This window comes from Pelecanus crispus, chromosome W (assembly GCF_030463565.1).
Source record: "Pelecanus crispus isolate bPelCri1 chromosome W, bPelCri1.pri, whole genome shotgun sequence".
In the NCBI taxonomy this organism is placed as follows: Eukaryota; Metazoa; Chordata; class Aves; order Pelecaniformes; family Pelecanidae; genus Pelecanus; species Pelecanus crispus.
In genome coordinates, this window is record NC_134675.1 from 1,816,889 (window position 1) to 1,961,067 (window position 144,179).

General features: G+C 43.7%; 1 protein-coding gene across 1 annotated transcript; it reads right to left on the reverse strand.

Moving 5' to 3' along the window:
* Window positions 1–20,042: 20,042 nt before the first annotated feature.
* On the reverse strand, window positions 20,043–111,922 carry LOC142596485 (synaptic vesicle glycoprotein 2C-like). The gene is made up of 12 exons (XM_075725607.1): window positions 111,343–111,922; window positions 90,647–90,827; window positions 82,473–82,624; window positions 46,900–47,033; window positions 46,653–46,742; window positions 41,572–41,682; window positions 39,252–39,340; window positions 37,941–38,105; window positions 33,998–34,131; window positions 32,517–32,720; window positions 30,882–31,041; window positions 20,043–20,226 (listed from the first exon to the last, which is right to left on the reverse strand). Exons 1-12 carry the CDS (start codon window positions 111,920–111,922, stop codon window positions 20,043–20,045), a joined length of 2,184 nt encoding a protein of 727 aa, XP_075581722.1.
* Window positions 111,923–144,179: the final 32,257 nt, after the last annotated feature.

A 144,179-nucleotide genomic window follows, 5' to 3' on the forward strand; every position in this document is an offset into this window, starting at 1 on the left:
ATTTAAAACATTAAAAATTGAGTCTAGAGAGCTGAGTTCTGACGAAAGATCATGTGTTAAAACAGAAATAAGCAATGTTAGAAAGTTATAGAAAGGATTCTGCAGAAGCTATGTAATCTATGAATTCCTATAAACTCCTTGGTGATGTTTCTCCTCTGCCCCTAATTTTAGGGATGTTCTTGCGTCTACTCCTTCCCTTGATCTACCAAAAGACAAGAATTTATGCAAACTTGGCTTTTGACAATTTCTGACACTGCCATAAATCCAGTTCCTCCAATTCCTGCTGAATACATTGTTATCACGACTGGTCAGTCTTTAGCTAACCATGCCATAAAATCCTTATCAGGGATGATAAAATCATCAATCAGGGATGGGAGAAGCAAATTGAGTTACAGACAAGAACACACTTCCATTTGGTTTCAAGACTTACTTACAGTAGGAATGAAGGCCACTTTGTGAGCTAAATTCAGAACTACTCTTATTGCTCCATTTTCCAGATTAGCTCATGACCTAGGAAAATGAGATGTGTTAAACATAAGAATAAATCTAAACTTGCTCTGCATTTAAAAATTATGTTTGTTTTGCTGATCTAGCATGTGGCGCTGGAATAGACAGGAGAGCAGCCTCAAGAAAGCTGTGTTGCAGCTGCCATTTTTTCTACCAATTGCTTCCTTATAATTCTGACATTCACTACTATCATTAATTCAGCAGATATGTTAAATCATGAGATAAATTGCAGAAGCTAATACAATGCATAGAGAAAAAGATGGAATAAGAGCAATAAAACCCATCATGAACATTTCACTTGACAAGCCCCTCAGATATTTTGAGGAGTAAAAAAGATGTTTTGCAGGTTGTCAGGATGACAGCAGGATGAATGGTGCACTCATTGCTTTTAATTGTGTAGTATGGTTCACTTACATTAATAAATGACACCTTAAAATAAATTATTACCAGTGTTTTCAGGACTGGCTACAGAGCACAAGATGTTGCTGTTGTTTTAGAACAGATATAAAGCCAGGTTGGTTTAATTTACTACAGAAGTGCCCTTTCTACAGCTCAGTCTTACAAAACACAAGCCAGAGTGATAAAAGGCAGATTGTCTAAATATACTAGTGGTTCTGTGTATTTCTGGGACAGTTTCTAATGACAACAAGAGCCAGTACCTTGATCGTGCTGTTCTGAGAGATGAAAACCCCAGTCCTGTGCCTCCTTTCCCATGACACTAGCAGTTGCGCCACTGCCCAGCGAGTCAGATGAGCCCACTGCTCTGACCAAAAATTAATCTAACTAAAAGGAAATAATTTTGCAAGTTCTATATCAGGTGATTTTGTACTATAGTTTAAAATATATAATGAAGAATATAATTCTAATGATTATAATAGAATGTGTACACAATACCCAAAACATAGGTATGGTTTCTAATTGCCTCAGTAACTCACTGTAAACCTTTCCTTCTTTATTTCCTTCCCTTCCCAATTTAGATGAAAAGTATGCCCATATTATTTAAGGTTTGAAATTCCATAAGATTAAAAGTTGACATTTTCCAAAAGTCAGTAAAAGCAAATTTTTAATACACTTTTACATCCTTTTCTGTTTGGTTTTTTTTTTTTTTAAATCTTAAATTTTCATTCCAAGTTCTATTTTGGAATAAAATTTAACATGACATTTTAGACAGCTTCTTTGGACAGTTCCCTTCTGTTGGAGGGAACTTTGGAGGGGGGAGGTATGTTTATCTGGAGCCTTACTTATAAAAAAAAGTAACGTGACATTCCAAGATCATTGCCAATAATGATTTTACCTCTGTCTTCCTGGGGTAAATATGTCAGGGCTAAATGAGGCTGTAGAGCAAGTTGATATCATTTACAGAAACAGAAAGTTTGTAGGAGACCAGGAAAAACAGGTTCCCAAGTCTGCAGTTCAAAATGTTTCACTGAGCTGTTGATAAAGGGCAAATGACTGTATTTTTTATATTGTAGCATGTAAGTACTTTAATAAGAGAAAGGATTTTTTTTTTCTAAGAACGTATTTATGATCCACAGCATGAGATCTTTAAATTCCAAAATACACTATACATTTAACAGATGAATACCTCCTTTGAAGAACTATTTAATAGGCCCTTTGGTACCATGTTGTACCAGTTGTTTACCAAAATCCAGACAGATTTAATTTACCATGTCTTTTGTCTAGAAAAATCAGTTAGCAAAGAAATATATCAGATGAATCCAGCATCAGCTCTTTCATTAGCCAGGATTCCATTTTCTTCCAGTAACCGCTTCTGTCATTTATTGTTATTCTTATCTTCCACTCTGCTTTTAATAAGTTTTCCTTGAAAATTATACTTGAAAGATTCTTCTGTATTGAAGCCAGACTAAAAGGTCAGGTAGTTACCCAAATCATATTTTTCTCTTTCTTAAGAGAAATTCTTAAATTTCTTAAAATTCTAGCATTTCAATAGTCCAGTCATAATATACCACCCAATCAGATATTTTATTAAAAAGTTGAACCACCAGCCCTGCAGTTTCACATACAGGTTTTCCAGTATTTCCTTTTATGTTCTTCTCAGTATATTTTAACAATGGCTTCTACTGCGTGTTATTAGTCAGCACTCAGATATATCTCAAGAACAATTTTTCAGATGAGGAGAGGTTTTTTCCTATAGTACTTTTTTCTTAACCTCTTTATATAATTATAATTCTCTCTACTTCAATGTTAAGGTTGTCCATCTCAGATATAAGTTTAAATACTGAATATTTTTTCCTGCACATCTAGTTATGGGGCAGGGGGACGGCTGTCAGTCTACTTTTAACAGAACTGAAGGAGTGGTATAGTGCTCTAGAAGAAGATGGAAACCAAAGTTGGGCACTGTAAATGGTTTATGTGTTGCACTGCATTACATTAGGAGACTATTATTAAGCATACTGAAATTAACTCTTTGTTAATAATAATGACAGAATTGCAAACCTTAAAATTCCAGTTGTCATATTTTGTAATCAAATATATAGATAATTATTATTCCCGCAACATTCATTTTTATAAAATAGCACAGTGAATATCACAATAAAAACTACTCTCAAAATTCAAAAATACTAATCACCCATACCTAAAGGAACCATTGGCCTCAACCATCCATGCTACTAATGGAAGGAAAACACTAGTTCAGAAACATCTCAAAACAAAAAAAAATTGAAAGTAAATTAGATCAGATGTAAACCATATCCCTGTGCTTTAGTGCTGAGTTACAAGATGCCTGCTTATTTGGAGAAGGTCCAAGAGCATAGAGATTTTGAGTAATTTACTCTGGTTTTAGCATTTCCATTTCTAGCAGTCTGTAGACTTGACTGTACTGTTGTTTGAATGTTTTTCTGATATTTTTACTGTTTCTTCCTTTCTTATTGATTGCTAATGATTTGCGTCCCCCAATTTGTATGTATAACCAGGATTACCCTGTCCCAGGTGGAGAATCCGGCACTTGCTCTTGTTAAATTTCATATGGTTGGTGATTGCCCAGCTCTCTAGTCTATCCAGATCTCTCTGTAAGGCCTCTCTACCCTCGAGGGAGTCCACAGCTCCTCCTCGTTTAGCATCATCGGCAAACTTACTTAAGGTACATTTGATTCCTGCATGCAGATCATTTATAAAAACATAAAAAGAGCACTGGCCCTAAAACTGAGCCCTGGGGCACCCCACTGGTGACTGGCCGCCAGCCTCATGTAACCCCATTTACTGTAACTCTTTGAGCCCAACCCGTCAGCCAATTGTTTACCCAATGTATTATGGACTTGTCTAGCTGAGTGCTGGACGTTTTGTCCAGAAAGATGCTGTGAGAGACGGTATCAAAAGCTTTGCTAAAATCCAAAACCACCACATCTACTGGCTTCCCTTGGTCAGCTAGATGGGTGACCTTGTCATAAAAGGAAATTAAGTTGGTTAAGCAGGACTTTCCCCTCGTGAACCCGTGCTGACTATGACCAATGACTACATTGTCTCTCAGGTGTTTTTCGATAACTCCCAGAATAACCTTCCCCATAATTTTACCAGGCACTGAAGTGAGACTGACAGGCCTGTAATTACCAGGGTCTTCCTTCTTACCCTTCTTGAAAGTTGGGACAACATTTGCCAGCTTCTAGTCTACTGGGACCTCTCCAGACTCCCAAGACTGTTGAAAAATAATGGAGAGAGGTCCCACAATAACATTGGCCAGCGATTTCAGTACCCTGGGATGAATCCCATCAGGCCCCATAGGCTTATGGGCATCCAGCTGGAGCAGCAAGTCTCGAACAAGTTCAGGGTCGGCTGGGAGTTTATCATCCCCCGCTAGTTACAGTCTTCCAACACAGGGCTCTGGGGGTCCCAGGGCCCATCATCGGTGTTGAAGACAAAGGTGCGGGTGGCATTAAACAGTTCTGCTTTGGCTATGTCTCTATTTGAGAGGTGACCGACCTCATCAAGTAATGGGCCAATTTTATCTCTGATCCTCCTTTTGCTGTTAACATATTTAAAAAAGACTTTTTTGTTGTCCTTCACAGTGCTGGCCAGCTTGAACTCTAATCGAGCTTTGGCCGCATGAATTTTTCTTCCTACAGTGGTGAACAGCATCTCTCTAGTCCTCCTGTGTCACCTGCCCTTGCTTCCAATGTCAGTACACTTTCCTTTTCTGCCTAAGTTCTAGAAGATCCCTGCTCATCCAAGCCAACTTTCTGCTACGCTTGCTTGGCTTCCAACACTTTGGAATTGCCTGCTCTTGTGCTCTTAAGAGATGGCTCTTAAAAAGTGACCAGCATTCATGGACCCCAATACCTTCAAAAGCACATTCCCAGGGGACCTTACTAACTAGCTCCTTCAGCAGCCCAAAGTCTGCTCTCCCCATATCCAGGGTTGAAGTTTTGCTGGCAGTTTTTCTCCTATTGCCAATGATTTGAAACTCAACGACTTCATGGTCACCGTGACCAAGACAGCCACCATTCACCACTTTGCCCACAAGTCCCTCTCTGTTTACAAGCAACAAATCTAGGAGGGCACCTTTCCTAGTTGGCTCCCTTAGCACCTGCACCAAGAAGTTATCTTTAACGTCCTTCAGGAATTTCCTGGACCTGTTTGTGTCTGCTGTACGATATTCCCAGGTGATGTCTGGGAAGTTAAAATCACCCATAAGGACAAGGGCAGCTGATCTAGAGATATCCCTTAATTCCTTATAGAACAATTCATCGGTGTTGTCCTGGCTGAGTGGTCGATAGTAGACTCCCACAACAACATCCACTTTATTTGCCTTCCCCTTCATCCTTACCCAGAGGCTCTCAACCGTGTTGTCGCCAACTGCAAGTGCCATACAATCCAACTCCTCCCTTACATACAGCGCTGCCACCCCCCCACTTCACCTGCCCTGCCTATCCCTCCTGAAGAGCCTATAACCGTCCATCACAGTACCTCAGTCACAAGACTCATCTCACTAGGTTTCGCTTATGCCAATGATGTCATAGCTCTGGCACTGGCCCAAGAGTTTCAAATGTGCTCCAGTGTACTCAGCACATTGTGGAGCAGATTGAAGTCACCGAGGCGAAGGGCTCTGGAGCGGCCACTCGTGCCGGGGCACCCTCGCTAAGGCAGCAAAAGCACAGGGCGAGAGCAGGCAGCCCAGCCCCCAGCCTCGAGCGGGGAAGAGCGGGAAAGGGCGAGCTGCTGACATGGGGCAGCTCTGACGCAGCGTGGGCGGGGCCCGGAGTGACGGCGGCCAAACCCCCACCTATAAAAGCAGCCCCCAGGGAGCGCGAGCGACCAGGACGGGCAAACAGGGCGTGGCGCGGCAGTTCGCACGGGGAAGGCCGAGTGCCCCCGCTCCCAGTTCCAAAGGGAAACTCAGGCAGTGGTCATCGTCCGCCCAGGAGAACACCTGGCAGCTGTGGTTACCACCCGCCCGAAAGCCTCTGCCAGAAGGAATGCGGCGACCCAGCCGGAGCTCCCGCACAAACATGCAGCCGTCCAGGTCTGGCTGCGGGGAGTGCCTGAGCCTGTCACTCGTACCGGAGGGCAGCGGAGACAGCAAATGTCTTGGCTGTGACCAGGGAGATGATCTCCTCGGCCTGGTGGCAGAGCTGAAGGAGGAGGTGGAAAGGCTGAGGAGTATCAGGGAGTGTGAGAGGGAGATAGACTGGTGGAGCCGCACTCGACCGTCCCTGGGGCCAGGGCAGCAGGCGGAGGCCCCACAAGGAGCGCAGGATCCCCTGCCCTCTTGCCGGCAAGCAGAAGGAGGGGATCCAAGAGATGGGGGTAATGGAAACAGGTCCCTGCCCGGGGTGGCAGGCGAATCCCCTCCCGGCCTCCCTCACCTTCCCAGCTGCCCCTACACAACAGATATGGGGCTCTGGAAGTTGAGGGCCAGGCAAGCGGGGAGGGAGGTGCAGGCGAAGGTCCAGCCAGGGGGTTGCTGAGGGCCAGTCAGTCAATCCCACGGATTACGACTGCCCCTGTTAAGAAAAAAAGGAGGGTAATTGTGGTGGGTGATTCCCTCCTGTGGGGAGCTGAGGGCCCAATCTGCCATCCGGACCCATCCCACAGGGAAGCCTGCTGCCTCGCTGGGGCCCGGTTAGGGATGTTACTAGGAAACTCCCCGATCTGGTAAGGCCCTCCCATTATTACCCGCTGCTGGTTGTACAGGTTGGCAGTGATGAGGTTGCAGAGAGAAGTCCTAAAGCAATCAAAAGGGACTTCAGGGCACTGGGATGACTGGTTGCAGGATCAGGAGCACAGGCAGTGTTTTTCTCAATCCCGTCAGTGGCAGCGAAGAGTGCTAAATGCAATGGGGAAAACTCACCTGATTAACAGGTGGCTCAGAGGCTGGTGCCATTGGTGGAATTTGGGTTTTTTGGATCATGGGGAGGTTTACATGGCACCGGGCCTGCTGGCGGCTGATGGAGATTGGCTGTCTCCAAGGGGGAAAAGGATTCTCGCCCATGAGTTGGCGGGACTCATTGAGAGGGCTTTAAACTAGGTTTGAAGGGGGAAGGGGATATAAACGTGCTCGCTAGTGAGGAGCCCAAGGGCGGCATGGCAACATTGGGGGGGAAATGGATAGCCCAGCTCAAGTGCATGTACACCAATGAACATAGCATGGGCAACAAACAGGAGGAGCTGGAAGCACTTGTGCAGCAGGATGGCTATGACATAGTCGCCATCACAGAAACGTGGTGGGACAACTCTCATGACTGGAGTGCTGCACTGGAGGGCTATCAGCTCTTCAGAAGGGATAGGCAGGGAAGGAGAGGTGGTGGGGTGGCTCTGTATGTTAGGGAGTGTTTTGACTGTACAGAGCTCGACGGTGGTGATGATAAGGTCAAGTGCTTCTGGATAAGGATGAGGGGGAAGGCCGGAAAGGCGGATGTCCTGTTGGGAGTCTGCTATACACCACCCAACCAGGATGTAGAGATAGATGAAGCATTCTATAATCAGCTGGCAGAAGTCTCGCAATCGCCAGCCCTTGTTCTTGTGGGGGACTTGAACTTGCCGGACATCAGCTGGAAATACAACACAGCAGAGAGGAAACAGTCTCGGAGGTTCCTGGAGTGTGTGGAGGATAACTTCCTGATGCAGCTGGTAAGTGAGCCTACCAGGGGAGGTGCCTCGCTTGACCTCCTGTTTACAAACAGAGAAGGACTCGTGGGAGATGTCATGGTCCGAGGCCTTTTGGGTTTAGCGACCACGATATGATAGAGTTCTCGATTCTTGGCAACGTAAGGAGGAGGGGCAGCAAAACTATTACCATGGACTTCCGGAGGGCAGACTTTGGCCTGTTCAGGACACTGGTTGGGAAAGTCCCTTGGGAGGCAGTCCTGAAGGGCAAAGGGGTCCAGGAAGGCTGGGCCTTCATCAAGAAGGAAGTCTTAAGGGCGCAGGAGCGGGCTGTCCCCGTGTGCCATAAGACCAACCGGCAGGGAAGGCGACCGGCCTAGCTGAACAGGGAGCTTTTGCTGGAAGTGAGGGAAAAAAGAAGAGTCTACCACCTTTGGAAGAAGGGATGGGCAACTCAGGAAGAGTACAGGGATCTTGTTAGGTCATGCAGGGAGGAAATTAGAAAGGCAAAAGCCCAGCTAGAACTCAATCTGGCCACTGTTGTAAGAGATAATAAAAAATGGTTTCACAAGTACATCAACAACAAAAAGAGAGCCAAGGAAAATCTCCATCCTTTGCTGGATGCAGGGGTGTCGTGGTTTAGCCCCAGCCAGCAGCTCAGCACCACGCAGCCGCTCGCTCACTCCCCCTATCCCGATGGTATGGGGGAGAGAATCGGAGGAGTAAGAGTGAGAAACACTCCTGGGCTGAGATAAGAACAGTGTAATAATTGAAAGAAAGTAAAATAGTAATGACAATAATAACAATATAATAATGATAATAACAACAATAATATCCAAAGCAAGTGATGCACAATGCAATTGCTCACCACCCGCCGACTGATACCCAGCCAGTCCCCAAGCAGCGATCGCTGCCCCCCGGCCAACCCCCCCCAGTTTCTATACTGCCCATGACACCGTATGGTATGGAACAGCCCTTGGGGCAGTTTGGATCAACTGTCCTGGCTGTGCCCCCTCCCAGCTTCTTGTGCCCCTGGCAGAGCATGGGAAGCTGAAAAGTCCTTGACTGGCATAAGCAGTACTGAGCAACAACTAAACCATCAGTGTGTTATCAGCATTCTTCTCATCCTAAATCCAAACCACAGCACTGTGCCTGCTACTAGGAAGAAAATTAACTCTATCCCAGCCGAAACCAGGACAATATGTTATGATGCAACGTAAAATCCACAATTCAGAGGTATTGTAACCAGTGACAAAACCACTGTTGTTCTGCAATAATCCAATTCTGTGCAGTGTCATGAAAGTTTTTTAATAAAAGTGCCATTTGCCTGTGGGAGAATTGAGGTTAGCTTAACCTGTATCTAATCAGAATTCAGCCAAACTATGTAGATATCCAACCAATATTTTATGTGGTTACAGCAGGCATTCCACACTTCATTCTTGTAGCTAATGATTCTTAAGTACCTATTTTTTCAGCATTGGATGGTGCATTTGAGGAATTCTTTGACAGTTTCCCATTCTGTTTCCCAGTGGTTTGGCTACTGCTGAGCAGTGCTGGCACAGCATCAAGGCTGTCTCTCCAACATTTCCCCCCCTCACTAATAGGCTGGGGGTGGGCAAGATCTTGGGAGGGGACACAGCCAGGACAGCTGACCCAAACTGACCAAAGGGATATTCCATACCATATGATGTCAGCTCAGCAATAAAAGCTAAGAGAAAGGAGGAGGAAGGGGGGGCATTCATTATTTATGTTTGTGTTCCGGAGCAACCACTACGCGTACTGAAGCCCTGCTTCCCAGGAAGTGGCTGGACATCACCTGCTGATGGAAAGTAGAGAATAAAAACTTTGTTTCCTTTTTTTTGCTTCTGTGCACGGCCTTTGCTTTTGCCTTTTTTTTTTTTTATTATTAAACTGCCTTTATCTTGACCCACGAGGTTTTCTGGTTTTTCTTCCATATAATTTTCTCCCCACCTGTCCTGCTGAGGAGGGGAGTGATAGAGCAGCTTGGTGGCACCTGGCATCCAGCCATGGTCAAACCCACCACACCCTACTTCTCTGATCGACCAGGAGGTCGTCTGTAATAGGGCTCTTGGTGTCTTCCCAAGCTATTTTGCACATATAACATTAATCTGCTATAGTAATACAAAATCATTGCTGCAGTCCTAATCAGACCAGTTAGCTCCACTCCAAGAGAAAGAAGTAACATGATGTGGGAGAAGTCTCACGATTGCTAGCCCCTTTTCTCGTGGGGGACTTCAATTTACCAGATATCTGCTGGAAATACAACACAGCAGAGAGGAAACAGTCTAGGAGCTTCCTGGAGTGTGTGGAAGATAACTTGCTGACACAGCTGGTGAGTGAGCCAATTAGGGAAGGCGCCCTGCTGGACCTGTTGTTTGTGAACAAAGAAGGACTTGTGGGTGATGTGACGGTTGGAGGCTGTGTTGAGCATAGCGATCACAAAATGATAGAGTTTTTGATTCTCAGAAAAGTAAGGAGGGGGGTCAGCAGAACTGCTACCTTGGACTTCTGGAGGGCAGACTTTGGCCTGTTCAGGAGACTGGTTAACAAAGTCCCTTGGGAGGCAGTCCTGAAGGGCAAAGGGGTCCAGGAAGGCTGGGCCTTCTTCAAGAAGGAAGTCTTAAGGGCGCAGGAGCAGGCGGTCCCTATGTGTTGAAAGACAAGCCGACAGGGAAGACGACCAGCATGGCTGAACAGAGAGCTTTGTCTGGAACTCAGGAAAAAAAAGAGAGTTTATGACCTTTGGAAGAAGGGGCAAGCAACTCATGAGGACTACAAAGATGTCGTGAGGTTATGCATGGAGAAAATTAGAAGGGGCGAAGCCCAACTAGAACTTAATCTGGCTACTGCCATAAAAGACAATAAAAAATATTTCTATAAATATATTAGCAACAAAAGGAAGGCTAAGGAGAATCTCCATCCTTTATTGGATGCAGGGGGAAACATAGTGACAAAGGACGAGGAAAAGGCTGAGGTACTTAATGCTTTCTTTGCCTCAGTCTTTAATAGTAAGATCAATTGTTCTCAGGGTACCCAGCCCCCTGAGCTGGAAGACAGGGACAGGGAGCAGAATGAATTCCCATAATCCAAGGGGAAATGGTTAGCAACCTGCTACACCTCTTAGACACGCACAAGTCTATGGAGCCAGACAGGATCCACCCAAGGGTACTAAGGGAGCTGGCAGAAGTGCTCACCAAGCCACTTTCAATCCTTTATCAGCAGTCATGGCTAAGCAGGGAGGTCCTTGTTGACTGCAGGCTAGCAAATGTGATGCCCATCTACAAGAAGGGCCAGAAGGAGGATCCGGGGAACTACAGGCTTGTCAGTCTAACCTTGGTGCCAGGGAAGGTCATGGAGCAGATCATCTTGAGTGCCATCATGTGGCATGTGCAGGTCAACCAGGTGATCGGGCCCAGTCAGCATGGGTTTATGAAAGGCAGGGACCTGCTTGACCAACCTGATCTCCTCCTATGACAAGGTGACCCACTTAGTGGATGAGGGAAAGGATGTGGATGTTGTTTACCTGGACTTTAGTAAAGCCTTTGACACTGTTTCCCATAGCATCCTCCTGGAGAATCTGGCTGCTCATGGCTTGGACAGGAGTATTCTTCTCTGGGTAAAAAAACTGGCTGGGTGGCAGAGAGCAGTGGTGAATGGAGTTAAATCCAGTTGGCGGCCAGTCACAAGTGGTGTTCCCCAGGGCTCTGTTTTGGGGCCAGCCTTGTTTAATGTCTTTATCAATGATCTGGATGAGGGCATTGAGTGCACCCTCAGTAAGTTTGCAGATGACACCAAGCTGGGTGGGAGTGTCGATCTGCTGGAGGGTAGGATGGCCCTGCAGAGGGACCTGGACAGGCTGGACTGATGGGCCGAGGCCAACTGTATGAGGTTCAACAAGGCCAAGTGCCGGGTCCTGCACTTGGGTCACAACAACCCCATGCAACGCTACAGGCTTGGGGAAGAGTGGCTGGAAAGCTGCCAGGTGGAAAAGGACCTGGGGGTGCTGGTCGACAGCCGGCTGAATATGAGCCAGCAGTGTGCCCAGGTGGCCAAGGTGACCAATATCATCCTGGCTTGTGTCAGGAATAGTGTGGCCAGCAGGAGCAGGGCAGTGATTGTCCCCCTGTACTCGGCACTGGTGAAGCTGCACCTGGAATACTGTGTCCAGTTTTGGGCCCCTCAATCCAAGAAAGACATGGAGGTGCTGGAACGTGTCCAAAGAAGAGCAAAGAAGCTGGTGAAGGGTCCAGAGAACAAGTCTTATGAGGAGCGGCTGAGGGAACTGGGGTTGTTTAGTCTGGAGAAGAGGAGGGTGAGGGGAGACCTTATCTCTCTCTACAGCTACCTGAAAGGAGGTTGTAGTGAGGTGGGTGTTGGTCTCTTCTCCCAAGTAGTTAGTGATAGGACGAGAGGAAACCACCTCAAGTTGTGCCAGAGGAGGTTTAGATTGGATATTAGGAAAAATTTCTTCACCGAAAGGGTTGTCAGTTATTGGAACAGGCTGCCCAGGGAAGTGGTTGATTCACCAGCCCTGGAGGTATTTACAAGACGTGTAGACATGGGGCTTAGGGACGTGGTTTAGTGGTGGATTTGGTAGTGTTAGGTTAAATGTTGGACTCGATGATCTTAAGAGTCTTTTCCAATCTAAATGATTCTATGAATCTGTGAAATGCATCTGCATGGTTTCTGCAGAATGAGTGGATTCACCTGAATACCATGAAATTTTACATATGGTGCCACCAGAAAACACATAGAATGGTATGATTTTCAGTTCATTTTAAGATTCTTAGGAAAGACTATGGAGAACTTTGAGCCAGTGTTTCTTTTCCTTAAAGCACTGTAAAAACCTTCCAGATATGACTAAATGGATGGGGAGCAGGTTGGATTAGATACTGATCTCACATCAGCCTAATATGCTATGTGCGTAACTTTACAATTGCAGTGGATTAAATAATAATCCTAGTCTAGTTTGCATCCTAGTGGAAAGCAAGACATATGGAGGATGCACATGATCTGTCTTAACATTTGATCTCATGTATACACAATGCCGCATACCACAAAATGCTGCCTCCTCTTACATTTGCATCCACAGTCTCTATGTACTTGTGTTGTCTCACTAGACACACACACAGAGCTCAAAGTTAAGCATCCAATGCTCTGTCTGAATTAAGTATCACCTTTTTCCTAGCATAACTGTGTCAGCCAGGAATATATACATGTATGGCTGCAAAATTATTCAGAGAAATGCAGTCCTACAAGCAGGAGTGTCCTTTTTGCAGGATGATGTGCTCTGACACAAGATTCCCCTGCTACTGAAGGTTTTCTGGAGATTAGGTGAAGTTTCTGAAAGGTAGCTATGAAGAATATGTGCAAATCTTCTCTCACACTCCCTTTTGGATTGTTATCTTCTACACAAAAGAAGTTGATTTCTTCCCAGAATGAGACTAGGAGACACAAGCATAAAAGCTTTATCTCCACTAGATGAAGAGAGCAGTATAGTTATACCAAAAAACCCCTTCAAACACAGGTAGATGAGGGTGTAGATCTAAGCAGACTTAAAATATGGATTAGTACTTCTGTTGGTTATACTTAATAAATGAAGAATATTTTTTCTATACTGTACCACAAATAGAAAAAAACTCTGATACTAAAGCACAGTCACAAAATCACACATGTCCTTGGTTGTTGGGTTTTGCAGTCAATGCTCTTGCATGAGCTGAAAAACACTTCAATTTGCATGTAGCTTAACTTTTCCCTATTGGTGACACAGCTGAAGAGGCTCATGTGCTTTGTTTAGTCCATCATCTGTTTGGAATAACTTATATTTGGAACTGTGTTTCTGATCCAGCCAGGGAGATGGCAGGATATAACTAACTCAGCAGTTTTTGGTTATTTTAAAGCTACCACATTTGATCAGTTGAAGCTTTTCTGAGGCCCTTAGCGCACAAATGCAATGAAGAACTAATGTTGCAGTGCTGCTTCAGGTGTTTGGTTTGTTTTTCTTTTTTTTGTGGATACCAAGTTCTCATGGAACCATAGTTTACTGTATAAATTCCTATTGGCCTTTTGGATGCATGGATCATTATACGTTGCAGCAGTATACTTTTCACACAAAGTTAGATTAGACCCTTTGAGTGATAACACCCCTGCCCTGCAGTTATGTAGTGAAAGACTAGATTTCTGTTTTGTGCAATTATATACCATAAAAATATGAATCCCAGATGGTTAACTGAAGGAGAACTTTGTCTCTTGCAACCATAGCAACTTTTACTCTGTCTTTTTTTTTTTTTTTTATGGTCATTTTCATTTCTTTAACTTTATTGACTTGTTCCATGTTTTCTTTTAATACATGTTCAATCTCTATTACAAAGGCTGTCTATGTATCTCATCTTTAGTACCTGTAAAAGAACTAATTAAGGTAAAACAACTGCTTTCAGTATTTTGTGGGTAGTGAAGAATGAAGAATGTGGCTATCGTCACACACACACCTGATGTATTCATTACAGAGAACAAATCTTTATTTTAATATAGTGGAGAAAAAAATGCCCCTTTATTAATCTGATGTACACTAAATAACTTTGCATTTGTTACATGGATGATAAATATTTGGCAGATAAATTTATAAACACTTCCACAATTTATAGATTTATACTGTACACAGTCATCCTACACAGAGCATGCCCTTTCACAAGTATACAGACAGCTTTCCTCAGGGGACTTAATCAAAACACTTGATCAAACATTTTGGAAGTTGGCAATCTGACACAGAGGAGCATACTGAAAAGAGGAGTTCACAATTGTACCATCTGGACTTGAATTGAAAAATTCACAACTCCAGAAAAGAGAATTTATCAATGCACACACATGCAAACACATATATGCAATAGTGATGACTGTAACCTGCATTACAGGAGATCACACACAGCAGTAAAGAAAAGAAACAAAGAAAGAAACAGAGAGGTCAGGACCATTGCCAAGATCTTGTTGCAGATTAGTAGATCTGGAAGTAAGCATGTATAAATGGTGATTTGACTTCAAAGTATCTCATTACCTTATATACAATACGTACATGTTTCCTTGCATTAAGAAATGGAGACTGTCAGAAATGGTTATGATTTTCTTAACAACATATGCACACTAACACACCTGTGCTTTTGTACACTAAAGACAGTTTGAAAAATTATACTCCTAGTTGGCTCAGACCAGTTGGCAATTTTGAGTGGAAGTTTAGTAGGAGAAACTGGAAGCAGAAAATAGCTCACAAAAAATGAAGAAAGAATACACTTTTTCCTTCTGTTGCTCAGCATTAGAAGATGCTAACAAGTTTTTAAGAAAATCAGTAACCTGACAATGCCAATAAATTACAGTGAAGGCAAAGAGCTCTACTTTCAGTACCTCATCCTTGCTGCCTGACTTCTGTACGTACACCATTACACTGCAAAGGAAACTGCCCACTTAAAAAAAAAAAAAAAAAATCTACTTATGTACAGTAAATTCTCACAAGGATAAGATACAATTTATCTGTCACAATGTTATGCAGCTAATGGTAATACAGCAATTTTGGGGAAATTTTAATTGGGATTTCTAATACAACATTCTATAGAAAACGGCTAAAATAAGCTGTCAGTTGATTTATTAGGCTTGCAGCATGGAATGCTATTTAAAACCCTTTTACTGTTTGGGAAACATTGCATTCATAGGAAAAAGCCAGGCTAAAATTATTCCTGTTAAAAAAAGGGGCTAAATGAACACATTTCTCTCACATCAGCAATTCCAACATGACAGTATACACAATCATGTATTTAATATTGTTGAGAATATGGTTTGTGAGTCTTACATCCACCTGTTATAGGTGGGTGTGTGTATATATGCATGTATACTCACCCACACGTGTGTCTGTATATGTATTCACCTCTAACTGTGTAATACTTATTCTTTACAATCTACAGTATTATATAGCTGCAGGCTAGGATTTAAAGAAAACAGCTGCCAAAATTAAAAATAATTGAACCCTAGGCCTTGAAATCTTACTCTTCATGGTTTGCATTTAATTTGATTCCATTTCATTATTTTTTCCCCACCCTCTTCTTTTGAAGGATCACCTTTTAACTGGTTAAGACAGGCCTACATGAGATTCACAAATGATTTCTATCACATAGCCAGTGGAGGACAGGCATATATTTACAAGGCAGACATTAAGAGGACAGAAGACATGTATTATCAGAAATACATGGTTAGAAAACATGCGGCATTATCAGAGAGAAATGCTAGGTGACACTGGAACAATATATAAGACATCAGACTCTTACAGAATACTATGCTTGCAATGAGTTATGAGTGCTGTCCATTAGCAGCAAGTAGTTTCAACTTGCTTGGTCAGGACTGGTGAAAACTGAGTGGCAGGTGATAGATGTCCAAAATTAGAAAGTAAGAGACTGAGCAAAAAAGCAGATCTTTAGGATCCAAGAGACATTAGGAAGCATTTCTTTACGGAGAGGGTGGTCAAACACTGGAACAGGCTTCCTAGAGAGGTGGTGGATGCCCCAAGCCTGTCGGTGTTTGAGGCCTTTGGACAATGCCCTTAACAACATGCTTTAGCTTTTGGTCAGCCCTGAAGTGCTCAGGCAGTTGGACTAGATGATGGCTGCAGGTCCCTGCCAACTGAACTATTCTATTCTATTCAAATTCCTACTGTCCTATATTTATTACCTGAAATTGCTTTGGAAGCTGGAAGAAGAAGAAAGAGAAAAAAAAAAAAAAAGACAGTAGAAAAAGACACTAAAGACCAGCTAAATCACTTTTGCTTGTAACCTAAGTAACATTTGTGTACAGATCTCCATAGATTAAATATTTCTGTTCCAGCCTGTGGAGTGTACCTATCTAACCAAGTATTTAATTTATAGCTTGAAATTGCATTCACTCTTTTTGTCTTCATGGGATAAATCTTTACTACACTTAAGCCCAAGCATCTTGATTGTTCAAACAGCTTTGATGCTGGCTTGCACTAGGAAGACTCTAGCTTTAGGTTTGTTTGTTTTTTTTTTTTTTTTTAATATGTTGGAAATGTTCATGGATTTTTTTCTCTTTGTCCTTCTCTTCCATTTACTTTTTCTCCCCTTTCCTACCCACTATCTTCCTTTTTTTTTCTCCTTTTCCTACCTTAGAACATTCACTCTAATCCTGAACCATGCAAGGTCCAAGTTGTTGGGGATTTTGTTCATCTTTACTAATCCCTGCTGTTGCTATATTCAAAGCACAACGTAGGCTCTCATGCTGCTTACTTCACTATATCCAGACTTAATCATATACTTACGATGTGGTCAGGATATAGGATAAGAACCAGCCTAATTTTACATGTAATGAGATTTTAGCATGTTAACTTTGAACCAGAGGCCTCAAAAGTTGAACCTTATTTTCCTGTGGCCCATTTTCTCAACACCAGTCAGGTGGCATGAAGTATCGGATCTGGATGTTCTTCGGAACTGCATACAGAGATGGACAGTATATACTACTTTAAGTAGACAGTGCATAGCAAGACAATGTAATATTTTACTATTGCTATTGATGTTTACTCCAAACATGTAGAGAGGCTTTAGATTTCAAAATAAGGTGTACAGTAAGTACAAGGAGGTGAACACATGCTACTAATGAATGGCACAGAGAAACAGGGCTTGAATATAATTATCATTGGAGAAAACAGCCTTGAAACAATATTAAGACTATGACTAGTGGACAAAAGCCACAGATGCAAAACTAAGGCCAGCATTGTTCTTAACCTGGAACTTGGTGAAAAAGAATTCTTCTTCCTTTTTTTTTTAAACATAGTTGAGAAATTTAAGACATGTTTAAATCAAATTCAAATATCAAATATTTTATCTCAAATATTTTGACTGTTTATATTGTAAAATAAACACACTTCCTAAACTTTGTTTCTTACTATATCATATTTAAATTATCAACATCAAAAAAACCCCACTAGTTTTCCATACTCATGCTTTTTTAATTTAGCCACTTTTCTCATTTGTTAATAGCAGAAAACCACATCTTGGGCTAACATTTTGGTGCTACAATGTGTAGCACAGGCATTTGTTAATAACTGAAAAATGTAACTTCTAGACTCAGTAAATTAAACAGTGAACTTTAAATGTAATGAATGGCCATCTTATGTGGACTGTCTTTTACTGACTCTTTCAATACAACTAAGACAATGACTGATGCAGAATGCAGTGATAGATATTACTACCCAAAGGTAAGTAGTTCACATATATGAGCAAGAGAGAAATTCATGGGGGGAAATCTATCTTACTACACAATGACCTTGTCTGAAAGCCTAATTTCTTTGGCAATGATTCAACCATCTAATAAATGTTGTCAGACATAATTAGAAAAAAATACTGATAAGTTTTCCCTTATGTTTTATACCAAGTTTTTTCTTTGAAACTTGAAATTGCAGATAGTTTGTCAGCTGATGCAAGTTGTCTTAGTTCCACTGAAAGCAATGCCAGTTTCTGTTTTCACAGGATCTGCCCCTTTTGTCCACTAGTTTTATAGATGTATCTATATTTAATTTTTAATGCTAACATTTTAAAGAGATCCCAAAACCTTTTACAGAGCATAGAAGGAATATCTTCACTATCATTTACTCTCCATCCTTCCACCTGGTCTAATAAATACATTACCACTCCCTACAGCCTTGGCATGGCTTCTTTTTTAATGGCCTTTCAGAGAGATGTTTGAAAGTGTTAAATGGTGAGATATCTCTAGAACTATTAAAAAAATCAGCTGAATAAATGGTTATATCGAGTGTATAAACTGTGAAAATAATTAAGGTGGTTTTTATTATTGCTTTTCTTTGTTTTTATATTGTTTTAAAAAATTCTTTTGAGATGTTTTAATTACATTATACTCTAAATTGAAATTATGACCTGACTAAATTTAGTAGGTGGCATTTTATAGCCACGTATTTTTATAACCATTCTATGACAAAGAAATATGCATTAGAAGTGTAAACACCAAACAAACTTTTCTGAAAACATCTTACTTTATATATAGTTCACTGGCCTGATTCTTCCTTTATTCATACTTACAACAACATAAATATTGGTTTGCATTGATTCACTCCTGGAGTAAGACAAATTTACTGGTTTAGAATGGCAAAGATATTCCAGATGCCACAAGTGAGAAGAAAACAAAAAAAATTCTGGAGGACCAGCAGCAAAGAGTGAAAGTGCTTATTTTATTATTCTCTTTGCTCCTCACCCATTATGGGCTTTTCATCTCCCTGCAGTAGCTGTTGTCTTCTCCTCAGCAAATACAGGGTGTAGTTGGTAATCTTTACTCTAGATTGAATCTACCTAAAAAGGTTTCCCAAGAAAGAGGCGTTGCCACAAGTTTTTACCATCTAAGCACAGCCACAGAAGGTCAGTATTCTCAGTACTGATGAAGTCTATACAGTTTCCTGATTAATGCTGCATGCATTGATACATGTAAGATTAACATTCTCTGCACCAATACTGTTTAATTGACTTGCATGTCTGTACTGTTACAAAAGCTCACACTGCCATAGCCAAATTTAGCATGTATTTTTAAATAATATGACTGCTTGCATTTTAAATATCTAATTATCAGTATGGTTTTTACCTTCCTGGACATTTCACTGAAAGTGTTTTAAGAGGTAGCTTTGCAGTTTGAAGTTAAGTGATTTTAAATAGCAAAATATGCAAATGCAAACAAAAGTGAAAACTTTCATACAGAGGTTTCTAAATCTCTGCCACTCCAAAGTATCTTTTGAGTTTGATTTCTGACATCTGAGCACTCTACTAAGCACTGAGAATCTGAAGCCTTTGCACCATCAGTCAGGAGATTTGACATTTGTATGAAGGAAGAACTAAATGGCTTTTTCCAGTTTGTCCTGGTTTCGGCTGGGATAGAGTTAATTTTCTTCCTAGTAGCAGGCACAGTGCTGTGGTTTGGATTTAGGATGAGAAGAATGTTGATCACACACTGATGGTTTAGTTGTTGCTCAGTACTGCTTATGCCAGTCAAGGACTTTTCAGCTTCGCATGCTCTGCCAGGGGCACAAGAAGCTGGGAGGGGGCCCAGCCAGAATAGTTGATCCCAACTGCCCCAAGGGCTATTCCATACCATATGACGTCATGCTCAGTATAGAAACTGGGGGGGGGGTTGGCCGGGGAGCAGCGATCGCTGCTTGGGAACTGGCTGGGTATCGGTCGGCGGGTGGTGAGCAATTGCACTGTGCATCACTTGCTTTGGATATTCTTTTATCATTATTATTACTTTATCTTCCTCTGCTGTCCTATTAAACTGCCTTTATCTCAACCCGTGGGTTTTACTCCCCCCCCCAATTCTCTCCCCCATCCCACCAGGGTGGGGGGGAGGATGAACAAGCGGCTGTGTGGTGCTTAGTTGCCGACTGAGGTTAAACTACAACACAGTTACATCAACACCTGGGTTCTTGTGTCAGGAAGCCGAAGTCCTACTAGACCTCCACATACTAGAACAGTAGAAGCAAGGAGAATAGGGATTGCTTTGGTGATACCAACAAGGGAACCGAATATTAAGTTTCCAAGTACAGCTGCTGCTTTGCATAGTGCATTCAAAAAGCCAAAGCCTGTTGCCCTAGAAGAGAAAACAGAATAAAGTTAAAAATGGGTGAAAGAGTAAAGCCTTGGAGACAAACCCTCTATGGGAATAAATCAGTATAGCCCCAATATCTTAATTTATGCCAACAAGGATTCTGCACCTTTTCTTTATAATGTGAAATCAAAGCTCAGCTGCTACAGCATTTTATTAAGGCAAATTCATTCTATTGCCTCAGGGACCAAAATGTGAAATGAATGACTGAATAGGTAACTTTGTACCTCTGCACTAGAACAAAGGACTTGCAAATGGAAATTCAGTAACATTTAAAGTGTTGGATTGGGAGACAGGAGGTGGGGAATCTTTTGAGAGCTACTTTGTGATTTGGGAAGGAAGTAATCAGAATAAAAAGATGTACTGGGGTACCGAATAGAAATGGATTTCTTACAGGTGGCATACATGTTCAACCAGTGCTTTCTCAAAAGGCTAATTAGACCTCCAACAATAATGAATGGCTGTCTCTTAGGGGTAAAGAGAATGGGGCATAATAAACTGCTTGGTGCAGAAGAGATATCTGAGAAACTTCAGAGAAAAGGGAAAGGAAATAGATTGCCAACAGAAAGTATGACACTGGCAACTCAGGGGCTTTTGCATTGCAGAGGCGTGATTTTAGTAATCTGGATTTAGTATTTTAGATATTTGGTAACTTCTGTGTAGATGTATTATGAAAATGGTAGTTTGCATAAATTGTGTTTTGACATGACTGTATGATTCATAGTTGTAGGAATAACCTTGTCCTAACAAAAGTGTCTTAAAAATAGCTGTACAATAGTAGAATCTCTAACATTTCTCAAATCTCTTAGAAGTGAGAGAAGGACTATGCGAGCTCACACTGTGCTCACTGGGATAAAATAATAAGAATCAGGAGGATAGAAACTTCTTTTCAGAACAAAATGTTTCTTTCTTGTTAATATTAAGTACTGCCATTAGAAGGAAAAAGCCCCCAGTCTAAACAGCAGGGATTAACAGAAATACTAATGGACTGAGTGACTAAAGAGAGCCTTAGTTATTGTACTGAGGTACATGTGAGGGAAAGGAAGAAGTCCTGTGCTCAGATGCGGCCTGAATTCCTAAGTAAGTTTGAGGAACTTCTACTGGAGATCCTAAAGAGCAGCCCAGAGAATCAACTTGAAGTAAGCAGACTTGATCCCAACTGAGATCAAGGATATAAACTCTCAAGGTTCTTCACAGAACTATTTTTTGATTCTGAAAACAGCAAACTATGGTATCAAGGGAGAAGAGATCCTCTCCCTCAAGCAACCAATGGACATGTCCACAGCCCAGAGTGTCACTTGTTCACCTACACTGCTTTTCTGCAAATCTGGTCACTGGATCTCAATAGTGTTGATCAGTCAGGCCCTTCAGTGTCCTACATCCAAGTTTTATAGCGGGGGAGAGGTAAAAGCTTCTGTCTAGTACGGTTGATGGGGATATAGGTGTTTTCAGCACTGTCCATGCCCTGACTGTATCTAACATGCTGTGCTTCAGAATTATACCAGTCCTGGTATATTTGAGGACCTTGCACCAAAAGAATGATGAAGGTAGATCTAGATCCTGGCATATTTCTAAAGGGCTCTAGTTTGCTCTAAGAAGCTGAACTGTAGTTAACCCACAGAGTCAACTTCAGAATCTGAACAAGATTCAGAAATGTGCTAATATGAAGTAATGGTACTTCGACTGTCAAATTCTTGAATCAGTTAACAATGTTTGCAGGACAGAATTAAGTCATGGAACAGACTAGTTAATATACCTTCAAAAAAGTCTTTTTTCCCTGTTAATGTTAAATATTCAGTTGTCCATGGTTGTAGACCAAAGTCAACCCTCTGTCTAAAACATTTCTTATGGAAGTAAAACCATAAGAGTTGATACTTACTGTTCCAGTGTCAGCTCTATGTATTACATGCTTTTTCTGACCCCAGGACAAGACACAAGTTAGTCTCTTTTGCTGGGTGATTATAACCATAATATATTTATTAGAACTTTGGCTATGTCTCTTGCAATGGACAGCAGTGTTTCAGTCTCTTTAAAATACCTGAGATTTAGCAAAGTAATTATGATTTTTCCTGAAGGAATTGTAGTTCCTCTTTTTTTAAAACATGGTACCCATCCAGATATTGCACGACAAGAAATATCAGTGATATCTAAGGAAGGAGAGAAAGATCATTTGGATGGCCCAGCAGGAACTACCCAGAAACACTGGTTGAAAAAAAACAAGCAGAAGAGACTCATATACGCTTCCTGAATGGTCAAAGCCCTTAATTGCTTGTTTTTTTCTAAATTTGATTAAACTTGCAGTACTTACATAATAATTAGTGCCTAAAAAGCTAAATATGCACATCCTGGAGGTGACCATCTTCAAAGTGACATGCTCTGCTACCCGACAGTGCAGACCAGCAAGGGCTGCCTGAGAGCACACTGCTGAGAGCAGCAGATTAGGAAACTTTGCAAGTGTTGCTTGTGAAGCTTTTCTGACAAAGAAACATTTGCAGCAGTTCCTTGAAAATTCCTTCCTCAGAGAAGGAATGAGCAAGTTTTAGGAAGACTTTTGGAGAAATCAGTCCAAAGGAGGAATGGAAGATGCACTGAAGGAAGCAGCAAAGAGCCACCCTACTGGAGTAATCTTTCAAAGCCTATGAGAAGAAGATCAAGTCTCTACCACAGAAACATCTGTACTACAAGGGCAGATAAAGCAGAGCATCAGAAGAATACCTGGAGGAAGCTGACCAGAATGGGAAGAAGCTCCTGACATGGAAGGAGCTCCAGACTGATGCATCTTCTAGGGTGAACAAGAGCGCAGGTAGGAAGGAGGAGCAGGAAGAAGAAAGTCTGTTTGACAGCCAGCTGAATGTGAGCCAGCAGTGTGCCTGGGTGGCCAAGAAGGCCAACAGCATCCTGGCTTGTATCAGGAATAGTGTGGCCAGCAGGAGCAGGGAAGTGACTTTCCCCCTGTACTCGGCACTGGTGAGGCCACACCTTGAATACTGTGTCCAGTTTTGGGCCCCTCAATACAAGAAGGACATTGAGGTGCTGGAGCATGTTCAGAGAAGGGCAACGAAGCTGGTGAAGGGTCTAGAGAACAAGTCTTATGAGGAGCAGCTGAGGGAACTGGGGTTGTTTAGTCTGGAGAAAAGGAAGCTGAGGAGAGACCTTATCGCTCTCTACAACTACCTGAAAGGAGGTTGTAGCAAGGTGGGTGTCAGTCTCTTTTCCCAAGTAAAAAGCAAAAGGATAAGAGGAAACCACCTCAAGTTGTGCCAGGGGAGGTTTAGACTGGATATTAGGAAACATTTCTTGATGGAAAGGGTAGTCAAGCATTGGAACAGGCTGCCCAGGGAAGTGGTTGATTCACCATCCCTGGAAGTATTTAAAAGACATGTTAGACATGGTGCTTAGGGACATGGTTTAGTGGTGGACTTGGCAGTGTTAGGTTAAAGGTTGGACTTGATGATCTTAAGAGTCTTTTCCAACTTAAATGATTCTATGAAAATGGACTTTATCCCAAACAGGTAGGAAAAGGTTAAAGACAACACAGCTAGCCTGGAAAACAGAATCTATCTGATAGGGTAATAACAGGCTGCAGCTATTTTGAACAAGTCAGGGAAGGGAGGAGAGGAAGAGTCAGATCTGTTCCAATTTCAGCCTTGTTTACACACAGAAAGTATTTCTAAAGTTGTAGTGGTTACTGGTTGTGATCAATGTCTGCACATGTAAATACGATTTCTTTGACTGCTAGTACTGATGCAAAACCAAACTTGCTCCCAAATAACAGTAACAGAAAAAACACCCCAGTATTCACATAGAGAAAACAGATACTTAGTCATCAACAGCCTCAGAGAGATACCAGAACTCCTCAAGGAATATATAGAGCTAGCTAATGCAAATTTGGATAGATACAGGTAGGAAATCTTTGGAAAGGCAATAGTACAAAACATATGTGGATACTTTACTTATATTCAGTGTTGTTTTATACTACATTAGAAGAGTAAGCTGTTTCACAGATGCTATTTGCTTATACCAACTAGTTATAACGGGTCTGAATATATTTTTCTGAGCAATTTGGACCATTTATTTTCATGTGCTGGGCTCTACAGATAGCACATTCAGGGCTGCCACTGTGATCTAGATCTATTATAGGTTATCTAACCCAAGATTGCCTTATTAAGGTTTAAAGTAATTTTGTAATACAGTATCTCTTATATCTGAGCAAAATTAAGGTAATTTGTTGGCACTGAAAAAACAGTTCTGTTTTACAAAAACAGACTTATTCAATTTTTCCAATTGTAAGGGGTCATTATTAGACTAATCCCATTAATGTTATAAAATTATAAACAAAGAAGAGTAAGACAAAGTAAGCCCATTTTTATTGCCCTTGGCTGTCCTGATGATACAAAATGAACAACCCAGAAGTTGTTCAATCTTTTGATCTTAAGCAGTTTTCAGGCATGTGCTTTTGCCTAAAATATGCACATCATCGGCAGGAACAGTAAGATTTTTATAGGCTTAAGTAAAATGTTGTTGTGGCCTGTACCTGAAAAGGATTGTCACTGTTCAACCTTCTGCCTTCATATCTTTCAATTTTAATACTGTGTTTGAATGTGAATTTGTTGTGCACTAATACTGAGAACAAAGTCATGGAGCAAACTGTTGAGCTCTAGGGATAGCAAATTCAGACTTGTTGGTTTATAAACATCTTTCTTATAACAGTGTTTGTGATTCAAATCAGCTAAAATCTGTATTAATTCACACCTTCATAAGTCATTCTACTGAATCCAAGGAGTAAAAATAGCCATGCAATATATATGCTGCAATACAAATACATATACGAGCACAGTTTTCTCTTGCAGTACAAATACAGTCTTTGCTACCGTGTTTCAGGAAAGTGCTAGAATGTATGAAAAGTCTGCAAATAATCAAAGATATGTGATGTGTCATCTCAGCATCATGAATGAATTAAGTGAAAAGAATCCAAAGGCATAAGGCCATTACTATATACACCAATTTCCATTATGTTGATCAGTTATTGGGTAAAGCACTGACACAAAAATGTCTTTTTGACTCCATGAACAATCCTCATTACTGGCCAAGGGAGTTTGGTAGCAAGAATCCCTTGTCCAGCTAGAGAATGTCAACAAATCCTTCAAGCACATCAGTAAGACAATGCTGATGAATCAATTTGGGCTTGCCTTAAGAAAAAAAGTTACAGATTTTAGCACTAATAGAAGAAAAATGCAGAAGTCCTATAAAAGTGTCAGGTCTGAGAGAAAGCTGGATGTTAGAGAAAAGGAATTTTCCCAAATGTATTTTACTTCTGGTGCTGGGAAAGCTGTGACAAATTAAAATGCTTAGCTTCCTTTCACCAAAGCCCCACATAACAAATAGCAAGAATCCAAACAGTTAAAAATAGAGGGATTATCCAAGCTTTTAGATTAAAAGGGCTTGTTTCCTGGTTGCCACATATGCTCCTTCTTAGACCAGGTACTTATATTCCTACATAAAATATTTCAGGCCCACTTTTCCATTGTTGATAGTCAGAGCACCTAACAACTTCATTGTCCTGCAATGGAGTGCTACTGAATGTGTAGCACAGATATTTCATAACCTTCTTGCCAGAGCTAGTGCCAAGCCTATCCAGCATTTTACAAAAGACTCTGAATCCCATTTTTGTGGATATTGATAATATGCAAAGGCTATGAAAACAGTTTCTGAATGTGCTATGGACAATTTTCTAACATCCAGACATTTTCAGATATTTTAAAAAAATGAGTACACAGATGCATATTATAGCCTGGCCAATTACAGCACTCAGTGTGCAAGTAAAACTGTGGAATTTGCCTTCCTGCCCTGGCCTACTGCCTAAGGAATTGCATATGTTCAGCATTTCATACCTTAAAAACACCAACATGAAATTTCAGCAAAATGCAGTTGAACCACATCCACAAGAAGGCAGTAGAAAATAGCTGTCAGGAAGTCTACTGTAAGTTCATGACTGCTGTTATGACTCAAAAGAATGGAAAACTTCTCTTCTGACAGCCACAACAATAAAAAGCTAGACTTAAGGTACCCCATGAGTAATGTTTATTACTCTGAGGACAAATTCTCAGGGCTCAAGAAGAGGAGCAAAAGATAAATATAATGAACTAAAGATAGGTGCCATTTCTTAATTATGACCAAACCCTTATGAACTTATTTCAGAGGTATTAAAAAAAGGCAAACCAGGATGACTTCATTTTATAGCACACCTTGAATTCTAAATATTCCTGGCCAAGATTCAAACCCAGATGTCTGGCAGCTATAGTAAAACTGATGAATTGTTGGTTATGACACAATCTGACCTTGATTTACTCTGTGGGAGATACAAGATGACAACCTATTTCTATTCCACTTTCTGTTTAGGTTTGGCTTATTTGTTGTATCCACTCCTTGACAAGAGTCTTGGCTTATAAAGTTGGTACTTCCCAAGTTAGTTCACAAGAAGATATTTATCATTTATGTGAAAGTAACAATTGCCTTTTAAAGTAATAAAAATTTCCTAAATGTTACTTCTTCAGAGAATTTTAACTCTTCCATTCATATTTGTATTACAGGCAGAGCTAGGAAATTGTGCAATGTTATTGCAAGCCCCTTGGGCACACACATTACAATGCGTTCTATAATTACCTCATCGCGTAATATTTTTTTCTGCATCACTCTGCCAATGTGCAGAACAAAGAGAGCTTGAGGGATAAAACATGCATGTAGTGAAGGAAACTTGGTTTCCCTCATCTGTTGCAAAAGTCGAAAGGTGCACCGTGAATAAGGTTGGGGACTGCCAGATGAGAAAGCACAGTCTCATGTTTAAGGTACTTGAGTGCAGTCAGGAGAAAGGATACAATCCCTGCTCCTGCCACAGAGTTCCTATATGATGCTAGCAAGTCATTCAAAGCTAACTAAATGGTCATTAAGTATGCATTTCACATTTTCTGTGTGCTCAGCTTAGCACCTTCAGGTTTGTGTTGCTGACTTGCTGAGCACTTATAGCTGCAGTGGAAGTTATACTTTCAGCTCATTCCCTCTTCTAATATGCTCAGTGACTGGGATCATAGGTACCACGTGTCAAATTGGGCACCTAAAGTAATTTTTAAAAATATCTTTTTCCTCTGTGCCTCAATTTCTACATCACCTTCTTTCAAAGTAGTGTTCTGAAAATACAGAAGGTTTATGAAAGAGTAGGAAATCACTCTAGGAGCACTCAGAAATGTTTGCAAGATGTTTAATAACTCTCCTTCAGAGCAGAGCTTCCATGGCTATGGAATAGTTTGGTTTGGCTTTCAAGAGGGTCACGACCAACCAAAGACTTTTCAGAACCAGCTGACTGCTGAGCAATCCAGGATAGCACAGGCCATTAAGACGAGACAAAAGACGAGACAAAAGACGAGACAAAAGACGAGACAAAAGACGAGACAAAAGACGAGACAAAAGACGAGACAAAAGACGAGACAAAAGACGAGACAAAAGACGTTCTTTACATTGTGGAGCTCGATTACTTTACTTGCTTATTGGAAATTAGCTAGTCATCATGGGTGTCCTTTAAAATTTGTGTATTGAAAAGTAAAAAAAATGTAAATAATATTAAATGATTATTTGTTACCACCATGCGTATCATCTGGAAGACAGAAACCTACCTATGACTAGCATTGGTAACATATCATCACCTTTTAACATAACTTCTTCATCTACCTGAGAACCATTTGAAATCTATACAGTCTCTAACATCTCTTATTTTAGCAGTTGTGCAAATCAACTGAGGTTTTATAAAGAATATGCAGACAAAAGCTATGCTACAATGGCATAAGTTTTGAAAGTACTTATCAAGAATTTAGGACAAACTACTTAATTACCTCAAATCCAGGCATAAGTAAATTAAAATGTAAATACGTAAGTGAGTTTGAATGCATACAGAATCCAAATCTGTTAAGATTTTGAAGCAACCCTAACTCTGCCCTGCAGGCAGCTGATGAAAAGGAAACAAATGTGTCCCGTGTATCATATACCCTGCACATATCCAAATTGCTCACCACACCCCTACCTGGCAAAAAGATAGTATGATCCATAAATAACATGGAGTGCAATTTATGAAACACCTTTTGTACTATCCTGCACAACACTGGCAAAGCCCCAATGGTTTGGCAACTGGCTGGTTTCCATGAGGATTTGTGCAGGAGGAAAAGGAGAGGCTGGCCAGACTGGTCTCTTGTGCATGGTAGCGTGAACTAGCCTCCTTCCACACACATTTCTTCCAGCCCAACCTCCAGCTGCACTTTGCTACTGGTTTGTGGTCATTTCACTGGTTGGGAGTAAGGAAAAAGTACATATTGGAATAGTAAAATGGTGACACAGTGAGCGAAATTGTTGTGCCTAGATCACCTTTTGAGGGAAAACTGGAAGCCAGTTTCAGGACCAGATTAATTCTGGATGCAGCTTTAAAGTGAAAGTGGAGCACATCATCTTAAGTATGAAGGACCTTGTATGCAAAAAACAGATCAGGCAGCTTTGTTTACCATATATGCCTGGAAAGGCTGTTCAGCCCTACAGCTACTTGCAGAACCTGGATATTCCCAGCAAACTGTGGCAAGTCATGCCAGGCTATGGAGATCAGAGGAGTCTTAGAAGGAAAGACAGGACCATCAGAGGTGGGTAATGGTGGCTGTTAAATTATAGCTGGTCTGGACAAAAAAAAAAATCAGAGAAAAAACTGTGGGAAACAGCCTATTTGAGTCCCTGAAGGTATTAATTTTCAAATAGTTCTATGAAACATGAAGAAGCTTTGCCCCAATCTAAAAAAAACATGTATAGGAAGAGACTTCTAGAATTGCTTGTTTCCTTATAACCCAACTGGCAAAAACTGGCAGTGATGGAACCAGAACTTTTGGGAAAAAAACTCTCATCTTCAGTATATGTCAGCAATGTCTTTCCTGACAAAGGTAGATTTGGCCTATCAGCCTTTTTATATTGATAATATAAAATGACAAGTTTTCTATCTGAGTTGTTGCAAAAAAAACCCCCCAACAACTCAGCTGCAAGTAAATTTGAGGTGGAATTCAATACAGCTATTATTGCACACAAAAGCTTTTTAAAAAAGGAAAATGGGGAAAAAATTTGCTACAATCCCAAAGCTAGTAGAAACTTAAAAACAACTGTTACCTACAAAATTTAGATGCCCTAGAATAGATATCAGTTACATTCTTTTTATAATTTCTAGTAATGATGATAATTTTTTCTTCCGTTAACATCAATGGCTTTTTCAATTATTTTTCTTTATTTCATTTTAAGAAAATATTTGTGCCTACTATGTTCAGGAATGTCAAGAAGATAGCTATTTCTAAAGGATATTTATTAGAATTATATCATAGAGTTTGGCTGAAGTAATAATTCTTGCCAGAAGAGCAGTTTCCTGAGGTGTAATAAAAACAGTAGTGCTTAATATTAAAGCTTAGTGCTTTGGATTCATAAGTAGCCTAGTATGGTTATTTGATACAACCACAGCAATGGAGATCTATTTCTTGTGTAAAGAAGCATATATTTTTTTAAATGCCAAAGAAAATAAAAGAGAGAAACCAGTCTACAGTCTTCCTCTCCTAATGGAAAATACTAAAGCCAGTTGCACCTGTGTCCAAAAACTTAGACTTGCCAGCAAGGCATCATGCATTTATAAACTGGAAATTTTTTCACCATATTTGAAACTTCTAGTGAATGCCATAATGAATAGCACTGTGATAAGAGAAAGGACACGCCGTCCCTTGGCAGGAATCCGGGCAATTTTTACACAGAATTTTTTCTAAGGGGGGGGGATCCCAGTCTATTCAAGAAAATATGGCTTTTATATTTTTACACTTGACATACAATGGCATATGACTCGACTGTTCTTCCTTCAGTCCATTCAGTGACATAAGATCAGCATTAAAGAGTATCCTATATCTCAAAAAAACCCCCGATGTAATCTAGCAGCAATGCTTGCAGGACATGAAAACTGTCCTGAGCTTTTCTGCAAGAGTCTTGAAGTGTCAGGAGCAGCGCCTGAGACATTTTTGTATCTGCTTAATGATGAGTACATACAGACTCCTAGCGACCCTACATACAAATTCATAGCAGACGGATTAACAGCTCAGCATGGTTTAAGCCCACAATTTCTTCCAGAAGATGCTGTTCAGCTCCAGAGAGTGATTTGTTATTATCATCCCCACTATTTCACAGCCAACAGACAAATGCAGCTATATTGCTATTTTAGACCAACTATTGCCATCATAGCTAGTTGCACTAGGGGAAACCCAGAAATATTCCATTACTGTTTTCAGAAATACTACTCATTAGCTGTGTTTTATGAGAGTAGCAGTTAGACCTTCTTTTTTTTTTTTTTTTTTTTATATGAAACTACATTTGTGGTATTTTCCTGATTAGGTGATATTTGATGCGAAATACATACCAAATAGCTCAAAAAATAATCTTTTTGATTATTCCCCCCCCTTGTTATTCATAAGACAAGCTATTCGTTCAGCCCACTCAGAACATCACTACCACTGTAAAGCTCAGATTTAACCATTTCTGCTAGTACATAGAGATAGAGTCAGTAAGGTTAACAGAGATGTATCTGCACACACCTTCTGTCTGTAGGATATAGCTCCACAGTAATGACATCAAGAGAGTTCCATGCTGAGATGGTGAGACCGTTGTAGAGGCACAGCATACCTATCATCATGGATTCACTGGTCCCAAACCACAGGAAAAAACAGCTTATGCCAGAAAGAACCATGGAACCACCTAGGTATGAGACAGATGAAATGAACACCAGGTGGAGCTGTATTTAAAGAACAGTCTGTGTTTGTTGTGTCAAATGTTTCTATTCACACAGTGTAGCTAAATAACTTACCCATGTATTTGAGTTAAAAACTAAAGAGACATCCTCTGCTGGTAAGACCAGTCAGGCAGACAAACATTATAAGGGGCTCAGGGGAAAAAAACATAACTCCTCAAACATTAGTATATATAATAAAGTATTAAGCTGGAACCCTCTCTGAACTCCCAAAGCAATCTACCTGGGGAAAACTCCTGTTCTTCTTCATTCATCATCTTCTTCAATCACATAAAATCATTTATATATTGTAGTAATAAAAACACTGAGTGGGAACTGCATTTTTATAGAGATATCCTCCTAGAAAATGAACTACTGCATTGTTATTGAAGTAAAATGAAAACAGATTTGTGATTGCAGATAATCCACAGTAGATATCTTTCAGCTGTGTTACTTTGCAGATAGATAACAGGTAAAGGACTGCTGACTCTTCCTAGGAGCTGTTTCACAAACTCAGGGTTACCTGTATACATCTTGCTTTCCTTTCAGCTAGAGCAAAGACAAGACAATGGTTAGCACTCTCCAAAAATCTTATCCCAAATGCCTAAATTGCAGTCTTGTAATATCAGTGTGGAAGAGCAATGACTGATAACATGGCATAGTAGAACTGGTTACAGACCCCTTTGTTCCTAGAGTTTTGTCCTGGTTTCAGCTGGGATAGAGTTAATTTTCTTCCTAGCAGCAGGCATAGTGCTGTGTTTTGGATTTAGTAGGAGAAGAATGTTGATAACATGCTGATGTTTTTAGTTGTTGCTGAGTACTGCTTATGCTAGTCAAGGACTTTTTCAGCTTCCCATGCTCTGCCAGGCGCACAAGAAACTGGGAGGGGGCACAGCCAGAATAGTTGATCCAAACTGACCAAAGGGCTATTCCATACCATATGGCGTCATGCTCAGTATATAAACTGGGGGGGGTTGGCCGGGGAGCAGCGACCGCTGCTCGGGAACTGTCTGGGTATCGGTTGTCGGGTGGTGAGCAATTGCATTGTGCATCACTTGCTTTGTATATTATTATTACTGTTATTATTATTATATTGTTGTTATTATTATTTTACTTTATTTTATTTTAATTATTAAACTATTCTTATCTCAACCCAGGAGTGTTTCTCACTCTTACTCCTCCGATTCTCTCCCCCATCCCATCGGGGTAGGGGGAGTGAGCGAGCGGCTGCGTGGTGCTTAGTTGCTGGCTGGGGCTAAACCACGACAAGTTTCTAAATTGGGTTTTTTTTAAAACTGCACTTAGAATACCACGTAAATGAAGTATCTGTAGAAGGAATGTTCTGCATCTCTCTGAACCAAATCCTTTAAAAAGAGAACATGTTACTTTATCAGGAGAGCTTTAGGTGTTGGTGGTGTTCTCTGTTTTAAAGTGAAGCCCCTACCTAGCATTGTTAACCGTCCAATTCTATCCATCAGGAGAGCGGACACAATATTCCCTGGTAACACTGCCAAAGTTCCCAGGAAATTAACAAAGTAGATCCAGTAGGCACTGTAGTCATCATTGAAAGAAATCTGGCATCCTGTCCTGATGTGGAAAAATGTGCAATTTATCAATTTGCTGTCAACAAATTTATGTTGCTCGAGATCTGTGGAAAGAAGAAAAAGAAAGATTTCAGCTAATGACTGACTCCATGTGCAGCTTTTGATTAAAAACGTTTCAAGTTTAGGCAACTTGAATGACAACTAGGAGCTTTCACTGCTTTGTAAAATGGGACTAGTTATCGCTGTTAATTTTGATACCTTTTTTTCTTAATAGAAAAATATGGAAAGCTCATGAAAAAGAGCAACTAAGGCCTGGAATTAGGCAAATTATATTAATGTATTTCAGCTCTGCTTGGACTGTATTTGATTAAGACCTCTCAGCACCAGCTGGTCTTGCATAAAAAGCACTGTATATCTGCAAGTTTCTATCACTTGGTCTTGCTTGGTATCAGATCTATTCCCACACCAGATAGCCTTTCAGATGAGACTGCTGATCATGCCCAATTTGGTTTGACTTCTTTTAAAGGGAAATGTTCCTACAGAATTTAGATTAAACCCATTTTCATTTCTGAGCAGGCTGCTTTGTCTTCAGCTTGAACATGAATGAGTTACTACATGCAACAGTTCAGGCCATTCTTCTTCAAATACAATTTCAGAGATCTCTCCTTATACTTTCCTCTTTCTTTCTGTTCCTCCTGTCAGCCTTTTAACCCTGAATCAAGAATACTTTCCTTCCAGGCAAAGCAAGCTGGGCACTGCTTGTTCTGAAACATAACTCTCTTACTATTATGATTGCTGGAGTTACAGGAAAGCGATAAGTGCTGCATCTTTCCAACAAGCTTAGTTGGCCATATTCTATTTTCACTTACATTGTATTAAACTGAAAAAAATGAGTCCTCTGTTTAAACATATGAAAATACACATTCCTATTTTTGGTAGAATACTTAGTATACGGGGAATGATTATAGATAAGGTAGTTTGAATCCTGAACTCAGATCCCCATGCCACAGCAAGCAGAATAGAACAATGTATTTCACCAGTCCCATTTAGACCAAATAAAAATACACCTAGTTAAAGCTATCAGTAAAGCAGTAAACATATTTTCTCCTCTCCAGACTGAATCTCTTTAGAGATTATTAAAATCAAAGAGATGTTTATTATCTGAGCCAATGTTAGGCCGGTGGTATCTCTAATGGGGTATGATCCTTTCTCTTTTCTGGTATTACATTACTGAGGCCTGTTGCTTTTTATAGCTTTTTATTCCCTACAAGAAGGCTTCTTGTATGCCCTATTAGAAATCCAGAAATTATAAACAGTCCAAAATAGTAAGATGAGAACATGCAGCTAAACAATGGGTGTTCAGGGTTTTTTCTTGTAATACCTGTGTTGTAGAAGGTGGTGTTCACAAAAGTACAGTTCCTGAAGTATGTGTTCAGTGAAGTAATGTCTTCAAACACACAGTTCTTAAAAAGGGAATCTTCAAATGTTACTGATTTAAATTTCATCATAATAAACCTGTTCAATACAAATAATTTCTGTCAGTCTACCTTCATAGGTTAGAAAGAGCAACAGTTCAAGCTGACAGAGCTACACAGGTCTAAAAAAATCTCAGCCCCAGAAACAGTGATTCCTTAAAGGCGTTCTGGAAACATAAATAACAATTAGCTGATTCTAGAATACTATAGTTCAGAAGAAGCACTAATAGGACAAATAGCTCCACATAGCTGCCGGCCATAACCAGTAATACAATTTCTTTGATAGTATTACAGTTATTACTTCTCCTTAATCATCAACGAAAACCAATGTCATGACATTCACGGAATAGCTTTGTAAAATCACTATTACTTGTAATTTGACATTACAGTTGGAAATTGGGAGCTCAGGCTCTAGAAACCCAGTCTCTTGGAACAAACAAGCACCTGTGGGTACCAACAAGCTGGAAAGAAAGAATTTTTGAAAGAACCTTTATTTCTCCAGATGAACACACTGGGCACCATGTCAGACTCAAATCCAAAACACACTGGTCCAAGTGTTTAAAAATGGTTTCACAAAATGGTTTAACACGAACACAACAATTACATTGGCAGTTATACAGCTAGGTATCTAACTGGAAGTATGTGTTTGTTACTCCTATGTCTGTGGATGCAATTGCAATTACTGTGTACAGAAAACATGCACAAACAAATTGTCAGTAGCTTTTCTTATTTCTAAACATCCTCCTTCCTACTGACTCTCATTTAACTCCTAGGTCTCTGATCATGACTGTAAACCAAGTCATTCATAGAAAAAGTCAAGGACAAAGTATATTACTAGCAGTAACTTTCTACCTCAACATTACTAGGCTAAAACAATGCTGTAAGCCTTTTCTAGTATATTCATATCAACTAACATTATGCTAACAAAAAAAAAAAAGACAAATGTAGCAATATATCATTATTTTTGTGATGTCTTTTATTTCACATGAGGGTGTGGAAAAAGCTACAACTAAAAAAGGGCAGTTTTGCTGGCAGACTTCTCCCAAAGTGGCAACACTTTGAAAAGCAGTGCTTTAATAGTTATATGGCAGTAAGAACTGTTAAAATGGCAAAGCCTTCTGAACACAGACCTGGCTCTACTCTAATTAAAGCTGGTGTGTCTAGCTAAGTATTTTTCTTATAACAAGGCTAATAGTAGGAATAGGAATACACAAAATATGCTACCTACGAAATAGTAGGAATTAAACTCACCAATGAAGTTGTTGGAATCACATCTTTATGAGAAAGGAGAGCAAAAGCTAATTGTGTTTATCACAGGAAAAGGCTTATTAGCTAATGAATTCTCTTTGTGTATTGGTCAGAAAAATAGTGTTTTCAGCCCATTAGTTTTAGTTACTATATAATTTCTCATTTATGAAAGACTGATTAAAATCAGGCTGGTGTTCAGCGTCAACTAATTATGATTTTTCATATAGCACTTTCCATTTTAAAATGTAGCTTAATTCCAGAGGAGAACAAAGAGAATTTATCAGTTAGATTAGTCAGTTGGAACAGAAATGACAGACTATATGTCCTACATTCTTCTGATGCACTTTTTACCTTCGGACAGGAAACATCTTGTGACTATACTAAAATTGGTGTTGCAATGATTTGAATTCAAACCCAACAGAAATGTAATGAAGTAAAAACTATTGATGGATCTTCTAGTTAAGAAAGAACGTGAAGGAAACACTGAAATTAGGGGTGAGTGGAGCATTGAAACATTTGTGGAGGAAGAGTATCAAAAGAGTTCATACTACTGTGGAAAATGTTTTGTGAATCTCAAAAAACTGTCAGAGGCCTATTAAATTTGGAATCATAGAATCATAGAATCATTTAGGTTGGAAAAGACCTTTAAGATCATCCAGTCCAACCATTAACCTAACATTACCAAGTCCACCACTAAACCCATTGAGGGGAGAGTAATAATTAATTTCATGTTTCCTGGCTTGGTGGCTGGATTATTTTTTAATGAAAGTAAAACTAGGAATCATTAAGGTTGGAAAGTACCTCTACGATCATCAGTCCAACCATCAACCCAACACCACCATGCCCACTAAACCATGTCCCAAAGTGCCACGTCTACCCGTTTTTTGAACACTTCCAGGGATGGTGACTCCACCACCTCTCTGGGCAGCCTGTTATTTTTTTTAAATTTGTACATTTGAAAAAGTAAACTAGTGTTTTAGATGAGATTAGTGTTAGATTTAGTGTTTTACAAGAATTTTCAGTTTAAATTGATAAGATCTCGGTTGACAGAGTGTAAAACAACTAAAACTTAATGACAGTAAATTGTTCTTTGCTTTTAGGAGAACATCTACCTCCTGGAAAGGAACGGAACTGGGAAGCTATGGCAAGTTTAAAAACGAGATAACTGTTCCTTTTTTTCTGCAATGCATAGACTTTTAACTGCATCAAAACTCAAGTTCTTATAAAAAAAAAGCCCTGAATTACCAAAATCATTAATTTTATTCACTTAGATATACATTTTCCTATGGAAGTAATAATTAGCACCATAACATCCAAGAGACCATTCACATGGTTGTTCTGTATATTTCTTAAGAGAAACCAGATACCTAAAACAGCTGTGTTTAATTTCCCCCTAAGTTATCTAGTTATCTGTAAAGTCTAGAAAGAGCCTTAATATGTACAGATTCAGTTAAAAACCACAAAAGGCATTGCGAACGTGGTGTTTCCCATTTTAGAGCTGTTCATACTTTTTACTGATTTACAGTAATGTTTAGCTTTTATTTTTCTGTGATAAAATCCTAACCTCTCAATGCTCAATGATTTCACAGAAGTGTCTTTCATCAATACAAGAAAAGAACCAGCAACAGAGATGAAAGTACATCCAGCCCCCTACAATATGCTGCACGTTTTGGGTCTGAAAACCTTTGAATCCCACTGTGAAAGGAAGTATCATTAACCTAGGCTTTTCAGACTGTGTTTTGGGAGGGCAAGGAAGCTGGGTTTGCATGGAGGATCCTCACACAGGAAGCACCAGGGCATGTACATGTCCACTTCTCCCCATGCTCCAGTGTACCATTCAAGATCAAGTCATAAGAAATCAAGAAGAGAAATAAATTCCCATGAAAAAGTAACAAACCCATCTATTATTGGTGTGCTGCTTTTGTCTGGGTCAGAGTTAATTTTCTTCCCAGTAGCTAGTATGTGGCTGTGTTTTGGATTTGTGCTGGAAACAGTGTTGGTAACACAGGGATGTTTTAGCTATTGCTGAGCAGGGCTTACACAGAGTCAAGGCCTTTTCTGCTCCTCACCCCACCCCACCAGCGAGCAGGCTGGGGGGCACAAGGAGCTGGGAGGGGACACAGCCGGGACAGCTGACCCCGACTGACCCAAGGGATGTCCCACACCGTATGACGTCATGCTCGGCACATAGAGCTGGGGGAAGAAGGAGGAAGGGGGGACATTCAGAGTGATGGCGTTTGTCTTCCCAAGTCACCGTTACGCGTGCTGGAGCCCTGCTTTCCTGGAGGTGGCTGAACACCTGCCTGCCCATGGGAAGTAGTGAATGAATTCCTTGGTTTGCTTTGCTTGCGTGCACAGATTTTGCTTTACCTACTAAACTGTCTTTATCTCAACCCACAAGTTTTCTCACTTTTGCCCTTCTGATTCTCTCCCCCATCCCACGGTGGGGGAGTGAGCGAGTGGCTGTGTGGTGCTCAGTTGCCAGCTGGGGTTAAACCATGACAATCAGTTAATGAAGAAAAATATTAGATTATTAGGACATGCTTTAAAACATGCATTTATTTATTCTAGCCAAGTCAGGACAATAGGAAATCTCTAAACCTGTCATTGATGTATTCTCCATTGCTGTGAATCTGATTTTCCAGTGTGAAGTTGAAGACAAAATGTGAAACCTCCTCATTGCGGAAATGTTTCACTCGGGACATGTACTCGTCTGACTGCAGATGTTTAATGACATCAGGAAACCAGACAGATAAGCCATAGTAGCTGTGAAAAACAGAAAACACTCAGTTGCCAATCTCACTGGTTTGGAATCCTGTGCAAGGTGAGGACGAACAGCTGCCTTGGCCACTTACATCATGGAGCTGTTGTGCCCCGTATCATGGTCTCCACATAACATGTATAAAGAGCCAATCCAAAGTGGAATTCACTTCTGCACAAAACCAATGTGTCTGGGCCCTGAGAGTACTCCTAGCCCTGACATCCATGCACACCCCCCCAGGGCTCCCCCGCCCTGCCCACAGCCTAGGACCCCATGTCAGCCCCCCCTTGGGGCTGTCATCCCCTGCCCCAGTGACACCACAACAGGGCTGGTCTCCAGCTCCCCACAGACCTGCCCTGCCCTGCCTGGCCATGGGCCCTGCCAAACTGGACCCATCTGCAGGCCCACATCCTGGCCCAGCCTCAGCCCATCCTCAGGGAGGTACCCAATGCCCAGGTGCCCCCGTCTGCCCTGCTCCTGTCTGGGGTGGTGGGACAGGTCCCAGCTGCCAGGCTCTGCCCTGTCAGACACTGGGGAGCCCTTGCAGTGCCCAGACACAAAGAATGGAGTTTTACATAGACTGCAGACCATCAGAGGTACAAAGAAGAAATCTTTTCTAGAGTCTGCTTTAAACTTAAATTAGTTTTAAAAATACAAAAAAACCCCACACAGCACGATAGCCTTTAGATACAAACAGGTGAACTACAGCAGCATGTGCCTGCAATGACAACAGTGGGCTTGGGAACAATGGGTGACAACACCCAGTACATCTTCTAAACCCTGTATGAATGAAGTCTGACCTCCCTGGTTAAAACACATACTTCTTTTCAAGTTAGCACAGGCAGAGTACCAAGCTCACATTTTAAAAATGTGAGCTTGGTACTGTTCCTCTGTGTTTGCTAATTGACTATATAAAAATATTGAAAGATGCTGACCAAAGAAGATGCCAGTTTTCTGAAGCAGATATTCTTGATGAGTCAGGCTTGCAACCAAGAATACACTAACCAATAAATATAACATTTTGTGGAAAGATACTGAATAAAACCTTTCCAAACAAAAAAGATAATCATAGTGACAGAGATTTGCATGCAGATGATTCTTCTGTCTGTCAAAGTCTATCAAAAACAGTTTAGGATCTCAACCACTCTTACCCAAAAGACAGGGTGAACCATACAGCTGTAAGTTTGATCGTATTATCCTTCACTGGGTAGTTGAAGCATCTCATAAACGTCAACCAAATCTGTAAATCATTAGGAAATAAATTTATTTTAAATCGTATTTTGAACAATTTTGTTAAATGATAGAAGCTTTTTGATTCTGATTTGCTTGCTTCTTCGGGGCATCAGAGAGAGCAGATCAGCTCTTCGATACTGAGGTCATAGCTGTACTTCTGATACAAGTATGTTAATCTCCAGCTATAGGCAGGTTGTGCATGTTCTGTGTCTTTCCAGCTTCTTTTCATAGAATCATAGAATGGTTTGGGTTGGAAGGGACCTTTAAAGATCATCTAGTCCAACCCCTCTGCCATGGGCAGGGACATCTTTCACTAGATCAGGTTGCTCAAAGACCTGCCCAGCCTGACCTTGAACATTTCCAGGGTTGGGGCATACAGAACTTCTCTGGGCAACCCATTCCAGTGTTTCACCACCCTCATCGTAAAAAATTTCTTCCTAATGTCCAATCTAAACCTACCCTCTTTCAGTTTAAAACTGTTGCCCCTTGTCCTGTCACTACAGGCCTTGGTAAAAAGTCTGTCCCCATCTTTCTTATAAGCCCCCTTTAAGTATTGAAAGGCTGCAATAAGGTCTCCCTGGAGCCTTCTCTTCTCCAGGCTGAACGACCCCAACTCTCTCAGCCTTTCTTCGTAGGAGAGGTGTTCCAGTCCTCTGACCATTTTTGTGGCCCTCCTCTGGACTTGCTCCAATGGGTCCATGGCTTTCTTGTACTGAGGACTCCAGAGCTGGATGCAGCACTCCAGGTGGGGTCTCACAAGAGCAGAGTAGAGAATCAACTTCCTCAACCTGCTGGCCATGTTTCTTTTTATGCAGCCCAGGATATGGTTGGCTTTCTGGGCTGCAAGCCGGCTCATGTCCAATTTTTCATCCATCAGTGTGGACTGTGTCATTACTTCACCCCTGCTCTGATCACTTCAAACTTTCCTAATCTCTAGGCAGCTTCATTTCACTATCTCAAATAAACCAGAAATCATCAGAAATGTTTCCTTCTCATTTCCCAGTATTACGCTGCTTTAAGTTTAGACAAACTATATTCCATAATTCAACAGGGACACACTCAGAGTCTGATCTCTCACAATCTATCACAGATAGAAATTGGTACTTTAACTATGTGAGGAAAAGCTGGAACTACCCCCAGGTCAGAGATGCTACAGAAGAGCTGACTGAAAATGGTGTGTGTCCCCCCTATATCTCAAGATGATCTCCTCCTTTTGAAGAGAAGAGGCAGTCTGTTCTAGGAGATTTTAGCACACATCATGCAACACTCTGACCCAGGGGCTAGTCCAGTGAGATAACAAGGATGTGAGACAACCAAGCTGCAGCTCCTTTAAAGCTGCTTTAGTAACAAGGTCAAATCATAACATTTCAATATTCAGCTACTCTATTTTTGGACAAATAACTTTAAAAGCAGACACTTTCTGTTGTGTGTGTTTTTTTTTTTATAGGGAAAATGCTATTTTTCCAAGCAAAGCGATTTTGATTGGAAATACATGACAAACCTTGGTTTACAACACTTCATCATAGCTCTGGAGAGCTTTAAGATGCCAGATTTTTAACAGCTGTGAAAAGCTATTTTTGACATTTTTAGTGTTGTTTTTTTTTTTTTTAAATTGATGAGACTTTTCTCAATTTTCATTACAAGGTTCAAAGCTACTGCATAATTTTGGTTTTGCAAAAAAGGATATGGAGCACAGTCCCAGTGATCTTGTATTAAATTCTCTGAAATAGCCCTAAAGTAGTTTTCTGGTAAAACATTCAACATGACTAAAAATACATGCAGATATGATGCCTTATAAAGGTTTTATTGACATTCATTTACACAGTTTATTCATAACTTTACCATTTGTAAGTAATGTGGCCACCTCAAGTTCCTGCTGATAATTTTTTATCTCATCGTGTGTCACCTCTTTCCATAGGTATGTGTTAATATGCATTCCCACTACATATTATATTGTGGTGCTTGGGCATATGGCTGTGTAACTATTAGCCATAAGTTGTGTAAAGGCCAATGCAGCATTTTCCTCCTCAGAAGTCAGAACCAACCTCTGTGATTCACCTGTGCCTCTTCTGGGTCGGGAAACCAGAATCTTACACTGATTCCTGAATCTCCCAGTTGCATGGAAAATGTAGCATTGCAGCTATCACCAGCATGAGCTCAATCAATTCATCCCATTTCTGAACGCTAATTAAAAAAGAGAAAGGTGATTACAGAATGAACAGAGATGTTGTTACTTACACCATATAGTTCTGTGCGAATTCTAACAAAACACCTCTTGTACCAAGTTCCTGTATCACTCTCTATTTCTATGAGCTCGTCTATCTGCTTCAGAGTTTTGATTCTGTTAACCTAGAAATAAAAACAGAACAGCAAATATTTGCATTTTCTTGAATTATTAACTGCCTGTTGAGGTATTAGAAGGTTTTAATAAATCCCATAAACTAAAAATGAGCAGATATTAAACCTGTGTCTACACTAGGAATGCTTTAGAAATATAAAAGAACAGTAGCACACTATAATGCCCGAGTTCATTATGGATGCAACTGTATTGAAAAGCTCTACTTTCAAACCATGCAGGAAATCCATTTCCTCTGAATAAAACAAGCTGTTACTGTCAGGTTTTGCTATAGTGTTGCTGTACATCTATCTAATGCCACAAAGGATAAAACATTGTTTAAACCCTCAGTTAAGCATGTCCAGAGTTTGCTATCAAGTTATTTCTGACTTGCTATCACAACATTGTTGAAACTCTATTGATTAAAGATATAGTATGAAAATAGAAGTATTTGAAATGTCAAGAATTAATAGCTGAATAACATTTTTCTTTTGTTCTTATTTCCTGTAGTGGTAGACAGAGAACTCTTCTTGTTTTTTGGATGTCAACTTTAACTATTCTTTTTAATGAAGAGAGAAAAAGTTATGAGAAATTATCTGGAACCATGCATGTTATTGCTGTTATGAGCAATCATCTACTTCATCTAAAGTGAAATGAGATAGACATCAGGGAAAAATACAGAAAGACCAGTGACAGAGAATATGATGTTGTCTACAATGCTAATTTTCACTTGCACTCTTCTGTGTAGCAGAACAAGAATATGCTATATGGTCTTTTCAGCCACTTCAGGACCTGACAAATTTATACCTTTGTATGGTTTTGTTTTGGCTTCCACTCTGGTCCCAGGATCATAGCAATATCGCAAAAGGCAGTGTATTCATCCACAGTTTATTTAAAAAGATGGCAAATAGAAAGAGAATGGAAAGAAAGTAAATAAAATGGGGAAAGGGACTGACATATAAGGAGGGAGAGAGCAACAGACTGAGTGTTCAATGTTTGGCTGCAATTTCTGAAGGTAGCAATAGTTCATGTTTCTTAACAGAATGAGGACACCACCACCCACAGATGTATCATAGTGGATTACAGGACATCAAGGAATAGCAGTATTGATGGTAAAGCTCTAGTTTTCAGCCCACTGCTTTTACAGATGTACACTGTTTAAGATGCACTAGCAGCCTCATCCTGTGAACAAAAGCAAACAAAAGCCCACTAAACAGTTTTAGCTGTAACCACCTTCATTTCTGAAACACTGCAGCTCACTGTCTTGCCAAACCATGACTATATCAAAAGCCTGTACCCTTCTTGTCATGCTTCTTCCAATAGCAATAATCCTGTCTGCATCATTCAGTTGATTTTAAGCTTTTCTTAAACTGCTTTTATGAAACATTTTGTACAAATACTGAGTTGAGGCCTCCAAGATTATTTAAGACCTCGTACATACAGACATCCTCATGTGCTCTCATGCCACACCTCTGGGCAGAAGGGGCATTCCTTTTGAATCACACCATATAAGCAAGAACAACACTTGTAGGCTGAGGCAGCCTTTTCACTGTCCTGGCCATCTGACTTGTTTGGAGCTGTGAAGGTTGGGGGAATCATATATATCCTAGGACCACTGTATTTGACTGGGGACAAAAAGCCCATGGCTGTGATGGTCCTTTAACATAAGAAAAGTCCTATTGAATCAGGACAATGGTCCATCTGGACCATGCAAATTCAGCTGTCAGTATATGAAGAATTAAAAAAAAAACAAAACATAAAGAATACCTATTTCAATGAAAATGGAATTTCTGTTTAAAAGCAATGCCTAGAAATACGCAATTTTTAAATTTTACAAAATCAAGACATGCTGCAAAGGAAAACATTCGTAGAAAAAATGATTAATTAATACATGGCAATGAAAGAGTGGAGAGAATTTTGGTTTTAGGGATACAAATTTTTTTTTTTTTACTTAAGACATTTAAACCAATTGATCTAATGAATGTATATTTTAAGGACCCAAGAAGGTAATTAAGCATCTACATAAACGTTTAACGTGGGTAGTCCCATAATGGAAGATACTGTCAACTTACTACTGGCTCTGTTAGTGTCACTGCTCTCAGGAGAGATTTTCAAAAGTATTAAGAGCCACTGCCTCCACAAATTTCACAGTCAGTCACTAGAATACATCCATTTTGGAGTTTCTAAATCTAAAACCAACTGTTCATCAGTTGATGCTTTTTCTTTTCTAAAGGTCTGAAGATAAAATCCTCAATAATATGAGCAACAAGAATAAACATGACTTGTGAAAAAAGCTTCTAGGAAAAGATGGCATCAATATAACTAGGAAATTATATCAAGGGAAAGCACACTAAAACTATAGCAGTAATGGAGAAAAAGTTACATCAGCTGCAGAATTAGAAAACACTATCAAACTGTATCTGTTTGATGGAACTAGTGACATGAAGTGGAGGAAAATATTAACACAGTCATAGAATGATACTGGATGAAGCAAAGGGGCTTAGGAGAGCTTTGTGAATAAATTGCTGAGACAAAATGCCACAATATCCAGGACTAATTTAAATTTAAAAAAAAAGAGACACTAAAAGGATGTCCCAAATAGATTATGCAGACATTCTTTGCGTTCTGGGTTTCATAAGATAAAGTGCTAATAGTGTCCAAAGAGGAGACAATAATGCATTTTCTAATCATATTAATGCAAACCAAAATTAGGGACTTAGTGTGTAACCTTGACATACAGTACAGTATTTCTAATCCTGCAACTCCTCGATATCAAGAGTTGAGTCTTCCCAATGCTCATGGCAGAAACTTGCAAAAAAATCCCGAGTGGTGGTTTTTTTCCTTATTCATGGCTGGCCAATTAACAAAAATAGCTATAAATAAACTGCTGAGTTTAAAATGGTTCAGTGTTACATTTTAACAACTGTAGAGAGAAAGACTTGTTAGATCACAAGAACTGGAAACAACAAGCACGTGCTTTCTTTTCTTCTCCATTGCTGCTTTATGATGTGATTACAATTACATCAAACTGATGTGAGACTGTAACTGATCCTTCCTTCCACTTTTTATCCCAGCATATTTCTGTCTTCTTCCTCATGCCTAAACTAACACCATAGGGGGACAGGGTCTATGCTACGGCTGACTGTGCAATCAATCAATGAATATCAATGATGGCAGAAGAAAAATAAAGTGACTGGGGGCAGGAATACTCTGCCTGAAAGCAGCTCAGATCACCATGAGCCAAGTGTGAAATTAGACCCTAGCTGTCTTTAATAGCCAGACCAGTCATCCCCAGGGTACTCAGCCCCCTCAGCTAGAAGACAGGGATGGGGAGCAGAATGGAGCCCCCATAATCCAGGAGGAAGCAGTTAACGACCTGCTACGCCACCTGGACACTCACAAGTCTATGGGGCTGGATGGGATCCACCCGAGAGTACTGAGGGAGCTGGTGGAGGAGCTTGCCAAGCCACTCTCCATCATCTATCAGCAGTCTTGGTTAACAGGAGAGGTCCCTGATGACTGGAGGCTTGCCAATGTGACGCCCATCTACAAGAAGGGCCGGAAGGAGGATCCAGGGGACTACAGGCCTGCCAGCCTGACCTCGGTACTGGGGAAGGTTATGGAGTGGTTCATCTTGAGTGCGCTCAACAGGCATGTGCAGGTGAACCAGGGGATCGGGCCCAGCCAGCATGGGTTCATGAAAGGCAGGTCCTGCTTGACCAACCTGATCTCCTTCTATGACCTGTTGACCCACATGGTGGATGAGGGAAAGGCTGTGGATGTCATCTACCTGGACTTCAGCAAAGCCTTTGACACCATCTCCCATAGCATTCTTCTTAGGAAGCTGGCAGCTCATGGCTTGGACGGGTGTACTCTTCGCTGGGTAAAACACTGGCTGGGTGGCCAAGCCCAGAGAGCAGTGGTGAATGGAGTTAAGTCCAGTTGGTGGCCGGTCACGAGCGGTGTTCCCCAGGGCTCTGTTTTGGGGCCAGCCTTGTTTAACATCTTTATCAATGATCTGGATGAGGGGATTGAGTGCGCCCTCAGTAAGTTTGCAGATGACACCAAACTGGGTGGGAGTGTCGATCTGCTGGAGGGTAGGATGGCCCTGCAGAGGGACCTGGACAGGCTGGATCGATGGGCCGAGGCCAACTGTATGAGGTTCAACATGGCCAAGTGCCGGGTCCTGCACTTGGGTCACAACAACCCCATGCAACGCTACAGGCTTGGGGAAGAGTGGCTGGGAAGCTGCCTGGCCGAAAAGGACCTGGGGGTGCTGGTTGACAGCTGGCTGAACATGAGCCAGCAGTGTGCCCAGGTGGCCAAGAAGGCCAACAGCATCCTGGCTTGTATCAGGAATAGTGTGGCCAGCAGGAGCAGGGAGGTGATTGTGCCCCTGTACTCGGCGCTGGTGAGGCCGCGCCTGGAATCCTGTGTCCAGTTTTGGGCCCCTCAATACAAGAAGGACATTGAGGTGCTGGAGCGTGTCCAGAGAAGGGCAACAAAGCTGGTGAAGGGTCTGGAGCACAGGCCTTATGAGGAGCGGCTGAGGGAGCTGGGGTTGTTTAGTCTGGAGAAGAGGAGGGTGAGGGGAGACCTTATCTCTCTCTACAACTCCCTGAAAGGAGGTTGTAGTGAGGTGGGTGTTGGGCTCTTCTCCCAAGTAGTTAGCGATAGGAGGAGAGGAAATGGGCTCAAGCTGCGCCAGGGGAGGTTTAGGTTGGATATTAGGAGAAATTTCTTGACGGAAAGGGTAGTCAAGCATTGGAACAGGCTGCCCAGAGAGGTGGTGGAGTCACCATCCCTGGAAGCGTTCAAAAAACAGTTAGACGTGGCACTCTGGGACATGGTTTAGTGGGCATGGGGGTTTTGGGTTGATGATTGGACTGATGGTCTTAGAGGTCCTTTCCAATCTTAATGATTCCTAGTTTTTACAGCAAGCTGGCTGATGTGCTAAGCGATTAGCTTTAAAAGTGATACTCACTGTGAAGACTTTCTCAGGCTGACTACGAGCTCGCATGTTTGTGTCGTGAATTTGCTTGAGTATCATCCAAGCTTCATCATGTTTTCCAACCTAAACATTTGATCAAAGCATTTAAACAAAACATATATTCAGATTAAGATATTCACTATAGTCACTGAACAATCTTAATGCCTGTTATACAGATGTTATGATGTAAACACAGAAATAATTTTGACTGGAATCTAAAAAAACATTTTGAAAGTTATACCTCCAGCAAGAACCGCGGACTTTCTGGCATAAAGGTGAGAGCTACCACAGAAGAGACACAGGGCAGGGCACAGATGATCACAAATACTCGCCAGCTGTGAAACTGGTAGGCAGAGCCCATGCTGAAACTCCATCCTATGAAAGGAAATTCACAAAATGTAGAGAAATAAGGAGTATTGTATGTGGGAGTCTGCAGCTTTTTGGAGATGCAAAACGATACCTGTATCTAAATGAAGCCTGATTGATTTCTATTTCCACAAATATCAGTGATTTCACAAATAATCTTACACTATGAATTTCAACCTCTTGCATGTGACTCATGCTGGAAAATGGCCATATAATGCAGGATGGGAGACTTCCTTACACAGAGGTGAAGCAGCCTCTTTCAAGCCTTTTGGCAAAATCTGCATGAAGGTAGTTTTGTGAACCAAACAGGGACACCATCATCATACATAAGACTATATATACAAAGAAATAGTTTTGTATGATTACTGGAAGAAGGGAGAATTAAAAATCTACACTCAGATGATATATTTTATGGAATTTTATGACCTCTGGGAATGCTGCATCTGTGTGTCTATTCAAGTAAAGGCTTTAAAAAAAATCCATCAAACAATATATTAGCTTTCACCAACACTGACAAAATTGAAACCTAATTGGCTTCTTCAAGTCTTCCTCTTTGAAACTATTTAAGGTAGCAATGAGTATTGGGTATTGAATTCTCATAGCAAATCATTAGCAATCAATAAGAAAGGAAGAAACAGTAAAAATATCAGAAAAACATTCAAACAACAGTACAGTCAAGTCTACAGACTGCTAGAAATGGAAATGCTAAAACCAGAGTAAATTACTCAAAATCTCTATGCTCTTGGACCTTCTCCAAATAAGCAGGCATCTTGTAACTCAGCACTAAAGCACAGGGATATGGTTTACATCTGATCTAATTTACTTTCAATTTTTTTTTGTTTTGAGATGTTTCTGAACTAGTGTTTTCCTTCCATTAGTAGCATGGATGGTTGAGGCCAATGGTTCCTTTAGGTATGGGTGATTAGTATTTTTGAATTTTGAGAGTAGTTTTTATTGTGATATTCACTGTGCTATTTTATAAAAATGAATGTTGCGGGAATAATAATTATCTATATATTTGATTACAAAATATGACAACTGGAATTTTAAGGTTTGCAATTCTGTCATTATTATTAACAAAGAGTTAATTTCAGTATGCTTAATAATAGTCTCCTAATGTAATGCAGTGCAACACATAAACCATTTACAGTGCCCAACTTTGGTTTCCATCTTCTTCTAGAGCACTATACCACTCCTTCAGTTCTGTTAAAAGTAGACTGACAGCCGTCCCCCTGCCCCATAACTAGATGTGCAGGAAAAAATATTCAGTATTTAAACTTATATCTGAGATGGACAACCTTAACATTGAAGTAGAGAGAATTATAATTATATAAAGAGGTTAAGAAAAAAGTACTATAGGAAAAAACCTCTCCTCATCTGAAAAATTGTTCTTGAGATATATCTGAGTGCTGACTAATAACACGCAGTAGAAGCCATTGTTAAAATATACTGAGAAGAACATAAAAGGAAATACTGGAAAACCTGTATGTGAAACTGCAGGGCTGGTGGTTCAACTTTTTAATAAAATATCTGATTGGGTGGTATATTATGACTGGACTATTGAAATGCTAGAATTTTAAGAAATTTAAGAATTTCTCTTAAGAAAGAGAAAAATATGATTTGGGTAACTACCTGACCTTTTAGTCTGGCTTCAATACAGAAGAATCTTTCAAGTATAATTTTCAAGGAAAACTTATTAAAAGCAGAGTGGAAGATAAGAATAACAATAAATGACAGAAGCGGTTACTGGAAGAAAATGGAATCCTGGCTAATGAAAGAGCTGATGCTGGATTCATCTGATATATTTCTTTGCTAACTGATTTTTCTAGACAAAAGACATGGTAAATTAAATCTGTCTGGATTTTGGTAAACAACTGGTACAACATGGTACCAAAGGGCCTATTAAATAGTTCTTCAAAGGAGGTATTCATCTGTTAAATGTATAGTGTATTTTGGAATTTAAAGATCTCATGCTGTGGATCATAAATACGTTCTTAGAAAAAAAAAATCCTTTCTCTTATTAAAGTACTTACATGCTACAATATAAAAAATACAGTCATTTGCCCTTTATCAACAGCTCAGTGAAACATTTTGAACTGCAGACTTGGGAACCTGTTTTTCCTGGTCTCCTACAAACTTTCTGTTTCTGTAAATGATATCAACTTGCTCTACAGCCTCATTTAGCCCTGACATATTTACCCCAGGAAGACAGAGGTAAAATCATTATTGGCAATGATCTTGGAATGTCACGTTACTTTTTTTTATAAGTAAGGCTCCAGATAAACATACCTCCCCCCTCCAAAGTTCCCTCCAACAGAAGGGAACTGTCCAAAGAAGCTGTCTAAAATGTCATGTTAAATTTTATTCCAAAATAGAACTTGGAATGAAAATTTAAGATTTAAAAAAAAAAAAAACCAAACAGAAAAGGATGTAAAAGTGTATTAAAAATTTGCTTTTACTGACTTTTGGAAAATGTCAACTTTTAATCTTATGGAATTTCAAACCTTAAATAATATGGGCATACTTTTCATCTAAATTGGGAAGGGAAGGAAATAAAGAAGGAAAGGTTTACAGTGAGTTACTGAGGCAATTAGAAACCATACCTATGTTTTGGGTATTGTGTACACATTCTATTATAATCATTAGAATTATATTCTTCATTATATATTTTAAACTATAGTACAAAATCACCTGATATAGAACTTGCAAAATTATTTCCTTTTAGTTAGATTAATTTTTGGTCAGAGCAGTGGGCTCATCTGACTCGCTGGGCAGTGGCGCAACTGCTAGTGTCATGGGAAAGGAGGCACAGGACTGGGGTTTTCATCTCTCAGAACAGCACGATCAAGGTACTGGCTCTTGTTGTCATTAGAAACTGTCCCAGAAATACACAGAACCACTAGTATATTTAGACAATCTGCCTTTTATCACTCTGGCTTGTGTTTTGTAAGACTGAGCTGTAGAAAGGGCACTTCTGTAGTAAATTAAACCAACCTGGCTTTATATCTGTTCTAAAACAACAGCAACATCTTGTGCTCTGTAGCCAGTCCTGAAAACACTGGTAATAATTTATTTTAAGGTGTCATTTATTAATGTAAGTGAACCATACTACACAATTAAAAGCAATGAGTGCACCATTCATCCTGCTGTCATCCTGACAACCTGCAAAACATCTTTTTTACTCCTCAAAATATCTGAGGGGCTTGTCAAGTGAAATGTTCATGATGGGTTTTATTGCTCTTATTCCATCTTTTTCTCTATGCATTGTATTAGCTTCTGCAATTTATCTCATGATTTAACATATCTGCTGAATTAATGATAGTAGTGAATGTCAGAATTATAAGGAAGCAATTGGTAGAAAAAATGGCAGCTGCAACACAGCTTTCTTGAGGCTGCTCTCCTGTCTATTCCAGCGCCACATGCTAGATCAGCAAAACAAACATAATTTTTAAATGCAGAGCAAGTTTAGATTTATTCTTATGTTTAACACATCTCATTTTCCTAGGTCATGAGCTAATCTGGAAAATGGAGCAATAAGAGTAGTTCTGAATTTAGCTCACAAAGTGGCCTTCATTCCTACTGTAAGTAAGTCTTGAAACCAAATGGAAGTGTGTTCTTGTCTGTAACTCAATTTGCTTCTCCCATCCCTGATTGATGATTTTATCATCCCTGATAAGGATTTTATGGCATGGTTAGCTAAAGACTGACCAGTCGTGATAACAATGTATTCAGCAGGAATTGGAGGAACTGGATTTATGGCAGTGTCAGAAATTGTCAAAAGCCAAGTTTGCATAAATTCTTGTCTTTTGGTAGATCAAGGGAAGGAGTAGACGCAAGAACATCCCTAAAATTAGGGGCAGAGGAGAAACATCACCAAGGAGTTTATAGGAATTCATAGATTACATAGCTTCTGCAGAATCCTTTCTATAACTTTCTAACATTGCTTATTTCTGTTTTAACACATGATCTTTCGTCAGAACTCAGCTCTCTAGACTCAATTTTTAATGTTTTAAATTTGAGAAAATTCCAAGATGTGTGATTGATCCATAGCATGTTGGGTAAACAATTGGCTGACGGGTTGGGCTCAAAGAGTTACAGTAAATGGGGTTACATGAGGCTGGCGGCCAGTCACCAGTGCGGTTCCCCAGGGCTCAGTTTTAGGGCCAGTGCTCTTTTTATGTTTTTATAAACGATCTGCATGCAGGAATCAAATGTACCTTAAGTAAGTTTGCCGATGATGCTAAACGAGGAGGAGCTGTGGACTCCCTCAAGGGTAGAGAGGCCTTACAGAGAGATCTGGATAGACTAGAGAGCTGGGCAATCACCAACCATATGAAATTTAACAAGAGCAAGTGCCGGATTCTCCACCTGGGACAGGGTAATCCTGGTTATACCTACGAGAGGCTGGAGAGCAGCCCCGCGGAAAGAGATCTGGGGGTTTGGGTTGAGGGCAAGTTGAATATGAGTCAACAGTGTGCCCTGGCAGCCAAAAGGGCCAACCGGGTCCTGGGGTGCATCAAGCACAGCACAGCTAGCCGGTCGAGGGAGGTGATTGTCCCCCTCTACACTGCACTGGCGTGGCCCCACCTCGAGCACTGTGTGCAGTTTTGGGTGCCTCAATATAAGAAGGTGTCGTGGTTTAGCCCCAGCCAGCAACTAAGCACCACGCAGCCGCTCGCTCACTCCCCCTACCCCGATGGGATGGGGGAGAGAATTGGAGGAGTAAGAGTGAGAAACACTCCTGGGCTGAGATAAGAACAGTTTAATAATTGAAGTAAAGTAAAATAGTAATGCTAATAGTAACAGTATAATAATGATAATAATAATAATGATACACGAAACAAGTGATGCACAATGCAATTGCTCACCACCCGCCGACCGATACCCAGACAGTTCCCGAGCAGCGATCGCTGCTCCCCGGCCAACCCCCCCCAGTTTATATACTGAGCATGACGTCATATGGTATGGAATAGCCCTTTGGTCAGTTTGGATCAACTATTCTGGCTGTGCCCCCTCCCAGTTTCTTGTGCGCCTGGCAGAGCATGGGAAGCTGAAAAAGTCCTTGACTAGCATAAGCAGTACTCAGCAACAACTAAAAACATCAGCCTGTTATCAACATTCTTCTCCTACTAAATCCAAAACACAGCACTATGCCTGCTGCTAGGAAGAAAATTAACTCTATCCCAGCCGAAACCAGGACAGTATCCACCCCTTATTCTATACCATCTACGTCATGCACAGGCCCTCCCCTTTCCAATGTGTTCCAATTAATCACCACCCCTTTCCCTATCTTGATATACACACAGATATCATTCCCTTCGTCTATGGCCCATCCCTCTAAAAATGTCCATTGAGTTCATTTAGCCCATGACTTTGGGTTCCATCTGTCATCACAGTCTTTCAGAGCAGGAGAGGTGGTGTGCAGTGTTGGACTGTTGCATGCTGAAGTCAGTTCTCATTCCAACATGGTTTCATCAAAGTTCATTTTCCTTAGGCTGGGCAATTCTTACTGCAATACCATTGATGCGGCATATAGCAATCATAATATATAGTATTATATACTTAATATTAACCTACTATATTATTATATTAACATGCAGTTAAGAGATAACATATAGTTAAGAGATAACATACAGTATTATAAAGCAATTAATATTATACAATTCAGTTCATTGGCTATTTTCACCCAAAATCAAATTCCCTTGAGGTACACATTGGGCTTCCCCATCCTTTCGCATCACCCACCAAGTGCACCCAGGTCCTTGAGCAAAAGCAATCCCACGAATGGGTTTGCCTTTGCCAGAGGGGGAAGTAACCCAGACTGTCTTCCCCAGCATATTTTTCATGTGCACTACAGGAACTTTATCTCCTTCTACAGTACGTAAAAGTTTTGATTGGGCAGGGCCAGCTCGATTGGCAGATCCCCTGGTGTTGACTAACCAGGTGGCTTTTGCTAAATGCGTATCCCAATGTTTAAACGTCCCACCACCCATTGCTCTCAGGGTAGTCTTTAACAATCCATTGTATCGCTCAATTTTCCCGGAGGCTGGTGCATGGTAAGGGATGTGATACACCCACTCAATGCCGTGCTCTTTGGCCCAGGTGTCTATGAGGTTGTTTCGGAAATGAGTCCCGTTGTCTGACTCAATTCTTTCTGGGGTGCCATGTCGCCACAGGACTTGCTTTTCAAGGCCCAGGATGGTGTTCCGGGCGGTGGCATGGGGCACGGGATATGTTTCCAGCCATCCAGTGGTTGCTTCCACCATGGTGAGCACATAGCGCTTGCCCTGGCGGGTCTGTAGGAGCATGATGTAATCAATCTGCCAGGCCTCCCCATATTTATATTTTAGCCATCGTTCACTATACCCAAGGGGCTTGAACTGCTTGGCTTGTTTGATTGCAGCGCATGTTTCACACTCATGAATAACCTGTGCAATACTGTCCATAGTTAAGTCCACCCCTCGATCACGAGCCCATTTATACGTTGCATCCCTTCCTTGATGGCCTGAGGCATCATGGGCCCACCGAGCTATAAATAATTCACCCTTATGTTGCCAGTCCAAATCCACCTGAGCCACTTCAATCTTAGCAGCCTGATCTACTTGCTGGTTGTTTTGATGTTCTTCAGTGGCCCGACTCTTAGGTACATGAGCATCTACATGACGAACTTTTACAACCAGGTTCTCTACCCGGGCAGCAATATCTTGCCACAATGCGGCAGCCCAGATTGGTTTGCCTCTGCGCTGCCAGTTGCTCTGCTTCCATTGCTGCAGCCACCCCCACAGGGCATTTGCCACCATCCATGAGTCAGTATAGAGATAAAGGACTGGCCACTTTTCTCGTTCAGCAATATCTAAAGCCAGCTGGATGGCTTTCACCTCTGCAAACTGACTCGACTCCCCTTCTCCTTCAGCAGTTTCTGCGACTTGTCGTATAGGACTCCATACAGCAGCTTTCCACCTCCGATGCTTTCCCACGAGACGACAGGACCCATCAGTGAACAGGGCATATTGCTTTTCATTTTCTGGCAATTTATTATACAGTGGGGCCTCTTCAGCACGTGTCACCTCCTCCTCTGGTGATATTCTAATGTTTTTTCCTTCTGGCCAGTCCATGATCACTTCCAAGATTCCTGGGCGACTGGGGTTTCCTATTCGAGCCCGTTGTGTGATCAATGCAACCCACTTACTCCATGTAGCATCAGTTGCATGATGTGTAGAGGGGACCCTCCCTTTGAACATCCAGCCCAACACTGGCAGTCGGGGTGCCAGCAGGAGCTGTGCTTCAGTACCAACCACTTCTGAAGCAGCTCGAACCCCTTCATATGCTGCCAGTATCTCTTTCTCAGTTGGAGTGTAGCGGGCTTCGGATCCTCTGTATCCCCGACTCCAAAACCCTAGGGGTCGACCTCGAGTCTCCCCTGGTGCTTTCTGCCAGAGGCTCCAGGTAGGGCCATTCTCCCCGGCTGCAGTGTAGAGCACATTTTTAATATCCTGCCCTGCCCGGACTGGCCCAAGGGCTACTGCATGAACTATCTCACGTTTAATTTGTTCAAAGGCTTGTTGTTGCTCAGGGCCCCATTTGAATTCGTTCTTCTTCCGGGTCACTTGATAGAGAGGGCTTACGATCTGACTGTAATTTGGAATATGCATTCTCCAAAACCCCACAACGCCTAAGAAAGCTTGTGTTTCCTTTTTGCTAGTTGGTGGGGACATAGCTGTTATTTTGTTGATCACATCCATTGGGATCTGACGACGTCCATCTTGCCATTTTATTCCTAAAAACTGGATCTCCTGTGCAGGCCCCTTGACCTTACTCTGTTTTATGGCAAAACCAGCCTTCAGAAGGATTTGGACTATTTTCTTTCCCTTCTCAAAAACTTCTTCTGCTGTATTGCCCCACACAATGATGTCATCAATGTACTGCAGATGTTCTGGAGCTTCACCCTGTTCCAGTGCTGTCTGGATCAGTCCATGGCAAATGGTGGGGCTGTGCTTCCACCCCTGGGGCAGTCGGTTCCAGGTGTACTGAACACCCCTCCAGGTAAAAGCAAACTGGGGTCTGCACTCTGCTGCCAAAGGAATGGAGAAAAATGCATTAGCAATATCAATTGTGGCATACCACTTAGCTGCCTTTGACTCCAGTTCATATTGAAGTTCTAGCATGTCTGGCACGGCAGCACTCAGCGGCGGTGTAACTTCGTTCAGGCCACGGTAGTCCACTGTTAGTCTCCACTCCCCATTAGACTTTCGCACTGGCCATATGGGACTGTTAAAGGGTGAGCGAGTCTTGCTGATCACTCCCTGGCTCTCCAGTCGACGAATCAGGTTATGGATGGGAATCAGGGAGTCTCGGTTGGTGCGATATTGCCGCCTGTGCACAGTTGTGGTAGCAATCGGCACCTGTTGTTCCTCAACCTTCAGCAACCCTACAATTGAAGGGTCCTCTGAGAGACCGGGCAAGGTGGACAACTGTTTAATTTCCTCTGTCTCCAAAGCAGCTATACCAAAAGCCCACCGGTACCCTTTTGGGTCCTTGAAATACCCTCTCCTGAGGTAGTCTATGCCAAGGATGCACGGAGCATCTGGGCCAGTCACAATGGGGTGCTTTTGCCACTCATTCCCAGTTAGGCTCACTTCAGCTTCCAGTACAGTTAGCTGTTGGGATCCCCCTGTCACTCCAGAAATACAAATGGGTTCTGCCCCTCTATAGTTTGATGGCATTAGCGTGCACTGTGCACCAGTGTCCACTAGAGCCTTATACTCCTGTGGGTCTGACGTTCCAGGCCATCGAATCCACACAGTCCAGTAAACCCGGTTGTCCCTTTCCTCCACCTGGCTGGAGGCAGGGCCCCTCTAACACTGGTCACAGTATTCGTTGTTCACTTCCTGTAAATGTGAATCAAAAGTTCCCTGATCAAGGTCGGAAGTAAAATTAGCCCTCTTACTCTGTCTCGGGAACTGCTCACTGGAAACTGGAGCTGCAATTTTCCTGGGAGAACCGCCTTTTCTAATAGTTTTTCCTTGCAATTCACGCACCCGTGCCTCTAAGGTTGAGGTGGGTTTTCCATCCCACTTTCTCATGTCCTCTCCATAATCACGCAGGTAAAACCACAGGGTGCCCCGTGGTGTGTATCCTCTATATCCTCTCTCTTGAGCATAGGGACGTTGACTCCTAATGGCTGAGACACTGGTCCGTGCAGGTGGGGAGTAGGACAGATCCTCTCTGAGTTGTTGGAACTCTTGGCATATTTTTTCAGACAGTTTTTCCACAGCCGAGACACAGGCCCGTAGGGAGGAAGAGAGCTTTTCTTCGTAGTCCCGGAGTTGTCTAGCCACTTCATCCACCGTTGGTGCCTCGTCGTCTTTCCAGGCTAGTATTGCCAACGAGTTGGAATACGATGCTGGTGCGCTCCGTACCACCTTCCGCCACATGGACTGTGTGCACCTGACTTCATCTGGGTCTTTGGTTAACCGCTCATCATTCAGGTCACTGTAAATCACCTCCAGCACGCCTAATTCCCTCAGGTACTGGATACCTTTCTCTACGGTGGTCCATTTGCTTGGGCGGTATAAAACATCCTCCTTGAAGGGATACCTTTCCTTCACGCTTGACAGAAGTCGCCTCCAGAGGCTGAGCGGTTTTGCCCCTTTTCCAATTGCTTTGTCAATGCCCCCTTCCCTGGAAAGGGATCCCAGCTGCTTGGCTTCCCTACCCTCTAAATCCAGGCTACTGGCCCCGTTATCCCAGCATCGGAGCAGCCAGGTGATGATGTGCTCGCCTGGATGACGACCAAAATCTTTTCGCATATCTCGCAGCTCACTCAGGGATAGGGATCGGGTGGTCACCATCTCATTTATGGGTTCTTCCTCCTCTGGTTCTCGTGATGGCCCTGGTTCATCTTCATCCCTTACTAAACGAACTGATTTCCTCGTGTATTTTTTCTTCTGTATAGGGGCAACTGATACCGGCGCAGGTTGGTTCTCTGGTTTAGCCACAGTGTCTGTCACTGGGGTTTGAGTAGCCGCAGTGCTCATGGCTGTGGCTGGAGTAGCCACAGTGCCTGGGGCAGGGGTTTGAGTAGCTGCAAGGCCTGTAGTGGGGGTTGGAGTAGCCGCAGGGCCTGTAGTGGGGGTTTGAGTAGCCACAGTGCTTGTTGTTTTGTCATCAGATCCAGAGACCTTCTCTTTCTTTTGAGGGTACTGATTAGCGTTGACCACGGCTCGATAGGCATGGGCCAGTCCCCAGCATGTTGCAATGATTTGTGTCTCTCTGGAGCTACCAGGGTGACAACATACTTCTTCCAAATACTTTACTAATTCTTCAGGATTCTGCACTTGTTCAGGGGTGAAGTTCCAAAACACTGGAGGTCCCCACTGCCCTAGGTACTTGCGCATACGATCCCACACACCCTGCCACTCATAACTATCCAGCCTTGGGGTAGATCTCTGGATGGTATTTTTAAACTGCTTACTGACCTTTATCAAAATGGAAACAACATTCCCAAGAATTATCAATAGAAGTATCTTAACTGCCCAGGGGTGTTCAAGATACAGGAAAGTTGTTGTAATGAAGGAGGAAACATCATAGAAGAAAGCAGCAAAGGTGCCATTCTGTATTTCCTCCACAACAAGCCTCTCAGAGTAAGAAGTATAATTGCTAACTCTCTCTATGAGGTAGTACCCGAAGTACAGTAGTGACTTCTGTATGAAACCCAAATACCAAAGAATGCTCAAGGTCAGGGCTTTGATAAGGAGCCTCCCAAGCAAAAGATCATGAATCACTGCAGAGCATAGCACACTACACAAACTGACAGCAAGCTTTAACGCGTGCTGCAAAAAAAAAAAACATGGTGCAGATCAGAAGAACTAATATCGTGACCGGCAACTGTTAACAGACTCCTTAATACACTCTGATTAATCTGTTGTTATCTCAAGCCCCACGTTGGGCGCCAAAAAGGACTGTCGTGGTTTAGCCCCAGCCAGCAACTAAGCACCACGCAGCCGCTCGCTCACTCCCCCTACCCCGATGGGATGGGGGAGAGAATTGGAGGAGTAAGAGTGAGAAACACTCCTGGGTTGAGATAAGAACAGTTTAATAATTGAAGTAAAGTAAAATAGTAATGCTAATAGTAACAGTATAATAATGATAATAATAATAATGATACACGAAACAAGTGATGCACAATGCAATTGCTCACCACCCGCCGACCGATACCCAGACAGTTCCCGAGCAGCGATCGCTGCTCCCCGGCCAACCCCCCCCAGTTTATATACTGAGCATGACGTCATATGGTATGGAATAGCCCTTTGGTCAGTTTGGATCAACTATTCTGGCTGTGCCCCCTCCCAGTTTCTTGTGCGCCTGGCAGAGCATGGGAAGCTGAAAAAGTCCTTGACTAGCATAAGCAGTACTCAGCAACAACTAAAAACATCAGCCTGTTATCAACATTCTTCTCCTACTAAATCCAAAACACAGCACTATGCCTGCTGCTAGGAAGAAAATTAACTCTATCCCAGCCGAAACCAGGACAGAAGGACATCAAACTATTAGAGTGTCCAGAGGGGGATGACCAAGGTTGTGAAAGGTCTCGAGGGCAAGACTTATGAGGAGCAGCTGAGGTCACTTGGTTTGTTCAGCTTGGAGAAGAGAAGGCTGAGGGGTGACCCCATCGCAGTCTACAGCTTCCTCAAGAGGGGCAGTGGAGGGGGAGGTGCTGATCTCCTCTCTCTGGTGACCAGCGATAGGACACGAGGAAATGGAATGAAGCTGCCTCAGGGGAAGTTCAGATTGGACATTAGGAAAAGGTTGTTCACTGAGAGGGTGGTCAGTCACTGGAACAGGCTCCCCAGGGAAGTGGTCACGGTGCCAAGCCTGTCAGAGTTCAAGGAGCGTCTGGACGATGCTCTTAGTCATATGGGTTAGTGTTAGGTAGTCCTGCAAGGAGCAGGGAGTTGGACTCGATGCTTATGGGTCCCTTCCAACTTGAGATAATTTATGATGTCAATCTATGATTCTAAGATCTAAATCGCCACACGGTGGCACTGTTACCGCACTTCATTCAAAAATAAGTTTAAAACAAAGTCTGCACAAAAAGTTCTACTATTAAATGTTCTTGTTGTGTTGAGTATTTCCCAAATCTAAACTAAATCAAAATTAGGAGGATGACTGGAAATATTTTGTGGCTGGCAGCACTGAAATACATTATTATTGCACTTATATTTAGTCTGTCCTGGCATTACTGAGCTTAACTCTGAGTACCATCTAGGATTTGAGCCCATATATTTTAGTGGTACTGATTGTAATAATGGTAAAACATCACTGAAACTGAAAAAAATGAGTCCAGTTAAGTTATATAGATGAGGATGCGTGGTTAGACATTTTTATGAGATTGAGTGAAATATATGGTTTCTAACAAATGCAGAAATAATGTTTTCAGAATTATTCTGTAATTGTATTAATGTGAAATTCCAGTAACACAAAATTGTGTTGTCTTTCCTGTGATTAGATTATTAATATCACATGGGAAATGCAGTGATGTTTCTAGCCTGTATAGATAGTTAGATACTCTATAAACCCACTAGCTCAGCAGGTCAACTGCTGGTAATTTTTGCAGAAGGAATCTGAAAATAAAATAGCTGAAGTGTGGCAGGCCATGATGGAGGTACCTTAACAAAGCTGTCTGTAGAAGACTCTCTAATTCTCATCCGCATCTGTCTGGCTCTCTAGCTGATGCTATTAGTCCCTGGGAGCCATAAGGATCAACAATTCAATGAAAGAAGTAAGTAATAGCGTTAAACAGATATATTTTATAAATATATTAAACTCAGATTTAGTCTGCTGACACTTAAAACTGTGATTAAAAGGAACGAGGCATTTTCTAAAGACACATTTCCCCTCTCTGGCAGAGGAGGGGGTTGTCAACCACTGACACTCATCACTTCCCTGTGCTGGCATTGATCTTCATCTGAAGACCTGAGATTATCAGGTCTCCGATTGTGTGGCGGTGTGCCGCCCCCCCCCCCCCCGACCTTTTCCTGTAACCCTGCTCAAGTGATAACCACCAGTGGTGGTCATGATGGATGCATCCAGCTCAAAGTCGATTTGGGGGAGACAGATAACAACACAATAGCCAAGGGCTAATTTATGGCAATGTGTCCACCTAACCACAGTGCTGGTCAATGTCTGACTCAGGCCAAATTTGGAAGAAACTAACATCTGCAGTCAGTATGCAAATATGACTATGAGTCAATCATCTTACCCCCATAAATAGTGAGCAGCCCAAGAGCCCTTTGAGCTCTCCTGCACGGCAGCGGGCTGCACACCAGGATCTCCCCTTGAGTAGGGATGCCTCTCAAGGTTACTCCTCGAGGTTGAGAAATTCCTTGCCACAACAGATTCTCAGTAAGTGACTAATAGCATGCTAAGCTTTGAAATCTTGCCTAAGTGATATAAAGGACTGATTGCGCATATATAATACTTGAGACATAAACCGTTGACCAAGTCTGGGACTAGGATTGGATCCAGCTGCACCTAGACTCCTCCCTGAGGAAGGAGTTCAGAAAGCAAGGGGGTCCTTTCTGAACCTCATAACTCAACAGGAGGGTCTCCTTGACAGTTTTGTCTGACCCTGTCCTCTATGCAGTAAATAATCAAGTGTACCTTGCTATTGAATCTTGTTAAATCACTGTCGCATTTACCATTGAACTTTGTTAAATCACTGTTTATATCAATAAAGTATATTTTTGCTTCCCTCTCACTCCATCCGTGACAAATTGCTCCAGTAACATTATCTGCCGTTTAGACAAGCCCCAGGACAGCTGCAAGCAGGGCTGACCTCGCATAGAAAATTATTTGCTCTCTAATGAGATCAGAAACAATTTCTCTATCCAGTGCACAGCACTGTAGTCCCCGTGAGGCCTCCAGCTGTAGTACCTCTGAACAGTGACATCAATAATCCGCTTTTTTAATGTTTCTAATACCTGCTGTAGTACTGCCCAGTTTTACTTTTCATTGAGAAAGAAGTTTGGGTATACCCATACTTCAGACGGTGATATGATACTATGGGATATGATATGCCCAAAGTCCATCGAGTTTTAGTCATGATATGTCAGCCTTTCACTTAACTATACATATACTCTGTGCAGAATATAGAGCTATGAATGTATTAGGTTTCTGTCTCCTTGCTATGGAAATGCTAATGTATCTGTGATAGGCTTGATAGAAAACCCATAAAAAAATAGTTTTAAGTCACACTATCTAACAATGTGTGGGGGGGGGGGAAGACAAGGGAAGCTTTTAAGTTATTGCACATGTGGATTGCAATGGTCTGTCTGAAATCTGACTTTCATTTGGCCCTAAAATATGGCTGTATCAAGATGCTGTGACTCACAAGAGCCAATACAGGCAAGAACTTAATCTCTGAAATGGCAGAGGTGATGAACAGATGTAATCATGTTAGAGAATTCAAGTAACAACTCCTAATAAGAGAAATTCAGGTACCTAACAGCCTGGTCATGTCATTGTCTAATCTTGGCAGATGCTAGAGGTGGCGAAGGATGTTTAATTAGTTGTCTATTTATGACTAGGAAATACAGGATCTCACTTGCCTTTCTAGCTACAGAAACATGAATACATGTAGGGACTTGAAGTAGTCTTTTGTCAGTACTGAGCCTAATGGGAATGGCATGTCTATATCTTGACTTCAGCAATGGAAGTTATTCTTGCAGATCAATTTTCTTTACTGGAAAGGATATTGGGCCAACTAAATACAACACAGACACGAATAAAGGAAAATCACTCATTAGCAGTTCACATTTTATAAGTCTTACAGGGCAGAAGGGAAGCTATGCAAAACCAGAGAGAAAAGACTTGCAGACTAAATTGACCATTATAAATTTTCTACACATTCACCCCATATTCTCCCCTTCAGCGGAATATTCCAAAGACTTGATAATTATTGTATTGGGTTTACGTGGTAAGGTTTTAGTAGCAGGGGGGGCTGCAGGGGTGGCTTCTGTGAGAAGCTGCTAGAAGCTTCCCCCACGTCCAACAGAGCCAGTGCCAGCTGCCTCCAAGATGGACCCGCCGTTGGCCAAAGCTGAGCCAATCAGCGACGGTGGTAGCACCTCTGTGACACCATATTTAAGAAGGGGGGAAAAACTGCTGCAAAACAGCAGCTGGCAGAGAGGAGTGAGAATATGTGAGGGAAACAACTCTGCAGACACCAAGGTCAGTGAAGAAGGAGGGGGAGGAGGGGCTCCAGGTGCCAGAGCAGAGATTCCCCTGCAGCCCCTGGTGAAGACCATGGTGAGGCAGGTTGTCCCCCTGCAACCTGTGGAGGACCCCAGGCTGGAGCAGCTAGATGTGCCCTGAAGGACGCTGTGGCCCTGTGGAGAGCTCATGCTGGAGCAGGCTCCTGGCAGGACCTGTAGACCCATGGGAGACCCATGCTGGAGCAGTCCATTCCTGAAGAACTGCAGCCCATGGGAAGGACCCATGTTGGAGAAGTTTGTGGAGGACTGTCTCCCATGGGAGGGACCCCACGCTGAAGCAAGGGAAGAGTGTGAAGAGGAAGGAGCGGCAGAGACAACATATGATGAACTGACCGCAACCCCCATTCCCCATCCCCTGCACTGCTCCAGGGGAGGAGGTAGAGAAATCAGGAGTGAAGTTGAGCCTGGGAAGAAGGGAGGGGTGGGGAGAAAGTGTTTTAAGATTTGTTTTTACTTCTCATTTTCCTACTCTGATTTAGATTGACAATAAATTAAATTAATTTCCCCAAGTCAAGTCTGTTTTGCCCATGATGGTAACTGATGAGTGATCTCTCCCTGTCCTTAACTTGACCCACGAGCCTTTCATCATATTTTTCTCTCCCCTGTCCAGCTGAGGAGGGGGAGTGATAGAGCGGCTTGGTGGGCACCTGGCATCCAACCAAGGTCAACTCACCACAGTTATAACAAACAGTGGCATAAGAGTAGAAAAGCTTTCGCAAGAGGCAACTTATGGCATTTTCAGAATTGGTTTTGCCTCTTCTGCACTTACTATATGACTGAGAAAGGTATGATAACAAGATGATTCCTGTACACTTCACAGAGCTGGACAAATTACCTTTTTGCTCATGTAAAGCAACACTGAAAAAAATAAATTTTAATGATTATCCGTATATACAAAAAGCATGTTAAAGAGGGGAAAAAACCTGAACTTGAGTAACTGCACTTTGCAGGGTTTGAACGGCAGCTGTAAGAGTCAGCTGACAGCAAACAGCTGACAGGAGATGAAGATTCCTTTCCCTCTTAAGTTATTTATCTTATATAGAGTTATACATGTTTACTTATTCACTTTAGTTAATATCCAAGCCACCACTCTCCCTAACATCATCCAATGATGTGGTGAGTTATTGGCAATCTGCTGTGTTTCATTGTGCTTTTCTGTGTATTTATATGCTGCATCCCTATCTATAAAACAGGAACAGTAATACTTACACAGGTTAAGTCTTAACTGAGTGCTGGAAACTCTCAGGAACACTGAAGGGGCATGAAAATAAGAGAAAAATCAGAGCCAAAATATACTGAGCTTGGGAGAAGACTGTACTGTCCAAATCCATAAAGACGGACATTGACATGAGATGCAGAGCTGTTACCCTGTATGGGGAGAGGGAAAGGATAAACATCAAATTTGTACAAAACCCTCTATGTGGTTTCTTGATATACCCGCACCTCATTTGTAAAAGAATTAGGATTGTTTTCCAATATCTGTTTGGCCCTGGAGAGGTGCTCAGCTGATGTGGGTTCATCACGCAGAGCTTTGTAAGCCTTTCCTCAATAGATCCCCTGATTTAAACTATTCACTGCACCCATCAACATGATACTGCATGAAAATAAGGGCTAAGAGCAAAGTGTTCCACCTACAGGAAAGAAACAAAGGATACCACTGCTGAGGAGTGGAGATGACTTTGCAGTCCTCTACTTCTGTTTGATTAACTTTGGCTGCTTAGAATTTTCCATTCTCAAAATAGGGAGAAATAACAGAAACACACTTTGCTAAGATATCATGCTGATGTAAATGTCTCCACCTGGCCATCACCATGCAGGATCCAATTTTGCACCCCAGCAATTCTGAACACAAACCTAATGCAACTATCCTATCGGGCTGGAAATCTATCAAATCTCAAAGCACTTCAACACAGAATTGAAATGTCTTGACTTAGGTCACCATTAAGAGTTTTGGCTCCATCCTGAGTCATTTTGCCAGACTTCAGACACCTATTACCAGGAATCAAGCCTGAATAACTTCTACACAGCTTCATTCTGAATGCAAATATCGTTACAGTCCTTAGGAAGTGGGTATATCCTCACTCATTACAGTCCCTGGATAATGAGCATAGATTTTGAAAATGTTCCAGGGAAACCTGTAATTTTCTGTTTAGATCTTAAATCAATGTTTCTAAAACTTTCTACCTGTGAGTCTTCAAAACAGCTTCCTTCCTCTCTACCCCATACTATATAAAATTAAAATCAGAACAAATTCTCCTAAAACTTATGTTAATTGCATATTTCTGAAATTTAAAATGAGAAATACTAATTCGCAATTTAAATTATTAAGTAAGTAAATATGCATATTCCAGGCTACAATGTATGTGCACTTCCCTTATGTGCACTTGTGCCCCTTATTCAGAGAAAACTTCCCAAGACACCAAGATATTAATGTAGATTGACACAGGTTGCCTGTCGGCAACCAAGCACCACGCAGCCGCTCGCTCACGGACCACCCCCGGTGGGATGGGGGAGAGAATCGGAAGGGAAAAGTAATAAAACTCGTGGGTTGAGATAAGAACAGTTTAATAATTGAAATAAAGTAATAATAATAGTAATAATAATTGTAATGAAAAGGGGAACAACGAGAGAGAGAAACAAAACCCAGGAAAATTATAGATTTGAACAGACAAATTGTGTCTAAGGATGCTTTACAGATATTAATCTGTGCAATCTCAGCATAGTAATTAATAGTGTTTTGTTCTACAGACAAGTAATAATGAGGTTAAGACCCTAATTTTTCAAAGTAGTCAAGAATTTTCTATACTCATCCAGGTATAATCCTGACCTAAACCTTAATTCAAAAAGAAGGCAAACAATGCTTTGAGATACCCAAGTTCATGGGTTACTTTTGAAAAAATGTGGCCCATGCAATTTGCTAGCAAGTATCTGGCTTCTAGTCCTTCATCTTAGTAAAAAACCCACTCACTAACCTTTTAATTTCTACAAAAAGAAATTCTGACAAACAGAAAAAACTCCACTTTTTCTTTATATTATCTAAAACATATAACATGTAACATTTATATACTGGGGAACAATTGTTTCATGGCATTCATCTTGGAATAATCATCACCACAGAAGAGTGCAACCTTTTGACTCCACTTTGCTAATGCACTGTCTCTTGTCTCCTCATAATGGGAGGAGTCCAGCAGGCTAGATAGAAATCTATGTACGTCCATTCCTGCATCTCCCACCACTCAGAAGGATCTGGTTCTGCTCATCAGAAGTGCTTGAAGATGAATGGTTCCTTCTGCTTTCATAGCTACTCAAGTACTCACCATGCCCTATTACCCCACTGATAATACATAGCATTGGAATAGGATTTTTTTATCCCAGTACTGCTGCTGTCGTGTCACTGAGAAACCTTTAAGCCCAACAAAAAAAGATAGAATAAGGGAGTTAAAAGTTTTTCTGACTTCATTGCCACTGAATAGTTTTAGTCCATCATGTTTTCAGTTTAGTCTGTTGCAAACTGAGAGATTAACTCCATTAACACTGCCTGGTGCTGTACATGCTCTGAGTTGCACAGCAAGCCAGTAGCTCTCCATCTCGTCATCTGCATAGTAGCTGCATCCAGCTCTGCTTACCTCCTTGCCTGTTTTATTACAGTATAGTTCATGATGATTTCATATAGAGGGGGATTTTATTGCAGTTTTGAAGGTGTGTGTACCTATTTTATCTCCAACTGAATGACACAAGAACAAAACAAACATGACAATAGAAAATACTACAGAAACTACTCTTGAGCCACCTACCAAAAGGATGATAAAAAGATCTTTTTGATTGCCAGTAAAGTTAATTTATTCAGGTGAAATGATCTGCTTCACCTCAGTAATCTTCTGCTACAAACTGAGAAATGTTTTTCAGGCCACTTTGAAAGCTACTTAGACAAAAGAAAACCAGATTTGTCCACTCTAATCATAATTACACTCAGTTAGAAATAGAAGCCATTTATGGACTCCTGTGCCTATGAAAAGACTTATTGACTTACAGAAAGTAGAATTGTGAATGGACAACAGGTGTCCAGTAGTAGGTTTGGTGAATTTAGTGTGGTCCTAAACTACTGAGGACAGGCCATGGTCTAATGTGCCCCTAAAAACCTCCAGTGATGGATATTCTGTAACTGCATTTGGCAGTTTCTGTTAGTACTTTATTACATCTATATTTAAAACTTAACTTTTTAACTTTTTTCCTATCTAAACTAAATCCCGGTTCCTGCCATTTAAACTCACTTAAGGCTATAGGCAGGAGAAAAGCAAAAGGCAAAGATCTTCAGAGAAAAGTAGGATCAGATATATTTTACAAACCAGTAAAAGAACACAAACTTTCCAGTAGGAGAGATAATGAAAACTTTTAAAAATAGAAGATACTGTTAATCTATTAAATACAATGTTTTGCAAGTCTTAGGTTTGAGTCCATAGTTTAGACACTTCTATATCTGTGTTTTTAAGTTCTGTGTTACTGTAAAAATGTGATCCTCTGTAAAAAACATATATACTTTTAATATTCAGAATAAATTAGCTTTCTTCAGTTTAGCAAAATTCTAATGACTGGAGTAGTGTCCTGGTTTCAGCTGGGATAGAGTTAATTTTCTTCCTAGTAGCAGGCACAGTGCTGTGGTTTGGATTTAGGATGAGAAGAATGCTGATAACACACTGATGGTTTAGTTGTTGCTGAGTACTGCTTATGCCAGTCAAGGACTTTTCAGCTTCCCATGCTCTGCCAGGGGCACAAGAAACTGGGAGGGGGCACAGCCAGGACAGTTGATCCAAACTGCCCCAAGGGCTATTCCATACCATGTGACGTCATGCTCAGTATAGAAATTGGGGGAAAGCTGGCCAGGGGACTGCTGCTCGGGGACTGGCTGGGCATTGGTCAGCAGGTGGTGAGCAACTGCATTGTGCATCACCTGCTTGGTATATTTTTTTTTATTATTTTTATTACTACTATTATTTTATTTTATTTCAATTATTAAACTGTTCTTATCTCAACCCATGAGTTTTCTTACTTTTACTTGTCCGATTCTCTCCCCTATCCCACCAGGGGGGAGTGAGCAAGCAGCTGTGTGGTGCTCAGTCGCCAGCTGGGCTTAAACCACGACAAGTAGAAATTCCATTTGTAACTTGTCCTCTTTCAGTCACAGGACAAAATACCAGTTATTTGCAGATGCAATGGAAAATCTACTTAAATAGTGAACAAGTTAATACTTTCCTACTTACACCATTAGAGAGACATTACAGGTAGACAAGAAATCATCTATTCTGAAATGAAATACAACACAGCAGAGAGGCAACAGTCTCGGAGGCTCCTGGACTGTGTGTAGGAAAACTTCCTGATGCAGCTGGTAAGTGAGCCTACCAGGGGAGGTGCCTTGCTTGACCTCCTGTTTACAAACAGAGAAGGACTCGTGGGAGATGTCATGGTCTGAGGCCGTCTTGGGTTTAGCGACCACGATATGATAGAGTTCTCGATTCTTGGCAACGTAAGGAGGAGAGGCAGCAAAACTGTTACCATGGACATCTGGAGGGCAAACTTTGGCCTGTTCAGGACACTGGTTGGGAAAGTCCCTTGGGAGGCAGTCCTGAAGGGCAAAGGGGTCCAGGAAGGCTGGGCCTTCTTCAAGAAGGAAGTCTTAAGGGCACAGGAGCGGGCTGTCCCCGTGTGCCATAAGACCAACCGGTGGGGAAGATGACCGGCCTGGCTGAACAGGGAGCTTTTGCTGGGACTCAGGGAAAAAAGGAGAGTCTACCACCTTTGGAAGAAGGGATGGGCAACTCAGGAAGAGTACAGGGATCTTGTTAGGTCATGCAGGGAGGAAATTAGAAAGGCAAAAGCCCAGCTAGAACTCAGTCTGGCCACTGTTGTAAAAGATAATAAAAAGTGGTTTTATAGAGTACATCAACAATAGGAGAGCCAAGGAGAATCTCCATCCTTTGCTGTATGCAGAGGGGAACATTGTGACCAAGGATGAGGAAAAGGCTGAGGTACTTAATGCCTTCTTTGCCTCTGTCTTTAATAGCCAGACCAGTTATCCCCAGGGTACTCAGCCCCCTGAGCTGGAAGACAGGGACAGGGAGCAGAATGGAGCCCCCATAATCCAGGAGGAAGCAGTTAACGACCTGCTACGCCACCTGGACACTCACAAGTCTATGGGGCTGGATGGGATCCACCCGAGAGTACTGAGGGAGCTGGCAGAGGAGCTTGCCAAGCCACTTTCCATCATCTATCAGCAGTCCTGGTTAACAGGGGAGGTCCCTGATGACTGGAGGCTTGCCAATGTGATGCCCATCTACAAGAAGGGACAGAAGGAGGATCCGGGGAACTACAGGCCTGTCAGCCTGACCTCGGTGCCGGGAAAGATTATTATTAACTGTATGACGTTCAACAAGGCCAAGTGCCGGGTCCTGCACTTGGGTCACAACAACCCCATGCAACGCTACAGGCTTGGGGAAGAGTGGCTGGGAAGCTGCCTGGCTGAAAAGGACCTGGGGGTGTTGGTAGACAGCCGGGTGAACATGAGCCACCAGTGTGCCCAGGTGGCCAAGAAGGCCAACAGCATCCTGGCTTGTGTCAGGAATAGTGTGGCCAGCAGGAGCAGGGAGGTGATTGTGCCCCTGTACTCGGCGCTGGTGAGGCCGCACCTGGAATACTGTGTCCAGTTTTGGGCCCCTCAGTACAAGAAAGACATTGAGGTGCTGGTGCGTGTCCAGAGAAGGGCAACAAAGCTGGTGAAGGGTCTGGAGCACAGGGCTGGTGGGGAGCGGCTGAGGGAACTGGGGTTGTTTAGTCTGGAGAAGAGGAGGCTGAGGGGAGACCTGATCGCTCTCTACAACTGCCTGAAAGGAGGTTGTAGTGAGGTGGGTGTTGGTCTCTTCTCCCACGGAGTTAGCAATAGGACGAGAGGAAATGGGCTCAAGCTGCGCCAGGGGAGGTTTAGGCTGGAAATTAGGAGAAATTTCTTGACGGAAAGGGTAGTCAAGCACTGGAACAGGCTGCCCAGAGAGGTGGGGGAGTCCCCATCACTGGAGGGGTTCAAAAAACGGGCAGAGGTGGCTAAGTGCCACATCTACACATCTTTTAAATAACACCCAGCAGAAGGCCATGTCCTCTGGTGTCACCAGAACTAATGCGGCTACCCAGACAGAGCTCCCACAAAAACGTGCAGCCACCCAGGTCTCAGGCTGCAGGGCATGCCAGAACCTTTCACTAGTACCTGATGGCAGTAGTGAGAGGTGTGTCCAAGTAGATGATCTGCTCAGCCTGGTGGCAGAGCTATGAGAGGAAGCAGAAAGGTTAAGGAACATCAGGGAGTCTGTGGAAGAGGGAGGCTGGTGGAGCCGTGCTCTGCCCTCCCTGAGACAGAAAGAGGAACAGCCACCAGAAAAAAACCAAGATCAAGGGGGTCCTCCCCCCACCAGGCCGAAGGCAGTAGCTTAAAGGAAAGGAGTGAACAGAGGCAAGTCCACACTCTGGGTGGCAGGTGAGACCCCTCCCTGCCTACCTTGCCTTCCCAGGTGCCTCTATACAACAGGTATGAGGCTCTGGATCTGGAAGGTCGGTCAGTTGATGATGTGGATGATGGTTCATCTACACCAGAGGTGTTGCCAAGGTCATAAAGGCCTACCCCCTGTATCACGACCACCTCCACAAGGAAGAAAAGACACCTTACAGTTATAGGTGACTCCCTTTTGAGGGGAACAGAGGGTCCAATATGCTGGACAGACCTTCCTCTTAGGGAAGTCTGCTGCCTCCTTGGGGTCCAGGTTAAGGACATCACTAGGAAACTTCCTAGCCTGGTATGGCCCTTGGACTATTACCCATTATTGCTCTTCCATGTGAGTGACGATGAAGCCACAACATGTAGTCCAAGGGCAATCAAAAGAGACTTCAGGGCCTTGGGATGGTTGGTAAGGGAGCCCAAGTAATTTTCTCCTCTATCCTTCTAGTTGCAGGCAGTGATATTGGAAGAAACAGACGGACCCAGTCTATTGACACATGGCTTTGTGGCTGGTGTCACCACCAGAATTTGGGGGGTTTTGATAATGGGATGGTCTACACAACACCAGGCCTGCTGGCATCAGATGGGATTCATCTTTCTCAAAGAGGGAAAAGGATCTTTGCTCATGAGCTAGCAGGGCTGACTGACAGAGCTTTAAACTAGACTTCAAGGGGGACGGGGATAATATCAGGCTCACCCATGACAAGCCATAGGACGACACACCAAGGTTAGAGGGACGGGATGCTAGCGAGGGCCCTCAGCCTGTTGCTCTGAGACATGCTGGGTACACTGCAGCACACCTGAAGTCTTACAGAGAGGAGCCAGGGGCTCCTGAGGTAATAGGAGCCAACAGGGAAACACCAGTGAAATACCTCAAAGGAATTAAGGGGTGTTCCTCTAAAAAAGGTGACATGGCTGACAGCCCAGCTGAAGTGCCTCTACACCAATGCACACAGCATGGGCAACAAACAGGAGGAGTTGGAAGCCACCGTGCTGCTAGAAAGCAATGACCTAGTTGCCATTACTGAAACTTGGTGGGATGAATCCCATGACTGGAGTGTGGCTATCAGTGGCTACAAGCTGTTCAGAAGGGACAGGTGAGGAAGGAGGGGCAGAAGGTTGCCCTCTTTGTCAAGAAATAGATTGTGAAGAGCTGTCTCTGAAGAATAGCCACGAGCAGGTTGAAAGCTTATAGGTAAGAATTAGAGACCAAGCCAACAAAGAGAACCTTGTGGTTGGTGTCTTCTACAGGCTGCCTGATCAAGGGGAGCCTATTGATGAAGCCTTCTTACGCCAGCTACAGGAGGCATTGTGCTCGCAGGCTCTCATCCTGCTGGGGGACTTCAGTCACCCTGACATCTGCTGGAAAAGTAGCATGGTGAGCTGTAGGCAATCCAGGAGACTCCAGGAGCGCATTGAGGATAACTTCCTAAGCCAGGTAATAGACAGCCCTACCAGAGGGGATGTGATACTGGACCTGATGGTCACCAATGCAAGTGAGCTCATTGGTGATGTCAAGACTGGAGGCAGCCTGGGCTGCAGTGATCATGCACTGGTGGAGTTTGCAGTCCTGAGGGATATGGGCCAGGCAAAGAGTAAAGTCAGGACCCTGAATTTTAGGAAAACAAACTTCCAGCTGTTCAAGGAGTTAGTCAGTAGGACCCCCTGGGAAACTGCCCTCAGGGACAAAGGAATGGAACAGAACTGGCAGATCTTGAAGGATGCTTTCCAGAGAGCGCAAGAGCTCTCGGTCCCCAAGTGTAAGAAATCAGGAAAGGAAGGTGTGCTGGTTTTGGCTGGGAGAGAGTTAATTTTCTTCATATGTATGAGGCTATGTTTTGGATTTGTGCTGGAAACAGTGTTGGTAACACAGGGATGTTTTAGCTATTGCTGAGCAGGGCTTACACAGAGTCAAGGCCTTTTCTGCTCCTCACCCCACCCCACCAGCGAGCAGGCTGGGGGTGCACAAGAAATTGGGAGGGGACACAGCTGGGACAGCTGACCCCAACTGACCCAAGGGATGTCCCACACCATATGACATCATGCTCAGCATATAAAGCTGGGGGAAGAAGGAGGAAGGGGGGACATTCAGAGTGATGGCGTTTGTCTTCCCAAGTCACCGTTACGCGTGCTGGAGCCCTGCTTTCCTGGAGGTGGCTGAACACCTGCCTGCCCATGGGAAGTAGTGAATGAATTCCTTGGTTTGCTTTGCTTGCGTGCACAGATTTTGCTTTACCTACTAAACTGTCTTTATCTCAACCCACAAGTTTTCTCACTTTCACTCTTCCGATTGTCTCCCCCATCCCACTGTGAGGGAGTGAGCAAGCGGCTGTGTGGTGCTTAGTTGCCCACTGGGGTTAAACCACGACAGAAGGCAAGAGTCCAGCATGAATGAATCAAGACGTGCTGGTAAAACTAAAGGGCAAGAAGGAAATGCACAGGCAGTGGAAGCAGGGACAGGTATCCTGGGAAGAGTACAGGGACGCTGCTCGGTTGTGTAGGGATGGGGCCAGGAAGGCCAAGGCACAGCTGGAGCACAACTTGGCAAGGGACACAAAGAATAACAAGAAGGGCTTCTACAGGCATTTCAGCCAGAAAAGGAACGTCAAAGAAAGCGTGCCCCCTGGATGAACACGACTGGCAAACTGGTAACAACAGACGAGGAGAAGGCTGAGGTACTCAACAACGTCTTTGCCTCAGTCTTCACTGGCAGTCTCTCTTCCCACACCTCTCCAGTGGATGGACCGCAAGACAGGGACTGGGGGAGCAAAGTCCCTCCCACTGTAAGGGAAGATCAGGTTCATGACCACCTGAGGAACCTCAATGTACACAAGTCTATGGGACCTGATGAGATGCACCCCAGAGTCCTGAGGGAATTGGCTGATGTAGTTGCCAAGCCACTCTCCATGATATTTGAAAAGTCATGGCAGTCAGGTGAAGTCCCTGCTGACTGGAAAAAGGGGAATGTTGTGCCCATATTTGAAAAGGGTAGAAAGGAGGACCCTGGGAACTACCGACCTGTCAGCCTCACCTCTGTGCCTGGGAAGATCATGGAACAGATCCTCCTAGAAGCTATGCTCAAGCACATGGAGGACAGGGAGGTGATTCGAGACAGCCAGCACGGCTTCACCAAGGGCAAATCTTGCCTCACCAACCTAGTGGCCTTCTGTGATGGAGTGACTGCATCAGTGGATGAGGGAAGAGCTACGGATGTCATCTATCTGGACTTCTGTAAGGCCTTTGACATGGTCCCCCACAACATCCTTCTCTCTAAATTGGAGAGAGATGGATTTGATGGGAGGACTATTTGGTGGATAAGGAATTGGTTGGATGGTTGCATCCAGAGGGTTGTGGTCAATGGCTCAATGTCTGGATGGAGATCAGTGACGAGTGGTGTCCCTCAGGGGACCAGTACTATTTAACATCTTCATCAATGACATAGACAGTGGGATCGAGTGCACCCTCAGCAAGTTTGCAGATGACACCAAGCTGAGTGGTGCAGTTGACATGCCTGAGGTGTCAACCCCATGAGGTTCAACAAGGCCAAGTGCAAGGTCCTGCACCTGGGTTGAGGCAACTCCCGGTATCAATACAGGCTGGGGTATGAAGGGATTGAGAGCAGCCCTGCGGAGAAGGACTCGGGGGTGCTGGTGGATGAAAAGCTGGACATGAGCCGGCAATGTGCGCTTGCAGCCCAGAAAGCCAACCATATCCTGGGCTGCATCAAAAGAAGCGTGGCCAGCAGGTCAAGGGAGGCGATTCTGCCCCTCTACTCTACTCTGGTGACACCCCATCTGGAGTACTGCGTCCAGCTCTGGAGGCCTCAGCACAGGAAAGACATGGACCTGTTGGAATAGGTCCAGAGGAGGGCCACAAAGATGATCCGAGGGCTGGAGCACCTCTCCTATGAGGCCAGGCTGAGAGAGATGGGGCTGTTCAGCCTGGAGAAGAGAAGGCTGCAGGGAGACCTGGTTGCGGCCTTTCAATACTTAAAGGGGGCCTATAGGAAAGATGGGGACAGACTTTTTAGTAGGGCCTGTAGCGATAGGGCAAGGGTTAATGGTTTTAAACTAAAAGAGGGTAGATTCAGACTAGATATAAGGAAGAAATTTTTTACGATGAGAGTGGTGAAACACTGGCACAGGTTGCCCAGAGAGGTGGTAGATGCCCCATCCCTGGAAACACTCAAGGCCAGGCTGGATGGGGCTCTGAGCAACCTGATCTGGTTAAAGCTGTCCCTGCTCATTGCAAGGGTGTTGGACTAGATGACCTTTAAAGGTCCCTTCCAACCCAAACCATTCTATGATTCTGTGATAGGGCTGAATTTACAAATTTATCTGGTTGTGATCACCTATTGCTCTCCAAAGACCTGCACAGATATTGTAAATCTGGTTCCTTGGTAACCAGTTGTAGAAATTCCTGCTGAGTTGCAAAAGACAATCAAGAAACCAGTAACAATTAATGCCAATGAAGGGTTCTTCCCATAATTTAGGAATGGGCTTAAAAATATATGAACATTTGTTTTGGTTTTTTTACTGATCTTTTAAGAAGGAAAACCAAATGACATTATTTACAAAGTGATATAAAAAAAAGGAACATGCAATCTTTTCTTTTACTTGATGTGGTCTTCTGACTGCTGTCACACAATTCTGTGGTTCCTAGGCTTCAGTTTTCAATTGCTGTTTATGCTGTAGCAGCCTTGATACTTGCACCATCCTGGTCATACTCCCCATCACCTCCAGTTCTCTGCCTTGCAGTCTAATTTCTTTTAGGCCCTGTATTCCCCTTCTTGTTCAGGAATAAGATTTACAAATGAATAAGGTCAGTATTTGTTTGTCACTAAACAAAATCTCTAGGCAATGTTTTGAATTCCAAAAGGTTCTTTTGCAATTTTTGAAGCCAGAAAAGGCTTGTATACATTATATATGCAAAACATAAAAGTATACGGAACACCAAACCTGATAGTTTAAATACACTGAAATCCTTATCCAGCTTTCCCTGAGTTTTAATTTGGAGATATGGTACAATAAAAATCTAGACTGTTTTTTAAAATAATACATGTGTACTGCAGGCAACATACCTTTTTTTTTTGTAGAATTGATAATTATATAACTCTCTTTTGGTTTTTAATAAAGGGATAAAATGGCTAGAACAACTTGGATGATTCTTTTTGGTTCCTCAAACTAATATATAAACTTGGTGACTTGGGCGCAGTCACCGAGGCGAAGGGCTCCGGAGTGGACGCTCGTGCCGGGGCACCCTTGCTGAGGCGGCAAAAACAAAGCGCGAAGGGCAGGAGCGGGCAGCCCAGCCCCCCTCCCAGAGCGGGAAAGAGCGGGAAAGGGCGAGCTGCTGACGTGCGGCAGCTCTGACGCGGCGTGGGTGGGGCCAGGAGTGACGGCGGGCAAACCCCCCCCACCTATAAAAGCAGCCCCCAGGGAGCGCGAGCGACCAGGAGCGCGGCGACCAGGACGGGCAAACAGGGCGTGGCGCGTCAGGAGGGCGTGGCGCGTCAGTTTGCGCGTCAGTTCGCGCGGTCAGGGCGCGCAGGAAAGGCTGAGTGTCCCCCCCCTCCAAGTTCCAAAGGGGAACCCAGGCAGTGGTCACCGTCCTTCCAGGAGAACACCTGGCAGCCATGGTCACCACCCGCCCGATAGCCGCCGCCAAAAGGAATGCGGCGACCCAGACGGAGCTCCCGCACAGACACGCGGCCGTCCAGGTCACTGGCTGCAGGGAGTGCCTGGGCCTGTCGCTTGTGCCAGACGGCAGCGGGGACGGCAAATGTCTTCGCTGTGAGCAGGTGGATGATCTGCTCGGCCTGGTGGCAGAGCTGAAGGAGGAGGTGGAAAGGCTGAGGAGCATCAGGGAGTGCGAGCAGGAGATAGACTGGTGGAGCCGCACCCTGCCGTCCCTGGGGCCAGGGCAGCAGGCGGAGGCCCCACAAGGAGCGGAGGATCCCCTGCCCTCTTGCCGGCAAGCAGAAGGAGGGGATCCAGGAGACGGGGGGGAATGGAAACAGGTCCCTGCCCGGGGAGGCAGGCGAATCCCCTCCCGGCCTCCCTCACCTCCCCAGCTGCCCCTACACAACAGATACGGGGCTCTGGAGGTTGAGGGCCAGGCAAGCGGGGAGGGAGGTGAAGGGGAAGGTCCAGCCAGGGGGTTGCCGAGGGCCAGTCAGTCACCCCCACGGATTACGACTGCCCCTGTTAAGAAAAAAAGGAGGGTGATTGTGGTGGGGGATTCCCTCCTGCGGGGAACTGAGGGCCCGATCTGCCGCCCGGACCCATCCCACAGGGAAGTCTGCTGCCTCCCTGGGGCCCGGGTTAGGGACATTACGAGGAAACTGCCTGACCTCGTGAGGCCCTCCGATTATTACCCACTGCTGGTTATACAGGTGGGCAGTGACGAGATTGCAGAGAGAAGTCCTAGGCCAATGAAGAGGGACTTCAGGGCACTGGGGCGATTGCTCGCAGGATCGGGAGCACAGGTTGTGTTTTCCTCTATCCCGTCAGTGGCAGCAAGGAACACTGAAAGGAATGGGAAAACTCACCTGATTAACAGGTGGCTCAGAGGCTGGTGCCATCGCTGGAATTTTGGGTTCTTCGATCACAGGGAGGTCTACACGGCACCGGGCCTGCTGGCGGCTGATGGAGATCGGCTGTCTCCAAGGGGGAAAAGGATTCTCGCCCAAGAGTTGGCGGGACTCATTGAGAGGGCTTTAAACTAGGTTTGAAGGGGGAAGGGGATATAAACAGGCCCGCTAGTAAGGAGCCCAGGGGCGGCATGGCAACACTGGGGGCAAAATCGACAGCCCAGCTTAAGTGCATGTACAGCAATGCACGTAGCATGGGCAACAAACAGGAGGAGCTGGAGGCCCTTGTGCAGCAGGATGGCTATGACATAGTCGCCATCACGGAAACGTGGTGGGACGACTCTCATGACTGGAGTGCTGCACTGGAGGGCTATAAGCTCTTCAGAAGGGATAGGCAGGGTAGAAAAGGCGGTGGGGTGGCTCTGTATGTTAGGGAGTGTTTCGACTGCATAGAGCTTGACAGTGGTGACGACAAGGTGGAATGCTTATGGGTAAGGATGAGGGGGAAGGCCGGAAAGGCGGATGTCCTGTTGGGAGTCTGCTATAGACCACCCAACCAGGAGGTAGAGGTAGATGAGGCATTCTATAAGCGGCTGGCAGAAGTGTCGCAATCGCTAGCCCTTGTTCTCGTGGGGGACTTCAACTTGCCAGACATCTGCTGGAAATACCACACAGCAGAGAGGCAGCAGTCTTGGAAGTTCCTAGAGCATGTGGGGGATAACTTTCTAATGCAGCTGGTAAGCGAGCCTACCAGGGGAGGTGCCCCGCTTGACCTGCTGTTTACCAACAGAGAAGGGCTTGTGGGAAATGTCGAGGTCGGAGGCCGTCTCGGGCTTAGCGACCACGACATGATAAAGTTCTCAATTTTGGGTGATGCTAAGCGGAGGGGCACCAAAACTATTACCATGGACTTCCGGAGGGCAGACTTTGCCCTCTTCAGGACCCTGGTTGGGAAAGTCCCTTGGGAGGCGGTCCTGAAGGGCAAAGGGGTCCAGGAAGGCTGGGCCCTCTTCAAGAAGGAAGTCTTAAGGGCGCAGGAGCGGGCTGTCCCCGTGTGTCGTAAGACCAACCGGAGGGGAAATCGACCGGCCTGGCTGAATAGGGAGCTTTTGCGGGGACTCAGGGAAAAAAGGAGAGTCTACCGCCTTTGGCAGAAGGGGCGGGCAGCTCAGGAGGAGTACAGGGATCTTGTTAGGTCCTGCAGGGAGGAAATTAGAAAGGCAAAAGCCCAGCTAGAACTCAATCTGGCCAGTGCGGTAAAAGACAATAAAAAATGCTTTTATAAGTACATCAGCAATAAAAGGAGAGCCAAGGAGGATCTCCATTCTTTGCTGGATGTGGGGGGGAACATTGTCACCGAGGACAAGGACAAGGCTGAAGTACTTAACGCCTTCTTTGCCTCTGTGTTCAACAGCCAGACCGGTCATCCCCAGGGTACTCAGGCCCTTGAGCAAGAGGATAGGGATAGGGACAGGGACCAGAATGGAGCCCTCATAGTCCAGGAGGAAGCAGTTAATGACCTGCTATGCCACCTGGACGCTCACAAGTCTATGGGGCCGGATGGGATCCACCCAAGAGTACTGAGGGAGCTGGCAGAGGAGCTTGCCAAGCCACTTTCCATCATCTATCAACAGTCCTGGTTAACAGGGGAGGTCCCTGATGACTGGAGGCTTGCCAATGTGACGCCCATCTACAAGAAGGGCCGGAAGGAGGACCCGGGGAACTACAGGCCTGTCAGCCTGACCTCGGTGCCGGGGAAGATTATGGAGAGGTTCATATTGAGTGAACTCAACAGGCAAGTGCAGGTCAACCAGGGGATCAGGCCCAGCCAGCATGGGTTCATGAAAGGCAGGTCCTGCTTGACCAACCTGATCTCCTTCTATGACCTGGTGACCCGCCTGGTAGATGATGGAAAGGCTGTGGATGTCATCTACCTCGACTTTAGCAAAGCTTTTGACACCGTCTCGCATAATATCCTCCTCGGGAAGCTGGCAGCTCACGGCTTAGACAGGCATACTCTTCGCTGGGTAAAGAACTGGTTGGGTGGCCGAGCCCAGAGAGTAGTGATAAATGGTGTTAAGTCCAGTTGGCGGCCGGTCACGAGCGGTGTTCCCCAGGGCTCTGTTTTAGGGCCAGTCTTGTTCAATATCTTTATCAATGATCTGGATGAGGGGATCGAGTGCACCCTCAGTAAGTTTGCAGACGACACCAAATTGGGTGGGAGTGTCGATCTGCTGGAGGGTAGGATGGCCCTGCAGAGGGACCTGGACAGGCTGGATCGATGGGCCAAGGCCAACTGTGTGAGGTTCAACAAGGCCAAGTGCCGGGTCCTGCACTTCAGTCACAACAACCCCATGCAACGCTACAGGCTTGGGGAAGAGTGGCTGGAAAGCTGCCTGGCCGAAAAGGACCTGGGGGTGTTAGTAGATAGCCGGCTGACCATGAGCCAGCAGTGTGCCCAGGTGGCCAAGAAGGCCAACAGCATCCTCGCTTGTGTCAGGAATAGTGTGGCCAGCAGGAGCAGGGAGGTGATTGTCCCCCTGTACTCGGCGCTGGTGAGGCCGCACCTGGAATACTGTGTCCAGTTTTGGGCCCCTCACTACAAGAAAGACATTGAGGTGCTGGAGCGTGTTCAGAGGCGGGCAACGAAGCTGGTGAAGGGTTTGGAGAACAAGTCTTATGAGGAGCGGCTGAGGGAACTGGGGTTGTTTAGCCTGGAAAAGAGGAGGCTGAGGGGAGACCTTATCGCTCTCTACAACTACCTGCAAGGAGGTTGTAGTGAGGTGGGTGTTGGTCTCTTCTCCCAAGTAGCTAGCGATAGGACAAGAGGAAATGGGCTTAAGCTGCGCCAGGGGAGGTTTAGACTGGAAATTAGGAAAAATTTCTTTACGGAAAGGGTGGTCAGGCATTGGAACAGGCTGCCCAGAGAGGTGGTGGAGTCACCATCCCTGGAGGCGTTTAAAAAACAGGTAGATGTGGCACTTCGGGATATGGTTTAGTCTGGTCTACCCTTGATTAGTCTAGAGTGGGCTTGGTAGTGTAGGTTAATGGTTGGACTGGATGATCTTAAAGGTCTTTTCCAACCTAGATGATTCTATGATTCTATGATTCTATGATTCTAAAATGGTAATATATCACTATCTGGATTTTAAACTGAAATGTAATTCCTCACTCTTAAGATTCTTCATTATTTGGAAAATTAACCTTTTATACAATACTGTGATACACATTTGATGCATTTGACAGTCTTTGAACTAATCTACCTTAAAACATTATGCTAAATTTAAAGTTGCACTTGCAAAATGGATTATAAAACAGTAATTATCCTTCCTATCCAGCCTGACCTAAGTAGTGCATAAAGCAATTTCTTTGTAGCGGCCTAATCTGGGACTTTGTTTATTGGCAACAGTTAGAAGCATTCCTCTGCAGATGTTTCTTCTAATAGCTTCTCCATGACCTCAACTCCCGTTTCAGAAACCCTGAAAAAGTCTACATCCATTTTCAATTTTTAAACACAAGCCAACAGCTACAGACTTAAAGCCCTGAAACAGAGATGCTTGTCTTCCAGATGAAATTAACCTTTTAGTATGTGGTTACTGCAGCACTTCATCACACTGAGTCCTCTCTTGACAACACACTGGTGCCAAGGCAACTGCTTCCCTTTATTTTATGTTTCGGAGCATTACTCAGGTTTCATACACTCTCATGCTTCTTGAACAGAAACAGAGATAAACTGTTACATATAGAGAATGTAATCTTTGTTTTCTCATTAGAGCTAAATGTTCAACTGGTAAACTCAGCTTCACTGGTTGCCTTGAGCTAGATAATGTAAACTGGCTGTGAATCTAGGATTTTTTTAAAGTGGCTTGTATAAGAACCAGTACAAATGAAAGGAATACATTTGTAGGAGGAGGAGGGAAAAAAACCTACAAAATTAATGTTTTGCTTCCTAGTCAGTGGAGATGAAAATGATGAGAAGGACTGAAAGTGATTTGGAGAAAAATCTGTATCTCTGCTTATTTCTGGTAAAATAATTCCATGGAAACCATGTAGAAATTGTAAAAGAGAAAATACCACTACAAAAGTCTCCTCATAAACACATGTGATACAAATGGTGCAGATATCTGAGCTGGTATTAACATGACTTGGAATGTTTCCAGGAGAGTACAGCAATGTGTGACCACACTCTCCCGAGTGCTAGAGCAGGGTTTGCCCTGGGAGCACTTGGCAGTGCCTGAGAGCTCAGCACAGCATCATGAAAAAAAAGCAGTTTGTCCCTGGTCCTGAGCTGGAGTGATTCCACATTTGTACTAGGAACTAAGACACAGGTTTTAATCTTCACAACATAATGAAAAAGTCTAATTTAAAGTGAAGACAATGTTAAGACCGCATCAAATCCCATAAATAGATTCTGTTTAATTTTGCCAAAATGACGTGCAACCCCAATTCTTTTCCTGTGAGAAAGGATTGTTTCTGTTGTTTATAGCTCCATTTGTAGCCCTCCTTTTGGCTATTATGACTTCATATGGCTAACACCGAAGAATATTGTCTTTTAAATTCTGTTTTTACATTCTTTTGTCTTAAGTGATTTTGCAGATATTTTTGCAGGATACAAAAAAGATCAGTGTGGCATGGCTTTTTGTTGCTGATATTCTTCCACTGCCAAAGAAAAGAAAATTATTCCTTCTAGTGCCACTGCTTTGGTATAAGGATGTGTATTATTATTCATTGAGATATACTGCCATGTGACGTTTTTAAAGCACCTCAGTAAAGATTATTGAGTTAGTTATAAAATCTACAATGAAATTAGACAACCTATTTAAATCAGTCTGTCATAATGTTTACATTTTCCACTGAAAGATAAAGAAAATAAAAATACATAGGAAAGCAAAAAATACTCGGCATCCAGAGCAATTTACTAATTGGGAAAAAATTATCCACATTGTGTCTTCTCAGCAAAAATTCCTCTCTCATTCCAGCAATTCAAAGCCAAAAGGCAAGGTTAAAGACATAGATTCAGCCTGCATGTACGGCACTCTAAAATTAATCTTAATACATCAGTCTAGATATTTGATTAGTCTGCATGATTATAATTTATTTCTGGGCATTACCACTTGCTAAATGTTCCAATCACTTTGGGCAAACCTTATGAAGTTTTCCTCTCTTTCACAATCCAACTGCAATAAACCTCATTGCTTGGCTTAAGAAATTTGCTTTGGATGCCAGCTAACTCACAACGTTGCTTTACTTGAAGAGTGCCAGGGAGAAGTGCTTGCAGAGGCTGATTTTTAACAACCACTGAACAGTCTCAGCAACCCTTGAGAGCCATGAACACTTAACTCTTCTAAAAGGCAAGCCTGAGATAGTAAGAATTGAATCTGTTCCTCCTCATGTTTATCCATGTCAGGGCAGTAAAGAGTTTTTTCACAAAGTGGCATATATTGCATGTTCATAGAACTTCAGCCATTGCAACCTTTCTGTCTTATTCACCCTCATTCACCCCTGCAGCATTTAAGTGCACTCTGTCTGATTTCTGTATTTCTATACCACTTAAAAAGATCTACTAAGAACAAAACATTCAGCACAGCTTTATATTCAGAACTAGTGCAGCAAACATTAAGGTGGTCCTTTCTCTTCTTTCTCAAGAGTGTATAATTGTCATTTTATCTGTTTCAAACAAACAAAACAATCTAGCACAAATTTGACATCTGGCATTTTAAAAGTTTTTTCTCTGATGCAAGTCTCCATATCACCTATTTTCTCCAGTTTCAACAATAACACCAATTGTATTTTAATGTGTCCAGGTTTCCAGTAATTTAAAGAATCTGATTAAGAAAGGGGATTAGCTAATTTTTGCTCCATTTAATATATTGTTATTTAGGGTACAATTTATTCTCCTTACTTCCTCCAAAAGGAATAGATTTTTTCTTAATGGCAGGATCAGTATTTTGAGAACAGACATAAAGTCCCCTCTTTAAACTATATTTTAAGAGTTTATTTTTATACTAGAAGAGCTAAAAATCACAGAGAGATGTTTTTCTTACCATAATGAGGAATTATTGCCCAAGCCATTGCAGAAGCATAGATACCACCAATCATCCAAAACATACAGAGCCAACTCAGGTGTTCGCCTCGTTTCTCCCGAGCAAGCACTTCCGAAAAATAGGAGAAGACTGTCGGCACAGCTCCACCAATCCTTAAAGGAGATATATATCATGGGTTAAGGCAGAGCATAACAGCTAGTTAAAGTTTGAACAAGCTCATAGTTGCAGTCATTTAAAACCCAAACTGCAAGCAGCTTTTCTGGCAAGAGTGTTTTTTTCTCAAATTTCACCATGTATTGGAGAACTCTTGAGGAAACTTTCACCAGTTTGGACACAATTTTTGTCAAAGATTTCCTTGAAAACTCTATGTACAATTCGATATGTTTAGTGATTCAAGTGGATTGTCAAGTGGCTGCTGGAACAGAAACCAGCACAAAGCGTTGACTTTCACCATTACAAAAATCCTGTAATCGTGGCAGTCTACTGACAAGTGTCAAAATACATTTCTTTTAACTGAAAATATTAGTAATTTTCCCAAAGAATAATAGTCTGAAGGTTAGTTGGACAAAAAAAAGTTTAACTTGGTTTTACAAAAACTTAGTCTAACTCAAATTATGTATCATTTTCAGTACCAGCTTCCAGATTATCTTTTACTGTCTTTACCTCTTCACTACCAATGCAAGCCATCAAATGTTCCACAATAGAGCAAGTCCTTGTGGGTTTTATTTTTCCTGCTGAAGAAAATACCTGTGAAGCTTGAAGAGATATTCTCACATACCAGGTTGCATACTTTAAAGCAGTATCTCAAATGGTTTGAATTTTTAACTGAACTTTGAAGATAAATGCGTATTTATGCTGTCATCTCAATGACTGCCAAACTGGGAGCAAAAAGAAGGAAGCTTAAAACAGATTAAAACAAATATTTAAAAGGAAAACATGAATACAGAAATGGTATTTCAGTCCTAAGAAAATTCAGTGCCATAGCAATATGGTTTATTTTAAGACATCTTCAAGTACAGCGATGAAATACTGGATTGAGCTGTTACACTTGTTTAGGGGTCTGCTGTTTTGTCACTTCCTTCTAGACAGCTCTTCATGAAGTATTGCCAGTCAACTCTTAGCTTTACAATTAATGTTTCCTAAAGTTGAGACTGCTAGCTCTTATACTCTCTGTCAGTTCATCAAAGGTTCATACATTCATGAATTCTTGTTAGGTATACAGCTAACAAGAGCTGTACCTCATTTCTTCTCATGGGTGAAAACACTAAAAGGCTTTGCTAGTGAATTGCCCTGTCACAGGCAACAGGGGTGGATTGTCCTCAGAGGTTCTCCTGGAAGCCCAGGGTGAGGAATGGTGGAAGGGGCATGGCCAAAGATGGAATCACAGCTCATTTTGCTGTGATGGGGAAGCCCTGCTAGCTCAGTGGTGCTATGAACTGAGGGCTCTCCAGTTCCCAAAGCATAAGCAGATTATATCTAGGATTTCTTACCCTCCAGGGCTCAGGCATAGCATTGAATTGTACTCCCACAATATTCCCTGAATACAATACTGGTGGATCTCATTAAGTTCTTTTTCTAATGTTGAGAATTCACTAGCAGAATCAGAAACAAGGTCTTCCTCTTTCCTGCCCAAGCTGGAAAGTGTTGATGAGGAGTTATAGGTGCCCACTTCCAAGAAGCCCTAAATTAATACATTGGTCATGGTATGCAGGACAGTATCATTCATGCAATAACACACTATCTAAAGGTGTGTGGTCTTGGGAGTCTGGGGAGGTCCCCTCTGACTGGAAGCTAGCCAACATTATTCCAATTTACAAGAAGGGGATGAGGGAAGACCTAGGGAACTACAGACCTGTTAGTCTAACCTCAGTACCTGGAAAAATTATGGAGAAGATCATACTGGGTGCTATTGAAAGGCATTTAAAGAATAATGCAATCATCAGGCACAGTCAACAAAGGGAAAGTCCTGTTTAACTAATTTGATATCCTTCTATGATAAGGTCACCTGCCTAGTGGGTGAAGGGAAGGCAGTGGATGTAGTTTTTCTGGATTTTAGGAAGGCTTTTGATACTGTCCCTCACAGCATCCTTCTGGACAAGTTGCCCAACTGTGAGATGAGCAGGTATGCAGTGCTCTGGGTGAAGAATTGGCTGAAGGGCAGGGCTCAAAGGGTTGTAGTGAATGGGGCTGCATCTGGCTGGTGACCATTCACAAATAGTGTTCCTCAGGGCTCAATTCTAGGGCCAGTTCTGTTCAATATTTTTATCAATGATCTGGATGCAGGAGTTGAATGCACCATTGGCAAGTTTGCTGATGATACCAAACTGGGAGGTGCTGTTGACTCTCTTGAGGGATGAGAGGCCTTGCAGAAGGATCTAGATAGATTGGAGCATTGGGTAATGATTAATGGGATGAAATTTAACAAGTCCAAATGCCGGATTCTGCACCTAGGATGGAGTAAAGAAATTGGGAGAGGAGTGGCTGGAGAGCAGCCCTGCAGAAAGGGATCTGGGGGTGCTGGTTGACAGCAGGCTCAACAGGAGTCAGCAGTAGTCCCTGGCAGCCAAGAGGGCAAACGGGATCCTGGGGTGCATCAAACACAGCATAACCAGTCAGTTAAGATAGGTAATTATCTTGCTGTATTTAGTGTTATTGCAGCCTCACCTTGAATACTGTGTGCAGTTGTGGGCCCCACAATTTAAGAAGGATGTGAAGGTACTCGAATGCATCCAGAGGAGGGCAGCAAAGCTGGTGAGAGGGCTGGAAGGCAAGTCCTATGAGGAGCAGATAAGGACTCTGGGTTTGTCTAGTTTGGAGAAAAGGAGGCTGAGGGGCAACCTCATTGCTCTCTCCAGCTTCCTGAGGAGGGGAAGTGGAGAGGGAGGGGCTGACCTCTTCTCCCTGGTATCCAGTGCCAGGACGCATGGGAATGGTTCAAAGTTGCGCCAGGGGAGGTTTAGACTTGACATTAGGAAGCATTTCTTTACCGAGAGGGTGGTCAAACAGTGGAACAGGCTTCCTAGAGAGGTGGTTGATGCCCCAAGCCTGTCAGTGTTTAAGAGGTATTTGGACAATGCCATTAATAACATGCTTTAACTTTTGGTCAGCCCTGAAGTGGTCAGGCAGTTGGACTAGATGATCGTTGTAGGTCCCTTCCAACTGAACTATTCTATTCTATTCTATTCTACAATTATAAAAGCAGCCTGTTGGTCTAGATCTGAAGTTCTTGAAGGCAACTGCTTGTGTAGGCCAACTACCTTGTGCTGTGTCCTCATGGTCCATATCTCTGCTGGAACATTTTGAAAGTTTTTATGCATACAAACCACTTGCATGTCCTTCCTCTCTTGGCCATTAAGAGAAGGGGGATCTACAAAACTGTAAGAGTTTCTTGCCACTATACATAATGTACAAAACTGGTGGTAAAAGTCAGCTTGGGTGGATTTGCACAGGCAATCACCTCAGAACTATTAGTTACAAGAAACTTCATTCACAGTTTTGGATTTTAGCTAACTGTTGATTCCTCACAAGAGTGTGATGGATTTGAGCAAGATCTAAATGACAAGTCTAGTGCTACTACATTGACACCAGTACTTGTTGTTAGATCCCATTAATGTGTAAGGAGTACTGCAGGTAGCTTTAAAGATATTTTCTAAGGAAGGGCTAAGAAAGCTGTCTGAAGGTGAGTCTCAGATTTAATGAAGTATAGTCTAAAGTCTTTTGGAAAAGAAACACTCACTATATAAGAGTGCATCTTGAGAGATACTCTTATTCACAGTGGGCAGTGGGCAGGGAAAAGGTTCTTAATAGCTTTTGGTTACATAAGTTAACCACATCTAATCTGTATTTCCTAATATTTCTGTGGGTTTGGAGAAGAAATTTGGCCAAACTGGCAGTTTTGACAAATTAAAAGAAATCTCTGTAGTCTGGACATAATGTTTGGTTTGTAAAATAGGACACATTTATTTAACCTTTTTTACTTTGCTCATGAAAAAGAATCCATTTCATCTGGGAGCAAACATATGAGGTTGAAGAATTTCTAAACTGCGGTTGGTCTCATATATATGTTTATTTCAGCTAGCTTTTTACTACATGAAAACTTTGATTACTTTTAGAAGTAACATTTGGGCTGGATAAACATGACACATTTTCCCAAATTGTATCATCTTTGGTTATTTCAAGGCAACCAAAATTAAATTTGCTGGGATAATACAAATATATAGTGGGATTTTATTCTAAATTGAGTTGTTGTACTTAGAAAAACTGCATCTAAAATGATCTAAAAGTACCAAAACCAGTAAACTAAACACTTAGATGAAATAAATACAATTTTTTTTTGTAATAGAGGTTAGATAAAATTCTCTAGCTGAGGTTAATACTTCACAGTGTCAGTGTTGAATAGGCAACAACTCCAGTTCCATTCAACTTAGCAGCGATATTATGAGTCATGTTCTGGTATTAGAGAAACCTTCCTTTGACAATTTCAAAGACAGATCTAACAAGGTGCTTTTTGATGATAAATCTTTGCACATTCCCCCAGTGGCTAATGATGAATACAGCTCACAGTTTCTTGTCTAGGTCTTTTTACTTTGTAGGAAGCCATGTCTAAAGCCCTCCTAGACATTTATCTGGCTTTGGGATTTAATTTCCTTTTGAGTTTTGATTTTGGATTAATCAATGGAAGAATCAGAGTTGTGATATTGTTTTCCATAAAAATAAATTATTTTGCAGACTGTCCAACATTTCTTTATTCTTTTCACTAGCTTAAGTTCACCTTTCAGACTTTCATATCCCTCAATGCCCTTTACCCAGCAATATTTTAATATTATTTACAGTTTTGTATTCCAAATCACTTTTTTGCAATGCAAAATTTTTACTAGTTTTAGGTTTTTCAGATGCAAAAATATGATCAGAAGGGATTTTTTTCCATGAGCAGTTTACTTCTATAAACTCATTTTGACTACAAGAGAATCTGAGGAGAATCTATTTTATAGTATTTTTTATAAATAAAATCTTCTATCAGATGCTGGTTTTATTTTTCATGCTTCTTAATCTATTTTATATTTTCTAGAAGATAACAGACCAGTTTAAACTCTATACACCTAAACAATTTTATATGCTATGAATACTTCTTAAAATTTTATTGACTTTTAATTATATGAAATTGTCCAGATAACCCTCTGCCCCTTCTGAAAGCTCTTCTCCAATCTCAGTAGTAATACTATTTTGCCTTTAAAGCATATCATTCAGTTCTTTGCTTAAAATTATTCATATTTCATATTTCGGCTCTGATTCACACAAAATTACTGGAACAAAGCCTCCTTCCTTGATAACAGAGATATATATTCAGTGTCTTTCACTAAGAAAGGGGAACTGACATCTACTGTCCAAAGACAGGACCTCTAAAATGAGGAGAGGTTATAAAGAGAAATTAAGTTGAATTTCTATTCCCATTCAACTGACACAACTTCCTTTTCATTTGAGCAAGATGTGGGATGTAGTAAGGAATGCAATAAACGTTCAAGATTTAATTCAAACTCTTTAAGCAAATTTCCTGTCATACTGCAAGAAGATATGGCTTCAAAGCTGGCACAAACATCTGGAAGTTCTTCAGTGAGTGATACCAAAAAGAGTTTGCCTTCTTGCACAGCGGCTGATGCAAAGTATCTGGAAATAGAGAAGTGTAAGATGTATGCTCTAACAGTGGGTATATTTGTGCACAGCTGTCTAAAAGTGGAAAGATTTTACTTTGTTGCCTCTGCAGTTGGAATGTTCTAGCCTCTCCTTTCTTGGTGTTTGGCATATGATGTGTCTGTTGCTATTACAGCTGCTCTCAACATAAGATCATAGCCAAAAGGGGATTAAAAAACAGAGGAAAGGCAGATGTGACAAAAATACCATCTTGAATACCACTCAAGTGAAAAGTAAGCTTTCTCTGAGAGCGAGTGAGCAGATGAACATTCTGAAAAAGAAGGGCTCCAAACATGCAAAGTCTGGCGGAAAAACTATATCATCACAGGCAAACAGTGAGAACAGAAAAAGGAAGAGCCTTCCCTCATCTTGAGGGTATGAAGGACAGATTCAGTTCTAGAAAACTCATGGCTTTTACGATGGATGATATCTAGGATAAAATGCAACTCTGATACCAGCCAAAGGAGGTTCTTCTGGAGACAAACACTGTCTTTGAAGAAAACAGCAAATGTGAGCCAGCCATGATTCTTTCTCTGCAGTAATAGCTATTAGGAATGACTCTGCAGCTCATGCGGTCTTGGGTTTGTGGTGTTTGTTGAATTTTTTTTTTAATGTAGTACATGGTAGCAAATTATCTATCATCATCCATTCATGCAGTTCTCAGAGATGAGGTAGGAGGACTTTGGACACAGCGGGGACCCACATGGAGGTGTAAGATATGGATATGAAGGGCCTGCTCCTTCAAAGACCATTAATCATAAGCCAGGTACACAACTGAACATGCTTACCAATCCAGGACATACATCTATTATGAGTAAAGCTACAGGCACTGTAAGTTACTGGAAAAGCTACTGCTACAGGTGAGGATGAGAACCTGCAGGCAAGTTTGGCATGACAAACACATATTTTGCTGTATACCCCAAGAGGGACAATCTGGGTGAAAGCCAACAGTGTCACAAACCTGTCTGCCAAAAGACAAACCTTTGTGGCACAAGGGTCCAGTACTGCCCTCATGAATTGGACAGGCTAAGCAGGAATACAAGCTTCTGGACTTTGACAGGATCATGAAAGAGTGAAAGTGTCATGCAACATGACAAAAAAATTGTTTTTTCAGCACAATGGCCCATTAACCAGCCATAGAGGTACAGGAACAGAAAAATTCCTTGGTAGTAAAGACAGCTTGTAACTAGTGTCAGGACCTTGATGAAAATGCAGAACTATGGAGAGACAAAACATAGCACCTGGAACTGATAGTGGCCTATGAAATGAAAAACATGTAGAGAAGCTGGATGGGATTGTTTTTTTCTAAGTTTTTGGTTTTTTGGTTTTTTTTTTAAGTAGTAGAACAGTTGCAATTTCCTTTTAACCTCTTTTAGAGTCATATCTGACAATTTGGTGACAGACTGAGGAGATCCTTCTAGCAAGAGGACTCCTCACGTCTCCTTCCTTTCTCCCCTTGCCCTTCTATCCCCCTTCCTAAATCAGTTTAATAGTACTTAGTGCTATGGCAATTTCTTTTTGGTATGACTGTCTAGTCCTACCCTACTTCAGACCAGTTCAAGGGGTTGCTAAAACCACAAACATCACACAGCAGTGTTAGTGTACTATAGCTACATAAACTTCAGCCAACAAACCATACAAGCAATGGTTTTCATGTGCACAGCTTTACAACACAACATACTGTGCTCTCAGCAGCTCCTGCCTGTTCAGCATCCTAAAGATTGATAGTGGCCTGAAATGGAATTGTAATTGGGAGTTTTGATCTGAATCAAGCAATTACCAGAAATGCTAAACTAACTGCTCTACAGAACAGAGCTCTTGATTATCCAAGGGTGCAGTAAAGGTAGAAGCTTTCTCATAGTAGTTTAATTGTGTATCTCAATCTCTGCTCATGTAAGTTTAAAATAATAAACTTAATCAACCATTCACAATATCTTAAACTTTTCCAACAACTGAGAAGTTATTTAAACTAAAAGAAAATTAAAGAAAAACACAGGGCTGCAAACATCATTCTTCTGAAAAGAGCAATAACATTTGGCATGCTCTAGGGACCCATTTTAAATTTGACAGTCTTGACTGCAGTGGTATTATAAACAACATTATGCACACAAAGACATTAGAAACTTTACAAATATTACTGAAATCTTACAGTACACCTGTGAGAAGGGTATTATTTTGCTGACTGAACAAACATTACATAGAGAAGCTGAGGCATAAAGGAGTTAAGCAAGTTGATCAAGTTCACAAAGCAAGTCTGTTGCAAAATAAGAACAGAACTCAATCTTACAATTTGCAGTCTGTGTCTTTCATCTAAAATCATTATTCTTTCCCTTCAGGTTGTTATTTAGGAGTGTAGTAGCTACCTTGTTTAATTCTCTTGCCCCTGACACAGACTATATTCCTACATTAAATAATGCACTTTTCCAAACAGGAAAGTTTTATTAACACACAGAATTGTAGAAATGAACAAAACCAGAGGAGCTTACCCAAATCCAGAAAACAAGCGACAGAAGAGGAAGAAGCCATAGCCCTGGACAGATGATGAAAGGAAGGCAAAGAATCCATTGACAGACATGCATATCAGGAGTGACTGTTTCCTTCCCACCTTGTCTGCCAATCCTCCCCAGAAGAACGCCCCCACCATCATCCCAAGGTACACTATGCTACCTGCAATACACAAAAAAGATGTTGCTTTGTAAGCTACATAACTGACCACAATTGACCACACCAAAAATAGTCACACGTACTTGAGTGATTTGCTTTCAGCGATCTTCTCTGTTTACAAAATAGCATAGATAATATTTTCTCCTTTCTCAGTTAGCAGAAATTGTATGCATAGCTTTGCAAATGTACCTAGGGAGAACAGATTTCCTATTGTGTCTGTGTCATCTGTTAGCAGACATATTGAAGCTTAATATAATTATTAAATTAGGTGCCTCTAGCTAAAACAGTTAAAATACAGGCAAATAAGACTGAATGGGAGAAAGAATGCCACCATTTCCTCAGTAATAAACTGCATTAATGTTAAATACTGCAAAAATTAAAACTTCCCCTACAGAAACAAATTGTGTGAATATCTCTAGAATATGAGCAGTTCTGGGGTTAATCATTGGGAGTAAGATGTGCTAAGTCTAAAGAAAGCTGATTAATCAAACAACAGACACTTTCCATTTGAGATCTACAGAATCAAAGATGTCCAGGTTGATTGTCTTTTTTCTCCCTCCTGCTTCAGTGTAATGCTTTATTTTAAAAGGTATTGTCCTATATACAAAGAAAAGCACTGGAACAGTTTTGTTTGCAAAGAATTTTGAACAGATGCATTACAGTTTATCTGAATACATTAAAATGAGATGGGGAAAAATTTTGGGGGGTGATTTTTTTTTGTTAAAGTTAATGATTTTTTCAAATTTAAGTACTTTCCCACAGAAAGTTAAGTTGAAATATTTAACACTCTGACCATTCACATCTTATCATATTGTACATTATTTCCTTTCCAGGGACAAACCCTCTGTGGGACACTTGGCAAAGATGCACAACACATTGAGCAGACTGTCAGAAGCAAAAATAGTTCCCAAGCTTTGGACAGACCCAAACAGACCTGTATTTTGTTTGATACATGTATTATTTTTTCTTCTACCTACTTTCTTATTGAGCTTCCCAGATTGGGTTTTATCTATCTAGCAGTTGCTACCATCTTGTAAGTCTACTACAGAGCAGGATTTAAATATAGAGTAGCTAGAAGCAGTTAAAATATTAGCAAGCCTTGTCCTGTGTCTCTTTTCGATCAGCCACAAGTACTGACAAATTCCCCAGCAACTCTGTTGGGCTTCAATTGCTGTTGTGTAAAATTCTGACCTCCAAAAGAATCACCTCTGCCCTGCAGAAGGTAATTGGAAGGGAAAGAAAGCTGAAAAAATAATTAAATGCTTGGGCTCGGTTAACTGAATATTAACATAGAGGTCACTCATCAGTATTTCCATGCTTGGAATTCCATATATTAACATCTGAAGTGCAGACATCTGCAGGGTCTCATGCACCACAAAAATGTCCCTGTTCCCCCTCATGTTTTGTACAGTTTCCACTGTGCTGCTTCCTTACGAGACATCATTTTAAAACATTTGATATAACACACATCGTGTTAAACGTATATTAGCAAGATACACAGTTATATCTTGGTTAGGTGAGTATGCTGTTTCTATTGCATTTATCACAATTAAACACATGTGTACTTTCACATTGGATGCCTCAGTGATACACAAATGTTGGACTACAATCCCTGAAGGCTTTCTTACATTTTAGAATTTTTTAAATAAAAATTATGTTATTTATATTTAAAATATTGAATAGAAAACAATAGTATGAAGATGATCAGTATCCATTGGTTGTTTGTAAATTCAAGGTCCCTACAGAGTAACCACCATCTGATGTTGTCTCTGACCAAATTTCTACCTTTTGTATTTTTTTCTTTCTCTGCATGATTCAGACAATGTCTGAAACCAAAGAGCAGTGCTTCCGCCAGGTACAATGTAAACCCACATATATATATATATATGTATATATACACCTTGTATACAGAAGCAGTAACTAGAGCAGATTATTCTTGTTCGGCCATTCCTATCTCAACTTCCTTATTGAAAAGAAAGCAGTCTATAACAATTTCTGGTTCAAATAATGAATTCCACGTGCTCAGTTATCTGGACCAAAAGAATATCTGTCAGTCCTCAACCTGGGCAATCTGAAGTAGAGGAAAACAGCTGTCTCCTTTGCCATTGATTGTGACCAATACCAGTAAATCAATCTTTTCTGCAGCTGCCTTTTTAGCCAACAGAAAATAAGAACAGGATATTTCTAGACTGTCTTCTCCTTGAGTCGCTAAGGACAGGATGACAGATCCATTGTTGCTCATCACAGGAGCATTAACTATCTCTTTACCTAAGTAAGACCAACAAGCTCCTTAAGAACAACAGTTAAATGTCTTCTGAAAACACCTTTTGTCAATGGACATTTTCTAACTATTATTGGGATCTTAATCTTTCATCAAAGGATATTGATGAGAATGTAGGTAAATCCGGAATTTGCAGAAGTCCTAACATATCTTTGTTCTCTTTCTTCTTAGCCCAGGAAGGACATAGACCATATTCTCTTTGGTTTAGAGGTGTTTAGCAACAGATCTTTATCAGATAGCTCCTTCATTCTGATCAGAAATTTTTATTCCAATACTTGGGATTTTCCTGAGAGTGCACACACACACAGAGATCTCTTAAATTTTCTGGTCCTAAAGAGACAAAGCTTGGTGAGTGGCTTAGCATATTCACTCAGCCTGCTTTAAGATATCTCCTGTGGGCAAGGTTACTGTATCATGCTTCAGGTAGACCAGTACTAACAAGCAGTTTGGAAACTCCATTCAGCAGAGCTGGCGCTTACTTGTCAATATTAGTATAAAAGATCTTAGCAATATCTGCATTGCCAGCAGATTGTTTCAAAAAGGCAACTAAAATGGTTAATTTTTACTCTTAAAGCAAAATTCTTTAATATTGTATATGACATACACGCATGTTGGGCTTTCCCAGTCAACACTCTAATATTAGAAATATTCACAGAAAGCCAGTCACATGTTTTGGCATTTCTTTATACAGATAACTTTGAAATATTTTATGCAAATAATCTTAATTTTACCAAGTAGCTACTTTCCTTGCGATGCATAGAAATATCAAAACACTGAACAACGAAAGAAAAAAGTTTCCAAGTCTTGAGACTTTAAAAACATTAACCTTTCTTTTTGATTAAAGTCCTTTTGTCATTGTACTGTGTCCAGCTCTGGGGCCCTCAGCACAAGAAGGACATGGACCTGCTGGAGCGGGTCCAGAAGAGGGCCACCAAAATGATCCGAGGGCTGGAGCACCTCTCCTGTGAGGCCAGGCTGAGAGAGTTGGGGTTGTTCAGCCTGGAGAAGAGAAGGCTGCAGGGAGAGCTTATTGCGGCCTTCCAGTACTTAAAGGGGGCCTACAGGAAGGATGGGGGCAAGCTTTTTAGCAAGGCCTGTTGTGACAGGACAAGGAATAACGGATTTAAACTAAAGAAGAATAGATTGAGACTAGACATAAGAAAGAAATTTTTTACAGTGAGGGTGGTCAAGCACTGGCACAGGTTGCCCAGAGAGGTGGTAGAGGCCCCATCCCTGGCAACATTCAAGGTCAGGTTGGACGGGGCTGTGAGCACCCTGATCTGGTTAAAGCTGTCCCTGCTCACTGCAGGGGGGTTGGGCTAGATGACCTCTAAAGGTCCCTTCCAACCCAAAGCATTCTATGATTCTATGATTGTATTGTGCTTTGGCCTCTCTTATACCCATATAATTCCCCTGAAGAGCATTCAAAAGACAGCTGCTAAAATAATAATCTCCTCCTATCAAGAAACTGCTATAAATAAGCCGCTCTCTGAGCTCCACCATTAGCTCATTCTTTCCCATCATATTAACTTTGATTTTTTTCCTAAATGCCTTGCACATCCTCCACAAACCCTCTCCCCCACTGTACTGGTTTTGTCTGGGTCAGAGTTAATTTTCTTCATAGTAGCTAGTATGAGGCTATGTTTTGGATTTGTGCTGGAAACAGTGTTGGTAACACAGGGATGTTTTAGCTATTGCTGAGCAGGGCTTACACAGAGTCAAGGCCTTTTCTGCTCCTCACCCCACCCCACCAGCGAGCAGGCTGGGGGTGCACAAGAAATTGGGAGGGGACACAGCTGGGACAGCTGACCCCAACTGACCCAAGGGATGTCCCACACCATATGACATCATGCTCAGCATATAAAGCTGGGGGAAGAAGGAGGAAGGGGGGACATTCAGAGTGATGGCGTTTGTCTTCCCAAGTCACCGTTACGCATGATGGAGCCCGGCTTTCCTGGAGGTGGCTGAACACCTGGGAAGCAGTGAATGAATTCCTTGCTTTGCTTTGCTTGTGTGTGCAGCTTTTGCTTTCCCTATTAAACTGTCTTTATCTCAACCCATGAGTTTTCTCACTTTTACCCTTCCGATTCTCCCCCCCATCCCACCAGGGGGAGTGAGCGAGCGGCTGTGTGGTGCTTAGTTGCCGGCTGGGGTTAAACCCCAACACCCACCAAAGATCTGTATCCCTTCCACCTTGAACCTACTGCAGCTACCAATGATACCTGTTTCAGTGTATTTTCCTGTCTGTCGTCTTTTTCGTATTTTCTGTCTGTCTTTATACAGAACATACTTGTTGCCCACAGCCCATAAAGGTAGTCCCCTTCCTCTCAACTTTCAAATCATTCCTTAAGACCTTTTCCCCCACAGCAATACTCACAATAAGCCATAAAAGTGACAAATGGTGAAGGAGAACTCTAGCTATGAACAGTTGAAATAGCTGAACAACCACCTAACAAATGCAAGTTAACCTTGCATTTGCACCTAACCAATGACATCAGATTATCATTTTACCCTTCATCATCCCTTTCCAACCTTTGTAGCTCATTTATCATGTCATGCCACTTGTCAGAACATAAATCTCATGGGGAAAAGGCTGCAAATTTTTTTTTGTACACCTTTCATAAAATTGCATATTACATTTTGCATACTGCAAAATACTTTGCATTTTGCATAATTTTAAATATGTAAAAATTAAATATGCTGATGTTGGTCAGATGTTGTTCCATTTTCTCATTACCTTTAAACAATGGTCATCAAAACAGTAATTGTATGGGTATACATACACGTACATATATTTTAATCTAGCATGTCGTCCTGAAGGTGGTACTCCCTTTTTGAGAAGATACTAATGATCACAAAACTGGCTGCTTTCCTTTTTCTTTTTTGGTACAATCTACTTGTGCCTCTAAAGAAGTTAGCTCATACAGCACAAGGCAGACACTGATTTCACATCCAGCATGATCCCAGAAACATTTAAAAAAAGTTAAATTTATTTTAAAATATCAAGACTACAAATGATGTCTGCAACATAAGTCTTTGATTTCCCCCAGGAAGTAGCATGCAATCTCAAACTCTGTCATTTGCTGGAAAGTCACTGAGAAGAGTCAAGTGACAGCTGAAAAGAAACTCGCACCATGCTAAAATGAATATTCTCTTCTATTGCTCTTTTACCAAGTTTTAACAACCTGTATCTTCTTTCCACAGCAGAAATTCTACATACTTCAATGATTTTTCCCATTGTACAAATGTACAAAATACATGATTGCATCCTCTTCAGATGAGGGGAGCCAAGTTTGGAATTTGCTTACACCACGCACACACTTTGGCTACCAGGTGGCTAGATTGTAAGGTTTAGCTGTTACTAGCAACCTGAAAGATGCTGTGTGCACATCCTTTTAAAAACAAAGCAGCCAACCAAGAAATCCCTCAGTGTCCAAACCCTAGTTATAGGCAATTTAAGCAATGGGATAAGAATACATGTATGATCCATCACTGAGGTTCAGTTAAACAGGATTTTACTCCTTGTGCTGCCATAACTTTATTAATTGACTGGCTGTTGCAATTCATATCCTGATATCTAAATGATAGCCAAACCCTTCTGAAAATCAGTCTGTAAGTATACACTTCATTGGGCAAAAAGCAAGCACTTAAATTTAAGACGGACTTCCTTGCAACAGATAGACTCAGGCTATGGGACTCACTGATGGTCGTCTTTTGCTTTAACACACCTATTATAAAGTAGATATAAAACTAGTCTGAAGTTGTTTTTTCCTTTTGTGTTGTTTAGGCCATTTGTCTGAGTGAGGAACGCATTTCATAGAACTGGAAAAAGTACTCTCATTAAAAAATAACTCTAAAAATAAGATTAAGAGATTATTTATATTTTGGAAAACGAGATTATAAATGCAGACCTAAGACAGCTCCAACAGGAGAAAAACTCCTTTCATAAGATTATACTGTACTTTAATCAGTGTTTTTTTTATTTGTACTGAGATCTTCCTATATGTTTCTGTTTAGAATATAAAATTCATAGTGCAGAACTCCAATGCCTATAAGCATCATAATGAGTAAGAATATCCAGATTTATCTTTGTTTTAACCCTGATAAACAGCATATTCAGAGTTTCAAGACAATAATCTTTTACAACTATACTTATTATCTGTCAATTGTTTCTTTGATCAAAAAAGACTTTGAAAAGAATTGCAACCCATGCAACAACTAACTTCAGTCAAACATAATGTCTAATTAAATTGTTCATAATAAGAGGTAATTAAAGCAAATGCTTTTCCATTAAGAAGACAAATATAAGAAAACTGTAATAACTCCAGAAGTGGCAGAACAACTCAATTTTCTAAAGCCATTGTCTTTGGATGTCTAAAACCATCTGTGTAGTCAGAACATTAGATCTTCAGTTCTTATTTGTTATATTATGCCATTCACCTCCTCAGAGGTACTAACATTCAACATTCTTACATAAAGAACTGCCACAAATGAATATTCCTACATAACAACCATTTCTTCTTTTATCTAAACAGTGCTTGAAGTGGTGGAACAACAAACTGTATATTTATGGAATGGTAAATTTTTAGGTGTAGATCTAAATGGTTAAAGGAGTAAAACATTAATTGTTCAGCCATCTGAAATAGATGATAGGTTCTGCTTTCCAACAAATGTGTGAGCCAGCAACCATATTAATTAAAATTAAAATTTTGCATGAGTCCTTGCAAGTTCAAGACTTCTCTAGCCATAGATTTCCTTTATCCAAATGCTAGCTGTTTCCCACAGCAATCATTTTGTCTTAACTTCAGATTTTAAATGATTGCTTTTACCTAATAATATGCAATATATGCAAATCCCCAAATGCATATCAGGCTCTTTTTCTATTACTACTCTTCAGACTATCCACTCCTCCTGCATCCCCTTTCAGGACAGCTGCAGACAGACTTCAATCTGCAATTTCATACTCTCTAGTGCAGATGCTTAATTACACATTCATTTTGAAGCTTTTTGCTCTTCTACTTAATATATATTTACAAACAGTCAAGTTTTTCTTACTATTACATTATTAGAATTTTTTTTAGCAATGATGGTGGTAATAGGGTTTGTCTGTTTAAATACATGAAAGGTATAAAGCTATTTTAAAATGAACGCTGAAGCTCTTCAGTCTCAATATAAAAGTTTGTATAGTGTCTATCACACTGTAGTGATTCTTGGACCTTCAAGTGTGACTTGCAACTGAGTAACCTGTATGCTTAGTTCTCTAATAGTAATAATTCCTAAGAGGCAAGTCTTTGCATGACAGACCATTTAGCTTTTGCGTATTTTTTAGCTGCTTAGTGCACAAGACATTCTGGATATCCTTCACAGTCAGTAAAAAAGCACAACTTTATCTCCATAATAAATATCCAAAAGAAAGATATAAATTCACACTCATTGAGAGGAAGGAAGACACTGAATCCCAGTGAGATCAGTGAAAAAAAGGCAACCTCATCTCCTCTTCTGAAACTGTCTGAGCAATACACAAATGTTAATGTTTTCATGAAGGGAAGAAAACTAAAAACCATTGTTTCAATCCAAATCAATTTTTAAAAATGTTTATTAATTTCTAAAAGTCTATTTCCCTAGTATTTACATAGGAAAATAACTCAGGGAAATGCTCTGATGTAAAGGCTACCAAGAATACACAGTATATAACTCATAGCTCAAATCAATCAAGTAAAAACAATACAACAAATAGTCCCTCTACTCCATCAACAGAAAGAAGAAAACAAGCACAGACTAACTCCTTATACCACTCTCAAACATACCTACAAAACATCTGATGACATTCAATCTGATACCAATCCAGAAACTTCACATAAATAGAAATCAAGTGAACATATCTGGTTCTCAGACAAAATGATGCTGTTCTCAGACAATACTGATGAACTGCAATATTTGACAGAGGAACTCAACCATGAAAGTCAGGAAAATGGGACTGAAAGCAAAGCTGAGCAAAAGCAAGATCACATTCAGTTAACCAGTGTAGGTGGGAAAATGAAAGAGAAAGTAACTCAACAGTTCTGTTTGCAAAGCTTTAAGATAATGTGTGTCTTTAAGATAATAGGGGAAAAAACATGATCAGCAATATAGACAAACAACACAGGTTTATAATAGTATGACAGGCATAATTTGATGATTGATTTAGTCAAAGGAAAACTGTCGTGAGGTAGAGAAGTACTGTACCTCTCTATTGGATTTGTGTGGCAAGGCTTTTGGAGCAGGGGGCTACAGGGGTGGTTTCTGTGAGAAGCTGCTAGAAGCTTCCCCCATGTCCAATAGAGCCAATGCCAGCCGGCTCCAAGATGGACCCACTGCTGGGCAAGGCCGAGCCCATCAGCAACAGTGGGAGCACCTCTGTGATAACAGATTTAAGAAGGAGGGTGAAAAACAACCCGGCACAAACTGCAGCTGGAGTGAGGAGTGAGAATATGTGAGAGGAAGGACTGCAGACACCAAGGCCAGTGAAGAAGGAGGGGGAGGAGGTGCTCCAGGTACTGGAACAAGCATTCCCCTGCAGCCCCTGGTGAAGACCATGGTGAGGCAGCTGTCCCCCTGCAGCCCATGGAGGTCCATGGTGGAGCAGATAGCCACCTGCAGCCCATGGAGGACCCCACACTGGAGCAGGTGGATGCCCAAAGGAGGCTGTGACCCATGGGAAGCCCATGCTGGAGCAGGCTCCTGGCAGGAACTGTGGGCCCATGGGGAGAGGAGCCCACGCTGGAGCAGGTTTGCTGGCAGGACTTGTGACCCCGTGGGGGACCCACGCTGGAGCAGTTCGTGAAGAACTGCAGCTTGTGGGAAGGACCCACGCTGGAGCAGTTCATGGAGGACTGTCTCCCGTGGGAGGGACCCCATGCTGGAGCAGGGGAAGAGTGTGAGGAGTCCTCCCCTGAGGAGGAAAGAGCGGCAGAGACAACGCGTGATGAACTGACCACAACCCCCATTCCCCATCCCTGTGCGCTGCTCGGGGGGAGGAGGTAGAGAAATCAGCAGTGAAGTTGAGCCTGGGAAGAAGGGAGGGGTGGGGGGGAAGGTGCTTTAAGATTTGATTTTACTTTTCATTAGCCTACTCTGATTTGACTGGTAATAAATTAAACTGATTTTCCCCAAGTCGAGTCTGTTTTGCCCATGACGGTAATTGCTGAGTGATCTCTCCCTGTCCTTATCTTGACCCATGAGCCTTTCATTATATTTTCTCTCCCCTGTCCAGCTGAGAAGGGGAGCGACAGAGCGGCTTTGGTGGGCCCTTGGCATCCAGCCAGGATCAACCCACCACAACCTCTAAAGAGAAGCCTCACAAATACTAAACTTAGATAGAGCCTAGAAAAAGTACAAAATATTAAATGGAAATTTTGAAAAACAACAAACACATTTTTTCCATATTTTTAACCTTTCAAAATGATCAAGTCCAAATTTTTGCAGAGAACTGAATTAGAAAAAGGAAGTAGATGAAGAAGCCCACTAAGGAACCTCCAAAATAGTTGGACGACAACTGAAACTAAGTGAATGGGACTTATGGCATACTCAGAAAGCAGAAAGCACATAATGCAAGACAAAATTTGACAATGCAATTTTAGATCAACAAAATTTTAGATCAACAAATACCTGCAATATATTTGTCTTGATTTAACATTGAGACCAAAGTGAAAATGGTCTCACAGCATGGCTACCCAGACTACCCAGCTGTGCTCTTACAAAGGTCCAAGTTGAGCCAGGAAGACAATTTCTTTTCCTGGGAGGAAAGAAGTGAGAACAGTTCTGTCCTCTCCATGAAATTAAAAAAAAAAAAAAAGCAGTCTGTTCAGGAAAACAACTTGCATGTATTTCCAAATCATTAATCTACCCCAGTGTGTGTCCATTCTAGAGGAAATTCCAGAGATGAAAACCCATAGCTGGAGAGGTCTGACCAAAGCTTTTCCAGTGCTATATCAGAAATATGACTCACATGAATGTCAAAGGGTCCTAAAACAATCATTCGCACAGATTTCATTCAGGTATTAGTTATTTTTTTGTTTGTTTCCTCTGGCATGCTTGTGCTAAGTTTATGTTGTGGTTTAGCCCCAGGCAGCAACTCAGCACCACGCAGCCGCTCGCTCACTCCCCCTACCCCGATGGGATGGGGGAGAGAATCGGAGGAGTAAGAGTGAGAAACACTCCTGGGTTGAGATAAGAACAGTTTAATCATTGAAATAAAGGAAAATAATAGTAATAATAACAATATAATAACAGTAATAATAATATCCAAAGCAAGTGATGCCCAATGCAATTGCTCACCACCCGCCGACCGATGCCCAGCCAGTCCCCAAGCAGCGATCGCTGCTCCCCAGCCAACCCCCCCCAGTTTCTATACTGAGCATGACGTCATATGGTATGGAACAGCCCTTGGGGCAGTTTGGATCAACTATTCTGTCTGTGCCCCCTCCCAGTTTCTTGTGCCCCTGGCAGAGCATGGGAAGCTGAAAAGTCCTTGACTGGCATAAGCAGCACTGAGCAACAACTAAAACATCAGTGTGTTATCAGCATTCTTCTCATCCTAAATCCAAAACACAGCACTGTGCCTGCTACTGGGAAGAAAATTAACTCTATCCCAGATGAAACCAGGACAGTTTATGTGGCTAATATGTCTACTTTTGATTTGTTTCCTGTAGCTCAAGTGTGTGCTTTACAACTTGAGGTGTTTGTGGTGTAAGGCTCACTTTAATTCCAAGAGGGAAAAAAAAGGCATTTTGCCTCCATATTTTCTCTCATTGAGCTTATGAGACTAATTCTGTTTTATGTAGTAAGTGCAGAACAAGATGATTTAGCTCTGGACCTTTACGTTACCTGTCAATTTAGAAAAACAAAAGATTTTGTTGCTTTAATAGTATGTATGCTATTAAATCTCCTTACAGTTCCAGGGACATTCACCTTATAAGATATCTAAACTTTATACAAACAGGTATGCTGATACATATTTTTTTAAATAATGAAATAATACTCTGTCTTAACAGATGAGTTTCCTGTGTACCCAGATATTATTTTGATTAAAATACTGTAATAACAAAATGAATAACTGCTCCTGCTTTTCCTCAGATCCAAATTAGATAAATTAACAAATGCATAGAAGCAGCTCAGTAACTGCAGAGACTGTGACAGGTAGTAGATTAATTGCTAGGATGGGGAATTTTCTTCACAGCTGTATTTTCTGATAAGGCAGCAAAACAGAGAATACGGTAAACCAGTACCTTTGCAGTACATTGTCATCATCACTTCTGCCTTAAGAAAGTTGTTATGTCAATAATTAAGTCTTTAAAAAAGTGCAATCTACTACCAGATGCTAGCATCATTTTTATTTATTCTGTAACAGATTTCTCAGATCAGAGTTATTCTATTTTCTTCATTAGAATCATTTACAAACTGAATACTGGTAGTGATTATTGCAGCAAATGGCAGCATACTGCTATTTTATACTGCTGTTGCTTGGCTAGCTAAATCAACAATGCATTATAGAGAAAAAGACCAAAGCATTGCTTCCTTGATACTCACAGCACAATCAATCAGCATTCAAATTTAGCAACATGGGGCTGTAAGAACCAGCCAATATGTGGTATTTGTCTTCCCATATAAAAAATATTTTTAAAAGACTGTTGTTACCAATATGCAATATATAGAGGACAGACTTTATCCAAAACCCATGCATTCCCAGGTGATGATGTGAAACTGTTGACAGATTCCCTAGGTGCTATCACTGAACATATTTTCACACTGTCTTCTCCTTTGATCCAACAGTTCCTTCTGGCATTAGAGAGACAATCCTAACAGACAAGCTTTGGATAAAACACACCTAGTTAAGCTGTCCTAATACCCTTAATTCCTGTTTTCTTCTACTGCAACTGTGAAGGTTCCTCTGGATTTTTCTCCTTTCAGATTTAGATGCTAAATTCAATGCACTCTTTGCCCAGCTCTGAATTGACCCTGTCATGCTAGAAATTGCTGTGACTTTGCAGTTTGAAATGCACTTCTATGGCAATCCTGAGAATCAGAATGATTATAAATGCTGCATATGATTGAAGAGTGCACAGCACTTACTGTACAATGTGCTAGGATTAATTAAATTTCAAAGCAAAAATATATATTTCACTAAAGCTTAAATTGCCCACACAGTCATCAACATTAATCATCTCATTTCATATCAAAACTGTTCATTTTGGCTACATGTTTTATTGCCTGAATGTTAATTTCTTATTTGCCTAGTCCTGCTTCTGACTCAAAACAGAGCAGTCCATGAATATCACCAACTTTTAATTAGTGCTGAATTAAAACAAAAACCCAAAAGTATTTACATTTACATTAATAGCAGATGCATCTAATTTGGCAAATCAAAGAACGTGATACTAAGAACTAATTAATAAAACTATGCTTCTAAGAAATGGAATAACGGATTTAAACTAAAGAAGAATAGATTTAGACTAGACATTAGAAAGAAGTTTTTTACACTGAGGGTGGTGAGGCACTGGCACAGGTTGCCCAGAGAGGTGGGAGATGCCCCATCCCTGGCAACATTCCAGGTCAGGTTGGACGGGGCTCTGAGCACCCTGCTCTGGTTAAAGCTGTCCCTGTCACTGCAGGGGGGTTGGGCTGGGTGGGCTCTAAAGGTCCCTTCCCACCCAAAGCATTCTGTGATTCTATGGTTCTATGATTCTATGAAAGGCATCCATACAATATTAAAGCTAACAGTTGGGTATTTCTTCAGTGTTTAATCAGCCATTAACTCTCCTTACTGCAACTATATTCCAATACTGTGCAAACTTGTTTCCTTGTAAATGGGAGGAAATAACTTTTTTATTTTCTTTCATCTATACAGTGGTTGTTACCACCTTTGTTCTGATGAAGTGAAAGGGTGGGGGAAGAGAAACAATGCTAAAAAAATTAAAAACAAACCCAAAGACATCCTACTGGCTTCAGAAAAAGATATTGAATTAGGCCTAAACTCAAGAACAGGTTACCAAAATTAATAATGGTCTAACCCACACATCTCCCACAGCATCCGACAAGAGTCCTGGTCTTCTTCACCTAGCATGTAAGAGCATATGAATGAAAAAGGAAACTCCCTTTGCTAATGGTCGCACTTCTTTCTGCTTTCCCATTTAGAGTCAATGAATTAGATTAACTAATCCAACATCAGAATGAGGAATAATGGATCAGAATCACTCTGTACAGTGCCAATACACCTGCAGGTGCTGGTGATGCTAAACAGGATTTTTAATTATGTATTTACAATAGTGCCAGGAGGCACTGTTATAAAGTCTAAATGGAAAATTGTTTAGATGACCGTGTCTATCAGTTCATGATCTCCATTTAAAAAGGCTTGCTAGTGGCAACTTCAGAACCAACCTTGAAAAATGGCTCTGAATTCTAGCAGATACGGAAAATATTTGTGTGCTGTGAAAATGAGCAGGTCAAACAAATGCCACAAAAAGCAATACACAGCACAGAAAGTGACACATCACATGGGTTTTATTCATCCATACTCCCTCAACCTCATATGAGGCTCTCCACTGCTAAACAGTTGTCCTGGTTTCAGCTGGGATAGAGTTAATTTTGTTCCTAGTAGCAGGCACAGTGCTGTGTTTTGGATTTAGTAGGAGAAGAATGAGAAGGAGAAGAACTCTATCCCAGCCGAAACCAGGACACTGGGGAACTGCTCACTGGAAACTGCACCCATGCCTCTAGGGTCGAGGTAGATTTCCCATCCCACTTCCTCATGTCTGCTCTGTGGTCACGCAGGTAAAACCACAGGGTGCCCCGTGGTGTGTACGCTCTCCACCCTCTCTCTTGAGCATAAAGACCTTGATTCCTAATGGCTGAGATACTGCTCCGTACAGGTGGGGAGTAGGTATGGGTGCATGAGTTGCAAGGAAAAACTTTTACAAAACGTGGTTCTCCCAGGAAAATTGCAGCTCCAGTTTCCAGTGAGCAGTTCCCCAGACAGAGTAAGAAGGCTAATTTTACTCCCGATCTTAATCAAGGGACTCCTGATTCACATTTACAAGGAGCGAACAACGAATACTATGACCAGTGTTAGAGGGGCCCTGCCTCCAGCCAGGTGGAGGAAAGGGACAACCGGGTTTCCTGGACTGTGTGGATTCCATGGCCTGGCCCGTCAGACCCACAGGAGTATAAGGCTCTAGTGGACACCGGTGCACAGTGTACCCTAATGCCATCAAGCTATAGAGGGGCAGAACCCATCTGTATTTCTGGAGTGACAGGGGGATCCCAACAGCTCACTGTACTGGAGGCCGAAGTGAGCCTAACTGGGAATGAGTGGCAGAAGCACCCCACTGTGACTGGCCCAGACGCTCCGTGCATCCTTGGCATAGACTGCCTCAGGAGAGGGTATTTCAAGGACCCAAAAGGGTACCGGTGGGCTTTTGGTATAGCTGCCTTGGAGACGGAGGAAATTAAACAGCTGTCCACCTTGCCTGGTCTCTCACAGGGCCCTTCTGTTGTGGGGTTGCTGAGGGTCGAAGAACAACAGGTGCTAGTCTCTACGACAACAGTGCATCGGCGCCAATATTGCACCAACCGAGACTCCCTGATTCCCATCCATAACCGGATTCGTCGACTGGAGAGCCAGGGAGTGATCAGGAAGACTCGCTCACCCTTTAACAGTCCCATATGGCCAGTGCGAAAGTATAATGGGGAGTGGAGACCAATAGTGGACTACCGCAGCCTGAATGAAGTCACGCCACTGCTGAGTCTACTGTGGTGGACATGCCAGAAATTCAATATGAGCTGGAGACAAAGGCAGCCAAGTGATATGACACAAGTGATATTGCTAATGCATTTTTCTCAAACCATTTGGCAACAGAGTACAGGCCCCAGTTTCTTTTACCTGGAGGGGTGTTCAGTACACCTGGAACCGACTGCCCCAGGGGTGGAAGCACAGCCCCACCATTTGCCATGGACTGATCCAGACGGCACTGGAACAGGGTGAAGCTCCAGAACATCTGCAGTACATTGATGCCATCATTGTGTGGGGCAACACAGCAGAAGAAGTTTTTGAGAAGGGAAAGAAAATAGTCCAAATCCTTCTGAAGGCTGGTTTTGCCATAAAACAGATGTAAGGTCAAGGGACCTGCACAGGAGATCCAGTTTTTAGGAATAAAATGGCAAGATGGACGTCGTCAGATCCCAATGGATGTGATCAACAAAATAACAGCTATGTCCCCACCAACTAGCAAAAAGGAAACGCAAGCTTTCTTAGGCATTGTGGGTTTTTGGAGAATGCATATTCCAAATTACAGCCAGATCGTAAGCCCTCTCTATCAAGTGACCCGGAAGAAGAACGATTTCAAATGGGGCCCTGAGCAACAACAAGCTTTGAACAAATTAAACGGGAGATAGTTCATGCAGTAGCCCTTGGGCCAGTCCGGGCAGGGCAGGATATTAAAAATGTGCTCTACACTGCAGCCGGGGAGAATGGCCCTACCTGGAGCCTCTGGCAGAAAGCACCAGGGGAGACTCGAGGTCGACCCCGAGGGTTTTGGAGTCAGGGATACAGAGGATCCAAAGCCCGCTATCCTCCAACTGAGAAAGAGATACTGGCAGCATATGAAGGGGTTCGAGCTGCTTCAGAAGTGGTTGGTACTGAAGCCCAGCTCCTGCTGGCACCCCGACTGCCGGTGTTGGGCTGGATGTTCAAAGGGAGGGTCCCCTCTACACATCATGCAACTGATGCTACGTGGAGTAAGTGGGTTGCATTGATCACACAACGGGCTCGAATAGGAAACCCCAGTCGCCCAGGAATCTTGGAAGTGATCATGGACTGGCCAGAAGGCAAGGATTTTTGAATAACACCAGAGGAGGAGGTGACACGTGCTGAAGAGGCCCCACTGTATAATAAACTGCCAGAAAATGAGAAGCAATATGCCCTGTTCACTGATGGGTCCTGTCGTCTTGTGGGAAAGCATCGGAGGTGGAAAGCTGCTGTATGGAGTCCTATACGACAAGTGGCAGAAACTGCTGAAGGAGAAGGGGAGTTGAGTCAGTTTGCAGAGGTGAAAGCCATCCAGCTGGCTTTAGATATTGCTGAACGAGAAAAGTGGTGATTAATTGGAATGTATTCAAAAGGGTAGGACCTGTGCATGACATAGATGGTATAGAATAAGGGGTGGATACCGTCCTAGTTTCAGCTGGGATAGAGTCAATTTTCTTCCTAGTAGCAGGCATAGTGCTGTGGTTTGGGTTTAGGATGAGAATAATGCTGATAACACACTGATATTTTAGTTGTTGCTATACTAGTCAAGGACTTTTTCAGCTTCCCATGCTCTGCCAACAAGAAGCTGGGAGGGGGCACAGCCAGGACAGTTGATCCAAACTGCCCAAAGGGCTATTCCATACCATATGACTTCATGGGCAGTATATAAACTTGATTTATATACTTTGCTTTATAACTTGGCTAGGGGGCAGTGATCGTTGCTCGGGGACTGGTTGGGTATCAGTCAGCGGGTGGTGAGCAATTGCATTGTGCATCACTTGCTTGTATATTCTTTTATCATTATTATTTTTATTGTTACTATCTCTTCCTCTGCTGTGCTATTAACCTGCTGTTATCTCAAACCACGGGTTTTACTTTTTTTTTCCGATTCTCTCCCCCATCCCACTGGGGCGGGGGGAGGGTTCGTGAGCGGCTGTGTAGTGCTTAGTTGCCGACTGGGGTTAAACCAGAACACCACTATACAGGAAATTATTTCCGTCCAGCTACCATGACATGAAGAAATTTGCAAACTGGCCACATTTGCCTATCCTTGAGAATGTAGACCTTTAACACTACGGTTGTAAAGCCAGTGTCACTTTACACCATTTTCTTAATTTTCCTAGTTTACATTACTCTCCTAACTTTGTATCATCCCGAAAAAAGTCAGATAAAAAGTCTGTCTGTCTGATAAACTGTTTTCTCTGAGTCTTTGAAGACACTTTGCCCATCACACATTTATCCTAACAAAAGCTTATTTGTTAAGAAAAGCTAGAAGAAATTGACATATGTAATGTGTCATCAAAACTCTTCGTTTTAATGTGGTCTTGACCACTACCCTCTGGATGCAACCATCCAACCAATTCCTTATCCACCAAATAGTCCTCCCATCAAATCCATCTCTCTCCAATTTAGAGAGAAGGATGTTGTGGGGGACCATGTCAAAGGCCTTACAGAAGTCCAGATAGATGACATCCGTAGCTCTTCCCTCATCCACTGATGCAGTCACTCCATCACAGAAGGCCACTAGGTTGGTGAGGCAAGATTTTCCCTTGGTGAAGCCGTGCTGGCTGTCTCGAATCACCTCCCTGTCCTCCATGTGCTTGAGCATAGCTTCTAGGAGGATCTGTTCCATGATCTTCCCAGGCACAGAGGTGAGGCTGGCAGGTCGGTAGTTCCCAGGGTCCTCCTTTCTACCCTTTTCAAATATGGGCACAACATTCCCCTTTTTCCAGTCAGCAGGGACTTCACCTGACTGCCATGACTTTTCAAATATCATGGAGAGTGGCTTGGCAACTACATCAGCCAATTCCCTCAGGACTCTGGGGTGCATCTCATCAGGTCCCATAGACTTGTGTACATTGAGGTTCCTCAGGTGGTCATGAACCTGATCTTCCCTTACAGTGGGAGGGACTTTGCTCCCCCAGTCCCTGTCTTGCGGTCCATCCACTGGAGAGGTGTGGGAAGAGAGACTGCCAGTGAAGACTGAGGCAAAGACGTTGTTGAGTACCTCAGCCTTCTCCTCGTCTGTTGTTACCAGTTTGCCAGTCGTGTTCATCCAGGGGGCACGCTTTCTTTGACGTTCCTTTTCTGGCTGAAATGCCTGTAGAAGCCCTTCTTGTTATTCTTTGTGTCCCTTGCCAAGTTGTGCTCCAGCTGTGCCTTGGCCTTCCTGGCCCCATCCCTCCATAACCAGGCAAGGGACAATTATGTAGCCAAATACTACAGTCAGATCCCCTCTTAGACTTCTTTTCTCCAAGATAAATGAGCCCAGTTCCTTTAGCTGCTGCTTATATGCCATGTATTCCAGCCCTCTAACCACCTTAGTGGTCCTTTACTGGACTTACCTTAATTTGTTCATTTCTTCTACCAGGTGGCTCCACAACAGAACACATGTGGCCTCTCTAGTGTTGAGAAAGGAATATAATCATTTAGTGGCCACACTTGCTAATGTAGCTCAGAATGCAGTTAGCCTTCATTGCTGCAAGGCACTGCTGACTGACCTGTGTTCAACTTGTTTCCTACTAGGAGCCCTAGATCCTCTTCTGCAGAGCTATTTTTCTACCTAGCTGGTCAGTGCCTAGCCTGTGATTTGGGTCATTCTGTTCCGTGTGAAGAACTTGTATTTGTAATTGTAAGTTTCATGGAAGGCATTTGTTGGTGAATATCAAAAAAAAGTTGTTGCAAAAGATCAGTACAAAAAACAGACAATGGAATTAAGTAGGAAACATCTGGCAAGCCAGTACTTTTTTAAACTATGGGGGGAAAAAAATCAATCTGGTATTCTTAGCAGAGTTTATAAGCACTTCACATCAATTACTGAGCTTCTGGGGAGTACTTCCTCCTGTGTAAGAGGAAAGACTGTGTAGATTAGAACTATGTTAGATTATATTTGGTAGGTTTTAAGATAGAGTAGATGTAGAAAGCATTGCATCAAACTAGCTAACATGCAAATTGGTAATCAATGCAGAAGTAGTAGGGACATGCCTGTTGTCCCAAACTGAAAACTTCTTCAGCCCAAAAGACCTAGTTGATGCCTCTGATACTCTTCCTACAAATGTTATACAAAATGTGATTATTATATTCTGATAATATCAGAGAAAACTATTACATCAAGGCATTATTTGACACTAAACATGGGGTTTCATAAAATCCTTCAATTTCCAAAGCAAGCTGTTTGTTGCTCTTCATATTCATAATACCTGCATCATCAGCCCAGTGATTTACCATGATACTTGAGTTTTTTAGACAGAAGAAAATGTCTGTATGGCTAATTAACTAAGAATATCTTTTACATATAAAGATTATTTCTGGTTTTGTTACTGTACTATCTGTGAGCCCTTATCAAGGACTTGGATATCATTGTGCTAAGCAATGTGTTAAGTAACACAGAACAAAAAAGGCTATTCATGCTCAAGAGATCATTCAGTCTAAACTTTATACAGGGGATGATATATGGATTCAAAACAGACTGGGGAGAATATGATGAAGCAATGAGGAACCATTGGCCTCTGGAAAGGATGGTAGTCATAGCATTTGAGTGGCTAACCAGTTGTCCGGTTTTGTTGGCATGAATGCAAAAAAAGGTTTAAAGAAGATAATCACTTAATCCTGGGACCTTTATATGACTTTTTTTTTCTAGTGCTGAGGCGATAAAGTACAAAAAAGGGATGGAGGTATCTGTCTGAAAAAGTGTGCCAACTGGGGCCTCAAAGACTGGCATCGTGGGGCAGTCAGAAGCAGGAGTCAGCCTGTACCCACTGCTAGCAATAGTGACAGCAGTGCAGCTGTCAAGAGTCTTGCACATGAAGGTGAGCACTTACTGGTCCCATGGGGGAACCAGTGAGGAGATGGTCAGCAGTGGCATGGCATTCTGAACAGATATAGCTGGGAAAGGCTAGCTTTGCCTAGCTTAGGGAAAAGAATGTTTCATTATTTCAGATGCAGAGATGCTGAGGAAAGAAAAGGCTGCAATTTAAATTTTATAGAAAAAAAATCTATAAAACTTAAGAACAGTCTGCATGCGAAGACATAGAAACAAAGTTATGTAGAAAGGTACACCCAAATCAGAGCCCAGAGAATTAACCTAAAATCAGTCCAGTTCTGAGCTGCATGTAAAACCAAAAGGATAAGATGCAGGCAGGCTAAGAGCTAAAACAATGTCTTTAGGCCTGAGACTGCAACCTGTCTCATCAAGGTACAGTCCTGTCTCATCAGTGCCAGAGCCCAAGAGGTCAGCATGGATCCACATATGTGCTGACTGAAAAAGAAAATTATCTAAAAAGAAAACTATAATCTTCATTAAATCCCTAATAGCTGTTAATGCACTTTGTGGCTTGCTAATTTATATTCAGTACAAATATATTTTTATATAAGCATTAGTGTTGACAAATTCATATTTAGGCATATTATAAACAACACTTGTAACAGCACAAAGACAGAGCAAAGACTTTACTCACCGAGCCATCCTGATCCAGAATTGGGTATACACATATCTGTTTCAGCACTGGGCAACACAAATCCAACTACAAAAACTTCAATCCCATCAGCCATTAGAGCCATTCCCAACACAAAGAAGAGGGCCCACTGGAAACGACCATGGCCACATTCTTGTATTATCAGTTCATATTGCTGTGCTAGCTCTTCTTCATCAGCTTTCCTCTCTGTTTCCAGTTCATGATGATCCTTATATTCATCACGCATAGGCTGCCCGAGGGCCACCATGCCATCCTTGCCCTGCCCCATGTTGGGGATCCCCTGATACTCCCCTTCATAAATTTCATCATCTTCGTCATGTCCTTCAGTTGCTTCACTTGATTCTTCATCATCATTAGCTTCTACACCATAATTTCCTCCTTCGACATAGTAATCGTCGTCATCTTCCTCATCCTGGAATTGGTTGTAGGACCTCTGTGTGTAGCCATCCTGAGCTTTGTCAACAGCTTTATTCATTTTTTTCACTGCTTGCCTCTTCACCTCTTTGGCAATATCTTTTGCCCCTTTCACTAATGAAGTCCTATCTTTGTATGTTTCCTCCATTTTGTATCAAAGAAAGATTGCTGTTCTGCTGCAGAGGGACCTGCCAAATACCGTTTTCAATATCTATTGCATGCTGGACATCAATAGAAAAAGCCCAAGAACATGTGAAGCTGTAATATGTGACCTGCAAAATATGAGAGAAAAAAGTTTATACTTTGCTCCTTGTTATTTGCTTCTTCACACTGATACAATACCATACCAATTTTCATTTAAGCACTGCACACTATAATTCAGGGCTTCAAATATACAAACATGGATTTTCTTCAGAGATGCAAACATCCCAGGTTACAAGGAAAATACGCTAAAAAGAAATATAATATCTCTACATGTTTTCAGAATAAAATTTATTACACTCTAGTCTTTCAATGGATACTGGGTTTTATTCTGAACGAAAACAAGCAAATCCATGCATCATACTGACTGTCTCCAGTGTCCTTCCCCATTTGAACTTCCTGCTATGTAATAAAAGGCTACAAATATTAGCTTTTCTCTCAATGAGTTACCGTTAAATTTCTGTCCTCTGTCCAGCCTCCCACATATATAAATCTTGTAGGGAGTTAATATTCCTGAGATCTCTACCAGTATTTCAAAGCTAACTCAACTTGGCCAATGAATTCACAGTGCATTCACACCGAGTCTTAGCAATGTGTACTCCCACCCTAAAAAAAAAAAATAATCAGCGCAGGGAGGTCGGTGGATTGAAGTGTTGGCACTTTCACACTCTGGAGATTTCCAATACCTAAATCACAGATAGATACATCCCTCTCTCCCCTGTCCATAGTGACAGTAGAGGCAGCCTGGAGAAACTGTATATCTTCAGCTAATACACCCTAGACTGTTAGCCCAGCGTGAGCTCACACCAATCTAACTGTGTGAAAGCACCAAGACATTTCATCACAGTTCTTCTTCCTGCTCCACTGCTATACCTTTTCATCTCTTTATGTAACCCCAGGATCACAAATGCTGACACGAGTCAAGATAATCTTGCTTATTTGACTGAACACTAATTATTCCCTTTTTTGGCAGTTTTCAGGCATATCAGCAAGGCAACATGGCTCATCACACATCTGCACAATCAATAGGGGTAGTAGAAAGAAACGGCAGCAGCATACAAGCAGAAGGAGGGAATGTCCGGGTTTCAGCTGGGATAGAGTTAATTTTCTTCCTAGTAGCAGGCACAGTGCTGTGGTTTGGATTTAGTAGGAGAAGAATGTTGATAACATGCTGATGTTTTTAGTTGTTGCTGAGTACTGCTTATGCCAGTCAAGGACTTTTCAGCTTCCCATGCTCTGCCAGGGGCACAAGAAACTGGGAGGGGGCACAGCCAGAATAGTTGATCCCAACTGCCCCAAGGGCTATTCCATACCATATGACGTCATGCTCAGTATATAAACTGGGGGGGGTTGGCTGGGGAGCAGCGATCGCTGCTCGGGAACTGTCTGGGTATCGGTTGGCAGGTGGTGAGCAATTGCATTGTGCATCACTTGCTTTGGATATTATTATTATGTCGCGGTTTAGCCCCAGCCAGCAACTCAGCACCACGCAGCTGCTCGCTCACTGCCCCTGCCCCAGTGGGATGGGGGAGAGAATCGGAGGAGTAAGAGTGAGAAACACTCCTGGGTTGAGATAAGAACAGTTTAATAATTGAAATAAAGTAAAATAGTAATGATAATAGTAACAGTATAATAATAATAATAGTGGCAGCAATAATATGGAAAGATGGACAGGAACCAATGATGGATGAAATTCACTGGCCAATTCCGGCAATAGGAAGAAAGCGTCTCTTCCTCCCTACGGGCCTGTGTCTCGGCTGTGGAAAAACTGTCTGAAAAACTGTCCCGAGAGTTCCAGCAACTCAGAGAGGATCTGTCCTACTCGCCACCTGTATTGATGACAATATCAGACATTAGGAGTAAATGTCCCTCTACCCAAGAGAGAGGATATAGTGGATATAGACCACGAGGAACCCTGTGGTTTTACCTGCGTGACAAAGGAGAGGACATGAGGAAGCGGGATGGAAAATCTCAGTATATTATCTCAATAAAGGGACATCTGATTGGCATTTACAACAGCCGAGTAACAAATACTGTGACCAGGATTAGGGAGGCCCTGCCTCCAGCCAGGTGGAGGAAAGGGACAACCGGGTTTCCTGGACTGTGTGGATTCGATGGCCTGGAACATCAGACCCACAGGAGTAGAAGGCTCTAGTGGACACTGGTGCACAGTGTACCCTAATGCCATCAAGCTATAGAGGGGCAGAACCCATCTGTATTTCTGGAGTGACAGGGGGATCCCAACAGCTCACTGTACTGGAGGCTGAAGTGAGCCTAACTGGGAATGAGTGGCAGAAGCACCCCATTGTGACTGGTCCAGACGCTCCGTGCATCCTTGGCATAGACTACCACAGGAGAGGGTATTTCAAGGACCCAAAAGGGTACCGGTGGGCTTTTGGTATAGCTGCCTTGGAGACGCAGGAAATTAAACAGCTGTCCACCTTGCCCAGTCTCTCGGAGGACCCTTCTGTTGTGGGGTTGCTGAGGGTCGAAGAACAACAGGGGCCAATCGCTACCCCAACAGTGCACCGGCGGCAATATCGCACCAACCGAGACTCCCTGATTCCCATCCATAACCTGATTCTTCGCCTGGAGAGCCAGGGAGTGATCAGCAAGACTCACTCACCCTTTAGCAGTCCCACATGGCCAGTGCGAAAGTCTAATGGGGAGTGGAGACTAACAGTGGACTATCGTGGCCTGAACGAAGTTACACCGCCACTGAGTGCTGCCGTGCCAGACATGCTAGAACTTCAATACGAACTGGAGTCAAAGGCAGCCAAGTGGTGTGCCACAATTGATATTGCTAATGCGTTTTTCTCCATCCCTTTGGCAGCAGAGTGCAGGCCCCAGTTTGCTTTCACCTGGAGGGGTGTTCAGTACACCTGTAACCGACTGCCCCGGGGGTGGAAGCACAGCCCCACCATTTGCCATGGACTGATCCAGACGGCACCGGAACAGGGTGAAGCTCCAGAACATCTGCAATACATTGATGACATCATTGTGTGGGGCAACACAGCAGAAGAGGTTTTTGAGAAGGGAAAGAAAATAGTCCAAACCCTTCTGAAGGCTGGTTTTGCCATAAAACAGAGTAAGGTCAAGGGACCTGCACAGGAGATACAGTTTTTAGGAATAAAATGGCAAGATGGATGTCGTCAGACCCCAATGCATGTGACCAACAAAATAACAGCTATGTCCCCACCAACTAGCAAAAAGGAAACACAAGCTTTCTTAGGCGTTGTGGGTTTTTGGAGAATGCATATTCCAAATTACAGGCAGATCATAAGCCCTTTCTATCAAGTGACCGGAAAGAACGATTTCGAACGGGGCTCTGAACAACGACAAGCGTCAGCAAAAAATGTACTGCGCACCATGGCCGGAGAGAATGGCCCTACCTGGAGCATCTGGTAGAAAGCACCAGGGGAGACTCGAGGTCGACCCCGAGGGTTTTGGAGTCGGGGATGCAGAGGATCCGAAGCCCGCTATCCTCCAACTGAGAAAGAGATATTGGCAGCGTATGAAGGGGTTCGAGCTGCTTCAGAAGTGGTTGGTACTGAAGCACAACTCCTGCTGGCACCCCGACTGCCGGTGCTGGATGTTCAAAGGGAGGGTGCCCTCTACACATCATGCAACTGATGCTACGTGGAGTAAGTGGGTTGCACTGATCACACAACGGGCTCGAATAGGAAACCCCAGTCGCCCAGGAATCTTGGAAGTGATCATGGACTGGCCAGAAGGCAAGGATTTTTGAATATCACCAGAGGAGGAGGTGACACATGCTGAAGAGGCCCCACTGTATAATAAACTGCTGGAAAATGAGAAGCAATATGCCCTGTTCACTGATGGGTCCTGTCGCCTTGTGGGAAAGCATCGGAGGTGGAAAGCTGCTGTACGGAGTCCTATACGACAAGTGGCAGAAACTGCTGAAGGAGAAGGGGAGTCGAGTCAGTGTGCAGAGGTGAAAGCCATCCAGCTGGCTTTAGATATTGCTGAACGAGAAAAGTGGCCAGGCCTTTATCTCTGTACTGACTCATGGATGGTGGCAAATGCCCTGTGGGGGTGGTTGCAGCAATGGAAGCAGAGCAACTGGCAGCGCAGAGGCAAACCCATCTGGGCTGCCGCATTGTGGCAAGATATTGCTGCCCGGGTAGAGAACCTGGTTGTAAAAGTCCATCACGTAGATGCTCACATACCTAAGAGTCGGGCCACTGAAGAACAGGCAAACAACCAGCAAGTAGATCAGGCTGCTAAGATTGAAGTGGCTCAGGTGGATCTGGACTGGCAACATAAGGGTGAATTATTTATAGCCTGGTGGGCCCATGACTCCTCATCCCATCAAGGAAGAGATGCAACACATAGATGGGCTCGTGATCGAGAGGTGGACTTAACTATGGACAGTATTGCACAGGTTATCCATGAATGTGAAACATGCGCTGCAATCAAGCAAGCCAAGCAGTTCAAGCCCCTCGGGTACAGTGAACGATGGCTGAAATATAAATATGGGGAGGCCTGGCAGATTGATTACATCACGCTCCCACAGACCCGCCAAGGCAAGCGCTATGTGCTCACCATGGTGGAAGCAACCACCGGATGGCTGGAAACATATCCCATGCCCCATGCCACCGCCCGGAACACCGTCCTGGGCCTTGAAAAGCAAGTCCTGTGGCGACATGGCACCCCAGAAAGAATTGAGTCAGACAACGGGACTCATTTCCGAAACAACCTCATAGACACCTGGGCCAAAGAGCACGGCATTGAGTGGGTATATCACATCCCTTACCATGCACCAGCCTCTGGGAAAATCGAGCGATCCAATGGACTGTTAAAGACTACCCTGAGAGCAATGGGTGCTGGGACATTCAAACATTGGTATACGCATTTGGCAAAAGCCACCTGGTTAGTCAACACCAGGGGTCTGCCAATCAAGCTGGCCCTGCCCAATCAACACTTTTACGTACTGTAGAAGGAGATAAAGTCCCTGTAGTGCCCATAAAAAATATGCTGGGGAAGACAGTCTGGGTTACTTCCCCCTCGGGCAAAGGCAGATCCATTCGTGGGATTGCTTTTGCTCAGGGACCTGGGTGCACTTGGTGGGTGATGCGAAAGGATGGGGAAGTCCAATGTGTACCTCAAGGGGATTTGATTTTGGGTGAAAATAGTCAATGAACTCGATTGTGTGATATTAATTGCTATATAATGCTGTATGTTATCTCTTAACTGTATGTTATCTCTTATTTTATGTGTTCTCCTAACTGTATGTTTATATAATAATATAGTATAATGTTAATATAATAATATAGTATGTCAATGTTAAGTATATAATACTGTATGTTATGGTTGCTATATGCCACATCAATGGTATTACAGTAAGAATCGCCCAGCTTAATGAAAATGAACTTTGATGAAACTGAGCAAAGTGCAGTAGTTTTAGAACCAGAACAGGCTTCAGCATGCAACAGTCCAACACTGCACACCATCTCTCCTGCCCTGAAAGACTGTGATGACAGATGGAACCCAAAGTCCTGGACTAAATGAACTCAATGGACATTTTAGAGGGATGGCCCATAGACAAAGGGAATGATATCTGTGTGTATATATCAAGACTGTAAATGTGGTGGTGATTAATTAGAACACATTGGAAAGGGGTAAGGCCTGTGCATGAGGATAGATGGTATACAGCAAGGGGTGGATACTGTCCTGGTTTCGGCTGGGATAGAGTTAATTTTCTTCCTAGTAGCAGGCACAGTGCTGTGGTTTGGATTTAGTAGGAGAAGAATGCTGATAACACACTGATGGTTTAGTTGTTGCTGAGTACTGCTTATGCCAGTCAAGGACTTTTCAGCTTCCCATGCTCTGCCAGGGGCACAAGAAGCTGGGAGGGGGCACAGCCAGAATAGTTGATCCAAACTGCCCCAAGGGCTATTCCATACCATATGACGTCATGGGCAGTATAGAAACTGGGGGGGGTTGGCTGGGGAGCAGCGATCGCTGCTGGGAAATGTCTGGGTATCGGTCGGCAGGTGGTGAGCAATTGCATTGTGCATCACTTGCTTTGGATATTATTATTATTATCATTATCATAATGTTATTATTATCATTACTATTTTACTTTATTTCAATTATTAACCTGTTCTTATCTCAACCCAGGAGTGTTTCTCACTCTTACTCCTCCGATTCTGTCCCCCATCCCATAGGGGCAGGGGGAGTGAGCAAGCGGCTGCGTGGTGCCAGTGATGAGAAGGCATACCGACTCCATCTGCATAGAGGAGACTCCCACAAACCTTAATATTCCTTTTTTTTCTGAACAGAACACCCTTACAAGATTTCCAGGCACAGAAATGAGTGCGTTGGTTATATGTCTGGCATCAAGTGCATTTTTCTTTGATACTCTCCCTATTGTCAGAGCTTGATTTGTTTAAGAAAGCTGAGAGGAAATAACAGTTGAGTTATTTGAAATTAAGGTCCTGCTCACATGCTGAGAAGGAAAGTTAAAAGGATAAGTGAATCTGGTGTGAGTGGCAGTCTATGCACCAGCTACACATGAAGAGAGACAGTGAGTCCTGCTCACAAGAGGTGGTCTAGACACCAAGAATACTGTCCAAAAGCAAAAGCCACCGTCAACTGCACAGCTATACGCCAATATGAAAAGTAGCAGGCCAATACACATGAAACATTAACATGTGGTATTTTCACCTACTGCATTTAGAATTATCCTCTTTTATCTTGTTGATTAAAACCAGGTCAAATGCAGCTCAGTAAAAAAAACTTTGCTCTATAAAATAAGGAATACTCGTTTTCTAGAAGTATAGGAGACCATGGTAATACTTGGTCTTACCTTTCCTTTCAGGACCAGCCTTGTATGACTTATGAAGTAGCACCCCAATTGTTCACAGATCCATAATCCCCTCAAAGAGCGCTAACGAGCCATCACTATAGGATCTTCCATAATCTGTACCAAGCAATTTACTTCGTTGGCTTGAGAGTTAAAAAGGAAAATGTCAAATAGTATCTGGTGCCTTCATATCTGTACAAGAAAGATATCACAAATGCCCTGCAGAGAGCTTTCAATATGATCAGGAAATGGAAAAATATACTGTTGATCTTATCTTTATTGTTGTGGTGCTTGGATATATTTTGTGACAGAATTTTCAATTGCATTACTTTTTAATGAAAATAAATATGCATTTTGTCCCATTTTTATAGACAGCAAGGATCTGAGACATACAATCAACTGTCCAAGAGGCAAGATTTCAAGAATCCACACAGATAAAAAAGAAACAAAAAAAAAGCTACATATTCGAGAGGAGTGACTTCCAGCTGGAAGTGCTGCTCCAAGGAACCACTCATTTCTCTGCCTTGGGAGCAGCTCAGTGGACCTCTTCATTTGTAAGGCTGCAGCAATGGCTGAGATTCCCGGAAAAAAAGCAAACTGCCATGGTCAGGGGGGTGTGTGTGTGGGAAGGGTGGAATCCAGTTTGGAAAAACAGCTTGGGATAAGCACTGTTACTCTTACAGAAAGGTAAGTTTATCCTCCAGCTTTACTTGGCATGAAAATGGTGCCACTTGAAGACCCAGAGACCCTAAGAGATACTATGAGCAAAGTCACCTCTCAGTTCCATGGTTACCTGTATTTCTAAATAATCAGTTTTCATGATGTATTTCCCAAAGCTCTTCCCTATACACAACTCTCATATGATCTTTAAAGGGGAAAAAAGCCTACAGGATGCTTTAATGCTATCAACTGCATTCATTGTAACTTGGATTTTCAGTCAAAAATCTAGATATGCTTGTGAGATGCAGATTACCATCCTGGAACAAAGCACATAACTAGACCCACACAGCCATGACCGCAAAAATAAACTACTGAGAAGGAGAGCGCCAGCTACAGGGATGTTGCTTTATCTTTAAAAAAAATCTTGCTGCTGGCAAGGGAACATGAAGCTGCAGCAACACCGTATTTTTCACGAGTCTCAGATCAATATAAAGCTATATGCCTTGGGTGCTGAAAAAGCTGCATTACATGCTAGGTGTCATTCATATTTTCATTATGGTGCATTTTTATTTCAGTTAGAAATATTTGGATGGAATGCCCACCTAATCATGAGCGTCTCTGATGTTTTTTTGATGTGTGGCAAGTCTTTACTGTCTGCAGCTGGTCAGCGGAAATGCAGACAAACAGAGGTAAGAATTCAGCCTTAAAAACAAAACAATGTTACAATATATTAATCAATAAACTGTATTACACCTTAAGCAATTTGATTGTTATGTCTGCAGCATTAAAACTTTTATTATCCTCTCTGGGTGGGGAAGTGACTGAGAGTTTGAACCACAGAGAAGGAAAGGATGTGCTTGGCATTGCTTTACCCCCTCTGTTTTTTTAATAAGGGGACAACAGCTTCAATAATAATCATGCTAAAGAAATCTGCATTTGATTGTATTTATTGCACATGTATTTATTTCTCACTGACATAAAGATGGTAATTCGAGACCAAGCCTGACTAACATATCACAGACTGGCAACATGTATATTTACAGGAGAATAGGTACTCTGCATGTTTAGAATGTCTCTAGAAGAACCACGTAGTGATACACAAAATCAAAGATAAATTAAAAGCCTGTAAGGCTCAGTTTTGCAGCTGTCAACCAGTGTTTTATGGAAAAAAAGGCCCACCATGTTTTGTAACATAGTTACCAGAGAATATATTACATTTAACTTAAAAATGAAACAGTTTGCTTATTTAAAAGAAAAATTTAAATATCTGTTTTCTTCCCATTGTCAATACTTTGAGCATAGTTTCAATTAATTTTTCCATCTAACTGCTTACAATCACTTAAAAGAAAACAAGCTCTAAATCCAGTCCTCTGTATCATTTTAAAAAGGACTCTGATATGTTTTAAGAGGAAAATATTATGCACTACATAATACAAAGGTGGTGGCAGCAGCTGTGGGTTCCCTATCACAGGTTTGCAAACACATTTACTGATGAGCTTTTGTTTAAACAAGCATTGATATGCATCCTGCTGTGATGCATATGGGTTGCAAAGATTCACAGCAACATACAGCCCAAGTGATTTGCCTGTGAGGGTGAAACAACTTTTATATGACTGAGAATGTGAAATATCTTCATTAATATTATTTTAATACAAAAAAATTATATAATTATATAGCTGGATTCATTCTGGCTCCTACTGAAATGTACAATACAATTCACACTGATTTTAATGGGAGGATCAGGACCACTGTGGATAAATGTTTGTCCTCTGTGCTTTGGAACACATAATTTTCAGAATTCATTTGAAATCAGCCATTACTGCAAGCAACTTATACAAGCTTATATAATCAGGTACATATAATTTCAATTATAGATTTCATGTTGTCACCTGCAGTAACACCATATTTTGCAAATATAACTGGACGCTTCATGCAATCTTCCTTTGTTGCAAACATCTTTCTTGCATGTTGCTGAGAAATGAGAAAAAACTCTTTGATTTTACTATTATTAAAAATTAATTAGATTTCTCAAATACATAATCAGAAAACACTTGGCTTGATATTATTTGGCCAAATACAAATCTATTTTTCCAGAATGCAATGACGTGATTTTTACATCGTTGCCATCGGAGAAAGGCTATGTCTAGTCTGTACCACTGATATTCAGGGTCATCTTTATTGAATTAGCAGTAGGAGTACAGCTTCAGAAATATAGACATTAAACCATTGTTTCTTCTTTTTCTTCGAGTATTGTTTGAAGATGTTTGGAGGCACCATGTGTGTCAGTAGTGTTAATTGACAGACTGCCTTTTTGCAATATTTGACCTATGCAAAGCTTTCCTCCAAATATATATAAAAGTCCACTTGGAATGCACTGTGACTATATTTTAGCGAATTCTGCATTTCCTTGGAATTCAAGAAAGCAATGCTTCCTGTTCTCACATTACAGAAACAGATAAAAACCCTCCACAAAATAAGCACTGAAACAGCAAGATTTAATGCATGTTATCATTCAGTAAAATTGCAGAAAATGACTAACTGTGGAGGAAAGAATGGTGTCTCTGGTTTACCATGGTACCTTGTTCTCTATGAAAATGCTGAATAAATGCTTAATTACAGGGAAAAAAATGCTGAATATTGCACGAAACAGCACAATGGTAGTTTTAATTCCCACAAGGACCTCAGTCCATTAAAAGATAATCCATTGTAAAACTTCAATAATTCAGGAGGACATATGGCATCGTTAAAACAGGGCTCTTTCCCATAGAGAACTCAGAGGAAAAACACTTCCGACAGAAGTATACCATTTACAATGACTCTAATCAGAGAACTTTATTTGGTTTGGGGTTTTTTCCCCCCCTAAAATTCTTTGTGGTTAATTGTAAATTCATCAGGAATTTCCTTCCAAAATCTCCTTACAGTTCTACTTCCAGTTCTATCTGCATTTCTCTTGCAAAGCAATAATCTTTGGCATAGTTTGTGACATCTCTACAGATCAATTCAGCATGTCTCTCTCTCTCTCTCTCCTAAGGCAAAAGTTGCTGTGAGCTCCCTGCACTGCAGTGCAATGCAGCCCAAGTACCAGCAGTACCAATGCTGTTTGTCTGGGTAGGTTTCCCTTGTGTTGTACTAACCTCTGCAATCCACACCCCCCACCCCCCCACCCCCGCCTCCATCAGAGATACACTCATCAGCCTCCTAACCCTTTATGGGAAGGAGAGCCGGATACTGTCAATCATGGATGAGCCTCTGGATGATCTCAGCATCTTTTGATGAGATGATCTCCCTCCTCCCCACCTATCTTTATATGCTTCTTCCTCATCACTTCCTTCTCTCCTCGGCCTCCCCTTTCTGTACAGATGTGCCATGGCTGCCCCAGCCAGCATGACTCAGCTCCCACCCTTGCCCCCCACTCGCACCACACCCACAGTGCTTTGCAGGTTTAGGCACCCCAGACTCATCAGTGACCTCCATGTTCAATTACCCCCATGTCACCCAGCCTTCAGGTCCCTGGGGTGTCCTGCCTCTACTCAGTACTGCTGGACCAGCCCCTTTGCCTCTTTGCATCCCTCAGGCTCTTCTGCCCTGCAATTCTCATTAAATTAGTTGGTGATCACCTCAAAAAACCTTGCCATCCCATGGCTCTTCCTAACCCTGGGACCTGGACTATAATTTTCCCCACTGTGACTTCAGTAAAGGTTGTGTCCAAGAAACCAACCTTTCTCCATGCTCCCCTCCCCATGTACTGCTGGAGGCATATCAGGATCTAAATCCCCAAAGCACCAGGAAACTTAGTGTGTTTTGGAAAAGTCCTTTCCTGAAGCTGTAAGGAAGGGAGTCTCTCCTCCCTCTTATGGGTCATAAATGTTAAACTATTCTCCGCATGTAGTCAATGTGAGTCACAATCCTTGAAGGCAACCTATACTGAGAAAAGAAACATAGTTTTCAAAAGCACTTAAATTGTTTATTTTCTTTCTTTTTTTTTTTTTTTCTGTTGCGGGGTCTGAAACCCTGCCTGTTCCCTTCTAAACCCATCTTAGAAAGTGTTGGTTCTCTAAGGAGCTGGAATCTCGACACCCTTCCTGCATCTTTGATTTTCCTCGCCAGCCTTACCACTAGGACATCTGCAAGCTTGTTTTCTTCAAACATCTGGAGTCTCTGCAAACCTTAACACCCTTTGTTTTTGCTCCCCTAGCGTGCAAAAGTTCTGCCAGCCTTAATATGCTAGTCAGCTTCAAAAGCAGAGATTAGACAGTCATACTGTCTCGGATCTGTGCAACCTGCTCTCTCTCTGCAAAAGAGGAAGCAAGCTCTGGATAGAGCTGTAGTGAGCGGCAGCCGAGCAGACTGCTCCCACTCACCGCCGAGATGCGAGGGAACCCCACGCTCCCTGTAACACTGGACCTGTCCCGAAGAGAGCTCACCCCCCTCCCCAGCAAGCAAAATCCCTGTAAGTCCTGTGGAAAAGTTGAAGTCCTCCTCCGCCTCAAGCATAAAAAAAAAGAAAAAAGTTGCCCGGGAGCAGTAGCAGCTGCCTCACTGCCCGGAGCATCACTTACCGGCGGGGCAGGCGGCGGAGAGCTGCGGCGCGGCCGGGCTGCGGGGTGTTCCCGGCTTCCTCCGCTCCCCGCTGCCGCCTGCTCGCGACGTGAGGCCGCGGGAGGGAGTGAGGAGCCTCCCGGAGGAGCCACCGCGCGTGACAGACCAGAGGAAGGGCGGAGCGGATTGGCTGTGTGGGCTTCGCGTTGCGGTGAAGCCTCTGCTGCAGTGCCGGAGAGTGGGAGGGAGGGAGCGGGAGAGCGAGGCGCGACGCGGTGCGGACGGCGGCCGCCACTATCAATAATTGAAAGCGTGGGAGTGAGGGGAGGGCGATCTCTGCCACAGGCAGCGGCCAGAGCCGGGCGAGGAGGAGGCACAGAATCCGTCCCCACGGGAAAGGCTGGGAAGCCTCTGCGAAAACAAGCCTCCTTTTCCCAGTAGAAGGAAAAAATAAAAATAGTGACACCCACCCACGCATGCACTTTATTTCAGAAGACAGTGTTTTATGAGAGGCAGCGACAGGGGAGAGTGTATGAAATGGCTTGTTTCAGAAGGGGTTGCAACAGGCCCTATGGCCACCCAAAGACCACTGCATCCTTCCTCCTTACTATCCTCCTAGAGTGTGGGCCATGAGCACTTTGCAGCAACAGTGCAAAGCTGCCTGCACTCCACATGCAAAGACTGCAAGTTAAGATCAGGGTGAGAAGAAGTGAAGCTGGTGTAGGAAGTCCCACAAGTGAGATTCACTTTCCTGAGTGGAAAAAAATCCTGACTAGGAGAAGAGTGAAGCATTAGAACGGATTGCCTTGGGCAATGGTGGAATCCCTATTGTTGATAGTTTTTAAGAAAACATCAGAACAACATATATTTAAAGATGATTGATTTGTCTTGGGACAAATGGATAAACTAGATAATCTTGTGAAGTCTTTTTTTGGACTTAGGTTCTATGAACAGTAGGAGGTTATTATGTTTATTACCATTATCACCAATATTTTTAATGCAGTGGCATCAAGGACTGTAAGTGATATCATAACTTTGTTGCACTAGATGTTAATAGCCACTGTAGAACAAAGAACATGAAGACAGCTCCTCCTTTATGATGATATACATTTACATGCAATTGCACTGGCAAAGTGCGCAATGTGACAAATACAGTGGTATCGCCAAAGTGAAAACATGAGAGAAATTGAAGAGAGAAGGTAAGATTTCATATTAAAACTATTTTTCAAAATGAGCAAATATTCCACCAGTTCTATTTACAAACATGGTATCTGGCTTTACGTCTCCACAATGTGTTAAACCACAGATTATACCTGTAATAGGAATGTAAGGTAATGGGCAGATACCATCCCCCCAACCTTGTACTCTGCACATGCCTAGTGTGTGGCTTCTACAGAGTTGTAAGTAATTTCTGACAGCTCGTCTGCCTTTGAGTCTTCCTGCCAATATTTGTGAGCTTATATGCATGTTTTCCTATGCTCTGAAATGCTTTTCCTTTCCTCTGTTGTTGAGCAAAAGGCTCAAACAGCAAAGAAAACTGGCTTATTGATTGGCTACCCAGGGGAATAGCTGAATGAACTATGCATGGAGTGCTGTCAAGTGTGAAACACAAGCAGAAAAATAGAAAATAAATACCTATTACTTTTTGGTCCCTTTTGGTAATCCCAGTGTTATAAAATTGCACCTGGCATTAGAAAACAGCACCTCCTCATTAATTAAAAAAACTTGCCATGTACAATATACAAGAAAAGCAAAGATTCCAAAATTTTCTAATGGCAACAAAAGAAAAGGCTATTTGTGCTGCATAAAAAAGAATAATGGCAAACTATTGTTCCTGTCCATAGAATCATAGAATCACAGAATCTTTTAGGTTGGAAAAGACCTTTAAGATCATCCAGTCCAACCATTAACCTAACATTACCAAGTCCACCACTAAACCAATTAAGGGTAGAGTAGCAATTTCATGTTTCCTGGCTTGGTGGCTGGACTATATTTAATGAAATTAAAAACTAGGAATCATTAAGGTTGGAAAGGATCTCTAAGATCATCAGTCCAACCATCAACCCAACACCCCCATGCCCACTAAACCATGTCCCGAAGTGCCACGTCTACCTGTTTTTTGAACCCCTCCAGGGATGGTGACTCCCCCACCTCTCTGGGCAGCCTGTTCCAATGCTTGACCACCCTTTCCGTGAAGAAATTTTTCCTAATATCCAATCTAAACCTCCCCTGGTGCAGCTTGAGCCCATTTCCTCTCCTCCTATTGCTAGCTACTTGGGAGAAGGGACCAACACCCACCTCACTACAACCTCCTTTCAGGCAGTTGTAGAGAGCGATAAGGTCTCCCCTCAGCCTCCTCTTCTCCAGGCTAAACAACCCCAGTTCCCTCAGCCGCTCCCCATCAGCCCTGTGCTACAGACCCTTCCCCAGCCTTGTTGCCCTTCTCTGAACACGCTCCAGCACCTCAATGTCTTTCTTGTATTGAGGGGCCCAAAACTGGACACAGGATTCCAGGTGCAGCCTCACCAGCGCCAAGTACAGGGGCACAATCACCTCCCTGCTCCTGCTGGCCACACTATTCCTGACACAAGCGAGGATGCTGTTGGCCTTCTTGGCCACCTGGGCACACTGCTGGCTCATGTTCAGCCGGCTGTCTACCAACACCCCCAGGTCCTTTTCGGCCATGCAGCTTTCCAGCCACTCTTCCCCAAGCCTGGAGCGCTGCATGGGGTTGTTGTGACCCAAGTGCAGGACCCGGCACTTGGCCTTGTTGAACCTCATGCAGTTGGCCTCGGCCCATCGATCCAGCCTGTCCAGGTCCCTCTGCAGGGCCATCCTACCCTCCAGCAGATCGACACTCCCACCCAGCTTGGTGTCATCTGCAAACTTACTGAGGGCGCACTCGATCCCCTCATCCAGATCATTGATAAAGATGTTAAACAAGGCTGGCCCCAAAACAGAGCCCTGGGGAACATCGCCCGTGACCAGCTACCAGCTGAATTTAACTCCATTTACCACTACTCTCTGGGTTCGGCCACCCAACCAGTTTTTTACCCAGCGAAGAGTACACCCGTCCAAGCCATGAGCTGCCAGCTTCCCAAGGAGAATATTATGGGAGATGGTGTCAAAATCTTTGCTAATGTCCAGGTAAATGACATCCACAGCCTTTCCTTCATCCACCAGGCGGGTCACCAGGTCATAGAAGGAGATCAGGTTGGTCAAGCAGGACCTGCCTTTCATGAACCTATGCTGGCTGGGCCCGATCCCCTGGTTGACCTGCACTTGCCTGTTGAGTGCACTCAATATGAACCGCTCCATAGTCTTTCCCGGCACCGAGGTCAGGCTGACAGGCCTGTAGTTCCCCGGATCCTCCTTCCGGCCCTTCTTGTAGATGGGCATCACATTGGCAAGCCTCCAGTCATCAGGGACCTCCCCTGTTAACCAGGACTGCTGAGAGATGATGAAAAGTGGCTTGGCAAGCTCCTCTGCCAGCTCCCTCAGTACTCTCGGGTGGATCCCATCTGGCCCCATAGACTTGTGAGTGTCCAGGTGGCATAGCAGGTCGTTAACTGCTTCCTCCTGGATTATGTGGGCTCCATTCTACTCCCCGTCCCTGTCTTCCAGCTCAAGGGGCTGAATACCCTGGGGATGACTGGTCTGGCTATTAAACACAGAGGCAAAGAAGGCATTAAGTACCTCAGCCTTTTCCTCATCCTTGGTGGCAATGTTCCCCTCTGCATCCAGCAAAGGATGGAGATTCTCCTTGGCTCTCTTTTTGCTGTTAATCTATTTGTAGAGACTTTTTTTATTTTCTCTTACAACAGTGGCCAGATTGAGTTCTAGCTGGGCTTTTGCCTTCCTAATTTCTTCTCTGCATGACCTATGAGATCCCTGTACTCTTCTTGAGTTGCCTGCCCCTTCTTCCATAGGTGGTAGACTCTCCTTTTCTCCCTGAGTTCTGGCAAAAGCTCCCTGTTCAGCCAGGCCGGTCGTCTTCCCTGCCAGTTGGTGTTACGGCACACGGGCACAGCCCGCTCCTGCGCCCTTAAGACTTCCTTCTTGAAGAAGGCCCAGCCTTCCTGGACCCCTTTGCCCTTACGTTGCCAAGAATTGAAAACTCTATCATATTGGTCGCTAAGCCCAAGATGGCCTCCGACCATGACATCTCCCACAAGTCCTTCTCTGTTTGTAAACAGCAGGTCAAGCGAGGCACCTCCCCTGTTAGGCTCACTTACCAGCTGCGTCAGGAAGTTATCTTCCACACACTCCAGGAACCTCCGAGACTGTTTCCTCTCTGCTGTGTTGTATTTCCAGCTGATGTCTGGCAAGTTCAAGTCCCCCACGAGAACAAGGGCTAGCGATTGCGAGACTTCTGCCAGCCGCTTGTAGAACGCTTCATCTACCTCTACATCCTGGTTGGGTGGTCTATAATGGACTCCCAACAGGACATCCGCCTTGCTGGCCTTTCCCCTCATCCTTACCCAGAAGCACTTGACCTTATCATCACTACTGTCGAGCTCTGTACAGTCAAAACACTCCCTAACATACAGAGCCACCCCACCACCTCTCCTTCCCTGCCTATCCCTTCTGAAGAGCTGATAGCCCTCCAGTGCAGGACTCCAGTCATGAGAGTCGTCCCACCATATTTCTGTGATGGCGACTATGTCATAGCCATCCTGCTGCACAAGGGCTACCAGCTCCTCCTGTTTGTTGCCCATGCTACGTGCATTGGTGTAGATGCACTTGAGCCGGGCTATCGATTTCACCCCCAATGTTGCCATGACACCCTCAGGTTCCTCTCTAGTGAGCCCGTTTATATCCCCTTCCCCCTTCAAACCTAGTTTAAAGCCCTCTCAATGAGTCCCGCCAACTCATGGGCGAGGATCCTTTTCCCCTTTGGAGACAGCCGCCAGCAGGCCCGGTGCTGTGAAAACCTCCCCATGATTGAAAAAACCAAAATTCCACCAATGGCACCAGCCTCTGAGCCACCTGTTAATCAGGTGAGTTTTCCCATTCCTTTCAGCATTCTTCCCTGCCAGTGATGGGACAGAGGAAAACAGTACTTGTGCTCCCAATCCTGCAACCAATCGCCCCAGTGCCCTGAAGTCCCTTTTGATGTCTTTAGGACTTCTCTCTGTAATCTCATCACTGCCAACCTGTACAACCAGCAGCGGGTAATAATGGGAGGGCCTTACCAGATCGGGGAGTTTCCTAGTAACATCCCTAACCGGGCCCCAGCGAGGCAGCAGACTTCCCTGTGGGATGGGTCCGGATGGCAGATTGGGCCCTCAGCTCCCCGCAGGAGGGAATCACCCACCACAATTACCCTCCTTTTTTTCTTAACAGGGGCAGTCGTAATCCGTGGGATTGACTGACTGACCCTCAGCAACCCCCTGGCTGGACCTTCGCCTGCACCTCCCTCCCCGCTTGCCTGGCCCTCAACTTCCAGAGCCCCATATCTGTTGTGTAGGGGCAGCTGGGAAGGGGAGGGAGGCTGAGAGGGGATTCGCCTGCCACCCCGGGCAGGGACCTGTTTCCATTACCCCCATCTCTTGGATCCCCTCCTTCTGCTTGCCGGCAAGAGCGCAGGGGATCCTCCGCTCCTTGTGGGGCCTCTGCCTGCTGCCCTGGCCCCAGGGACGGACGGGTGCAGCTCCACCAGTCTATCTCCCTCTCACACTCCCTGATACTCCTCAGCCTTTCCACCTCCTCCTTCAGCTCTGCCACCAGGCCGAGGAGATCATCTCCCTGGTCACAGCCAAGACATTTGCCGTCTCCGCTGCCCTCCGGTACGAGCAACAGGCTCAGGCACTCCCCGCAGCCAGACCTGGACGGCTGCATGTTTGTGCGGGAGCTCCGGCTGGGTCGCCGCATTCCTTCTGGCAGAGGCTTTCGGGCGGGTGGTAACCACAGCTGCCAGGTGTTCTCCTGGGCAGACGATGACCACTGCCTGAGTTTCCCTTTGGAACTGGGAGCGGGGGCACTTGGCCTTCTCCGCGCGAACTGCCGCGCCACGCCCTGTTTGCCTGTCCTGGTCGCCGCGCTCCTGGTCGCTCGCGCTCCCTGGGGGCTGCTTTTATAGGTGGGGGTTTGGCCGCCGTCACTCCTGTTCCCGCCCATGCTGCGTCAGAGCTGCCCCACGTCAGCAGCTCGCCCTTTCCCGCTCTTCCCTGCTCGAGGCTGGGGGCTGGGCTGCCCGCTCTCGCCCTGTGCTTTTGCTGCCTTAGCGAGGGTGCCCAGGCACGAGCGGCCGCTCCGCAGCCCTTCGCAAAAGCCCAGCAAGAAGTTAATCTGGCGAATGCTGTAAAAGATAATAAAAAATGCTTTTATATCTACCTCAGCAATAAAAGGAGAGCCAAGGAGGATCTCCATCCCTTGCTGGATGAGGGGGGGAACGTTGTCACCGAGGACAAGGAAAAGGCTGAGGTACCTAACGCCTGATTTGCCTCCGTGTTTAACAGCCAGACCAGTCATCCCCAGGGTACTCAGCCCCCTGAGCTGGAAGACAGGGATGGGGACCAGAATGGAGCCCTCATAGTCCAGGAGGAAGCAGTTAATGACCTGCTATGCCACCTGGATGCTCACAAGTCTATGGGGCCAGATGGGATCCACCCGAGAGTACTGAGGGAGCTGGCAGAGGAGCTTGCCAAGCCACTCTCCATCATCTCTCAGCAGTCCTGGTTAACAGGAGAGGTCCCTGATGACTGGAGGCTTGCCAATGTGATGCCCATCTAGAAGAAGGGCTGGAAGGAGGATCCGGGGAACTACAGGCCTGTCAGCCTGACCTCGGTGCCGGGAAAGATTATGGAGCGGTTCATATTGAGTGAACTCAACAGGCAAGTGCAGGTCAACCAGGGGATCAGGCCCAGCCAGCATGGGTTCATGAAAGGCAGGTCCTGCTTGACCAACCTGATCTCCTTCTATGACCTGGTGACCTGCCTAGTGGATGAAGGAAAGGCTGTGGATGTCATTTACCTGGACATTAGCAAAGATTTTGACACCGTCTCCCATAATATTCTCCTTGGGAAGCTGGCAGCTCATGGCTTGGACGGGCGTAGTCTTCGCTGGGTAACAACCTGGTTGGGTGGCTGAGCCCAGAGAGTAGTGGTGAATGGAGTTAAGTCCAGTTGGTGGCCGGTCACGAGCAGTGTTCCCCAGGGCTCTGTTTTGGGGCCAGCCTTGTTTAATATCTTTATCAATGATCTGGATGAGGGGATTGAGTGCACCCTCAGTAAGTTTGCAGATGACACCAAACTGGGTGGGAGTGTCGATCTGCTGGCGGGTAGGATGGCCCTGCAGAGGGACCTGGACAGGCTGGACCGATGGGCCGAGGCCAACTGCATGAGGTTCAACAAGGCCAAGTGCCGGGTCCTGCACTTGGGTCACAACAACCCCATGCAGCGCTACAGGCTTGGGGAAGAGTGGCTGCAAATCTGCCTGGCCGAAAACGACCTGGGGGTGTTGGTCGACAGCTGGCTGAACATGAGCCAGCAGTGTGCCCAGGTGGCCAAGAAGGCCAACAGCATCCTGGCTTGTGTCAGGAATAGTGTGGCCAGCAGGAGCAGGGAGGTGATTGTGCCCCTGTACTCGGCACTGGTGAGGCTGCACCTGGAATCCTGTGTCCAGTTTTGGGCCCCTCAATACAAGAAGGACATTGAGGTGCTGGAGTATGTTCAGAGAAGGGCAACGAAGCTGGTGAAGGGTCTGGAGCACAGGCCTTCTGAGGAGCGGCTGAGGGAACTGGGGTTGTTTAGCCTAGAGAAGAGGAGGGTGGGGGGAGACCTTATCGCTCTCTACAACTACCTGAAAGGGGGTTGTAGTGAGGTGGCTGTTGGTCTCTTCTCCCAAGTAGTTAGTGATAGGACGAGAGGAAATGGGCTCAAGCTGCGCCAGGGGAGGTTTAGGTTGGAAATTAGGAGAAGTTTCTTCACGGAAAGGGTGGTCAAGCATTGGAACAGGCTGCCCAGAGAGGTGGTGGAGTCCCCATCCCTGGAAGTGTTCAAAAAACGGGCAGAGGTGGCACTTTGGGACATGGTTTAGTCTAGTCTACCCTTGATTGGTTTAGTGTGGATTTGGTAGTGTAGGTTAATGGTTGGACTGGATGATCTTAAAGGTCTTTTCCAACCTAAACGATTCTATGATTCTATAAGATCTTAGTGACTTGACATCCCAAAGTCTCACCCCACATTTAATGAAACCTAACTCACCCGGCCCAAAGAAGGTTCTGATCTGGATCTGTTCTTTGAGGAACTGTCCAATACCTATTCAAAAGTTGAGATATAAACATTGAAAGAAAAGGAATTCTGGATTTATAAATATCCTGAACAGTCATCAAAAAGGGGCATGCATTTTCATTCTTGCTTTCTAAAACTGCATTGGTAACTAGCCAAATGGGATTTTTATAATTATTGGTCATCACTTACATATATTTATTTCACAAGATGAGCAATATATAACCATGTATATTTCTGGTAGCTCTTTCCAAATGTTTTGAATTTTGCTTCTGACAACAGAAGTGGTTTAGCCCCAGCCAGCAACTAAGCACCACGCAGCCGCTCGCTCACTCCCCCTACCCCAATGGGATGGGGGAGAGAATCGGAGGAGTAAGAGTGAGAAACACTCCTGGGTTGAGATAAGAACAGTTTAATAATTGAAATAAAGAAAAATAGCAATGCTAATAGTAACAGTATAATAATGATAATAAAAATAATGGTAATCGAAGCAAGTGATGCACAATGCAATTGCTCACCACCCGCCGACCGATACCCAGACAGTTCCCGAGCAGCGATCGCTGCTCCCTGGCCACACCCCCCCCATTTATATACTGAGCATGACGTCATATGGTATGGAATAGCCCTTGGGGCAGTTTGGATCAACTATTCTGGCTGTGCTCCCTCCCAGTTTCTTGTGCGCCTGGCAGAGCATGGGAAGCTGAAAAAGTCCTTGACTAGCATAAGCAGTACTCAGCAACAACTAAAAACATCAGCATGTTATCAACATTCTTCTCCTACTAAATCCAAAACACAGCACTATGCCTTCTGCTAGGAAGAAAATTAACACTATCCCAGCCGAAACCAGGACAGTATCCACCCCTTATTCTATACCATCTACGTCATGCACAGGCCCTCCCCTTTCCAATGTGTTCCAATTAATCACCACCGCTTTCCCTATCTTGATATACACACAGATATCATTCCCTTCGTCTATGGCCCATCCCTCTAAAATGTCCATTGAGTTCATTTAGCCCATGACTTTGGGTTCCATCTGTCATCACAGTCTTTCAGAGCAGGAGAGGTGGTGTGCAGTGTTGGACTGTTGCATGCTGAAGTCAGTTCTCATTCCAACATGGTTTCATCAAAGTTCATTTTCATTAAGCTGGGCAATTCTTACTGCAATACCATTGATGTGGCATATAGCAATCATAACATATAGTATTATATACTTAATATTAACCTACTACATTATTATATTAACATGCAGTTAAGAGATAACATACAGTTAAGAGATAACATACAGTATTATAAAGCAATTAATATTATACAATTCAGTTCATTGGCTATTTTCACCCAAAATCAAATTCCCTTGAGGTACACATTGGGCTTCCCCATCCTTTCGCATCACCCACCAAGTGCACCCAGGTCCTTGAGCAAAAGCAATCCCACGAATGGGTTTGCCTTTGCCCGAGGGGGAAGTAACCCAGACTGTCTTCCCCAGCATATTTTTCATGTGCACTACAGGAACTTTATCTCCTTCTACAGTACGTAATAGTGTTGATTGGGCAGGGCCAGCTTGATTGGCAGACCCCTGGTGTTGACTAACCAGGTGGCTTTTGCTAAATGCGTATCCCAATGTTTAAACGTCCCACCACCCATTGCTCTCAGGGTAGTCTTTAACAATCCATTGTATCGCTCAATTTTCCCGGAGGCTGGTGCATGGTAAGGGATGTGATACACCCACTCAATGCCGTGCTCTTTGGCCCAGGTGTCTATGAGGTTGTTTCGGAAATGAGTCCCGTTGTCTGACTCAATTCTTTCTGGGGTGCCATGTCGCCACAGGACTTGCTTTTCAAGGCCCAGGACGGTGTTCCGGGCGGTGGCATGGGGCACGGGATATGTTTGCAGCCATCCGGTGGTTGCTTCCACCATGGTGAGCACATAGCGCTTGCCTTGGCGGGTCTGTGGGAGTGTGATGTAATCAATCTGCCAGGCCTCCCCATATTTATATTTCAGCCATCGTTCACTATACCCGAGGGGCTTGAACTGCTTGGCTTGCTTGATTGCAGCGCATGTTTCACACTCATGAATAACCTGTGCAATACTGTCCATAGTTAAGTCCACCCCTCGATCACGAGCCCATTTATACGTTGCATCCCTTCCTTGATGGCCTGAGGCGTCATGGGCCCACCGAGCTATAAATAATTCACCCTTATGTTGCCAGTCCAAATCCACCTGAGCCACTTCAATCTTAGCAGCCTGATCTACTTGCTGGTTGTTTTGATGTTCTTCAGTGGCCTGACTCTTAGGTACATGAGCATCTACATGATGAACTTTTACAACCAGGTTCTCTACCCGGGCAGCAATATCTTGCCACAATGCGGCAGCCCAGATTGGTTTGCCTCTGCGCTGCCAGTTGCTCTGCTTCCATTGCTGCAACCGCCCCCACAGGGCATTTGCCACCATCCATGAGTCAGTATAGAGATAAAGGACTGGCCACTTTTCTCGTTCAGCAATATCTAAAGCCAGCTGGATGGCTTTCACCTCTGCAAACTGACTCGACTCCCCTTCTCCTTCAGCAGTTTCTGCGACTTGTCGTATAGGACTCCATACAGCAGCTTTCCACCTCCGATGCTTTCCCACAAGACGACAGGACCCATCAGTGAACAGGGCATATTGCTTTTCATTTTCTGGCAATTTATTATACAGTGGGGCCTCTTCAGCACGTGTCACCTCCTCCTCTGGTGATATTCTAAGGTTTTTTCCTTCTGGCCAGTCCATGATCACTTCCAAGATTCCTGGGCGACTGGGGTTTCCTATTCGAGCCCGTTGTGTGATCAATGCAACCCACTTACTCCATGTAGCATCAGTTGCATGATGTGTAGAGGGGACCCTCCCTTTGAACATCCAGCCCAACACCGGCAGTCGGGGTGCCAGGAGGAGCTGGGCTTCAGTACCAACCACTTCTGAAGCAGCTCGAACCCCTTCATACGCTGCCAGTATCTCCTTCTCAGTTGGAGTATAGCGGGCTTCGCATCCTCTGTATCCCCGACTCCAAAACCCTAGGGGTCGACCTCGAGTCTCCCCTGGTGCTTTCTGCCAGAGGCTCCAGGTAGGGCCATTCTCCCCGGCTGCAGTGTAGAGCACATTTTTAATATCCTGCCCTGCCCGGACTGGCCCAAGGGCTACTGCATGAACTATCTCCCGTTTAATTTGTTCAAAGGCTTCTTGTTGCTCAGGGCCCCATTTGAAATCGTTCTTCTTCCGGGACACTTGGTAGAGAGGGCTTACGATCTGGCTGTAATTTGGAATATGCATTCTCCAAAAACCCACAACGCCTAAGAAAGCTTGTGTTTCCTTTTTGCTAGTTGGTGGGGACATAGCTGTGATTTTGTTGATCACATCCATTGGGATCTGACGACGTCCATCTTGCCATTTTATTCCTAAAAACTGGATCTCCTGTGCAGGTCCCTTGACCTTACTCTGTTTTATGGCAAAACCAGCCTTCAGAAGGGTTTGGACTATTTTCTTTCCCTTCTCAAAAACCTCTTCTGCTGTGTTGCCCCACACAATGATGTCATCAATGTACTGCAGATGTTCTGGAGCTTCACCCTGTTCCATTGCTGTCTGGATCAGTCCATGGCAAATGGTGGGGCTGTGCTTCCACCCCTGGGGCAGTCGGTTCCAGGTGTACTGAACACCCCTCCAGGTAAAAGCAAACTGGGGCCTGCACTCTGCTGCCAAAGGGATGGACAAAAACGCATTAGCGATGTCAGTTGTGTCACACCACTTGGCTGCCTTTGTCTCCAGTTCGTATTGAAGTTCTAGCATGTCTGGCACGGCAGCACTCAGTGGCGGTGTATAGCTTGATGGCATTAGGGTACACTGTGCACCGGTGTCCACTAGAGCCTTATACTCCTGTGGGTCTGACGGGCCAGGCCATGGAATCCACACAGTCCAGGAAACCCGGTTGTCCCTTTCCTCCACCTGGCTGGAGGCAGGGCCGCTCTAGTACTGGTCATAGTATTCTTTGTTCACTTCCTGTAAATGTGAATCAAAATTCCCTTGATTAAGATCGGAAGTACAATTCGCCCTCTTACTCTGTCTGGGGAACTGCTCACTGGAAACTGGAGCTGCAATTTTCCTGGGAGAACCGCCTTTTGTAATAGTTTTTCCTTGCAACTCACACACCCATGCCTCTAGGGTTGAGGTACATTTTCCATCCCACTTCCTCATGTCCTGTCCTTGGTCACGCAGGCAGAACCACAGGGTGCCCCATGGTGTGTATCCTCTATATCCTCTCTCCTGAGCAGGTCGTTAACTCCTAATGGCTGAGATACTGGTCCGTATGGGTGGGGAGTAGGACATATCCTGTTCGAGTTGCTGGACCTTCTGGGACAGTTTCTCTACAGTCGAGACACAGGCTCGGTCACGCTTGAGTCAGCAGGTCAAGCTGTCAAGCTTGACAGCTGTCAAAGGTAGGTCACGCTTGACAGAAGTTGCCTCCAGAGGCTGAGTGTTTTGCCCCTTTTCCAATTGCTTTGTCAATGCCCCCTTCCCTAGAAAGGGATTCCAGCTGCTTGGCTTCCCTACCCTCTAAATCCAGGCTACTGACCCTGTTATCCCAGCATCGGAGCAGCCAGGTGATGATGTGCTCGCCTGGATGACGACTGAAATCTTTTCGCATATCTCGCAGCTCACTCAGGGATAGGGATCAGGTGGTTACCATCTCATTTATTGGGCCTGCCTCTTCCTCCTCTGGTTCTCGTGATGGCCCTGGTTCATCTTCATCCCTTACTAAACGAGCTGATTTTCTTGTATTTTTTTTCTTCTGTATAGGGGCAACTGATACCGGCGCGGGTTGATTCTCTGGTTTAGCCACGGTGCCTGTCACTGGGGTTGGAGTGGCCGCAGTGCCTGTGGCGGGGGTTGGAGATTGTTTCAGATCTCTGGATGATATTCTTAAATCGCTTACTAACCTTTGTCAAAACCAAAATAATATTCAATAGAAGTATCTTAACTGCCCAGGGATGTTCAAGATACTGAAAAGTTGTTGTAATGATGGAGGAAACATCATAGAAGAAGGTAGCCAAGGTGCCATTCTGTATTACCTCCACAACAAACGTCTCAGAGGAAGAGGTATAATTGCTAACTCTCTCCATGAGGTGGTACCCGAAGTACAGTAATGACTTGTGTATGAAACCCAAATACCAAAGAATGCTCAAGGTCAGGGTTTTGATAAGGAACCTCCCAAGCAAAAGATCATGAATCACTGCAGAGCACAGCACACTGCACAAACCAATGCCAAGCTTTAACATGTACTGCAAAAAAAAGAACATGGCACAGATCAGATGAACTAATATCGTGACCGGCAACTGTTAACGGACTCCTTAATACACTCTGGTTAATCTGTTCTTATCTCAAACCCTTCGTGCCCCACGTTGGGCGCCAAAAAGAACTGTCGTGGTTTAGCCCCAGCCAGCAACTAAGCACCACGCAGCCGCTCACTCACTCCCCCTGCCCCGATGGGATGGGGGAGAGAATCGGAGGAGTAAGAGTGAGAAACACTCCTGGGTTGAGATAAGAACAGTTTAATAATTGAAATAAAATAAAGTAAAATAATAATAATAACAATATAATAATAATAGTAATAATAATATACAAAGCAAGTGATGCCCAATGCAATTGCTCACCACCCGCCGACCGATACCCAGACAGTTCCCAAGCAGCGATCGCTGCTCCCCAGCCACCCCCCCCCAGTTTATATACTGAGCATGACGTCATATGGTATGGAATAGCCCTTTGGTCAGTTTGGATCAACTATTCTGGCTGTGCCCCCTCCCAGTTTCTTGTGCCCCTGGCAGAGCATGGGAAGCTGAAAAGTCCTTGACTAGCATAAGCAGTACTCAGCAACAACTAAACCATCAGCGTGTTATCAACATTCTTCTCATCCTAAATCCAAACCACAGCACTGTGCCTGCTACTAGGAAGAAAATTAGCTCTATCCCAGCCGAAACCAGGACAATGCTGTTGCCCTTCTTGGCCACCGGAGCATGCTGCTGGCTCATGTTCAGCCGGCTGTCAACCAGCACCCCCAGGTCCTTTTCGGCCAGGCAGCTTTCCAGCCACTCTTCCCCAAGCCTGTAGTGCTGCATGGGGTTGTTGTGCCTGAAGTGCAGGACCCGGCACTTGGCCTTGTTGAAGCTCATGCAGTTGGCCTCGGCCCATCGGTCCAGCCTGTCCAGGTCCCTCTGCAGGGCCTTCCTACCCTCCAGCAGATCGACACTCCCACCCAGTTTGGTGTCATCTGCAAACTTACTGAGGGTGCACTCAATCCCCTCATCGAGATCGTTGATAAAGATATTAAACAAGGCTGGCCCCAAAACAGAGACCTGAGGAACACCACCGGCCTCCAACTGGACTTATCTCCATTCACCACTACTCTCTGGGCTCAGCCATCCAGCCAGTTTTTTACCCAGCAAAGAATATTCCTGCCTAGGCCATGAGCTGCCAGCTTCCCAAGGAGAATGCTATGGGAGACGGTGTCAAAGGCTTTGCTGAAGTCCAGGTAAATGACATCCACAGCCTTTCCCTCATCCACCAGGCGGGTCACCCGGTCATAGAAGGAGATCAGGTTGGTCAAGCAGGACCTGCCTTTCATGAACCCATGCTGGCTGGGCCCCATCCCCTGGTTGACCTGCACATGCCTGTTGAGTTCACTCAATATGAACTGCTCCATAGTCTTTCCCGGCACCGAGGTCAGGCTGACAGGCCTGTAGTTCCCCGGGTCCTCCTTCCGGCCCTTCTTGTAGATGGGCATCACATTGGCAAGCCTCCAGTCATCAGGGACCTCTCCTGTTAACCAGGACTGCTGAGAGATGATGGAGAGTGGCTTGGCAAGCTCCTCTGCCAGCTCCCTCAGTACTCTCGGGTGGATCCCATCTGGCCCCATAGACTTGTGAGCATCCAGGTGGCATAGCAGGTCATTAACTGCTTCCTCCTGGACTATGAGGGCTCCATTCTGGTCCCCATCCCTGTCTTCCAGCTCAGGGGGCTGAAAACCCTGTGGATAACTGGTCTGGCTATTAAAGACAGAGGCAAAGAAGGCATTAAGTACCTCAGCCTTTTCCTCATCCTTGGTCACAATGTTCCCCTCTGCATCCAGCAAAGGATGGAGATTCTCCTTGGCTCTCTTTTTGACGTTAATGTATTTGTAGAAACTTTTTTTATTATCTCTTACAACAGTGGCCAGATTGAGTTCTAGCTGGGCTTTTGCTTTTCTAATTTCCTCCCTGCATGACCTAACAAGATCCCTGTACTCTTCCTGAGTTGCCTGCCCCTTCTTCCAATGTTGGTAGACTCTCCTTTTTTCCCTGAGTCCCAGCAAAAGCTCTCTGTTCAGCCAGGCCGGTCGTCTTCCCTGCCGGTTGGTCTTACGGCACACGGGGACAGCCCGATCCTGCGCCCTTAAGACTTCCTTCTTGAAGAAGGCCCAGCCTTCCTGGACACCTTTGCCCTTCAGGACTGCCTCCCAAGGGACTTTCCCAACCAGCGTCCTGAACAGGCCAAAGTCTGCCCTCCGGAAGTCCATGGGAACAGGTTTGCTGCCCCTCCTCCTTATGTTGCCAAGAATCGAGACCTCTATCATATCATGGTCGCTAAGCCCAAGACGGCCTCCGACCACCAGATCTCCCACAAGCCCTTCTCTGCTTTGTAAACAGCAGGTCAAGCGAGGCACCTCCCCTGGTAGGCTCACTTACCAGCTGCATCAGGAAGTTATCTTCCACACACTCCAGGAGCTTCCGAGACTGTTTCCTCTCTGCTGTGTTGTATTCCCAGCTGATGTCCGGCAAGTTCAAGTCCCCCACGAGAACAAGGGCTAGCGAATGCGAGACTTCTGCCAGCCGCTTGTAGAACGCTTCATCTACCTCTACATCCTGGTTGGGTGGTCTATAGCAGACTCCCAACAGGACATCTGCCTTGTTGGCCTTTCCCCTCATCCTTACCCAGAAGCACTTGACCTTATCATCACTACTGTCGAGCTCTGTACAGTCAAAACACTCCCTAACATACAGAGCCACCCCACCACCTCTCCTTCCCTGCCTATCCCTTCTGAAGAGCTGATAGCCCTCCAGGGCAGCACTCCAGTCATGAGAGTCGTCCCACCACGTTTCTGTGATGGCGACTAAGTCGTATCTATCTTGTTGCACAAGGGCTTCCAGCCATTCCAACCATGTCCTGGTTTTGGCTGGGATACAGTTAATTTTCTAGCTGGCATAGTGCTGTGTTTTGGAGTTAGTATGAGAATAATGTTGATATAGGGACATACATTTATTGTTAAAATCATTTAATGCAGATAGTTTTGGAAATCCATGCAGTGTTTCCCACTCTTACTCCTCCGATTCTCTCCCCCATCCCACCGGGGCAGGGGCAGTGAGTGAGCGGCTGCGTGGTGCTGAGTTGCTGGCTGGGGCTAAACCACGACATCCATCTGTTTGTTGCCCATGCTACGTGCATTGGTGTAGATGCACTTGAGCTGGGCTATCCATTTCACCCCCAACGTTGCCGTGCCACCCTTGGGCTCCTCTCTAGTGAGCCCGTTTATATCCCCTTCCCCCTTCAAACCTAGTTTAAAGCCCTCTCAATGAGTCCCACCAACTCATGGGCGAGGATCCTTTTCCCCCTTGTAGACAGCTGATCTCCATCAGCTGCCAGCAGGCCCGGTGCCGTGTAAACCTCCCCATGATCGAAAAAACCCAAATTCCACCAATGGCACCAGCCTCTGAGCCACCTGTTAATCAGCTGGGCTTTCCTGATCCCGATCCTTCAACCAATCACCCCAGTGCCCTGAAGTCCCTTTTGATCGCTTTGGGATTTCTTTCCACAGCCTCATCACTGCCAACCTGTACAACCAGCAGCGGGTAATAATGGGAGGGCCTTACCAGATCGGGGAGTTTCCTAGTAACATCCCTAACCCGGGCCCCAGGGAGGCAGCAGACTTCCCTGTGGGATGGGTCCGGATGGCAGATTGGGCCCTCAGTTCCCTGCAGGAGGGAATCACCCACCACAATTACCCTCCTTTTTTTCTTAACAGGGGCAGTCGTAATCCGTGGGATTGACTGACTGGCCCTCGGCAACCCCCTGGCTGGACCTTCGCCTGCACCTCCCTCCCCGCTTGCCTGGCCCTCAACTCCCAGAGCCCCATATCTGTTGTGTAGGGGCAGCTGGGAAGGTGAGGGAGGCTGAGAGGGGATTCGCCTGCCACCCCGGGCAGGGACCTGTTTCCATTACCCCCATCTCTTGGATCCCCTCCTTCTGCTTGCCGGCAAGAGGGCAGGGGATCCTCCGCTCCTTGTGGGGCCTCCGCCTGCTGCCCTGGCCCCAGGGACGGTCGAGTGCGGCTCCACCAGTCTATCTCCCTCTCACACTCCCTGATACTCCTCAGCCTTTCCACCTCCTCCTTCAGCTCTGCCACCAGGCTGAGGAGATCATCTGCCTGGTGAAACTGAAAACTGCTGTTGTCTGGCCTGCCCTCTGGTATGAGTGACAAGCTCAGGCACTCCCTGCAGCCAGACCTGGATGGCTGCATGTTTGTGCGGGAGCTCCGCCTTGGTCGCCACATTCCTTCTGGCTATGACTTTTGGGCCAGTGGAAACCATAGCTATGTCTTCTCCTGGGAGGGCCATGACCACTAGTTGAGTTTCCCTCTAGAGCCAGGACGATTGCGCCCTGTTTGCACACCCCGCCTGCGTGAACTGACGCGCCACACCCTTCTGATGTGCCACACCCTGTTTGCCGGCCCTGTTTGCCACATTCCCGGTCGCTCACGCTCCCTGGGGGCTGCTCTTGTATGTGAGGGGGTTTGGCTGCCGTCACTCTTGTCCCCGCCCATGCTGAGTCAGAGCTGCCTCTCATCAGGAGCTCACTCTTTCCTCCTCTGGGGGTGGGGCTGAGGCAGCGTTTCTCTCCCTGCGCTTTTGACTGCGCTTTTGCCACCGATTTGCTGCTTTAGGAAGTGTCCCCCGTCGCGATCCTCCGCTCCGGAGCCCTTTGCTTCTCTGTCTATGCAGACACCAAGGTCAGTGAAGAAGGAGGGGGAGGAGGTGCTCCAGGCACCAGAGCAGAGATTCCCCTGCAGCCCCTGGTGAAGACCATGGTGAGGCAGCTGTGCCCTGCACCCATGGAGGTTAACGGTGGAGCAGATAGCCACCTGCAGCCCTTGGAGGACCCCACACCAGAGCAGGTGGATGCCCAAAGGAGGCTGTGACCCTGTGGAGAGCCCATGCTGGAGCAGGCCTGTGGCCCCATGGAGAGAGAGGAGCCCAGGCTGGAGCAGGTTTGCTGGCAGGACTTGTGACCCCGTGGGGGACCCACGCTGGAGCAGGTTTGCTGGCAGCACTTGTGACCCCGTGGGGGACCCTCGCTGGAGCAGGCTGCTCCTGAAGGACTGCACCCCGTGGAAGGGACCCACGCTGGAGCAGTTCATGAAGAACTGCAGCTTGTGGGAAGGACACACGTTGGAGAAGTTCATGGAGGACTGTCTCCTGTGGGAGGGACCCCACGCTGGAGCAGGGGAAGAGCGTGAGAAGTCCTCCCCTGAGGAGGAAGGAGCAACAGAGACAATATGTGATGAACTGACCACAAGCCCCATTCCTTGTCCCCCTGCGCTGCTCGGGGGAAAGAGGTAGAGAAAATCATGAGTGAAGTTGAGCCTGGGAAGAAAGGAGGGGCTGGGGGAAGGGGTTTTAAGATTTGGTTTTATTTCTCATTACCTTACATATGTTCTCACTCCTCTCTCCTACTCAGTTTTGAGTGGTAATAAATTAAACTGATTTTCCCCAAGTCAAGTCTGTTTTGCCTGTGACAGTAATTGCTGAGTGATCTTCCTGTCCTTATCTCAACCCACGAGCTTTTTTGTTATATTTTCTCTCCCCTGTCCAGTTGAGAAGGGGAGTGACAGAGAGGCTTTGGTGGGCACTTGGCATCCAGCCAGGGTCAATCCATCACAAGTTGTGGTGAAAGAAGCTAAATCCAGTTGGCGGCCAGTTACAAGTGGTGTTCCCCAGAGCTCAGTATTCTGGCCAGTTCTGTTTAGTATCTTGATCAGTGATCTGGATGAGGGGATTGAGTGCACCCTCAGTAAGTTTGCAGATGACACCAAACTGGGTGGGAGTGTCGATCTGCTGGAGGGTAGAAAGGCTCTACAGAGGGACCTGGACAGGCTGGACCGATGGGCCGAGGCCAATTCTATGAGGTTCAACAAGGCCAAGTGCCGGGTCCTGCACTTCAGGCACAACAACCCCATGCAACGCTACAGGCTTGGGGAAGAGTGGCTGGAAAGCTGCATGGCCGAAAAGGACCTGGGGGTGCTGGTTGACAGCCGGCTGAACATGAGCCAGCAGTGTGCCCAGGTGGCCAAGAAGGCCAACAGCATCCTGGCTTGTATCAGGAATAGTGTGGCCAGCAGGAGCAGGGAGGTGATTGTGCCCCTGTACTCAGCGCTGGTGAGGCTGCACCTGGAATCCTGTGTCCAGTTTTGGGCCCCTCAATACAAGAAAGACATTGAGGTGCTGGCGCGTGTCCAGAGAAGGGCAACAAAGCTGGTGAAGGGTCCAGAGAACAAGTCTTATGAGGAGTGGCTGAGGGAACTGGGGTTGTTTAGTCTGGAGAAGAGGAGGCTGAGGGGAGACCTTGTCACTCTCTACAACTACCTGAAAGGAGGTTGTAGCGAGGTGGGTGTCCGTGTCTCCTCCCATGTAGTTAGCGATAGGACAAGAGGAAATGGGCTCAAGCTGCGCCAGGGGAGGTTTAGATTGGATATTAGGAAAAATTTCTTCACAGAAAGGGTAGTCAAGCATTGGAACAGGCTGCCCAGAGAGGTGGTGGAGTCACCATCCCTGGAGGTGTTCAAAAAACTTGTAGACGTGGCACTTTGTGACATGGTTTAGTAGGCATGGTGGTGT

Excerpts from the sequence above, each read along its gene's own strand:
- LOC142596485 (XM_075725607.1), bottom strand. The coding sequence starts at position 111,922 with ATGGAGGAAACATACAAAGATAGGACTTCATTAGTGAAAGGGGCAAAA. Across the intron at positions 46,743-46,899 it reads GTCCGCGGTTCTTGCTGGAG|GTTGGAAAACATGATGAAGC; the intron begins GTATAACTTTCA and ends TCAAATGTTTAG. Across the intron at positions 31,042-32,516 it reads TGGACGGTTAACAATGCTAG|GTGGTTCCATGGTTCTTTCT; the intron begins GTAGGGGCTTCA and ends TCTCATACCTAG.